Source organism: Capra hircus, chromosome 3 (assembly GCF_001704415.2).
Source record: "Capra hircus breed San Clemente chromosome 3, ASM170441v1, whole genome shotgun sequence".
NCBI lineage: Eukaryota > Metazoa > Chordata > Mammalia > Artiodactyla > Bovidae > Capra > Capra hircus.
The window spans coordinates 27,292,501-27,436,364 of NC_030810.1; the positions used below are offsets into that span (position 1 = coordinate 27,292,501).

The following is a 143,864-nucleotide window of genomic DNA, read 5'->3' on the forward strand; positions in this document are numbered from 1 at the left end:
CTCTCCTCTTTCACTTTCATCAAGAGACTCTAGTTCTTCTTCACTTTCTGCCATAAGGGTGGTGTCATCTGCCTATCTGAGGTTATTGATATTTCTCCCAGAAATCTAGATTCCAGCTTGTGCTTCATCCAATCTGGTATTTCACATGATGTACTCTGCATAAAAGTTAAATAAGCCTTACTGATAAGGCAACATTTGAGCAAAAAGTTGAAAGAAGTAAGAGAGATACCCATGAATATAACAAGCAGTCCAATGGTGCTGGAGTAGAATAAATAAAGGAAAGAGTGGCAGAAGATGAAGCAAGAGAAGGGCATGGAAAGAACAGACTATGCAGAGCCTTGGAGAACACCATCCTTGTCAATCTTTATATTCTGCCTGAGATGGGAAGCTATTGGAGGATGTGGGGTAGAGGATGACATGATGTTTAAAGTGATCACTCTAGTTGCTATGTTGAGAAGAGATTTTAATGGAACAAGCCTGAAAGCTGGGGAACCAGACAGGAGGATATGGTAAGAATCCAAGTTGGTTCTGACAGGGGCTTGGACCACGGTAGCAGGTGAAAGAGATAAGACATAGTCCTTGTATATCTTTTGAAGACAGAGTCGATAGGATTTCCTAACAGATAGGATATTGGATATAAGAATAAGAGAGGAGTTAAAAATTATTTCCAAGGTTTTGTCACGAGCAACAGAAAGGAAGGAGTTGCCATATACTAAAACAGGAAAGACTGGCAGGAAAAGCAGATTAGGGTAAGGACAGCAGGAGTTTACTTTTGGACACATTAGGCTATTTTGATAACCAGGTGTATATGTTGAATAGACCACTGAATATATCACTCAAGTTCAAAAGCAAGGTACAGTCTAGACATCAAACATGGATATATCAGCATATAAATTTCTTTTAAAGTTATGAAACTAGACAAAATTACCACAAGGAAGAGAGATTGGATAGGGAAGATGTATACAAGTACAGAATCTTGGGGGTACACAAGGATTTAGAACTATGGGTGATGAGAAATCAAAAGGATGAGAAGAAGCAAAAAATGAGGTAGGAGGAGAAGAGAAGAAAGAGGAAGGCATGGGAGAGGAGGAGGAAGAGAAGATGCATCCTGGAAGCCAAATGGAGAAAGTATTTTAGGGAAGAAGAAATGTTCACCTGGGTCAAATGCTGCTGAATGAATAAGATGAGAGAAGAGTGACAACTGAATTCAGCAACCTGGACGTTGAGAAGAATGGTTAGTGGAGTGGCAGGGGAGAAAGAAAATGGTAAGAAAAAAATTGGAGACAGCATGTACAGACCACATTTTTGATAAGTTTTGCACAAAAGGGTGAAGAGATATGAGGGCAAGACCTGAATAGGTATTAAGTACTAGAAATTAGGTCAAAATAAGTATTTTTTTTTTTAATTACGGGAAAAGTATTAGCTGATGGCAATGATCCAAGAAAGGGGAAAAAATAATCCAGGAGAAAGAAAGGATGTTGCTGGATGATGTCTTTGAATAAGCAAGAGATGAGACTTATTGCAGAAGCCCAGAACTAGCCAAATTGCCAATATCCATTGGATCATAGAAAAAGCAAGAGAATTCCAGAAAAACATCTGCTTCTGCTTCATTGACTATATTGAAGCCTTTGACTATGTGGATCACAACAAACTGTGGAAAATTCTTAAAGAGATCAGAATACCAGACCACCTTACCTGTCTGCTGAGAAACTTCTATGCAGGCCAAGAAGCAACACTTAGAACCAGACATGGAACAATGGACTTGTTCCAAATTGGGAGAGGTGTACGTCAAGGCTATATATTGTCACCCTGCTTATTTAACTTATATGCAGAGTACATCATGCAAAATGCCAGGCTGGATGAAGCACAAACTGGAATCAAGATTATTGCCAGGAGAAATATTAATAACCTCAGATATGCAGATGACACCACCCTTATGGCAGAAAGCAAAGAGGAATTAAAGAGCCTCTTGATAAAGGTGAAAGAAGAAAGTGAAAAAGCTGGCTTAAAACTCAACATTCAAAAATCTAAGATCATGGCATAACTGGTTCCATCACTTCATGGCAAATAGATGGAGAAACAATGGAAACAGTGACAGACTTTATTTTCTTGGGCTCCAAAATCACTGTGAACTGTGACTGCAGCCATGAAATTAAAAGATGCTTGCTCCTTGGAAGAAAATCTGTGACCAACCTAGACAGCCAAGTAAAAAGAAAAGACATCACTTTGCCAGCAAAGGTCAATCTATTCAAAGTTATGGTTTTTCCAGTAGACATGTATGGATGTGAGAGTTGGATGATAAAGAAAGCCGAGCACCAAAGATTTGATGCTTTTGAACTGTCATGTTGGAGAAGACTTGTGAGAGGCCCTTGGACTGCAAGGAGACCAAACCAGTCAATCCTGAAGGAAATAAGCCCTGAGTATTCATTGGAAGGACTGATGCTGGAGCTGCAATACTTTGGCCACCTGATGTGAGGAGCCAGCTCCTTGGAAAAGACCCTGAGGCTGGGAAAAACTGAAGGCAGGAGGAGAAGGGGATGACAGAGGATGAGCTGGTTGGATGGCATCACCAACTCAATGGAAATGAGTTTGAGCAAACTCTGGGAGATGGTGAAGGACAGGGGAGCCTGGTATACTGCAGCCCATGGTGTTGCAGTGTCAAACATGACTGAGCAACTGCACAACAACAGAGTATAAAGAGTTTTGGGAATAGGATAGAAAGCTTATAGTAGTAGATGGGTAGATATGATGGTTGGAGCTTAGAATTTTTTTTTTAAATATTTATTTATTTGGCTGCTCCAGGTCTTAGTTGCTGCATGTGGGATCCAGTTCCCTGACCAGGGATCAAACCTTGGCCCCCTGCATTTCAAATGTGGAGTTTTAACCACTGGATCACTACAGAAGTCCCTAGACTGTTCTTTTTGATTCTTTTTTTTTTTAAGTGGAAGAGGAAACTGACAGTATGATTAGGGGAAGAGTGTTCAAGATTAAGGATGGAAGTTATAAAATAGTCTTAAAAAATACTCTACTATAAAATTAAATAAAAAAGTACACCTGAAACTAACACAACATTGTAAATCAACTATACTTCAATATGAGGCTTCCCAGGTGGCACAGTGGTAAAGAATCTGCCTGCCAATGCAGGAGACACTGGGTCAGGAAGACCCCCTGGAGAAGAGAATGGCAACCCACTCCAGCATTCTTGCCTGGAGAATTCCAGGGACTGAGGAGCCTGGCAGGCTACAATCCCTGGGGTCACAAAGAGTCGGACACGCCTGAGTGACTGAACAATAATCAAGGACTTGTTCTCTGTCAAGCATTTTCATGTGTTTTACATACACTTTTTTTTCTTTTTTAATCCGCAGTTTGCAGGATCCCACTTCCCCTTCCAGAGACTGAACCTGGGACAAGGCTGTGAGGGCGTGGAATCGTAACTATTAGACCACCAGGGAGCTCGCTAAACACACTATCTTATTTATAAGGCATTCTCACCCCATTTTACTGATGAGGAGCTTGAGCTTTAGAGAAATTAAGAATCTTGTCCAAGAGCAAGCATTCCAATGCAGTATTCAAATTCAAGGCTCCCTACTCTTAACATTATCCTTTTTCAAGACATTCCTTCTGTTAATTTTACTAGTCTACTAATTTATTGCTCTCTTTCAGGGTTTCTTGGAGCAGATTATAAGGATCTTCTTGATACTTTTTAGGTCATGAGAAACAAGAGAAGTGCTATTGCCAGTTCTAAGAGAAAAGTCTTTAAAAAATATATTTTTAAACGCAGTCAGCCCTCAGTATCCATGGGTTCTCTATCCCCGGATTCAACGTCTATGGAACAAGTTCAGAAAAAAAATTTTCATGAGGTTTCAAAAAGCAAAATCTGAATTTGCTAGTACCAGCAAATTATATGTAAATATACAGACTTTACATTGTATTAGTTATACTAGTATGAGCAAGCTACAAGTCATTTAAAGTACGGAGGAGGAAATATGTAAGTTACACCCAAATACGACTCCTTTTTATAAGGTACTTCAGTTTCACGGGATTTGGGTATGAAGTACGTAAGTTATACCCAAATACGACTCCTTTGTATAAGGTACTTTAGTTTCACGGGATTTGGGTATGGTGGACCCTGAAATCAATGCCCCTGGGGACACAGAGGGGCCACCATATTCTGTTTCCCAACTCCACAAAGCTGGTCCGTGGGTGTGCTTTTGACGGGCAAAGGGAACCTATGGCGTAGGTTTTGTGGGAGACGGTCATAGACGTGTGGGTAGGAGTTGAGTGAGTGGTTGGTCTCTACGGCGTGGAGGTGGAAGGAGAACGGTTGGGTCCTCACCGGATGGAGTGGTGGGTGGCCCCAGTGGGCGTGGTGAGGCCCGTCCTGGGGGCGGGGTCTACGGTGGGCGAGTGGCGTCGCCGCGCCCGGCGTTTCAAACCTCGCGGCTGGAACGCTTAGTGTCAGCTCGCCGAGCGGGTGTTGCTCAGCTGCTTCCTGGCGCGGGTCGAATCCACCTCTCGCGGGATCCAGGCCCAGCTCGACGGCAGCTCTCTCCTCGACGCCTCACCGTCGCCATGGTTCACTTCTTGCACCCGGGCCTTTCGCCCCGGACCATCGTGTCTCCGGACGCTCGGAAGGATATACTAGGCTGCCTCGTGGTGCAGGTGAGCTCGGAGGAGGGCAAGGGACGGGGTCAGGAAATGGAACGCGAACCTCGGCTGGACGTCAGCCCTGGGCGAGCACGGCAAGTCGTCGGGGACCGTGCGGAGACATTTTTGGCTCGTTTCACCTATGCGGAGGGTAACGTCTGAAGACGCTGAGCCCCTGTTAGGCTTCTGTCTTCAGATGCTGGGAAGAGCTTGTCGGAGAGGAGTTTTCCGCCCGGGGCGTCCCAGCCTCCGGGCCCAGCGCGCAGACCCTGCGCCGCGGAGGAGTGGCGGGGTGTGTCCCGCCTCCCGCTTGACCTTGGGCGGGTCTTCTCTGGTCCCCTTGATTCTCCTGTGCAAGTGAGTGCGTGCGTGCTAAGTCGCTTCAGTAGTTTCCGACTCTTTGCGACACTATGGACTGTAGCCCACCAGGTTTCTCTGTCCATGGTATTCTCCAGTAAGAATACTGGAGTAGATTGCCATCCTCTCCTGCAGGGGTATCTTCCCTACCCAGGGATTGAACGCGTCTCTCCTGTCTCCTGAATTGGCAGGCGTATTGACTAGCGCCACCTGGGAAGACTAAGTGTAAGCGCGGGCGACTGCTATTTTGCAAGGTGGTGGTAAGTTTAGACGTAAGCACTGGGCATGGTGGCTTTATGCTTGGCCCTTGGCATTTATTGTCATCCTGCGCCCAAATGCCTTAAACTTCGACTGTTCCCTAACTTATGTTGGGGACTTGTTGCTCCCCAGAGTATGCGACCTGTCGGTCCTGAGATTGTTAACAGAAAGAGCCCGCCTGGAAGAACTGGAACCCCAAAGAGTGAAATTCCTAAAATTCCATGTGTTCTTTTAGGCCCCGCCCCCCATTTCCCTCGGAATGCCTTTCAAACGAAGTTGAGCAACACGCAACCAAAAGAGAGTGTATTTGGAGCCTACTGTGTATCAGTTGTCGCATTTGTAAAATCTCTCGGATTTTTTGGTAGGCACTGATGGTCTCCATTTTACTAGTGTGTAGGAAAATTGAGAATCCTTGACTTGCTCAAGATCTTGAACCTGACATCATTTCTGCTGTGACTCCATATTCTACAAAACCCCAAGGGCCACCCTTCTTAGAAATCAGAATCTACTGAACGCTCAACCCACAGTTAGTGTGGAGGAAAGGAAATATTCTGATTGAGGTTGCATTTTACGCACTAACGCCTTGTTGGCCATTGTGTCCTGCAGAGGTCTAACCTGTAATCCTGTATACCCTTTTGGACTCACTTTTAAAAGCTTCTTAAACAGTGCATAAATTTATTTGTTATTGTTCAGTCCTATCTGGCTCTTTAGCGATCCCATGGATAGCAACACTGATCCGCATCCTGTCCTTCGCTCTCTCTTGGAGTTTGTGCAAATTCGCGTCTTGTCTATTGGGTCGATGAGTTCTATCTCATCATCTCATCCTCTGCCTCTCGCTTCTCCTTTTGCCTTCAATCTTTCCCAGCATTGGGCTTCCCTAATAGCTCAGTTGGTCAGGAATCCATCTGCAATGCAGGAGATTCCTTGGTAGGGGAAGATCCAGTGGAGAAGGGACAGGCTACCCGCTTCAGTATTCTTGGGCTTCCCTTGTGGCTCAAGAATCCGTCTGCAATGCTGGAGACCTGGGTTCTGTCCCTGGGTTGAGATCCCCTGGAGAAGGGCAAGGCTACCCTCTCCAGTGTTCTGGCCTGGAGAATTCCATGGACTGTACAGTCCATGAGGTCGAAAAGAGTCAGACAGGACTGAATGACTTTCACTTTCCCAGCATAAGGGTCTTTTCCAGTGAGTCAGCTTTTTGCCTCAGGTGGCCAAAATATTGGAGTTTTAGCATCAGTCCTTCCAATGAATATTTAGGGTTGATTTCCTTGAGGATTGACTGGTTTGAGCTTTCTGTCCAAGCAACTCTGAACAGTCTTCTCTAGCACCACAATTTGAAGGCATGAATTCTTTGGTGCTCAGCCTTCTTTATCGTCCAAGTCTCACATCTGTATATGACTACCGGAAAAACCATGGCTTTGGCTATTTGGACCTTTCTCTGCAAAGTGATGGCTCTGCTTTTTGATACTCTGTCTGGGTTTGTCATAGCTTTCCTTCCATGGCACAAGTGTCTTAATTTCATGACTGCAGTCACAGTCTGCATTGATTTTGGAGCCCAAGAAAATAAAGTTTGCCACTGCTTCCACTTTTTCTCTTTCTCTTTGTCATGAAGTGATGGGACCAGATGCCATCATCTTAGTTTTTTGAATGTATACTGTTGGGGTATGAGGTTGAAAGAGGAGAGTGAAAAAGCTGTCTTAAAATTCAGCATTTAAAAACTAAGATCATGGCGTCTGGTCCCATCACTTCATGGCAAACAGGAGGAGAAAAAGTGGAAGCAGTGACAAAGCCAGACTGAATGAAGCACAAGCTGGAATCAGGATTGCTGCTGCTGCTGCTGCTAAGTCGCTTCAGTTGTGTCCGACTCTGTGTGACCCCATAGACGGCAGCCCACCAGGCTCTCCCATCCCTGGGATTCTCCAGGCAAGAACACTGGAGTGGGTTGCCATTTCCTTCTCCAATGCATGAAGGTGAAAAGAGAAAGTGAAGTCGCTCAGTCGTGTTTGACTCTTAGCGACCCCATGGACTGTAGCCTACCAGGCTCCTCGGTCCATGGGATTTTCCAGGCAAGAGTACTGGAGTGGGGTGCCATTGCCTTCTCCAGGAATCAGGATTACCAGGAGGAATATCAGTAACCTCAGATACACAGAAGATACCACCCTTATGGCCAAAGTGAAGAGGAAGTAAAGAGCCTCTTTTTTGTTTTTTCTTTTTTTTTAAAGAGCCACTTGATGAAAGTGAAAGAGGAGAGTGAAAAAGCTGGCTTAAAACGCAACATTCAAAAATGATGATCATGGCCTCTGGTCCCATCACTTCATGGCAAATAGATGGGGAAAAAATGGAAACAGTGACAGACTTTATTTTCTTGGGCTCCAAAATCACTATAGATGGTGACTGCAGATTAAAAGATGCTTGCTCCTTTGAAGAAAAGCTATGACAAACCTAGACAGTATGTTAAAAAGCAGAGACTACTTTTCCAGCAAAGGTCGGTCTAGTCAAAGCTATGGTTTTCCCAGTAGTCATGTATAGATGTGAGAGTTGGATGATAAAGAAAGTTGAGCACCAAAGAACTGATGCTTTTGAACTGTGGTGTTGGAGAAGACTCTTGAGAGTCCCTTGGACTGCAAGATCCAACCAGTCAATCCTAAAGGAAGTCAGTCCTGAATTGGAAGGACTGATGCTGAAGCAGAAGCTCCAATACTTTGGCTGCCTGATGCGAAGAACTGACTCATTTGAAAAGACTGTGATGCTGGGAAAGACTGAAGGCAGGAGGAGGAGACGACAGAGAATGAGATGGCTGGATCACTGCAGATGGTGACTGCAGCCATGAAATTAAAAGACTCTTAGTCCTTGGAAGAAAAGTTATGAGCAACCTAGATAGCATATTCAAAAGCAGACACATTACTTTGCCGACTAAGGTCCGTCTAGTCAAGGCTATGGTTTTTCCTGTGGTCATGTATGGATGTGAGATTTGGACTGTGAAGAAGGCTGAGCGCCGAAGAATTGATGCTTTTGAACTGTGGTGTTGGAGAAGACTCTTGAGAGTCCCTTGGACTGCAAGGAGATCCAACCAGTCCATTCTGAAGGAGATCAACCCTGGGATTTCTTTGGAAGGAATGATGCTGAAGCTGAAACTCCAGTACTTTGGCCACCTCATGCGAAGAGTTGACTCATTGGAAAAGACTCTGATGCTGGGAGGGATTGGGGGCAGGAGGAGAAGGGGACGACAGAGGATGAGATGGCTGGATGGCATCACTGACTCGATGGACGTGAATCTGAGTGAACTCCGGGAGTTGGTGATGGACAGGGAGGCCTGGCGTGCTGCGATTCATGGGGTCGCAAAGAGTCGAACACAACTGAGTGACTGAACTGAACTCTATGGACATGAGTTTGAGCAAGCTCCGGGAGTTGGTGATGGATAGGGAAGCCTGGTGTGCTGCAGTGCATGGGGTCCCAAAGAGGCTGAGCAACTGAACTGAACTGAATTTTCACCCTTATCAAGAGGCTCTTTAGTTCCTCTTCACTTTCTGCCATTAGAGTGATATTGTCTGCATATCTGAGGTGGTTGCTGTTAGTCCAGCAATCTTGATTCCAGCTTTTGATTCATCCTGCCTGACATTTGTTTGTAGCTAATGGAAAAGCTGAGTTGTTAATGTATGTCCTAGCACAGCATGTCAGGTACATTTTTTGCTGCCACTGACGTAATTGAAAAGCAAGGTTTCTTTAGAAAAGTGATCAGACTAATTTATTTCTATGTGGTTCCATGCTGTACTGTGTACATGTGTCATTTGGTTAAGATTTTATTTTTAGTTAATTAAAAAAATTGTACAATTCATGAATACTTTTCCTTTAGATTTCTCTGTGTTGTTTTAAATTTTATTTAGAAATGTTTTGTAGTTTTTAGTATAAATGTCGGATACATATTTTGTTAAATTTATCCCTGTTTTTGTTAGTACTGTAAATATTTTTAAAAAGTTTGTAGTTTGGGGGGTGTATGGATCTTGTATCTTATGACTTTGCTCAAGCTACTTTAAAAAAACATAGAAAAAAATTAATCAAAAGTTGATTCTTTGGAAAGATCAATAAAATTGATAGATCTTTACAGGATAACGAAAGGAAGACTGAAATAACCAATATCAGAATGAAGGAGCTATTGTCACTACTGATGTAAAGCCACATATATTCTCTGGTTATTTTTTTAATGTTTTCTTAAGATTTTCTTTATAATCTGTTATCTGCAAATAAAGACAGCTTTGCTTATTCCCTTTCAATCTGTGCTTTATATTTCCTTTTCTAAAAAATGCAGTATCTAGGACCTTTTGTAGAATGCAGGAGAGAAGTGGTGAGAAGAGACATCTTTATATCATTCTAGCTCTTGGTTTTCCCATAGATGCCTTTTATCAAATTAAGGAAGTTTTCTTCTATTCTTAGTTTGCTGATTTTTTTTTTTTGTTTTTGCTTTTTTCAATCATGGAAATCATGAATGTGTTTTGAAATGTGTTGAAATACTTTTTCAGTATATGTTAAGGACATATGTTTTTGTTCTTTATTGTGTTGATGTGGTAGGTTTTATTGATTGTGAATTTAACTTTACATTGTTGGACCTTAGTTCCTGGACCAGGAATTGAACTCTTGCCTTTGACAGTGAACGCTCAGAGTCCTAACCACTGGACTGCCAAAGAATTCCCTCCATTGAGTTTTTTTTTTTCCAATTGATTCTTTCAAAAGTTTCATTCTGTCTTTTCTGTTGACTTACTAGTTCTGTTCCTCTTCTCTGAATGGTCACATGAAGATAACAGTTTTTAAAATGTGAACTCAAGACCTCTGGGCTCTCTAAGACCCCATTCTGTTTCGTTAAGCCTCACATTAATGAAATTTGCAAAGATGTAAAACAGTGCTGCCATTGTCCCTAAACTTTAAAAATTTTGAAAATATAGCTCTTAAAAAAAAATGTTCTTTGTTGGGAATTTCCTGGTAATCTAATGGTTAGGACTTGGTTCTTTCACTGCTGTGGGTGCAGGTTCAGTCTTTGGTCTGGGAACTAAGATCCCACAAGCCATGTGGTGTGACCGGAAAAAGAAAATGTCCTTTGTGCAAACATGTGATTGGTTTAATTTTTATAATTTCTGAATGAAATATTTTAAAGATTTCTTAATTTTAACATAATACAGTGAATGTTGATAGATGTAATCCAGTTTTTTAAGAGTACTGTTGGTCCTAAGACTAAAAAGTTTGAGAGTCAGAGCTCTAGGTTTTAAAATGTACATGTTTGACTTACTGCACTACTTCTAAATGTATCACTTCAGCTTACAACAGTGTTCTTTCATCTTCTCCCCTCTTTCCTCTCCTTTGTACTATTGAAATAATACATTTTACTTTTCTAAGTTACACAGTATATTGTTTTTACTTTTTTTTTGATCAGTTGTTGAAGAAATTAGGAAATAAGAAAAATAGTTTTATATTTATCCCCATGCTCCTGTTTCCAGTACTCTTCCGTTTTCTCTAGATCCCAAATATCCATCCTGTATAATGTTTCATTTTACCTTTCTTATAGTGTAGATCTGCTGATGATAGGTTCTTTCTACTTTGTCTGAAAATATCTTTATTTTACCTTTATTTTTGAAAGATACTTCAATGCACTTCGCTTTTCTTCCTACTGCACTTAAATTTTTTAGAAAATTTTATTTATTTAGTTGGATCTTTGTTGCTGCACGGGCTTTTCTTTAGTTGTGGTGAGCAGTGGTATTCTCTAGTTGCAGTGCAGGGCCTTTTGTTGCTGAGCACAGGCTCTAGGCTGTGCGGGCTGCAGAAGTTTCGGCATGTAGGCTCAGTAGCTGTGGCACAGGGTCAGTAGTTGCGGCACATAGGCTTAGTTGCTCTGAGGCATGTGGGATCTTCATGAATCAGGGCTAGAATCCATGTCTCTTGCTGTGGCAGCTGGAGTCGTTACCACGCAGTCACCAGGAAAGCCCTCTGCTGCTGCTGCTGCTCAGTCGCTTCAGTCGTGTCCGACTCTGTGTGACCCCAGAGGCAGCAGCCCACCAGGCTCCCCGTCCCTGGGATTCTCCAGGCAAGAACACTGGAGTGGGTTGCCACCTCTGCAGCACTTTAAAAATTTTACTTCATTGTCTTTTGGCTAGCATTGCTTCTGATGAAAATTCAGTGGTCGTATTTTTTCGTTTTAAACTGCCCACAGTACCTCTAGCTCCCCCTGCCCCACCCCTAGCTTAGGTTTTTCTTTTTATTATAGGCTTTTAGCTATTTGTCATGTTGTAGTGTCTTTTGTTTATTTCACTTTGGGTCCATTTTTGCCCCTGGGATGAGTTGGTTGATAGTTTGTATCTAATTTCAATATTTTTTGACTTTTTAAAAAAGAAAGTTATTAAGTTTATTGTTTTTTTGTACTTGGTGAATTAGCTATATAATTCAATTAATATTAAGCTATAAAACAGTTTCATAGATTCCAAGTATAGGACATTGTCCTTGTTGACCTTTTCTATTTTTAAGTTTATTTATTTTCTTGCTGCATGTGGGCTTTCGCTAGTCTCTGTTGAGATTCCATATTTATTCCCTCATCATATTCATATTCTCCTGTATATCCATGAATTATAATACCTATTTTAAAGTTCTTGTTTGCTAATTATGTTATTTCTGGATCTATTTCTTGTTCTTTTTTTGGCTGCATCATGCAGCTTGTAGGATCTTAGTTCCCCATCCAGGGATTAAACCCTAACCCTCTGTAGTGAAATTGTGGAGCCCTAACCACCAGACCTCCAGGGAGTTCCCTGGATATATTCTGGTGATTGATTTTATTTTCTTTCCTGCTTCTTACCATTTCTTATATTTTATTGTAAGCTAAACATTATGGATCCTAGTGTGTTTAGATTTTTGTTGTCTTTTTGAGTCAGGCCTATATTTGAGGTTTTTAAAACAGATTTTTTTTTTTTTTTTGGTCTGTGCTCTGCCCTTCATGGGATCTTAGTTTCCGACCAGGGATGGAACTGAGGCCCTTGGCAGTGAAAGCGCAGTGTCCTTACCACTGGACCAGCAGGGATTTCCTTGAGGTTTTTTTGGCTGAGCTGGGTGAAGATCTTTAGTTGCAGCATTGTAACTCTTAGTTGCAGCATGTGGGATCTAGTGCCCTGACGAGGGATCAGACCTTGGTTCCCTGCATTGGAGTCCTAGTTTGAAGTCTCAGTCACTGGACTACCAAGAAAGTCTCTCTGAGGTTTTAAAAGTGCTATTGAAGGGACTTCTCTGGAGGTCCAGTGGTTAAAGAATGCAGGAGCACAGGTTTGATCCCTGGTCTGGGAATAAAGATCCTGCATGCGCAAGCCACATGGTATGGCCAAAATTAATAACAAAACAAAAACAAAAAATGCTGTTGTAAACTTTTAAAGTTTAATTGTCTAATTGTTGGTTGTATATAAAATACAGCTTTTTGTTTGATTTTTTACCTTATACCCATTAAAACATGTTAATTAGGAGAGTTATGTAGTAGTGTTTTATATTTTAGAAATGATGAATCTAAACCCTCGGTTGAGATGGATTAGAAAAGGATTAAGAGTGGAAGTAGAGTAATTTGGAGTTTTTTAGTATTCCTGGAAAGATATGGTAGTGACTTGAGTTAGGAATTGGTAGTGGAGTTAGAAAGAAGGGGATGAACTAGAAATTTATTTGGGAAGTTTGATAGTCATACAGCAGGAAATAGATGACACAATCAGAATAAGGCTAATTTAATGAGAGTTTTGGAGAAGGAAATGGCAACCCACTCCAGTGTTCTTGCCTAGAGAATCCCAGGGACTGCGGATCCTGGTGGGCTGCCATCTGTGGGGTCACACAGGGTCAGACTGAAGCGACTTGGCAGCAGCAATGAGAGTTTAATTAAGGGGTTACTTCCAAAGATAAGGGAGAGGTGTGGAAAACCACAGTAGGTTCAGACGGTAAAGCGTCTGTCTACGGTGCGGGAGACCCGGGTTTGATCCCTGGGTTGGGAAGATCCCCTGGAGAAGGAAATGGCAATCCATTCCAGGACTATTGCCTGGAAAATCCCATGGACAGAGGAGCCTGGTAGGCTACAGTCCATGGGGTCGCAAAGAGTCGGACACGACTGAGCGACTTCACTTTCACTTTAATGTCTGGTGACAGTAGCTCTTGCCACCCCTAGGCGCAGAGGACCTCTCAGAAGGAATGTCTTAGTCATCTAGGCTGCTGTGACTAAAATTCTGTAGACTGGGTGACTCATAAAAAACATAAATTTATTTCTCACAGTTCTGGAAACTAGGAAGTTCAAGATCAAGGTGCTGGAAGATTTGGTGTCTGCTGAGAGTCCGCTTCCTGGTTCTTATACATCTTTTTGCTGTGTTCTCACATGGCAGAAGGGACAAGGGAATTCTCTGAGGTCACTCTTGTATGGTCACTAATTCCATTCAGTAAAGGCTTTACCCTCATGACCTAATGACCCAAGGTTCCTCCCTCCAAACATCAAATTAGAGGTTAGATTGCAGACTAATTCCAAAGAATTTTGGAAGAATGCAGACATTTAGTCAGTAGCAAGAACAGAGGACTAATCTTAGAGGAGTGATTAGTGTGGCATAGCCAGCCTAAGATGCTTTAAATGAGAAAGAACAGGGGAAATCATCTGTGTGGAGTTGTAACCCCCAAAACATATATCCAAGTCTTAACCCTTAGAACCTGTGAATTTGACCTTTGGAGTCAGGATGTTTACAAATGCAATTAAGTTGAGGATATTCCCCTCTTGCTTCTCTGTAGACCACCAGGTGGCTTGTGAGACTGGGGATTGAATTGGGGCCCTTGGCAGGAAAGCACAGAGTCCTAACTACTGGGCCACCAGGGAATTCCCAGGTTGAGTACCTTGGTGAGAACATCTGATCCATCCTAAAGTTTTAGGCCAGACCCTAAATCTAGTGTCTGGATTTATAGTGTTTATAAGATAAAGGGATAGAGATTTGAGACCTAGAGATACAGGGAAGAAGGCCATGTGAAGATTAGAGTTGTGCTGCCACAAGCTGAGGGAAACCACAGCCCCCAGAAGCTGATGACGTAAGAATTCTTCCTTAGAGCCTTCAGAGGGACAATGGTCCTGCTCATACCTAGATTTCTGGACTTCTGTCTTCCAGAACTATGAGAGAATAGATATCTGTTGTTTTTAGCCATCAATTTTGTGGTAATTTCTTATAGGAAATTACATAGGCAACTAATACATGTTGCAATTTTTTGAGAGTTTCATGTTAGAACCAAACTAACAGCCAGAGGGTAAGGGAACCTATTCGTGAGAACCTATTGATAGGATCTATACAAGTCACCTCAGCAGCAGAGGTGGAGAAGATTGAGTGGGTCTGAGTGGGAGGCAGTTAGCAAACACAAGTTGTCTGGCACAGGATAACCAGTAGGATTTGCTAATGTATTGGATTTGTGTTTTTTGTGGGATGTTGATTAAAGATAAGGAAATGTCAGTAAAGATTAAACAGCTGAACAGATGTTATGCCATTTACTGAGTAGGGAAAGACTGGATAAATGTAGTTCCTTACATGGTAAGTTTGAAGTATTTGTGTGACATGGTTAAGTAGATATGTCAGGGAGGCAACTGGTTATCTAACACTGGCTTAAAGAGAGATCTGACCTGAAGATAATAATGTAGAATTTGTTGGATTTATAGATAATAGTCAAAATCATGTTATCAGTAACCAGACATTATAGAGGCAGAGTTATTAGTCATTAGTGGTCTTGATGGGAAGTCAGTCTCTAAAACATACTACTGATTTATAAAACAAAGACAAGTAACAAAATACTGTGGTATAATTCTATGTATATAAAGTTAAAAAACATGTAGAACTAAATAATATTCAGGATAATGGTTACTTCTGGGTGAAGGGATAAGTAGCATCAGGAAAGGGTATATAGGGACTTGAGAAATTTGATATATTCTGTTTAAGCTGTGTCATGAATACAAAAATATTTTTAAAATATATTGTTTTATATATAAATATTTTAGATATGTTCTAAACTTCATTTATGTGGGTTTAATCTTTACTGTATTTTAAATATGAGACTGCCATGTCCAATAATTTGGCAAATAATGTCATAAAGCCTTAAAAGGAAATATTCTGGATAAAATGCAGCAAATTCAATTACAGAGTAAAGGAAATCCAAAGCATCCCCACCCAATTCATAGAAGCTGGAAATCACCACTGTAAGCAGGCCCTAAAATAACCAAAGATTAGAGACTAGACCTTTGCGAAAGCCAGGTGGGAAGTTTGAATGGAGACTGTGAATTGTAATATATATATAAACATGAACTAACAAAAGCTGATTATACTTCAGGGAAGTGGGAGATCTAAAAGTCTGCTTATGGAAAAGAGAAACAGGGAACCTTTGTCAGTTTTGGCTTGGATTTTTGAATGAGAAAAATATCTCCTAAAAATGTGCAATCACAGGTCTATCCTCATTCAGCCTCAGGGTTTTAATTGACATTTCTTGCTTGGTTCAGGAAATGTGTAGCTGAGAAATTATCAAAATGGTCACTGATGATGCCCCTGGGTAAGTAGCATTTAGCTACCCTATGTGGCCTGACTTCTACCCAGGTTTCACAGGAGTCTAGTAAAATCTCACCAAAGGTTAACTCAGAGACTTGAAGATTAGCTCAGGGACTTCCCTTGCGGTTCAGTGGCTAAGACTCTGTACTCCCAATCCTAGGGGTATGGATTTGATCCCTGGTTGGGGATAGTACTAATATCCTGCACATTGTGCCATGAGGCCACAATGTGCAGGAGGCCTTAAAAAAAGAAAAGATTAGCTCCCAGTCTTAAATTATGAAACATGAACCTCTCTGATTAAGAACCAACAGAATCAGGGGCTGTCCTGGTGGTGTAGTGATTGGCAGTCTGCCTGCCAATGCAGGAGAGAACAGGTTTCATCTCTGGTTTGGGAAGATCCCACATACCGTGGAGCATCTAAGCCTATGTACCACAATACTGAGCCCTGTGCTCCAGAGCCCAGGGGCTGCAACTGCTGAAGCCTGTCTTCTAGAACCTGTGCGCCACACCAAGAGAAGCCACCACAATGAGAAGCCTATACAGTACAATGAAGACCAGCAGGGTAAAAAAACAAGTAAATCTTTTTTAAAAAGAATCAACAGAATTAGATTCCCAGAGACTTCAGAAAATGGTATTATTGAAACACTGTAAAGCTAGTGTGTTTAAAATTTATTAAATAAATATTGCATAGGAACGTGGAATGTTAGGTCCATGAATCAAGGCAAATTGGACCTGGTCAAGCAGCAGATGACAAGAGTGAACAACGACATTCTAGGGATCAGTGAACTAAGATGGACTGGAATGGGTGAATTTAACTCAGATGACCATTATATCTGCTACTGTAGGCAGGAATCCCTTAGAAGAAATGGAGTAGCCATCATAATCAACAAAAGATTCCGAAATGCGGTACTTCGATGCAATCTCAAAAATGACAGAATGATCTCTGTTCGTTTCCAAGGCAAACCATTAAGTATCACGGTAATCCAAGTATATGTCTCAACCAGTAACGCTGAAGAAGCTAAAGTTGAACGGTTCTATGAAGACCTATAAGACTTTCTAGAACTAACACCCAAGAAAGATGTCCTTTTCATTATAGGGGACTGGAATGCAAAAGTAGGAAGTCAAGAAACACCTGGAGTAACAGGCAAATTTTGCCTTGGAGTACAGAATGAATCAGGGCAAAGACTAATAGAGTTCTGCTGAGAGAACGTACTGGTCATAGCAAACACCCTCTTCCAACAACACAAGAGAAGACTCTACACATGGACATCACCAGATGGTCGACACTGAAATCAGATTGATTATGTTCTTTGCAGCCAAAGATGAAGAAGCTCTATACAGTCAGCAAAAACAAGACTGGGAGCTTACTGTGGCTCGGATCATGAACTCCTTATTGCCACATTCAGACTGAAATTGAAGAAAGTGGAGAAAACCACTAGACCATTCAGGTATGACCTAAATCAAATCCCTTATGATTATACAATGGAAGTGAGAAATAGATTTAAGGGGCTAGATCTGATAGAATGCCTGATGAACTATGGATGGAGGTTCGTGACATTGAATAGGAGACAGCAATCAAGAAATCAAGTTTTCATTTCCCCAAGAAAAAGAAATGCAAAAAAGCAAAATGGCTGTCTGAGGAGGCCTTACAAATAGCTATGAAAAGAAGGGAAGCGAAAAGCAAAGGAGAAAAGGAAAGATATAAGCATCTGAATGCAGAGTTCCAAAGAATAGCAAGAAGAGATAAGAAAGCCTTCCTCAGTATCAATGCAAAGAAATAGAGGAAAACAATAGAATAGGAAAGACTAGAGATCTCTTCAAGAAAATTAGAGATACCAAGGGAACATTTCATGCAAAGATGGGCTTGATAAAGGACAGAAATGGTATGGACCTAACAGAAGCAGAAGATATTAAGAAAAGGTGGCAAGAATACACAGAAGAACTGTACAAAAAAGATCTTCACGACCCAGATAATCACAATGGTGTGATTACTCACCTAGAGCCAGACATCCTGGAATGTGAAATCAAGTGGGCCTTAGAAAGCATCACTACGAACAAAGCTAGTGGAGGTGATGGAATTCCAGTTGAGCTGTTTCAAATCCTGAAAGATGATGCTGTGAAAGTGCTGCACTCAATATGCCAGCACATTTGGAAAATTCAGCAGTGGCCACAGGACTGCAAAAGGTCAGTTTTCATTCCAATCCCAAAGAAAGGAAATGCCAAAGAATGCTCAAGCTACCGCACAATTGCACTCATCTCACACACTAGTAAAGTAATGCTTAAAATTCTCCAAGCCAGGCTTCAGCAGTACGTGAACCGTGAACTTCCAGACGTTCAAGCTGGTTTTAGAAAAGGCAGAGGAACCAGGGATGAAATTGCCAACATCTGCTGGATCATCGAGAAAGCAAGAGAGTACCAGAAAAACATGTATTTCTGCTTTATTGACTATGCCAAAGCCTTTGACTATGTGGATCACAATAAACTGTGGAAAATTCTTAAAGAGATGGGCGTATCAGACCACGTGACCTGCTTCTTGAGAAACCTCTATGCAGGTCAGGAAGCAACAGTTAGAACTGGACATGGAACAACAGACTAGTTCTAGATAGGAAAAGGAGTATGTCAATGCTGGATCTTGTCACCCTGCATAATTAGCTTATATACAGAGTACATCATGAGAAAACTGGGCTAGAAGAAGCACAAGCTGGAATGAAGATTTCTGGGAGAAATATCAATAACCTCAGATATGGAGATGATACTACCCTTATGGCAGAAAGTGAAGAAAAACTAAGGAGCCTCTTGATGAAAGTGAAAGAGGAGAGTGAAAAAGTTGGCTTAAAGCTCAACATTAAAAAAACTAAGATCATGGCATCCGGTCCCATCACTTCATGGCAAATAGATGGGAAAACAGTGGAAACAGTGTCAGACTTTATTTTTGGGAGCTCCAAAATCACTGCAGATGGTGACTGCAGCCATGAAATTAAAAGACTGCTTGGAAGGAAAGTTATGACCCACCTAGACAGCATATTAAAAAGCAGCTGCTAAGTTGCTTCAGTCGTGTCTGACTCTGTGTGACCCCATAGACGACAGCCCACCAGGCTCTGCCGTCCCTGGGATTCTCCAGGCAAGAACACTGGAGTGGGTTGCCATTTCCTTCTCCAGTGCATGGAAATGAAAATGAAATTAAAAAGCAGAGACAGTACTTTTCCAACAAAGATCTCTCTAGTCAAGGCTATGGTTTTTCCAGTGTTCATGTATGGATGTGAGAGTTGGACTATAAAGAAAGCGAGCGCCGAAGAATTGATGCTTTTGAACTGTGGTGTTGGAGAAGACTCTTGAGAGTCCCTTGGACTGCAAGGAGATCCAACCAGTCCATCCTGAGGGAGATCAGTTCTAGGTGTTCATCGGAAGGACTGATGTTGAAGCTGAAACTCCAAAACTTTGGCCACCTGATGTGAAGAGCTGACTCATTTGAAAAGACTCTGATGCTGGGAAAGATTGAAGGCAGGAAGAGAAGGGGACGACAGAGGATGGGATGGTTGGATGGCATCACCGACTCGATGGACATGGGTTTGGGTGGACTCTGGAAGTTGGTGATGGACAGGGAGGCCTGGCGTGCTGCAGTTCATGGGGTCGCAAAAAGTCGGACACGACTGAGCGACTGAACTGAACTGAAATAAATGAAACAAGAGCAATGTACAATTAGACTATGAAGAACTAAATGCGACAGAATAAAGAAATAGCGACCTGGAAGGTAGATCTGTAGAAATTACCCACGGGAAGCATAATTTCCACTTTCACATGGGCATATGAACCAATTCTGGGTTTTGAGACCCAAGTAAAAGTCTGTTAAGACTGTTTTCAGGGAATTTTTTTGCTTCCCTGAAATTGATGCTTCTTTCTTACATGAACTCTGACATGGTAGGGTTTGATGCAGTTGAAACTCTCATATGTTCTTTTGGGAATGCAAAATAATAGAGCCACATTGCAAGAACAGGTGAGTACTTTCTTATGTAAAGTTAAATACACACTTAACACGTAGGAAATGTGGAATTCCAGGGACACAGAAATCCCATTTTTAGGTGACTACCCATGAAAAATGAAAACTGTGTTCCCACAAAAGTTTATGTGGGAAGCCCCACCAGGCACTTCCTTTGTGATCTACTGATTGGGAATTCAACAGCCAGTGCAAGGGACACAGGTTTGATTCCTGGTCTGGAAAGACCGTACATGCCACAGAAGAACTAAGCCCAGCTAAGCTCTAGAGCCTGCAAGCTGTACTACTCAGCCCATATGCTGCAAATGAAGAAAGCCTGAGCACGACAAAGACCCTGCCCAATGAAAAATAAATAATTAAAAAAAATTTTTATGTGAGTTGTTACAGCTTTATTCAAATTTGTCTAAAATGCAAATAACCCAAATGCTCTTCAGTTGGTAAAGAAAGAAATTCTAGTGTATTCATTACAGTGGAATGCTTCTCAGCATAAAAAGGACAAATTACAGAAGCATGCAACAGCACCAGTAAACCTGTGTTAAAATGCACTATGCAAAATGAAAGAAGTCAGATTTGAAAGGCCTGATTACTTAATGATTCTGTTTTTATGACATTTTGGGGAAGGCAGGACACTGAAGACAGAACAAAGATGAGTAGTTGCCTGGGATTGGTAAGAAGGATTGTCTGCAAAGGGACACTGGAGAATTTCTGGGTTATGGAACTGTTCCATATCTTTATTATGGTGGTAGTATACAACTGTATGGATTCATCAAAACTCATTGAACTAACTATATACCAAAATAAATTTTTTTGCCACGTATAAATTATACTATAATTAAAAGAAAAACAATGAATAAGAAGATAGTACAGTATTCAGAGTAAATCAGAGTAAACTTACTGGAGAAATGTGGTTATGAAGAAGAGTAACTGAAGAGGATGTGGGAGTCAACAGAAGGTTTTTGTTTTTAAAGCAAATAATGGAGCTTAAATTGTATAAGAATGATCTGTTTATGGGCATTCCCTGGTGGTCTGTTGGTTAGGACTCACTGCTTTCAGCGCACAGACTTAGATTCAGCTCCTGGATTGGAAACTTCGGATCCCGCAAGCTGCAGGGCACAGCCAGGAAAAAGAAGAATGATCCATTTGAGAAGGATAGTTTGAAGATGTGCATAAATGAAGAAGCAACAGGAGGAGCCAAGACAGGAGGGATGAAATCCAGCCAGCACATGTGGAAGTGTTGGTCTTTGCAAGGATGTACGTGTTTTCCATAGAAGAGAAGACCGAGGAAAAGATGCATGCGGTTTTGAGCTGAATTTGATGGGGAGGTGGCTTCATTATTTTCACTGAAGTGGATCACATTCTGATATCAGTGTGAAATGGGTTTGAGGAACAAGTAGAAGGCATGAAATAACTGTTGCTTGATAGTGGGAGAGTGCCCTGTCTAAGGAGACTTTGAATGATTTCCAGCTACTTAGGGCTCATTTGAAGTTAATGTTCATGAATTTTCCATGACATAATGTGTTGTGTGAATCTTCCCCTCTTCATAGATGATTAGCTGCTGGGTGTTGCCATAAAGAAAGGTGAATAGCAAAGTTCTTCCAGGAGAATGTCTGAAGAGTATGATGGAGGAGAGGAAACAAGGAGTTGAGGATATTTATGAAGGAGTAATCTATAATTTGGACTATGGAGGGAATTTATTCAGTAAAAAGTGGTGTGGAGGTCATTGAATGTATTGCATGTTGAAACCTTTGACAAAGATGGCAATCCCTGGCTTATTGTTCTCTCTTCATGTCTGAATGCCATACCTTTCAAATGTTTGTTGAATGAACAAATGTCAGTCTCTTAGCGGAGACGTCTTATCTCTCTCAGTTTGCATTCTTCTACAGCCTCCTTATTATAACAGTCTTTTATAGTGTGAACGCTTTTGAGGGTGGGAATGGGCAGACCTTCTTATCCTTTGGCATGTAGTAATCACTGAATAAATATTTGCTGAATAAATGACTATGATTTCTGCTTGCTTAGTTCCTTGTGCTATATTGAAATCGTCAGATTTATGGGATGTATTCTCTACTAAACTGTTTGGTCCAAAAGGATTAGAGCTATAACTTACTCATCCCTGTATTCTCAGGGGCTGGCACAGAACAGGAGATAAGTGAAGGATTGAGAGAACTTAATTTTTTTAAAAGATACAACAGAAGCTACAACAGGTCAAAATTTTCCACATGGTTGGTAATTGGAATAAGGTGGTTTCATTGCATATAAATCATTAGAGTGAGAAGAATGTATCTTAAGATATTCTCATGTATAACATGACCACTTTTGTGTTGAATTTTTGTAGATGTAACAAGTCTGTTTGTTTGGGGGTTTGTTTGCTAGGAGGAGGCATCTCCCTACTCTTTGGTCAACATATGCCTGAACGTCCTGGTTGCTAACCTAGAGAAATTGTGTTCTGAAAGACCTGATGGAACACTTTGTCTTCCGGAGCATTGGAGTTTTCCTCAGGAATTAGCTGATCGATTCGTTGGGATGATGACTTGGCAAGGTAATGATAAGACTGCTTTATTGTGTACTTTTATAGCACTTGACTATTTGAAAAACACTTTTGCATATATAATTCTGTTTTGTTCCTCTCAACAACCTGCTGAGAAATATAGAAATTTGTGTGGAGGTTGATTCTCAGAGTCTTGCTGGGATCCCTTGATGAAAATTATCTTCCTTCTAGGTTTGCCCTGCTATTGCTATAGTCTCATTTCCCATTCTTTTGATTGTGAATATGAACCTTAAATTTTTTCTTTTACTTCCTTTAGTAGTAGGGCTTTCAAAGGGCTGTGTTTGCTATGTTTGTGTTTTCTTAATGAAAAATTTTGGGGAGTAACACATGATTGAGATAAAATTCACATAGTGTATAATTCATCCATTTAAAGTATATGGTTCAGTTATTATTTTTTTTTTTTAGCACATTCACAGGTTTGTGCAGCCATCATCCCAGTCAGTTTTCATCACCTCAAAAAAGAAAGTCCTTATTCATCCCTCTATACTTCTTAGCAGTCACTAATCTACTTTCTACCTCTATGGATTTGCCTTTTGTGAACATTTAGTGTAAATGGAATCATTTAATATGTGACCTATTGTGTCTTCGGAGAAGGCAGTGGCTCCCCACTCCAGTACTCTTGACTGGAAAATCCCATGGATGGAAGAGCCTGATGGACTGCAGTCCAAGGGGGCGCTAAGAGTCAGACACAACTGAGCAACTTCACTTTCAGTTTTCACTTTCATGCATTGGAGAAGGAAATGGCAACCCACTCCAGTGTTCTTGCCTGGAGAATCCCAGGGACGGGGGATCCTGGTGGGCTGCCGTCTATGGGGTCGCACAGAGTCGGACACGACTCAAGTGACTTAGCAGCAGCAGCAGCATTGTGTCTTGCTTCTTTCATTTAGCATAATATTGTCAAGGTTCATCCATTTTGTAACATCAACTACTACTGAGTTTTTATGGCTGTGTAATATTCCACTGTATTGATATACTGCCTTTTATTTGTTTCTCAGTTGATGAACATTAGGTTTATTTTTAAGATTTTTTTTTAATGTGGACTGTTTTTAGTCTTTATTGAATTTGTTGCAGTATTGCTTCTGTTTTATGTTTTGCTTTTTTGACCACAAGGTGTGTGGGATTGTAGCTCCCAGACCAGGGACTGAACTCTCACCCTCTGCACTGGAAGGGAAAATCTTAACTACTAGACTGCCAGGGAAGTCCCTGTGTTGTTTTTATTATACATTTTGGCTGTTACAAATAATGCTTCTATAAACATTAGTGTATACATTTGTGTGTGTGGATATATGCTTTTATATCTTTGGGTGTATACCCAGGAGTGGAGTGGAATTGCCAGGGTAAGTGGTAGCTTTGTGTTTAACTTTTTGAAGAACTTCGAATTCTTTCCCAAAGTAGCTGTACCATTTTATGTTCCCACCAGCAGTTGGAAGAGAAGAGTTCCAATTTCTCCACATCCTCACCAAAACTTGTTGTCTAATGGCTTTGATGATTGCCATTCTGGTGGATGTGAAGTGGTATCTCTTGTGATTTTTATGTGCATTTCCCTAATAGCTAATGGGCTTCCCTGGTGGCTCGGACAGTGAAGAATCTGCTTTCAATGCAGGAGACCCGGGTTTGATCCCTGGGTTGGGAAAATCCCTTGGAGAAGGGAATGACTACCCACTCCAGTATTCTTGCTGAAAAATTCCATAGACAGGAGGAGCCTGACAGGCTATAGTTCATGGAGTCACAAAGAGTCAGATGTGACTGAGCACAATATAAAATATAAATATAAAAAATACACATATGCCTCCTTTATCCATTCATCTGTTATTGGTATGTATGTTCCTGTTGCCATTTTAAAAATTGTCTTTATAGGTCTTTTTCTTCTCTTGTGTTTTCCACCTAGAGAATCTCCTTTAACATTTGTTTATAGATGGTATCCATTCATCTGTTGCTGGACGCTTAACATTGCTTCCATTTCTTGGCAATTGTAAATAATGCTCCTGTGAACATTAGGATGTATATATCTTTTCAGATCAGTGTTTTGTTTTTTTATTGGATATTTACCCAGCAGTGGAATTGCTGGTCATAGGATAGTTGGGTTTTTTTAAGAAAACTCTACACTGTTTTCCACAGTAGCTGCACAAATTTTTACATTCCCACCAACAGTATATGAGGGTTTCCTTTTCTCCACCTCCTCACCAGCATTTGTTATTTGAGTTCTATCTGATGATAGCAGTTCTGACGGGTATGAGGTGATACCTCATTCTGGTTTTGATTTGGATTTCCCTGGTGGTTAGTGATGTAACACATACATCTTTTCATGTGCCTGTTGGGCATATGCATGTCTTTGGAGAAATGTCTGTTTAGGTCTTCTTTCCATTTCTAAATAGAATTGTTTGTTTTCTTGGTATTAAGTTATATGAGTTGTTTATGTATGCATTGTGGATGTTTTATTGGTTGTATTAGGTTGGTGAAAAAGTAATGGCAATTCTTCGGATTGTGAATTTTTATTTTAAATCATTATACCTAGGCTCAAATACATCTTTATTAATCAAAAAAGGAACCATTACAATCAACATATGTTTTTCCAATGAGAAGTAAGTTTTTTTATTCCTGTAGAATAAAAATCTGTATTTTGGGATTCAGTGAACTCTTGGAAGGCATTTTCTGCCTCTGTTGGTTGTGGAAGCATTTTCCCTACAGAAAGTTGTTGAGATGCTTGCAGAAGTGTTAGTCGGTTAGTAAGAAGTCAGGTGAATATGGTGGATGAGGCAAAACTTTTAGCCCAGTTTGTTCAAATTCTGACACATCGATTGTGTGACATGGGGTTGGGCATTGTAGTCGGAGAAATGGTTCATTGTTGTTGGGTAAAATAAGAGAAGACAACACTTCAAAACAATGATTTTTTGGATTTTTGGTCACCTCATGAGGCACCCAGTTACCGAACTTTTTCACCTTTCCAATTTGCCTCAAATGCCAAATGACCGCAGAATGGTCAATGTTGAGTTCTTCAGCCACTTGTCATGTAGTTTTAAGAGGATCAGCTTTGATGTTTGCTCTCAGTCGTTTGTTGTCAACTTCCGATGCCCAGCTACTACACTCATCTTCAAGGCACTTGTCTCCTTTGTAAAACTTCTTGAACCAAACATACTGCATTGCATGTTAGTTATCAGTTCCTGGGCCAAGTGTGTTGTTGATGTTGCCTGAGTTGTCTCCACTGCTTTACAGTCCATTTTGAACTTGAATAAGAAAATTGCTTGATTTGCTTTTTGTCTAACATCATTTCTGTAGTCTAAAATAAATAACAATAAACAGCATGAGAAATGCTGGATGAAGCACAAGCTAGAATCAAGTTTGCTGGGAGAACTATCAATAACCTCAAATATGATGCCACTCTTATGGCAGAAAGCAAAGAACTAAAGAGTCTCTTGATGAAAGTGAAAGTGGAGAGTGAAAAAGTTGGCTTAAAGCTCAACATTCAGAAAACGAAGATCATGGCATCTGGTCCCATCAGTTCATGGCAAATAGATGGGGAAACAGTCGAAATAGTGACAGACTTTATTTTCTTGGGCTCCAAAATCACTGCAGATGGTGACTGCAGCCATGAAATTAAAAGAAGCTTACTCCTTGGAAGAAAAGTTATGACCAACCTAGACAGCTTATTAAAAAGCAGAGACATTACTTTGCCAACAAAGGTCTGTCTAGTCAAGGCTGTGGTTTTTCCAGTAATCATTAGTCATGTATGGATGTGAGAGTTGGACTGTAAAGAAAGATGAGCACTGAAGAATTGATGCTTTGGAACTGTGGTGCTGGAAAAGACTCTTGAGAGTCCCTTGGACTGCAAGGAGATCCAAGCAGTCCATCCTGAGGGAGATCAGTCCTGGGTGTTCATGGGAAGGACTGATGCTGAAGTTGAAACTCCAATACTTTGGCCACCTAATGTGAAGAACTGACTCATTGGAAAAGACCCTAATGCTGGGAAAGATTGAAGGTGGGAGGAGAAGGGGATGACAGAGGATGAGATGGTTGGATGGCATCACCAACTCAATGGACATGAGTTTGAGTAAACTCCAGGAGTTAGTGATGGACAGGGAGGCCTGGCATGCTGCAGTCCATGGGGTTGCAAAGAGTCAGACATGACTGAGCGACTGAATTGAACTGAAACAGCATGTAACAAGTCATTAGCAAAAAACATAGAGTGAGAAATGCACATTAAAATGATGTAACCACATTTATTTAAGAATGTATCCCACTATCAAATGGCAAAGTTCAACAATGCAAAACCTCAGTTACTTTTGCACCAACCTAATAGATTGGAGGGGAGAGCTTACTCCAGAGTAGTGTTTCAGTATGCCATGTTGCTGATGTTATGCCCTCTGCTCTCATTCTTACTTCTTTTCTTCTGCTTACTTTGGATTTAATTTGTTCTTCTTTTTCTAGTTTCCTAAGGCGGGAATTTAGATTATTGATTTTAAGATCTTCTTAAGTATGCATTCACAGCTATAACTTTCCCACCTAGCACTGCCTTTTCTGCGTCCCATAGATTTGGGTAAGTTGTGTTCTTATTTTCATTCAGTTCAAAATATTTTGTAGTTTCTCCTGATTTTTTCCCCTTTGATTCATCTGTTATTTAGAAGTATGTTTATCTTCATGTACTTTGGGACTTCCAGTTATTTTCTTTCTTTAAAGAAACTGGTCATTTGTTTTGTACAGTATCCTACAATCTGGACTTCATTGTTTGTGCTGTGATTTGACATGTTTTTCTGATTCTTGTAATTCCTATACATTGAAAATTAGATGTAGAGGCTTGATCAAATTGAAGTTTGATGTTTGGAAGTGATGTTTGTACTTCTTGTCCTCAGTTGCTTCGGTTGTGTCTGACTCTTCACAAACCCCATGGACTGGAGCCTGCCAGGCTCTTCTGTCCATGGCAGTTCTCCAAGCAAGAATTCTGGAGTGGGTTGCCATTCCTTCTGCATTGTACTTCTGAAGGGTGTTAATAAAGTCTGATTGTCTGGTTGGTTTTCACTTTTGGTGATCATAGATGATAATTACCTACCTAGATTTATTAAATCAGCAGGGGTTTTTGTATGTTTGACTTAATGTTTATTACTCTCAACCTTGCTGGTTGGAGTAACTTTTGTTTTTCTGGTTTTTATCCTTCGTTACTGTTCCACACTTTCTTTTGTATGCCTCTGTTTCTATATATATGTGTTGTTTTATGTTCCTCAGGTTTCCATCTTGGGAAGCGTTGTATATTTTCTTACCTTGTATATGTATACTCCCTGGATAATCTTCTTTGGTTTAGCTACCACTTCTACTTTAATTTCCCAGAGTTTTCAGTGCAGGTCTTTATTCGAAGCTCCAGAACCACATTCAAGAGCTAGATGCCAGGGTCCAGCCCTGGTGGATCCAGGGAGATTTGAAGGAGAGACGGATAGGCGAGGGAAAAACTTGTTTATATAGAAATATAAAAGAGATTAAGTAGAAATAGTGTAGTAGGAAGATTAAGTGGAGGAAAGAGGCTGAATAACTTGGTTTACGGGGAAAACCAATAAAATCTCAGGACAAGAGATTTGCACCATCTACGTTGGGCCACTGGCGCCCACTTGAATATCGAAGGGTGCCCCGCCTTAGGCTCCCTTTCGCGTGGGTCTTAGAAGCCAGGGCAAGTAAGTAGACTTGGTGAGCCTCCCCGCTCCAGGTGGGAATTCAGCCAGAAAAGGAGAGGGAGGGAAAGTGAGAAAGAGAGAGAGAGAGAGAGACACACACGGGAGGAGCCAGATTCCCAAGAAACTAGGCTGAGAGACTAGTCCAAGAAACTGGTCCATCCTTTATTGTTCAGAAGGCTTTTTATACTTTTGATAGTACATAGAGATCAAGGGGTAACACAAAGTTATGCAGCGTTAGCAGCCCAAACTCATCAAAACCAGGCTTTTCTCTCTGCATACTTAGTTGTATACACAACTCTTAGGTGATTTACATCATCTTCCGGCCAAAAGGGCCAATTAACATTTTATATCCTTTTTTCTGATAAGGGTTTGTCAACCAGAAGACTTGTTTGTGGTGTTCTTCTCAAAGTCTGGTGCCACTCTGAGAAAGCACTAAATAAAGTTACATTCCTACACAGCAAAGATACAGCAATTTATAACAAGTAAAAGGAGTACAGTGATTTGTAACAAAAGAAAAGTAATAAACTCAAAAGTCTAGTGTTGCTAACATCAAAACTATTATATATCTTTTTCCATATCCCGTTTACATTGATTAACATCCTCCCAGGTGCCTAAAAGATAAAGAATATGGAGGCCTGGCAGCAGTCATTGAGTCAACAGTGAAATCCGTCACCAATATGATTTTTAGCTCTTTAGAAAAGGCTCTGTATCTTTAAGATGTTTTTAAGCTTTTTGCCTCCTGAGGTTGGGGGGCTGCAAGCAATTCACAAGCTTTAAGAGTTCCAGGGGAACCTGTTAGGCAAGGTAGAGAGTTATCAGAGGGGGTTTGAGCTGAAACATCCCTTTCAAATGCAGAAGACTAAAGCCCTGAGTTAACTTTTTCCAGAGAGTGTCAGAAAAGTGCAAAAATACAATAAGGCAGGCAGATTCTTATATTTTGGGGTACATGCTCAGGAAATACCAGGGGGAAAACCTGAGGCCTGATTCGCCTTGCCCATCAGGCCTCTGCCACATGACCTTGTCATGGGTGGGATTCCTCACGCTGGCTCCCAGCAGGCAGGTATCTTGTAACTCTTATCTAAGTTGCTGAATCATCCTATTCTTTTGGTTTTCTTCTACTTCAGTGTCTGCTGCTTATCTTTCTGGTCATCTAGCTTCCCTTGAAGAACAGTGCAGAAGCTATCTAATCCTGAGTGTCAGTTCAGTTCAGTTCAGTCACTCAGTCCTGTCCGACTCTTTGCAACCCCATGAATCGCAGCACGCCAGGCCTCCCTATTCATCACCAACTCCCGGAGTTCATTCAAATTCATGTCCATTGAGTCGGTGATGCCATCCAGCCATCTCATCCTCTGTCGTCCCCTTCTCCTCCTGCCCCCAATCCCTCCCAGCATCAGAGTCTTTTCCAGTGAGTCAACTCTTTGCATGAGGTGGCCAAAGTACTGGAGTTTCAGCTTTAGCATCATTGCTTCCAGAGAAATCCCAGGGTTGATCTCCTTCAGAATGGACTGGTTGGATCTCCTTGCAGTCCAAAGGACTCTCAAGAGTCTTCTCCAACACCACAGTTCAAAAGCATCAATTCTTCGGCGCTCAGCTTTCTTCACAGTCCAACTCTCACATCCATACATGACCTCTGGAAAAACCATAGCCTTGACTAGACAGACCTCTGTTGGCAAAGTAATGTCTCTGCTTTTCAACATGCTATCTAGGTTGCTCATAACTTTTCTTCCAAGGAGTAAGCATCTTTTCATTTCATGGCTGCAGTCACCATCTGCAGTGATTTTGGAGCCCCCCAAAATAAAGTCTGACACTGTTTCCACTGTTTCCCCATCTATTTCCCATGAAGTGATGGGACCAGATGCCATGATCTTCGTTTTCTGAATGTTGAGCTTTAAGCCAACTTTTTCACTCTCCACTTTCACTTTCATCAAGAGGCTTTTTAGTTCCTCTTCACTTTCTGCCATAAGGGTGGTGTCATCTGCATATCTAAGTTATTGATATTTCTCCCAGTAATCTTGATTCCAGCTTATGCTTCTTCCAGCCCAGCATTTCTTATGATGTACTCTCCATACAAGTTAAATAAGCAGGGTGGCGTACTCCTTTTCCTATTTGGAACCAGTCTGTTGTTCCATGTCCAGTTCTAACTGTTGCTTCCTGACCTGCATATAGGTTTCTCAAGAAGCAGGTCAGGTGGTCTGGTATTCTCATCTCTTTAAGAATTTTCCACAGTTTATTGTGATCCACATAGTCAAAGGCTTTGGCATAGTCAATAAAGCAGAAATACATGTTTTTCTGGTACTCTCTTGCTTTTTCCATGATCCAGCGGATGTTGGCCATTTGATCTCTGGTTCCTCAGCCTTTTCTAAAACCAGTTTGAACATCTGGGAGTTCATGGTTCACGTATTGCTGAAGCCTGGCTTGGAGAATTTTCAGCATTACTTTACTAGCGTGTGAGATGAGTGCAATTGTGGGGTAGTTTGAGCATTCTTTGGCATTTCCTTTCTTTGGGATTGGAATGAAAACTGACCTTTTGCAGTCCTGTGGCCACTGCTGAGTTTTCCAAATGTGCTGCCATATTGAGTGCAGCACTTTCACAACATCATCTTTCAGGATTTAAAATAGCTCAACTGGAATTCCATCACCTCCACTAGCTTTGTTCGTAGTGATGCTCTACGGCCCACTTGACTTCACATTCCAGGATGTCTGGCTCTAGGTGAGTGATCACACCATTGTGATTATCTGGGTCGTGAAGCTCTTTTTTGTACAGTTCTTCTGTGTATTCCTGCCACCTCTTCTTAGTATCTTCTGCTTCTGTTAGGTCCATACCATTTCTGTCCTTTACTGTGCCCATCTTTGCATGAAATGTTCCCTTGGTATCTCTAACTTTCCTGAAGAGATCTCTAGTCTTTCCCATTCTGTTGTTTTCCTCTATTTCTTTACATTGATTGCTGAGGAAGGCTTTCTTATCTCTTCTTGCTATTCTCTGGAGCTCTGCATTCAGATGCTTATATCTTTCCTTTTCTCCTTTGTAGATGCTTTTTGACAGTTGGTCCTTATTCTTTTCCTCTTACATTTCCATGTTTTAAATAGCATTCTCTATTCTGATTAATTCCAAATGCTTATGCTTCAGTCTTATAGATTTAAAATATATAGAATCGAGAAGACCTTGGCTGATTTTGTGGAAAGTCTTGAAGGTAGAATAACTACTCAGATCTGTGTTTTGTTAGGGTGTGAGGGCTGGATCTTTATACTTCCCAACACAATCTTTGAATGTGGGTTTCCATGGGAAAGTGGTATGACCATGGGTGAAGCAACTCTTTTCAGCTGATGCATTCTACATAGATGAGGGCTGTCAGTTGGTGGCATTTCCAGCAGCTCAAGTAGTAAGTCCTTTCTTTCTTTCTTTTAAAAAAAAAATTTTATTCATTTATGGCTGCATTGGGTCTTAGCTCTTCATTATGGCCTGTGGGCTTCTCTCTAGTCGTGATGTGTGGAGTCCAGAGTGCAAGGGCTCTGTAGTTGTGGCATGCAGGCTCTCTAATTGGCGTGTGTGGGATCAGTAGTTGGAGCTTGTGGGCTTAGTTGCCCCTCGACATTGGCATTTTAGTTCACCAACCAGGGATCAAAACTGCATCCCCTGCATTCGAAGGCAGGTTCTTAGCTGCTGGGAGTCCCAGTCATTTATTTTTAAATGTGATCTGGTGTCACATGACAGCATCTGCTACACTGCCATTGCCTCCCATGTCATCGGTCTACCTGTTCAGTGACTTAGGAGTCACTTTTCATCTGCCCCCCCCCCCCCGCCCTGTCCTTTGTTCTTTTGACACATTTTCTGCCTTCAAAGTACATATCTCAAATGTTCTTCTCACGTCAGGTCAGATGTTAGTGTCTGACTCTTTGCAACCCCATGGACTGGAGCCTGCCAGGCTCCTCTGTCTGGGGAATTCTCCGAGCAAGAATACCAAAGTGGGTATCCATTCTCTTCTCCAGGGGATCTTCCCAATCTAGGGATCGAACCCAGGCTTCCTGCATTGCAGGCAGATTCTTTACCATCTGAGCCACCTTTTCCTCCTATCCCCTGCCAATGACACCTTTCTCTTTCTTCTCCCCTGGTCTCCCAAGTGGTTTCCTCACCTTTAATTTTGCTCATCGCCAAGCTCTGCCACTTAGCGGAGAGTAGTCCTCTATATCTTAATCAGATCCGTCTGCACTTTTGCCACTCTTTAAAGTCTTCTCTTTGTGCTTAGGATAAAATGCCAGTTATTTACCCTGGCCTACAAGGTCTGACTGACTCTTGCCTCTGTCTATAACCTGTCAGATTATGGTATCCCCTTCTCCATCTGTGCTTCAGCTGCACTGGTTTCCTCTCATTTCACAAAATAGCCAAACTGTTTCTCTTCTCAGGGCTTTAGCCTGTCCCTGTGTCTGGAATGGCAGCTATCTTTGCCTTTCACATCCTTTTTGTCTCAGCTTAAATGTCACCTCCTAATACTGCACTGAAAGACAAAAGATTCTTGTCTTCCTTCTCATTTTTCCCCACCCCTGTGTTATAGTCTTGTTTGTTTCCTTTAGAACCTTTGCTGCATTTTTTTTTGTTTTGAAACAAAATAATTTTTATTTCCTAACCCATGGCAAACATATACATCCAATATGTACTTATCTTGCATACTCAGTCACAGATGACTTCCAAACTACAATCGCCTTCATATTTAAGCAGGAATTAAAAGTTACCTTAGTTGACATGATAAATGCTCTTAGATGGATCATGTATGAATATATTGGATTGGTGACAGCAGAATCTGACTGATTAGTTCTATAAGTTTAAAGCTTGGAAAAGCTACTACGTTCACATCTAACACTTTCCGACAAGTAGGATGCAGCAATATCAGCTTGTATTCCAGAGAAGTTTCCTTAGTTTTTCTGGTGATGGAACCACTCATCCACATCTGTTGGTATTGTGCAGGCAGATTCACATGGTGGTGGTAAAGCATCCACAATGGCTTTGGCAGCATCAGGATCACACTGGAAGGGGCTCTCAGACACGGTGGTGTTCATGCAGCTGATTCCTTTTCCATCAGTTTTCTTAATCACTAATGCTCTCCAGTAGCCATGAGTGCTCTCAATAATGTCAATTGCAAAGTTCTTATCTTTAAATTCTGCATTGAAAGCAAACTCATTCTCAGGTTTTCCATCTGGAACCTTGTACCTCCTAAACCAATCCATAGTAGCTTCCAGGTAGCCAGGTTTCAGCCACTTGACATCATTAATATCATTATAATTGGCTACATCAGGATCTTCCACATTAACAGCAATGACTTTCCAGTCGGTTTCCCCTTCGTCAATCATCGCCAGAATGCCCAGAACTTTCACTCTGATAATTTCCCCTCGTGCACACACCTTGCTTCCAATTTCACACACATCAATTGGGTCATTGTCACCACAACAGCCAGTGTGTTTGTCATTGTGTCCTGGGTCTTCCCAAGTCTGAGGGATGGCACCGTAGTTCCAGATATATCCTTTATAAGGGAACAGATTTGCAACATAACGGAGTTTTCCTTTCTTCACATCTTGTTTAATTGGGTTTAAAGGGTCCTTTGTAGCAATCTTCATTTTTGCATTCGACCAGCATGGTACTTCAACAACCATGAGAAACACTTTCTTATCTGCATAAATTGGAATATCATGAAATGGAGAGATATATTGTCCTTTTTCATTTTTGAGGAAGACTCGGTACTCGAGGGTGAAGGGCGCCGCGCGCTCCTCGCTGCTGAAGCCGCTCATCGTGCTGGAGACCTGCGGCCGCTGCTACTGCTACAGAGCCACAAACCCGCACGCGGCGCCAACTGACAAGAAGCGAGCTCCGCGCCTGTGCACTGTGGAGACTGGCCCCTTTGCTGCATTTTTAATGTTAATAGTATTTTGCTTGTTTTATATTCTTCTGTATTTATGTTCTTCTAGGATGTGAAGAAACCCCATTATGGCAGGAGTCATGTCTGTCTTTCACTGTTCTTGGCATGAAGCATAGCACTTGATATTTCCTGAATTAGAAAGAAAGATAGTATTAAGTCATGTCTAGCTCTTGCCTGGAGAATCCCCGGGACGGGGGAGCCTGGTGGGCTGCCGTCTATGGGGTCACACAGGGTCGGACACGACTGAAGTGACTTAGCAGCAGCAGCAGCAGCAGCAGCAGCAGCAGCTCTTTGTAACACTGTGGACTGTAGTCTGCCAGGCTCCTCTGTCCATGGCATTCTACAGGCAAGAATACTGGAGTGGGTTGCCATTTCCTTCTCCAGGGGATCTTCCTGACCCAGGAATAGAACCCAGGTTCTCCACCATTGCAGGCAGATTCGTTAGCAACTGAGCTACATGGGAAGCCCTTGAATAAATGTAATAAGTTCTTTCTGAAAGCCTTGAGTATTGAGGTTTCCTTTTTCCTGTTAGTAGCATAGCTCAACTCAGACTGGGGACTTCTGAATCAGCTTATATACCTTTTCCCTCAGTTCTTTCCCTTAATCCATTCAACTGCTGTGTTCTGTCAGTTTAAACTATCATCTCTCATCGTTAAAATCATTAATAATCTGTTGCCCCATCCCACTCCCATCAAACACCATCTTAATTCTTTTGTGTCATCACACATAATTGGTCTTTGTAAAAATATATTATAACCATTCATTTTTGCTTAAAATTTTTGAGTTTTTCATTTTTGTTTACAGGGTACATGCGTTTCCTAGCTTTGTTTACAGGCCCCATCTGCCTTTTACCTTCCTCTCTACTGTCGTTTCCAGCCAGGCCTCTCCTTGTACACTGTGGTCCAGTAGCACTGATCAAATAGGGTCATTCTGAATAATCTGATGTTCGGAGCCTCCATGTCTTTGTTTTGTTCTCCCACCCTTCACCTTCCCCTTGGGCAGCTGATATTCAGCCTCAAAAACCTGCCCTGATATTAATCTCATCTGTGTTCAATATCTGGTACAAATCACCACTGAATATAATATATTATTATGATCACTTATTTGCCTGAGATGCTTCCTAGACTGAATTCTTTGTGTCACAGGTGTCTTATTACCTTGTATGCCTATTACTTAATATGGAATCTCACATATAGAAGATGCTTAATATTAAGTTGTTTCTAAATGAAATCTAATATAACCCATTCATTTTACAGATGAGGAAAATGAGGCATAGAGAGATAAGTGACTTATCAAAGGCCATCCACTAGTTTGGTTAAAAGTAATCATTACTGCTATTTGCATATTATAGGCCCTATACTTACCTACCTCTTTTATTTTGTCTTTTTTTTTTTTTCCTTCTATGAACAAAGTTGAAGTGAAGTGAAGTAAAAGTCACTCAGTTGTGTCCAAGTCTTTGTGACCCCATGGACTGTAGCCTGCCAGGCTCCTCTGTCCATGGAATTCTCTAGGCCAGAGTACTGGAGTGGGTAGCTATTCCCCTCTCTAGGGGATCTTCCCAACCCAGGGATCAAACCCGGGTCTCCCAAATTGCAGGCAGATTCTTTACCCTAAGAGCCACCAGGGAAGCCCCTGAGTACTGGAGTGGGTAGGCTATCCCTTCTCCAGCAGATCTTTGCGATCGAACTGGGGTCTCCTGCATTGCAGGCGGATTCTTTACCAGCTGAGCTACCAGGGAAGCCCAAGTAAACAAGGTTACTGTGGTTAAAACTGTGGACGCTGAAGTCAAACTGCTTTTGATTCTTGATTCTGCCACATACTTTGACCTTGAGTAAGTTCCTTAACCCCTTTAAGCTTTAGTTTCCTCAGCTGTGGGATGGAAATAATCATAATTCCTTTACAATATTATTTTAAACAGTAAATGAGATAATCTGAGTAAAGCGTTTAGAACAATGCTCGGCACAGAGTAAATAGTAAATGTAGTCATCATTGTTACTATTAGCATCTGTCAAAGTTTACTGGCCACAATGCCTCCTGGAAAAGGCATGAGATTTAGTTATTACAAGCTGGTTCTGGTTCTCTTATAGGCAAGCTGACTGATAGAACAGCAAGCATTTTCCAAAGCAACCGAATGAAACTGAAGCTGGTCAACATTCAGAAAGCTAAAATATCCACAGCTGCGTTCCTAAAAGCCTTCTGCCATCACAGACTCATTGAACTGGATGCTACTGCAGTACACACTGACCTCTCAATCCCAGACATCCTAAGTGGCCTCTGCAGCAATAGCTGGATCCAGGGAAACCTCCGACGTCTCATCCTGGACTCAACAAGCATCCCTCGAGATTCAAGACTCTTGTTCTTTGCCCAGCTTACTGGTCTTCGTGTTTTAAGCGTTTTCAACGTTTGTTTTCATAGTGAAGACCTGGCTCATGTTTCGCAGTTACCCAAACTGGAAAGCTTGGATATCTCTAATACTCTGGTCACTAACATCTCTGCACTCCTTACCTGTAAGGATCGACTCCGATCTCTTACAATGCACTATCTAAAATGTCTGACCATGACCAAACCACAGATTCTCGCAGTCATTAGAGAACTTAAATGTCTGCTTCACCTTGATATTTCTGATCACAGGCAACTCAAGTCAGATCTAGCTTTTCATTTGCTACAGCAGAAAGATATTCTGCCTAATATTGAGTCCCTGGACATTTCTGGGGGTAGTTACATCACTGATGGAGCTGTAGAACTATTTATACAACAACGGCCTGCGATGCAATTTGTGGGACTGTTGGCTACAGATGCTGGTTATTCTGACTTCTTTTCTGCAAAGGAAGGCTTGAGGGTTCGTTCTTTTCTGAAATAAGTTTGTTTCGTTTGTTCAGAACATTAGTAAGCTTTCTTTGTGCATCAGAATCTATACTAGGCATTTGGGTTACAAAGACAGATTAACAGTTCTTAAGGAGCTTAATGACTAAGAATTATTGTGTAACTACTATGTGGTATGAGGTTGTGAAAATACAACCTTAAACTAGACGCAGCCCTAGCCTCCAGTGTCTTCAAGTCCAGTCTGGCTCGGCAGCGCTGAGTGGAGCCATTCCACGTCACCTCTCGCGCCAGCTGGCAAGCTCTGCGCATTGTTTTCTATTTGAAACCTCCCATTTTACAGATGAGGAAGCTGAGCTGTCTGTCCACAGTCACAGAACTGTTAGATGGTAGAGCTGGTCGTATATTTGGGTCTTTGTGAAACTAATGCTTTCACCTCTAGTAGCAGCTAAATGTAATGAATAAGGCAGGTGATGTATGCCTAACGCCGTTTTTGAACGCAATTTTTAAAAGACCCTGAAGGAAAAAGTACTGTACATTGCTAGACTATGTTTATAGCCTCTAGTGGTGCTGTTTTTTAAAGAGCATATATTTAAATATTTATGTCCTAGAATACTTTTTAAAAAACAGTGGCTTTCTATGTTAGTTGTACATTCTAATCACTTTGGGAGTTTTAAAATACACTGATGCTTGTGGCCTATTCCCAAGAGATTTCAGTGGTCTGGGATTTGGCCTGGGCATTAAGTAATTCTAATGTGGAGCCAAAGTTCAGAACAACGACTTCAAAAGAACCCATTAAAAACAATGACTTATGTAATTTTTACTGGGGTGAGAGTAAAGTGACTTGCAGTCATTAGTTTTTTCACATTTTATTCTGTTGATTTAAAAATACCAATTGTGTCTTAAAGTTTTTTAATTTTAAATGACTTCTTAATGAACACATGAAGCTATCAGTTGCATCATTAGGCTACAAATAGATAATTTGAACTTTCAGATTAAATGTGTATAGTAGAGAATTGTTTGCCAAGAATGTACACCTAGGTCTGTCTCAGATTAATGGCACTTAGTGTCCCAATGATCAAAAGAACCACAGCAATTAAAAAAAAAAAAGATTTTTAACACATCAACTCATGATATATACAGTAATATTGCCAAGTGCTAGAATATTTGTAGAGAGATTATGCATGTAGTTAAGATACTGTCAAAGCCAGTATACCAAAAGAAAATGAGACAAGTTTTCCTTCAGTAAACTTTATCTGGTACACATGTCACATGTAAGTTTAATTTATTTTGAAAATGTTAAATAATGCATTGTATACAGTGTTGGATATTTTAGGGGAGGGACAGAAGAGACCACAATCTTCCCAGTACTAAGAAATTCTAAAGATCCTAATCCAGACTTAGTGGAGTGTAAGGTATGGTAAATTTAAAAGGTGTGTTTCAAAAAATCTTATATTTAAGAGAAATATGTATTTTTCAAATCAGATGTAAAATATAAGCATTTTTGTTGTTTGGGTTGATCAAAAGTTTGCTTAAAATGGATGAAATTAAGGGTTAGTGAAAACCTTCTAACAGAACAGGTATGTGTTATTTTCTTGTACCTAATGTTAGAGTGGGCAGTGTGTACTTAATTTCTTTAAAATGGTTGGAAAGGGCACCCACCATTTAGTCTTAAGGGCCATGTAGCATTTTCATTTGCTAGGAAGTCCTTGCTGATCCACTGGTGGGGTGTCTCAAGAATGAGAATTGTTTTGTGCTGGCATCTGTAGGAAACCTTGGAGAGAGCGGGTGATGCAACAGCTGTCTGGTCTTCTGCTTAGTCTTACAATGGCTTATCCTGTGTTTTTCTTTCAACTGTTACATCTAGATTCTCACAAAGCTTAAAAATCTAGACTATACCCATTGTTTAGATTGTTAATAATGTGTAGATGCTTGCACGGTTGATCTACATATAGTACTTGAAAACCATTTTGGAATTATTTTTAATGTGGCAGATCACTAACTTTAAACATTTTGCCAAATTTGTCTTACCCTATTCTGTCTCTATACACGCAGTTTTTAATACACACACACACACATGCATATATGGCTGTGCTAGGTCTTAGTTGCAGAATGTGGGATCTTTAGTTGTAGCATATGGGATCTACTTCCCTGACCAGGGATCAGACCCAGGCTCCTTGTAAGCGCAAAGTCTAGCCACTGGACCACCAGGGACGTCCCCACACACAGTTTTTTTCTTGAGGGTAGGTTGCATACAACATGCCCCTCTGCCCATTAATATACTTTAGTTTGTATTTCCTAGGGGAAAGATAGTCTCTTTGACTCTCTGAGAGCACAAGTAATCTCAAGGATGACCACAGTGCAGCTGTCAAATTTCAGGAAATTTAACATCGATACAATACTTTTATATATAAATCTACTGTATGTGTTTCCAGTGTTGATTTTCCCAGTTTAACGCTGTTTATAAAATATTTTTCCTTTTAGTCCATGATTATTTTTACATTCAGTTGTCATATGTGTGCTTAGTCATGTCCAGCTCTTTGTGACCCCATGAACTGTAACCTGCCAAGCTCCTCTGTCCGCAGAATTTTCCAGGCAGTAATAGTGGAGTGGGTTGCCGTTTCCTACTCCAGGGGACCTTTCCGGCCCAGGGATCGAACCAGCATCTCCCGCATTTCCAGGCTGCCTGGAAAGCCTCAGGTGTCACAGTCTTTCCTTTTCTTCATTACATTGATGTTTTTGAAGAATACAAACTAACATTGTTTCGTTTGCTTTTTTTGAAGAATGTTGCTCATTTTGGGTTTGTCTGATGCTTCAGCATAATTCAGATTCTTCTAGGTCTACCCGGAGTACCACATAAGGGATGTTGTGCCCTTCTCAAGTGTATTACGATATGAAGCACAGAGTGCCCCTCATTGGTGGTATTAATTTTCACCACTTGGTCAAAGTATTGTTCAGGTACTAAGTAAAATATCCAGGTGCAGATAAAGTATTGTCTATATACTCTTGTACTGTTTCTACCCTACATAGATAATACTATTCCTTTTGAAACTAATGAGTGATGTATAAGATATTAGAAGACTGTGCCAAATCCTGGCCCTCATCAGACCTGCTGATCTAGATTTAGCATCCATTGATGATTCTTACTCGAACCATTCTTTACTGCAGTGGTTGCAAAGTGATGATTTTCCAACTCCAACTCTCCTTTTTTTTCAGCTCTTCTTTTTACTCAAAACATTTAGCAAGTCTAGCATATCCTCAGTGTGAACTCATTGATTCCTGTTGTTTTCGTGATTTATAATGCATTGCTGTTCTTAATTATTTTGATGCTCAGTTTGTCACAGGGTGGCCAATGATAGCTCCTGTGTTTGTTTTTACATGCCCTCATTATTACTGGTATTATTTTGAGTCCTTCTGTACTTTCTAGGCTTCTTATACTTCCCTGTTTTGGCCTCAGAGTTAGACATTTCTCCCAAGAGCCCTGGTTCCTTTTACTGGGAAACCACTATCTGAGTGCTAGATGTGTTTTTAAGTGGTTTCATTAAGCAGAGCTAAGAAACAGATGAAGTAAGTTTTAAAGTGATACTTACAAATGTCCGTCTTTACATTGTTCTTCTTTGCCTTTCCACATTCTGTGTTTGTATCTCTTTTCCACATGGAGAACCTCGGCTTCCAACAGCCTCAGCACGTTTTCCTTAATCCTGTAACACATATAAAATAGTTTCAGAGTTGCTTCACCCATAGTACTTTGAACCACAAACCTACTGAAGAAGAGTTGAAATATATTTGCAATTCTTTCTTTTCACTCTTGACTGAGAGTATAGTCAAAGTGTTAAGCCGTATATATTAAGGTTTTTAAATTTCAACTTCTTACTCAGTAGGTAGCGTAGTACACGTACTCTCTACTTTGCTTTTTAACTTAGTGGTATGTCTTGGAAGTCACCCCATGTCAGTTCATGTTCCCATTTTTGGGGAGGGGATGGTAAAGTACACATAAAATTTATTATTTTAATCTTTTTAAGTGTATAGTTCAGTGCTTTTAAATACATTAATAATTTTGTTCAGCCATCACCATCATTCATCTTCATAGCTCTTTTCACCTTGTAAAGCTGAAATTCTGTAGGCATGAAACCATGCCTCCCATTACCCCTTCTCCCCAGACCCTGGCAATACAAACTTCTACTTTGTGTCTCTATGATTTTGACCAACTCTCTCAAGTAAGTGGAGTCACACAGTACTTGTCCTTTTGTGACTGGCTCATTTTACTTTACATGGTGTCCTAAGGGTTTGTCCATGTGGCATACTGCCTTTTTCAGGTTGAATAATAACCATTATGTGTATACCACATTGTGCTTATCCAGTTGTCACTGATATGGACTTGGGTTGCTTCCATGTTTTGGCTATTGTGTTGATTATTGTGAGTAATGTTGCTGCAAGTAGGAGTACACAAATATCTCTTTGAGACTCTGCTTTTTTTTTTTAATCACTCTGTGAAGCCTCAGTTCTTTGACCAGGGATTGAATCCAGGCCTCTGCAGTGAAAGCCCAGAATCCTGATCACTAGTCCACTGGGAATCTCCCAAGAATCTGCTTTTGATATTTTTGGTATATACCCAGAAGTATATACTAGAATGGACATGAGTTTGAGCAAACTCCGTGAGATAGTGAAGAACAGGGAAGCCTGGTATACTGCAGTCCATGGTGTCACAAAGAGTTGGACATGATTTAGCGACTGAACAATGAGCAATCCAGAAGTGGAATTGCTGGATTATATGGTGTGAAAGTGAAAGTTGCTCAGTGGTGTCCGACTCTTTGCAACCTCTTTGGAATTCTCCAGGCCAGACTACTGGAGTGGGTAGCCTTTCCCTTCTCTAGGGGATCTTCCCAACCCAGGGATCAAACCCAGGTCTCCCTCATTGCAAGTGGATGATATGATAATTATGTTAATTTGGGGGGGAACTACTATAATGTTTTCTGCAGCAGTTGCACAGTTTTTACTTTCTCACTAACAGTGTGCAAGTGTTTGAATGTCTTCACACACTGGCCAACACGTATTTTTTTCTGTTTTTACATTTTTTAATAGTAACCATTCTAATGGGTGTAAAGTGGTACCTCACAACGGTTTTTATTTGCATTTCCATACTTATCAGCTATATTGGGCATCTTTTCAGAAGCTTATTGACCATTGTTATGTCTTTGAAGAAATGCCTAGTGAAGTTGTTTGCCAAATTTTAAATTAGGTTGCTTAGGTTTTATTTTTGTTATTGTTGTTGAGATACAGGGTTCTCTGTGTAGTCTGGATATTAACTCCTTATGATACAAGATTTTCAAATATTTTCTCCCCTTCTCTGGTTTGTCTTCATGAAGTTCAGTTTGTATTTCTTTTGTTGCTTGTACCTTTGGTGTCATATCCAAGAAATCACTGCCAAATCCAGTATTGTGAAGCTTCTTCCTTATGTTCCTTATAGGAGTCTTATAGTTTTAGTTCATAAATTTAAGTCTTTGATATGTTTTGAGGCAATTTCTTTTATGTGGTGTTATGTTAGATTTTACAACTTTATTCTTTTACATGTGGATATCTAGTTTTCTTAGGATAATTTCTTGAAAATACCAAATTGTCTTAGCACTCTTGTTAAAAATCACCTGATCATAAATGCAAGGTATTGTTTTAGGGCTTTCTAGTCTATTCCATGGGCTCCCCTGTGGCTTAGATGATAAAGAATCTTCCTGCAATGCAGAAGACCCGGGTTTGATGCCTGGGTTGGGAAGATCCCCTGGAGAAGGAGATGGCAGCCCACTCCAGTACTCTTGCCCCGAGAACCCCATGGACAGAGGCGCTGGGCAGGCTGCAGTCCTTTCCACCGGTATTTATGCCAGTGCCACACTGTTCTGATTGTTATCGCTTTGTATTGATAGTCCATTTTGAAATCAGGATGTGTGACTCCCTTGGAAATCGGTATAAATTCAGGGTGTGTGTTTGTATTTCTGATAAAAAGGTCATTGGGATTTTGGTAAGGATTATATAAATATGTAGATGTTTTGGGTAGTGTTGACATCTTAAGCCTTCTAATCCATGACATGGGGTGTGTTTCCATTGTTTATGTCATCTTTAATTTCTTCATTAGTGTATTGTAGTTTTCATCATATAAGCCTTTCATCTCCTTTGTTAATTCCTAAGTACTTTATTGTATTATTGTAAACAGAATTATCTTCATGATTTCCTCTTCAGATTGTTCATTATTATTGTATAAAAATTGAGCTGATTTCTGTGTGTATCCTGCAGCTTTCTGGAGTCATTTATTAGCTCTAACAGGTAACAGCTTTTTGTTTTTTTGTGGTATATAAGATCATATAGTTTGTAAGTAGATCATTTTACTTCTGCCTTTTCAATTTGGATGCCTTTTATTTTTTTAATATAACTTTTTATTTTACATTGGAGTAGAGCTGATTAACAATGTTGTGATCATTTCAGGTGAACAGTCCCGCAAAGGGACTCAGCCATACATATACATGTATCCATTCTCCCCTAAACTCCCCACCCATCTTGGATGCCCTTTATTTCCTTTTCTTACCTAATTGCTCTGTCTAGAACTTCCAGTGCTGTGTTCAGTAGACACTGTGAAAGGGGCTTTTGTCTTTTTCCTGATTTTAAAAGCTTTCAGTCTCTCACTATTGACTATCATGTTCATTGTAGATTTTTCATGTATGGCTTTTATTAAGTTGAGGTAGCTTCCTTCTGGGCTTTTTTGCAAGTGTTTGGGGGCTTCCCTGGTGCCTCAGACAGTAAAGAATCTGCCTGCAATACAGGAGACCCAGGTTCAATCCTTGGGTCGGGAAGACCCTTGGAGAAGGGAATGGCCACCCACTCCCAGTATTCTTGCCTGGAGAATTCCATGGACAGAGAAGCCTGGCCCACTACAGTCCATGGGATCACAGAGTTGGACACTTTGCCAGAAAGGGTGTTGAGTTTTGTCAAATGCTTTATCTGCATTAGATGAGGTTGACGTGGTTTTCCTCCTTCATTCTAATACTGTTGTGTCTTACATCGATTTTTAGTATACCACGGTATGTTGAACATTGCATTCTGGGAATAAATCCTACTTGGTCATGGTGCTGTGCTTAGTTGCTCAGTCATGTCTGACTCTGCGATCCCATGGACTGTAGCCCACCAAGCTCCTCTGTCCCTGGGGATTCTCCAGGCAAGAATACTGGAGTGGGTTACCATGCCCTCCTCCATGGGATCTTCCCAACCCGGGGATCAAACCCTCATCTTCCACCTTGCAGGCAGATTCTTTACCATCTGAGCCACCAGGGAAGCCCAAGAATACTGGAGTGGGTAGCCTATCCCTTCTCTAGGGAATCTTCCTGACCCAGAAATTGAACCGGGGTCTTCTGCTTTGCAGGCAGATTTTTTACCAACTGAGCTACCAAGGAAGCCTTGGTCATGGTATATAATTATTTTATTTGGCTGAGTTTGGGTTGCCTGTATTTTGTTAGGGATTTTTCCATCTCTGTAAGGACTGTTAAACTCTAGTTTCCTTTTCTTATAGTGTCTTTGGCTTTGGTATCAAGGTAATGCTGGGTTCGTAGAATGAGTTAGGAAACGTTCATCTCCAGTTGTTAAACTGAAAAGTTTTAACATTAATTCTTCCTTAAGTGTTTGGTAAAATTTATTGTGAACCCATTAGATCTAGGGCTTATATTTTGGGGGAAGTTTTTGATTATTGATCCAGTTTCCTATTTCAGTTTTCTTCAGTGTCTTCACGATTTAGTCTTGTTTGGTCTTATATGTCTAGAAATGTGCCCATTTCATCTAGGTTATTAAGTTTATTAGAATGTAATTTTTCATCATACTCTTATAATTCTTTTTTTTTTCCTGTTGAATTGGTTGTAATGTCTTCTGTTTCATTTCAGATTTTAGTATTTTGAGTCCTTTCCTTTTTTCTTAGTTTCTTTTTTTTGCCCTTAGTCCATCCATTGTCAATTTTGGTGATGTGCTCAAAGAACCAATTTTTTGTTCCATTGATTTTCTTGCTATTTTTATATTCTCTATTTTATTTTGCTCTTTGCTTTAATAATGATTATTTCCATCCTTCTGTCAGCTTTGGGTTTAGATTGTTTGATCTTTTTACATTTAAAATAGTTACTGATTAGGAAAGACTTCTGTCACTTTGCTCATTAGTTTCTATATGTTTTACAGCTTTTTTTTTTAATCCCTCATTTCCTTCATTACTGTTTTCTTTGTTCAATTGACTTTTGTTTTTTTGGTTGGTATTATTCTTGTGTATTCTGTAGCTGTTTTCTTTGTGGTTATCATGGATGTTACATTTAACATCCTAATATTATGACACTCTAATGTGAATTTATGCTAGCTTAATTTCAATAACAAACAAAAGCTGTTCCTTTAGCTCTCTGTCTGTGCCCCTTTTAATTGATGTTCCCAAATTATACATTGTCTGCCCCAAAGCACAAAATAATTCTTTTTAGTGTGTTCATCACAAGTTAAGTAGAAAACAACATTTGGAATTATAAACCAAATTTATAATAACACTAGTTTTTAGATGAATAATGATCTTTTGAAGGAACTGTTTATTAAATCATGTTGAAAAAAGCATAATTACTGACCATTAAAAATACCACTAGCTTTTGTAATTGCTCATGTATTTACCTTTGTTGAGATCTTTATTTCTTCATATGGCTTCTTGTTACTGGGTGGTGGTCCTTCATTTCACCTTGCAGGACTCCCTTTAGCGTTTTTCATGGGGCAAGTTTAGTGGTAATGAACTTCCTTGGCTTTTCTTTACATGGAAAACTTACACTTTTTTATTGGGATATAGCTGATTAATAAACTGTTGTGATAGTTTCAGGTGAATAGCAAAGGGACTCAGCCATAAATACACATATACCCATTCTCCCCCACACTCCTCCCTTCCCATCCAGGCTGCCACATAACGTTGAGCAGAGTTTCATGTGATGTATAGTGAAGTCCTTGCTGTTTATCCATTTTAAATATTGCAGTGGGTACATGCCCATCCCAAACTCCTTAGGTATCCCATCTGCCTATCCTTTTACCCTAGCAACTATAATCTCATTCTTTAAGTCTATGAGTCTCTTTTTATTTTGTAAGTAAGTTCACTTGTATCATTTCTTTTTAGATTCTACGTTTAAGGGATGTCATTTGATATTTCTCCTTCTCTGACTGAATTTCGCTCAGTATGACGCTCTCTAAGGCTGTCTGTGTTGCTGCAGATGGCATTATTTCATTCTTTTTTTTTTTTTTAGAATCATACATTGCATTTATTTTTTTTTTTTTAGTTCTGCAGACTTTTATTTGTTTATTTTTTTTAGATACAATTAATGTTCATTTGCTGTTGTATCTTTTTTTTTTTTTTTAAATTTTAAAATCTTTAATTCTTACATGCGTTCCCAAACATGAACCCCCCTCCCACCTCCCTCCCCACAACATCTCTCTGGGTCATCCCCATGCACCAGCCCCAAGCAAGCTGCACCCTACGTCAGACATGGACTGGCGATTTGTTTATGCACCGCATGTTTATCTGCTCCTCTGTCCATTGACATTTAGGTTGCTTCCATGTCTTGGCTATTGCAGACAGTGCTGCAATGAACATCGGGTTACCTGCATTATCTTGGATCTTGTTTTTCTCTGGATATATGCCCAAGAGTGGGATTTCAAGGTCATATGGTAGCTCTGGTTTTAGTTTTTTAAGGAACTCCCCTACTGTTCTCCACAGTGGCTGTACCAGTTTGCATTCCCACCAACAGTGTAGCAGGGTTTCCTTCTCTCCACACCCTCTACAGCATTTGTTGTTTGTGGAATTTTTGGTGATAGTCATTCTGGCTTTCACCACACTTTTGAAGGACAGTTTTGCAGGGCATAAGATTCTTGGTTGACAGTTTTTTTCTTTTAACGCTTTGAATATATCAACCCATTGTCTTCTGGCTTCTAAGTTTTTGATGAGAAGTCTGCTTGTCTTACTGAGGATCCTTTGTATGTGGTGATTTGCTTCTCTCGCTGCTTCTTAGAATCTTTGGCCTTGAAATTTTGATTATAACATGTCTCACTGTGAGTCTTCTTGAGTTCATCTTGCATGGAGTTCTTGAATTTCTTGGATGTTTATATTCATGTCTTTCATCAAATTTGGGACATTCGCAGCCTTTTTCCCCCCAGTGTTCTTTGCTACTTTAAGTCTCTTCTAAGATTCCTACAGTGTATATGTTGGCCTGTGTAATGGTATTCCACAGGGTCCTTAGACTCTGCTCCTTGGTTTTCAATTTTTTTTTTCCTTTCTGTTCCTCTGACACAATTTCCTTTGTCCTATCTTCAAGTTTGTTGATTTTTTTCATCTTCCTGCTCAAATCTGCCTTGAAAAACTCAAGTGAATTTTTATTTCAGTTACTATACCTTTCAACTCCAGAATATTTTTTGATTCTTTTTAAGGTGTTTTTTTTTTTTTTTCTTTAAATCTCTCTTGAGTTTTCTCTTTTGTTCTTTTTTCTTGACTTTATCTAATTTTCCTTTCGTTCTTTGAACATCTTTAAGGTGGATGTTTTGAAGTCTTGTTTGAGTTGACCTGCTATATCAGTTGTGTTTCAGGGACAGTGTCTTTTGATTTTAATTTTTTCCATTTGAATGGGCCATGCTTTCCTATTTCTTTATACGCTTTGTTGTTGAAAACTGGGCATTTGAAACTAATAATATGGCAACTCTGGAAATAGATTCTTTTCCCTTCCCAGGGTTTGATGTCTACGTTACTGTTTCTGTGTTTGGGGTCTGTGTTGAGGATCAGCCTGAAGTATAAATTTTAAGATCTCTAGGTCTTTTATGAGCCTTTCCCTGGGTATGTGCAGTAACTTTGGGATTTTTTTCTGTATATGTAGTTGTTTTGAATGTCATAGTCGTTAATGTCTATCTTCTAAAAGGGGAAAAAGAAAACAGTGAAGGGGCAGCCCTTGAAATTTCCTGGAAGTCATTTTAGCTGGTGGGAGAGGGGCTTTGAACAGTTGGCTGGTGAGGGTGCAATGGCATTGGCTACCCACCTTTTTGTACCTGTCATCAGAAGCAGTCAGAGCACAGATCCCTGATATTTAGAGGGTCCTTTTCCCCACCTGGACTCTCACAGGCTAAGTGCAGGCAGCTCTAGGAGCATATGCTGGGGGCTGGGGAGTGGGATGGGGCATGGACAGCTATTGTGGAAAGAGCTGAAATTGATGGAAATGAGCCACAGTTTATTGTTGAAACATCCTCTAGAAGTTGCAAGCATGGATATAAACTCCTTTGCCCTTTTTAAAAATTCTATTTATTAAATTTATGATAAAAGGTACAGTTCACAAAGATAGACATCATAAACCATTAGACACCTAACAACAAAGAAACAAAGATACATAAAGCAAAAATCAGAACAGATATAAAGGAAAAGAAAAATACAATCATAGTGACACATATTAGCATTTCTTTGAGTATTTTATCAAGTGCAAAAAAAGAATAGGAACATCTTGAGTAATGTCATTAATAATTATAGTAGATTTCTATTCATATTAATAATGTTTGATCTTATAAGAAGGCCCTGAAGGTTGTTTTTCTTTATCATTAAATTTAGTCTTTATACTGTGATATGTCTTGCTTTCGGTCAGTTTTCCAGGTGGTTGGTGGGAGTTCTTTCAGTGTGTTGATTTAGGTCTCTTTTTTATTTCTGGAAAGTTTTTGTTGGTAGTAATTTTACAAATTAGTTCATTCTTCCCCAGGAACTTCAAGAATATGTGTGTTGTATCTTCTTTTCTATATCAGCACTCAATCTTAGATCCTTTTAACTTCTTTCTTTTAAAATTTCTTTATCGTTTCTTGCATTTCTTCTCCTTACTAAATTTTAATCAATTCTATTATTCCTTGGATACTTTGTACTTTTGTATTTGATATGTTTTTATGTTTGATATGACTTGATCTTTTCTTTTCCTGAGTTTAATCATCCCTGTTTCATCTTTTTGTTGAATGTATTTTTTTCGCATCCAGTAATCCTTATTAAGAACATTTAATTCAGTTTAAAGTGTTGTGTTATAGATTTGTTTTTGATTTACGAGAATTTTTCTTAGCTGAAGTGTGTAGTTTTGCTTTAATGTGTAAAGCTGTGCCAGGTCTTAATTGTGGCACGTGCAGTCTCTGAGGCACGTGGGATCTTTAGCTGTGACTCTAATTCCCTGACCAGGGATTGATCCCGGCCCCACTTCATTGGGAGTGTGGAGTCTTAGCCATTGGACCACCAAGGAAGTCCCTAGATTTGCTTTTTAAAAAAATTCTTACAGTAGCTTTATGTGGAATTGGTTTGAATCTTTTTATTTCTTTGCATTTAATTGACCGGTGTCCTAATTCAAAAGCATTCTTCTGTCACTTTAGTGATATGATGTTTCTTCAATGAATGTTGTTACTGCTGATCATGGTGGAGTGGAAAAGGGGTTGTTTTTCTTTTCATTTTTGTGAAATCCTGAATTTTACCCTCTTATGTTTCTTTTTCTTCACTACCCAGGAATGCTGAAAACTGGGTAAAATCTAGTTTTATATTTTTAAATAAATGTTTAAATAAATAAACATTTCTTTTTTATTTATGGTTTGGGTAAGGTTACCATTACTCTCCAGACCCAAAGTCTATATGTAGACTTTTTGAAATTATTACTTTAGTGGTGGTGGTGGTTCAGTTGCCTAGTTGTGTCCGATTCTTTGCAACCCTATCAACTGTGGCACACTAGGTCTTCCTGTCCCTCACCATTCCATCTCCTGAAGTTTGCCCAAGTTCATGTTCATTGCATCAGTGATGTCATCCAGCCATCTTATCTTCTGACACCCTCTTCTCCTTCTGCCCTCAATCTTTCCCAGCATCAGGAACTTTTTCAGTAAGTTGGCTGTTTTCATCAGATGACCAAAATACTGGAGCTTCAGCATCAGTCCTTCCAGCGTGTTTTCAGCGTTGTACTTGAGTGGTAGCAAGGAAGAATTATCTTAATATTAATGAACTAACTAGTTCTATGAAAGTTCAACTCCCTTTTCATCTTAGTTATTTTATCTGGTTTTTTCTATCTTTTTTTGTCTGTTTTATATGAATACTTAGAGAACATGCGTTCACGGTTATTGGTTGTTTAAGAATTTACGTGCTATGCATTATTCAGTCAAGGTCTCAACTGTAACATAGCTGTGGGGAGACAGTATTTGAGTCTGTCTCCACTGCTTAATTAGTTTGTTATATTTAGCAATGTTCATCACCTCTCCGAAGCCACCATGTAAAAATGAGGTTGAGGAGAACATTTACTGACTAGAACTACTGAGTGAGATCAACATTGTAAAGCTCTTGAAACATTTAAGTGAATATTTACTGTTTCAAACACTTGACACACTAAAAAAGCCTTCCTTGTAGGTGAAAGGTGAAACCTGTTGCTAACATCCTTGTTTTCTAGGTTGCTGGAGGAGCCAATATAAGTCAGATTTCAGAAGCGCTGAGCTGCTACAGGAATAGATCATGTTTTGTGAAGGAAGCCCTCTACAGGCTCTTCACAGAGACGTTTTCAACGCAAGTAACCATGCCTGCTATTTTAAAGGTAACTACAACTCAGAAATGTAATTTTTATAACTACTTATTATTTGATTCAATTAAAGTTGTTTAAAATTTAGAAAACTCAGCAGTGGCCACAGGACTGGAAAAGGTCAGTTTTCATTCCAATCCCAAAGAAAGGCAATGCCAAAGAATGCTCAAACTACTTGCTGACCTGCTTCTTGAGAAATCTGTATGCAGGTCAGGAAGCAACAGTTAGAACTGGACATGAAACAACAGACTGGTTCCAAATAGGAAAAGGAGTACGTCAAGGCTGTATATTGTCACCCTGCTTATTTAACTTATATGCAGAGTATATCATGAGAAACACTGGGCTAGATGAAGCACAAGCTGGAATCAAGATTGCTGGGAGAAATATCAATAACCTCAGATATGCAGATGACACCACCCTTATGGCAGAAAGTGAAGAAGAACTAAAAAGCCTCTTGATGAAAGTGAAAGACGAGAGTGAAAAGGTTGGCTTAAAGCTCAACATTCAGAAAATGAAGATCATAGTATCTGATCACATCCCTTCATAGCAAATAGATTGGGAGACAGTGAAAGACTATTTTTTTGGGCTCCAAAAAAGTCACTGCAGATGGTGACTGCAGCCATAAAATTAAAAGACGCTTACTCCTTGGAAGGAAAGCTATGACCAACCTTGACAGCTTATTGAAAAGCAGAGATATTACTTTGCCAACAAAGGTCCGTCTAGTCAAGGCTATGGTTTTTCCGGTGTTCATGTATGGATGTGAGAGTTGGACTATAAAGAAAGCTGAGCGCCGAAGAATTGATGCTTTTGAACTGTGGTGTTGGAGAAGACTCTTGAAAATCCCTTGTACTGCAAGGAGATCCAACCAGTCCATCCTAAAGGAGATCAGTCCTGAGTGTTCATTGGAAGGACTGATGAAGCTGAAACTCCAAAACTTTGGCCACCTGATGCAAAGAGCTGACTCATTGGAAAAGACCCTGATTCTGGGAAGGATTGGGGGCAGGAGGAGAAGGGGACAACAGAGGATGAGATGGTTAGATGACATCACAGACTCAATGGACGTGAGTTTGAGTAAACTGCGGGAGTTGGTGATGGACAGGGAGGCCTGGCATGCTGCAGTCCATGGGGTCGCAAAGTTGGACATGACTGAGCGACTGAACTGTACTCAACTGATTAAACACATTGAATACAGTTACTTAATATGCCTTATTCTATTGTGAGTCACAGTGCCCACACAGAGGGAAAGAAAAGCAGTGGTAGGCTTAAATTGCCAGATCGTCTCATGTTTTGAGCATCTTAATCTCAATTGTTCAGATTTTTGAATTTGATCTGAGCACGGGATGATAGAACCATTGCCTAAAACAGGACTTAATCTGAAAACATGAATTCACTTAGTGTAAACTTTCTTATTTATTCCTTTACTCTTTAAAATCTAAGATAATAGTTGTTTTAAAAAAATAGCAACCACAATATCCCTATAAGAATAGAACAAAACAGCAGTAATTGAAGGTAATTAATTCTAGCATTTAAAGTATTGTGAATAAAGTAAAGTTACCAGTATTGATAGGGTTAGACTTTGCTTTCCTTTACAGAAGGATGAATTTCTTTTAAATGTAATTGGAGAAAGAAAACTGCTATTATTTAAAATTAAGTGTAAATTGAAGCCTTAAAATTATTGTTTTTATTATTTGTAATTTCTGCAGTTCCATAAAAATAGGCTATTTTTATGGCTATTTTTAGGCTATTTGTGTACCATGGAGAATTAGATTTACTCATAACTTAAAAATGATACTGTATAAAGGGAAAAACTCTGGATCTTTGTTTCCCATCTGTAAGGAGGAAATTGAATCAGATATTCTAAAAGTCCTTTTCATATCTATGTGAGATTTTGTGATTTTTTTTTTTATTGAAAATCATGTTTGTTTTACTTTCTATGTATTTATATTGCAGATGATGGCAATTACATGAAATCCTAAGAGCAGTTTACAATATAGAAAAAAACAGTTTCCATAGGAGCAGAGGTGTCAAAGTAAGGGGCTCTGGTCTTTCAGTGGTTCATAAACTCAGGGCTCATTTGTATATCAGCAGACTGGTCTCTGAGGAGGGGAGGGATCATTATCCCTGTTTGATAGACAAAACAGATCGTGTTGTCCCTGAATGTTGGAGCAGGTATGGTATATACTTGGCATAACACCTTCATTTTAAATTTATTTCTAGGTCTACACAATATGTTTTCTATTAATAGTTACCTTTCTAATGTTAGGTTTTTTGTTTGTTTTGTGGCCATGCCTCACGGCTTGTGGGATCTCAGTTCTCCAACCAGGAATTGAACCTGGGCCATGGCAGTGAAAACACAGAATCCTAACCACTAGTCCACCCGGCAACTCCCTAATGTTAGGTTTTATCACTTTTCAAATCCAAATTTCTTCCCCTCTTTTGGTGGATTCATCCCATCTTTTTGTCCACTTTGTGTTTTTCTCCATCACGTTTCCCTTCCCTAGTAATTCCCTTTCCATTCCACCCCCACCTCCATTTCCTATCCAGATCGTATCTGAGATCCTGCCTAAATGTGTTCTCTGAATGGAACTTTTGACTTCCATACCAGAAAGGATAGCTTGCTATATGACCGCCTTAGGCAGCACTTTATTTATACCTCTTGCATGGTGCTTTTTTGCCAGTTTGATCTTTTGACATCTCTTATAATGTTACTTGTTTACATACCTTATTTCTTTCATAAGGCTTTATGCTAAGGAGTAGGATATAAGTGATTCCTGTTTATATCCCCTATAGTGCTTATCATAATGCCTTGGAGGGACTAAGGCTCGATAAATGATTGTAAAATCACAGGTGAGGAAACAGAGGTCCAGAGGAAGGAAGGAAGTTACCTAAAGTTACACAGCAAATTAATGACTTCGTTTGGGTTAGAAGGTATTGCTGGTGTCCTAAAAAATAAATGGTTAGGATGGGAAGAAACCTGTTACTTTTTGTCCTGATAACCAAGTGTAAAGAGTGCTCATGTTGTCATATGCCACTTACATTCTTCTGCAGCTTGTGGCTGTAGGAATGAGGAATCACCCGCTGGATTTGCCAGTGCAGTTCACAGCCAGTGCTTGTGCCCTCAACCTCACACGCCAGGGCCTGGCCAGGGGCATGCCTGTTCGTCTGTTGTCAGAGGTTACCTGTCTACTTTTCCAGGCTTTGAAAACTTTCCCCCATTACCAGCAGGTAATTCGATTGTAATATTTGACTGTGCTTCTTACTTGAGGACAGATACATGAAAAATATGTTTTATTTAGTTCTGATTTTTCATCCTGAGAGAGAGAAGGAGGGAGGGGGGGAGGGAAGGAGAAAAATAAATGCATGATGACTGTAGAAAAAATAAGAAATATAGGTAAGTAATATGGTTTAAAATTTTTGCATTTATCAGAAAACGGCTACCCAGAAACATCTACTGTTAACAGTTTGTTACATCTTATAGGCTTAGCAACATGTGTGCAAAGTAAATTGAATTGAGTCATAGATCTAAATATAAAAGCTAAGTCATAGGTCTAAATATAAAAGGCATAAAACTAGAAGGAAACATCAGAGTAGGCAACGTTTTCTTAGGATACAAAAAGCACACTTCATAAAAGAAAAATAATATATTAGAATTCATCAAATTAGAAGCTTCTGCTCAAGCATGCACAGAGACATTAAAAAATGAAAAGATAATCCAGGACTGAGAAAGATGTCCACTATATATATATGACAGAGGACTTTTATCCAGAATGTAAAGGACTATTAAATAGGTAACACAAGATAAACAAACCAATTCTGTAAGAAGGCAGAAGGTTTGAACAGACGCTCCGTGAAAGAAGATAGTGCAGGTGACAACTGAGCACTTGAAAAGATGCTCAGTACCTTTACCTGTCAGGGAAATGCAAGTTAAAAGCACATGTGGATACACTGCACACTTAGATGGGCTTCCCAGGGGGCACTAGTGGGAAGGACCCTGCCTACCGGTGCAGGAGAGGCAAGAGACACGGGTTTAATCCCTGGGTCCGGAAGATCCTCTGGAGTAGAAGATGGCACCCCACTCCAATGTTCTTGCCTGGAAAATTCCATGGACAGAGGCGCCCGGCAGGCTGCAAAGAGTCGGACTCTACTGATACACATCACGGCCTCACAGCACGCATAGATAACACTACACACCCCCTAGATTGGTTGAAATTTAAAAAGTGACAGTATCAGGTGTTGACAAAAGTGTAGAGAAACTGAAATTCTCATATGTTGGTGTTAAGAATGAAAAATTATAAAACCAATCCAACAGTCTGGTAATTTCTTTGGAAGTTAGAGATATACCTTTCATACTACACAGTATTTCACTTGGAGAAATGAAATTATGTAGCCATATAATGGCACACACAAATGCCCTTAATGTCTTTATTGATTATCCCCCCAAACTGAAAACTTAATGTCCAGCAACGGGTGAATAGATAAACCAATAATGATATATTCATATAAGGAAATACTACTTGGTGATAAAAAGAAGTGAAATACTGATACATGCCACATGGATGAATCTCAAAAAAATTTTATGCTGAGCAAAATATGCTAGACATGATAAAATAGATGCCATATGACTTTATGCGAAATCTTAGAAAAGGCTAATCTTTAATGACAGTATGATTTTCTGAGGTTGAAATTTGCAAGTTAGGAATGGAGTGGGAAGTGTCACAGTGGAACTTTTCGGGGTAGTGGAAGTATTTTTTATGCTGATTGTGGTGGTGGGTAAAGTTATACATAATATTTGTAAATGTGTCAGATCTGATTGAAATGTATACTTAAAGTTAAAATGGGAATCAATCTATTAGAATTACAGTAACACGATCTTTCCCACTTAAAAGAAATCTTTTTCCACTTTCTCTTGAGAAATTGGATGATCCTTCTCAGTTTAGTCTCAATTCCTACATGGCCATCATTAGTTGGAGCTGATTAACAGGGCCTGAATTGTCCAGTGTGCCGTCGTTCCTCCCGCCGGCCTGCTGTTCTGCACTCTGCCCTCTTCACTTGTCTGTGTTGCTGCCTAGTTCCTGTTGGCATTCCAGCTTTGCTCCCCTGCCTCACACACTACACACTCACACACTACACGCTCATGCACTGCTGTCATGGCAGTATAGCCACTGGCCTACTCCTGGTCTTTCAAAGAGATGTTATGATTTTTATTACTATAGCTTTCCTAGAAGTCCTTTTCTCTCTCCTAGTTCAGTTCCTGCTAGTCATAGGTAGAAAGTAGAAGCTCTGTCACAGAGTTAGTTACGAGATCTGGTTCAGACATAGTCATTCATTAGATGGGCCAGGCTTCCAGAAATTGATTTAGATTGATGCACAGGCAGGCAGCTTTCCACATAGATCCTTCTAGGGTTCAGGGGGAAAGGAGATCCCTCTTTGCTAGAAAAGAGAAAGATTCCTCTTTGGGCAAAGGTGAATGTTAGAGTTTAATAATAAGATAGATACCAGGAACTAATATAACATTGTAAACCAACTGTACTTCAATAAAAAATAAATTTAAAAAATTATAAAAAAAATAGTAAGATTGAATGAAGAACTTGGAAAGGACCAGGTATATAGCAGGCATTCAATAAGAAAAGCTTAGAACCTTCCAAATGCTTAGAACGTTTGTTCAGAACAGGTGTACATTTGCTCAAAATTATTTTTCTTTATTCCCTTAAAGTTACAGAAGAATTGTCTTCTCTCCTTAACCAATTCCAGGATTCTTGTGGATGTTCCATTCAACAGGCAAGTATAGAATTGGATGATCTGATTTTTGGGATATTGACCAGTATTACTCTGAGCTTTGTTGTCTGTTGGTTATTGGCCTAGCAGGGGTCTGATTGAGGCTAGGATAAAGCGTTTGGGGAGAATGTTCTGTTCAGAAGTACTGTAGTTATAAATGTTGTCTCTCAAAGTGTGAGTCCATTTCAGGGCAGTGAGTAATGACGTGGGTGCTAGAGGGTTAAATATCGAATCAGGTTCTAGCTCTTCCATTATCCTTCCGCATGTCAGATCTTCCTGGATCAGGGATCAAACCTGTGTCTTCTACACTGGCAGGTGGATTCTTTACCCCTGAGCCACCAGGGAAGCCTTGCTCTTCTCTTTTGCATACTCTTTTCTTCTCTTCTTTTTGCCAAATACTCTTGGTTTTCATAGCTGAGTCTTTATAAGTCCACAAGTATTTTTAAACAGGATTTGCTGGGGAGGCTGAATGATTTCTTAACTTCTCATGTATAGTTTACAAAGTTTATTGTGAGAAAAATACTGTTTTTTTAGGTTCGATGCTGCCAAGTTTGTTATGAGATGGCTCTGTAAGCATGAAAGCCCCAAGATGCAAGCCATGGCAGTGAGCATAACCTCCATTCTAGCCCTGCAGGTATGTGGTTGCTAAATGCAAGACCTCTTTCCCTAGTCTTAGTGCAGCAGTGATAGAGTTGGAAACATTTCACTTTCTGCTCTTTTGTTTCTAGCTCTCACCTGAGCAAACTGCACAACTCAAAGAGGAGGTTTTCATGGCAGTTAAGGTAGGTTGTCACTTCTAGAACTTTTCAATACAAGTAACAGTTTAAAAAATTAAAAACAGGTTAAAAGACTTATAAAATGAACAATCTGTAGGCCCTGCTACCCAGAAGCAGCTTTTCTCTACTCTTAAATAGCTGTTTCTTCTGGTATTTACCTCCATATTTCTAAATAAAACGCTTAAACCTGCAGCTTTTTTTTTGTTTTGGCTGTGCTGTCTTCATTGTACTGTGAGCATTCTCTAGTTGCGGCATGTGGGGGCTTTTCTTGTTGTGGAGCTCAGCCTCAGGATTTGTGGCATTTGGGCTCTAGAGTGGGTTCTCTAGTTGCAGTAATGTTCCATGGCATGTGAGATCTTAGTGTACTCACACCTCTCCACCACCACCAGAGATTGAATCCATGTCCCCTGCATTGGAAGGTGGAATCTTAAGCACTGTACCACTGAGGAAGTACTACAGTTTCTTGATGTATCAATTTTAGATGTTACCTCCTGATTCTGCTGCTGTCAGTTCAGTTCAGTTCAGTCGCTCAGTCGTGTCCAACTCTTTGTGACCCCCTGGAGTGCAGCACGCCAGGCTTCCTGTCCATCACTAACACCCGGAGCTTACTCAGACTCATGTCCATTGAGTCAGTGATGCCATCCAACCATCTCATCCTCTGTCACCCTCTTCTTTTCCTGCCTTCCATCTTTCCCAGCATCAGCATCTTTTCCAATGAGTCAGTTATTCGCATCAGGTGGCCAAAGTATTGGAGTTTTAGCTTCAGCATTAGTCCTTCCAATGCATATTCAGGACTGATTTCCTTTAGGATTGACTGGTTTGATCTCCTTGCAGTCCAAGGGACTCTCAAGAGTGTTATCCAACACCACAGTTCAAAAGCATCAATTCTTCACGGTTAGTTGTCGTAAACTTCTTGGTGTCAGATCCTTTGTTCTTGAGGTCAGGTCATGGTGAGGTATCGAAGTTTCTGAAAATCTCCACCAACAAATGTTACTCTGTTTTACAAGAAAGGGCAAGGTCCCTAGGCAAAAATTTCACCCTCCAAGATCCAAGTCCTAGCTATGAGGCGGGGGTCCCTGCAGGGGTCGGTTACCCTGCCACAAATCATTATCCAGCACCCCGTCTGGGTTCCCTTGCCAGTGTCCAGGCCTGGCTGAAAAGGTGCATCTCAGTTGGCATCTCCCTCAGGGCCAGGTCGCCAGACCCTGCCCAGTTGTCATCTCTTAGGGAGCCAGGTGCCCTGGACCCAGCCGTTCCTCAGGCTCCTTGGGCTGTCCAAGTGGTAGGGGCTAGGTCCCACAAACTGCGTCCTATACAGACTGCCCCTGCTTTTAGATCACAGAGGCAGGGGTTGGGGAGAGGGCCATCACCACCTCAGGGCCTGGCTCTGCCAGTGTGTGGCCTTGGCAAGGGTTCTGTGTCTCTGTAGGACACAGGCCTCAGCCTGTTCTCTGGGCCCCCCCTGATCCATGGCTGGGTGAGCTGGAGGCTCCAGGGAGGAGGCAGAGATCCACCTCTTACGTCACTCTGCACAGGACGACCACCACTCTGCCTATCATTGGTTGAGTGGTTGTTCATTGGCAGTTGCTTACTTGTAGGAGGGGCCTATTGCCCTGCCAACCAGTAACTGAGCAGGATCACTAATGGTGACTCACTGCCAGTTGCTGAATTTAGAGAGGGCCCCACTTCACCACCAGCCCATGGCTGAGCAACCTTAATAGTCTTTTGGTAACCATAGTCTGGTAAGGGGGAAAGTGGGGGCTAATGGCTGCAGCGCTGGCTGCATGCTAAGGGCTGTGCACAGCCATGCTGTATTACACTTTCGGTTCTTGCAGCTTTATTTTTGTGAATTCTCTAGATGTATTTTCTCTGGCTGTATAAAATATTTGAGGTGGAATTATAACAGAGCGCTGCCAAGCACAGATCTTAGCACGTGGCCATCACTGTGTACTATTACTGTACACGCTGTTACCAGCCATTGATTGGTGCTGCAGTGGGCCCTCCCACAAGCAGCCAACTGTCAGTGAGTGACCATTAGTGGTCCTGCTCAACCATTGGTTGGCACAGGTCCCTCCCACAGGCAACCAGCTGTCAATGAATGACCATTAGTGGTCCTGCTCAACCATTGGTTGGCACCAGGCCCCTCCCACAGGCAACCAACTGTCAATGAGTGACTGTTAACAGGCCCATTCAGCAAGCAGTCAGTGGAGTGGGGCTAGGTCCCACAAACTGCATCCTATACGGATTGCCACTGCTATTAGATCACAGAGGCAGGGATGGGGGAGAGTAAGGTGAAGGGTGGATCGGGGTCTTTTCCCTGGGGACCTCCAGCTTACCTGGCCTTCGGCCCTTGGGTGAGCTGGGAGGCTCAGGGAACAGGCTGGGGCCTGTGTCCTGCAGGGCCCCAGAACCCTCGCCAAGGCCACCCAGTTGCCTTGGCCCAGGCCTTGAGGCAGCGGTGAACCTCTCCCCTGTCTCTGCCTCTTGCCCTAGTGGCAGTGGCAGTCAGCATAGGGTGCAGTTGGCGGGACCTGGCCCCGACCATACTGGTGGCCTGAGGAGCCTGAAGGCCAGCTGGGTGCCTGGCTCCTCAGCGATGACGGTGGGACAGGGTCTGGGGACAGGGCCCTGAGGGAGTTGCCAACTGAGGTCTGCTTCTTCGGCCAGGGTCTGGACCTCAAAGGGTGAAATTTTTGCCGAGGGACCTAGCCCTTTCTTGTCAGGACAGAGAATAATGTTTGTTGGTGGAGATTTACAGAAACACCTTACCTCACCATGACCCGACCTCAAGAACAAAGGGTCTGATACTAGGTCCTTTGTGGAAATGGCTGTCTCTTCCCTTTTACATGGTAGTCTAGCATGTTTGAAAGAAAGCGCGAGTACTAGCTCAATTTTGATCTAGAAATATTCTAATATGAAGTGGTATGTTGGGATCTGTTAAAGTAGTTTTTTCAAGCTGTTAGGACATCCGATTATGATACTAGTGTTATCCTCTAGCCATACTAACCTGCTCAGTGGCATAGAACAGACGGTTTTTCTTCTAGAATATCCCCCTGCTCCCTTCCCCCCATTCCCTGTGTCCTCATTCCTTGCTTAGATGCCTTATCCTCTTTTTATTCTGGTCTCAGTTTAGATACTACCTTTCTCTGTGTTACTGAGTGTAAGCACAAGCTTATTCTGTTTGCCACACAGCAGACCAATCAGGAGATGAGTTGATGGAACAGGAAATAGATTTTATTTTTTTTTTAATTTTTTTATTTTTTAAAATATTTATTTATGATGTTGACATGGTGGTGGTTTAGCTGCAAAGTCGTGTCTGACCCTTTGTGACCCCATGGACTGTAGCCTCTGTCCATGGGATTCTGCAGGCAAGAATACTGGAGTGGGTTGCCATTTCCTTCTCCAAGGAAATAGATTTTAATCAGATAACTAGCAGACCAAGAAGATGGCAGACTAGTGTCTCAGAAACCATCTTGCCTCAGGGACTCCCCTGGTGTCCAGTGGTTAAGAATCCACCTTGCAGTGCAGAGGAAGTGGGTTCAATCCCTGCTCGGGGAACTAAGATCCCACACGCTGTGGAGCAACTAAGCCAGCATACAGCAGTCACCGAGGCCTGACACTACTTAGAAGGTCCTTGTGCCTCAAGGAGCCCTCATGGTACGACAGAGGTCCTGCATGCAGCAACTAAGACTTGATGTTGCCAAATAAATAAATATTAAGAAAATTATTTTTAGAAGAACCAAACCCATCTTACCCAACCGTAACTGAGATAAGATTTGGACTCCTTTTACATACAGGAGGGGAGAGGGGCTTGCTTGGCACTGACTGGTGGCTGAGCAGGGTCAGTGATGGTCGCATGTTGACAGTTGCTCTCTTCAGGAGAGGGGCCCACGTTGTGCCCACTGACGGCTGAGCCGGGCTGCTCTAGCTTGCACCTGCCTTGCTGCCACCACATTCTGCGCAGAACAGTGCGACCTCAGAAAGCGGCCAGGTCTGAAGAACTGCCAGGTCACTCCAGCATGCTGTAGCTCTGGGTGGGGCGAAGCCCAAGGCGCACAAGCAGGGGAGACCACAGTGGCTACATGGAGGCAGCTGACACGCCCCTCCCTGGGACTGCTGTTTGAGGCAGGGGCGCCGTGGGTTCAGCCCATACTGACTCCACTGGTCAGCTCGTGACTGATGAGGTGGCCCAGGTGCGATTGTCCCCAGAGAGGAGCTCTAGCTTGCCCGCCTGTGCAGTGGGTAGGCGGCAGGCATGGACCAGTGGGGTCTGTGTCGCTGCGGGCAGAGAGGTGCAGTGTGGTACAGCAGCCCCTCCCTAGATGGCTGGTGCCAGGGATGGGGGAGGGAAGGGCCTATCACACTTTGGGAAGGCTGCTGTTACATTTGGAGGTTTCTCACACCTTTTCTAAAGAAAATTCTTAGGCTTTTATGTGTTTCCTTTAGAGCATTTACCAAATCTTAAAATTCTTTTATTTAGTTCAGAAAAACCAATCATCTTTTTTTTAAAATCTGTCTCTCTTACCTGAATATGTGCCTGCCTTCCAAAAGGTGTTGACTAGATACTCTTAATACATGAATAATGGAATAGCTAATATGTACTTGATTATGAAGTTTATTAACAAGCACGACAAACTAGATTAAGTGATTATTAAACTTTAATATTTTTTTCTTTTGAACCTCACAAAAACCCTAGGAAATAAGTGTAACTCATTTTACAGAGAGAAGGTAGGCACCAAAGCTATTAAGTGGTCAAACTGGGTTTAGAACCTCGGTTTGATTCTAAAGCTTTTCTTAACCATTGCTTTCCTTATATTGGAAACATATGAGTCAGTCACCAGCGTATCTAACTCTCTTTTTCTTTTTTAGGAACTTCTAGCAATAGTAAAACAGAAGACTGCTGAGAATCTAGATGACGTCACCCTCTTGTTTACTTTGAAAGCACTTTGGAATCTTACAGAACAGTCTCCAGCTGCTTGTAGGCACTTTATTGAAAATCAAGGATTGGCAATCTTCATCCAAGTCTTGGAGGTGGGAAGACAGGATTGAGTTTGTCTGTAAAGTTATTTTCTTCATGATAAAATGACCTGTATATTCTTTTCACAGACTTTTTCAGAGACAGCAATACAAAGCAAAGTACTTGGTCTTTTGGTAAGCTGAATTGTTTTGAATTAATTATAATTGATTAAACAATAAGAAAACTAACACTTATGTGTTTCCTACTATGTGCTAGGCACTTTTGTAAGCAGTTTACATTAACTGTTTGATCTTCACACCATCTCTATAAAGTAAATACCATTATATATGAGTCAGCTATTGCTGTAAACAAACTACAGCTTAAAACAGCATCCATTTTATTTACTTGTGAATCTGTGGGTCAGCAGTTTGAACTCAGCTCAGCTGTGCAGTTCTGCTGGTCTTACGTGGTTACGCATGTCACTGCAGTCGTAACTGCACTCAGTAGGCTGAGCTCGATCTAGGCGCTCCAGGATGACCTGACTCTCATCTCTGGCAGTTGGTGCAGGCTGTTAGCTGGGCCTTGTCTCTATGAGCTTCCTCACTTGGCGGTTTCAGGGCGGTGGTAGAAAGCAAGTCCACTGCACAAGTGCTGCTTCAACTTCCGCTTATGTCAGATTTTCTAATGTCTCATTGGTCAAAAGCAGGGTATACAATCTGGGGTGTTTTCCAGCAACCACTTCTCCAGTTCTGTGACACCAGCTGGATGTCCTACAGTTCGATTCAGTTAAATTCTGTCACTGACTATCAGGCATTAGCGTCAGATCCTAAAAAGCTCGGTTCCACAAGTCTGCCTCCACTTTAGTTGCCAGCTGTTAAGTTCAGAGCTACTCCTACTTCTGACTGACTTTAAGTTGAGGGATTCCACAACCCCTTCCTCAGGTTGGTAATTTGCTAGAATGGCTCACAGAACTTGGGAAGGCACTTAATTTGATATTTTAAAATGTATATTTATTTGACCGTGCTCGGTCTTACTTATGGCATGTGGGATCTTCATTGTGGCATGCAAGATCTTTAGTTGCGGCATTGTGGAATGTAGTTGTAGTATGCAGACTCTTGGTTGCAGCATGTAGGGTCTAATTCTCTGACCAGGGATCAAAACTGGGCCCCATGCATTGTGAGTGTGGAGTCTTAGCCACTGGGCCACCAGGGAAGTCCCAAGGGAAAGATTTTTCTTGGCTGTGTCCCCCATGGCATGGGGAAATCTTTATTTCCCAGCGAGGGATTGAATCACTGCTCCCTGCAGTGAAAGTGCAGAGTCCTAACCACTGTGTGTTCGTGCTAAGTCGCTTCAGTCATGTCTGACTCTTTTTGACCCTATGGACTAGCCTGCCAGACTCCTGTTCATGGAATTCTCCAGGGAAGAATACTGGAGTGGGTTGCTGTGCCCCCCTGCAGGGGATCTTACCAACCCAGGGATCGAACCCACGTCTCTTTCTTCTACAATGGCATGCAGGTTCTTTACCACTGGTGCCCACCTGGGAAGCCCCCCTAACCACTGGCCTACCAGGTAAAGTCCCCTGCTATTTTTAATTTATTATAGCTACAACTCAGAAAAAGTCAAATGAAAGAGATATGTTGTTTCCAGCAAGAAACTCTTATTCCTGCAGCTGCAAGGAAATAATGAATCCTACCAATAGTCTGAGTGAGCTTGAAAGTAGTCTCCCCATCCCACCTCACCCATTGGAGCCTCCAGGTGTGAGCATGCAGCCCAGCCAGCACTTTGACTGCAGGCTTGTGAAACCCAGCTGAGCAAGGCCTGTTCAAACTGTGAGAGGAAAAATGTGTGTTGTTTTAAGCCACTGAGTTTGTGTTGAACTTGTTACACAGCATCAAAAACTAATATAGTACTTTATATTCACTAATATAAAATAGTGAAACTACTACCTGCCTTTCATTGTTACTGTTAACACTGTCGTAACATATAGCAGGCCCCGGGAATGTTAAGTTTTTGAGTCAGACCTGGATTTGTAATCTACTCCAACCAGTTGTTATCGATGTGAAGCTGACAAGTTAGTCTTTCTGAGTGTCAGACTTCTTTGTAGGACTATCAAAGATTAAATGAGATGAGGCAGACAAAAAAAGACATAAGATAAGGCAGATAAAAAAGACATTTCAGTCTATCTAAGCACAGTGCCTGGCACTTAGTAAGTGCTTCCTCAATGATTGGTTCTTACTAATAATCTTTGTCATCAGGGGGATGGGTTTGTAGTAGATGTGAGGCTAAATCAGAGGGAGGAGGGGGGACTGAGTGTTCTTATATGTATCTGAGCTGAGCAGTAAGAGAGGGAGAGGAACCAGTTCCTGATAGTCTCTACTCCATCTGCCCCATAGAACAATGTAGCTGAAGTCAGAGAACTCTTTTCCAAGCTGATTACTGAAGATGTGGTAAAGCATATCAGCAGCTTGCTCCATAGCAAGGAATTGGAAGTCAGCTATTTAGCTGCAGGCATCATAGCCCACCTGACATCTGACAAACAGCCCTGGATATCCTGTGACCTCCAGAGGACAGCACTTCTCCAGGATCTGGTATAAGGACTGTTCCTCTTTACAAAATCCAGAGTCATCTCTTGTTGTAGAAAACTTATTTTTCTAGATCATAAGAGTTTTTGAAATATGTGTTAATTGTAGAAAATGGGAAAGATAGAATCATCCACACCCATCCATACCTTACCACCCAAAGCTAACCTCTATTAACATTTTTTGAATTCTTTCTGATACTTTGCTTTTATAAAATTAAGCACGCAAACAGTTTATATCGGTCATTCCACTTCTGTTTCCCGCTTTCAGCTCTTTTTAAAGCTGTTTCTTTTGGTGTTTACCTTCTTATCTCTAACATATGTTGTTATGCCTTGACTTTGTAGTTTTAGACATCAGTTTATTTCCCACTTTGGAAAATGAAAATTCCCAGTGCACATCCGTTCTTATACTCCAAGTGTATGTCTTTCAGTACATTCAAACATATTCTGTCCACGTCAGCTTCTTTCCCAAGCCTCTGTTTTTGTTCCATCTGTTAGATATAGCTGTTAGATATATTTTGTATATCTGTTAGATCCCAGGAAGTCCCTTTACTGTTGTCCTGAAGATTCTCTTTGCTCTCTCATGTTGGATTCCCTGTTTCCTGGATTGCATACCTTCCTGTTCTTTGGTATACTCCCTCATTCTGTTGGGTCATATCCTCCAGTAGCTTCCTAAGAGATGTATGAAAAGAATTTGAAACCTTTTATATTTGAAAGACCTTTATTTTACATTCACCTTTAGTTGATCAAATGGCTGGATATAGAACTCAAGCACTGAAATATTTTCCTTTCACATTTCTAGGTCATTGCTCCATTGTCTGATATTTCTTGGTATCACTGTTGAGAAGTCCTGTGCCATTTTTCTTTGGAAGCTTTAAGATCTTTATCTTTATTGTTTGGAAATCTCAGTGATGTGCCTTGATATGAGTTTACTTTCATCTGTTCCATTGGCTGCTTACTGCTCTGGAATCTTGTTTTCCTTCAGTTCTAGGAGATTTCTTTCTGTCCTTTTCATTCCTCCGTCCCTTCTTCTTCTTTGACCTTTACTTCCTTCCTTCCTTCTTCCCTCTTTTTCTCCCTGCCTCCCTCCCTTGCTTAATTCCTATTCTCCTGATTGAAAATCATAAGCTTGGCTTCCAGCAGTCTAAACACCCATAGAAGGATAGAGTTGAGGGCAGGGGCACCTCAGCATTTAGTATTTAAATTTTTCACTTTAGCCCCCTGTTTTTAGCATGGTACTTCCAACCTCAATTGTTCATAGGGTTGCCCAGTCCAAAAATTTTTGTAAGGGGTGGTAGAGGAGGTCTGGTAGTCTCAATTCTTTGGTACTTTCAACCAGTCCTCCTGTTTTTAACCCTACCTGTAATCTCACTTCCTGAAGTACTTTGTATGCCCAGTTTTTAAGTCTGTTAGGGGTTCTGTTCAAAATGGTTTGTTTTCTTCAACCTTCCCCAGTGCTAATCTATTAAATCACTTACCATCTTCTTCTGCTTTGTTTCATGTGTGTTTATCTTCTTTTAAACCAGTTGTACTGTTCCGTTCATGCTCGGTCTTCCGTCTTTAAACAGAAATCCCTTTCTGGTGTATTGTTTTCCACATGACTTTCTTCATATTCTGCGTGTATAATGGCTGTCTAATTAATAGCTGGTTGGTTAGGTATACCTAAATTTGAGTAGTCCTTGATTTTGAAAATTTATATTGTTTCATATGTGTATAATTATAAATGACATGAAGCAATACTAGAATCTTGATTTCTCTTTTTGTGTAGTATGCAACCATCCAGAAATGGCCAAGTTCAAGTTGTAAGATGACAGCTTTGGTCACTTACAGGTAATTTCATGATGGTGTAGTGCTTCTCTTAAAGCTTGTCCTCAGTCTACTCACTCTGTAGAGGCTATGGTATAATAAAGTATTAGAATCAGATAGCCTTGTATTCAAATCCGATTTCTTTGTGATACTTGTAAAATCACTTTAAGAAAATCTCTGATACTTGGTTTTTGTCATCTGTAAAATGAAGCTGGCAGTGTGCAATATTAAGGGTGGAATCAGTTATTGAATGTATAGTGTCTAACACAGAATATAATTTCTTAAATGCTAGTTCCAATTATATGCTCAGCAATACATCTGTCTTAATGAAGAATTGACTCTGGGGGTGGCTGCGGGGATGTTGAAAATTATTATTATATCCCTGATGTTAGCTTGAGTTCTGAAGAAACATCTTCTTTGTACTTATTTAGATCCTTCAAGGCCTTTTTCCCGCTCCTTGGCAACTTCTCTCAACCAGAGGTTCAACTCTGGGCACTATGGGCCATGTATCATGTCTGCAGTAAAAACCGTATGTATTTAAAGATAATTGTTTTTAGCTATTTTTTTGTATAAGGATTAAGTTCAAGATGGAATTTTGAAAAATTGTTCTCTTATGTCCTGATTTTAACACTTTTTAAGAAGAAACTGAAGAGCTTATATTAGTATAAAAAATGCTACAGAATTATAATTTATTTGGGGATGGATGGTAAGCAGTATAGAAAGTGAAAGTGTGCTCCCGCTCCTATTCCCCACAGGCAAGCGCTGTTCATTAGCTAACGATAACTATCCTTCCAGGTAGTTTTCTGTATATATGCTATAGTTATCATATACTATATGTGCATATGTTTTTAGAGAAAATGGGCTCATTCTGTGCATGGTATCATATACCTTTCTCTTTTTCACTGAATATTTTATCATGATACTATCTTTCCTATAAGTAATACATAGATTTGCCTTTTTGTAGTGGTTTGTGGGAGACTGAGGGGCCAGATGTCAGGAGTTGTTTCTCAGGCAAATTAAATGTTTTTCCACATTTGCTGCTTTAAATTCCTCTTGGGAATTCTTGGCTTTTTTTCTTTGCTAAGGATTATTACTAAAATTTTTGCTTGTATTATAAAAGAATTAGACTTTAATTCTGTATAAAAGAATTAAAGAATTTGTATTATAAAAGAATTATAGACTTTAATTCTGTATAAAAGAATTAAAGAATTTGTATTATAAAAGAATTATAGACTTTAATTCTGTATAAAAGAATTAAAGAGTTTGTATTATAAAAGAATTATAGACTTTAATTCTGTATAAAAGAATTAAAGAATTTGTATTATAAAAAGGATTATAGACTATAATTTTATGCTGAAAAATCTTAAAGGTACAAATTTTAGAATTAATGAAATGTTTAACTATCAAAAGCATAAACTATCTTAAAATAGCTTTAAGAAGTATTAGGGCCTATGTGCAAAGAACTCTAGGAAATAATTTATAGACTGAAATAATTATGGACATATTATACTCCTCATTTCTTTTCTATTTCACATATATAATACAGTTCAAGTGAATGAATACAGTAAGTGATGAGGAATCTGAAGATTATTCTAAAGCTAAAGTGGCAGAATAATTAGGAAAGAACTGATAGAGAAAAATGGTTTTTAGGAGCTTGCCCTAACACTTCTCTTTATTTTTGGCTACACCCACAGCATGTGAGATCTTAATTTCGCCAGGAGGTATTGAGCCTGGGCTCCTACAGTGGGATCTTGGAGTCCTAACCAGTGGACCACCAGGGGAAACACACACACACACACACTGTATATATTTAGGAAAGATGCATATGTCTGGTGATTAAGAGAACAGACCCCAGAACCAGACTATTTGAACTTTACTCCCTGTTTCTCCATTTACTAATGGTGGGAGCTTGGGCAAGTTACTTAACTTTTCTGTGCCCCAGTTTCCTCATCTGTAAATGGGGGTCCAAGTAGCTGTTTTATAGGACTGTTATGAGAATTAAATGAGTTAACATTTGCAAAGCATTTAAACATTGCTTGGCTTATAGTATTAGCATTTGCACATAGCATAGTATTAGTACAAGCATAGTACACTTAGCGAATATAATCTGCAGAGCTGAGTCAAAATGTTATGAATGTTTATAATTTTGGTGGGTATTGCTAAACTGCCTTCCAAAGAGTTGATTACCAGTTTGCATTCCCATCAGCGACATATGAGAGCTTGCAGTTTCCTTTTATTGTTGCAAAAAACTTTTAGTTGAATCTTTGATCTTTGCCAATCTAAGGTGAAAGTGATTCTAACTTGACATTTTAAGTAACTGTCTTTTCTTACATTTGGATTGTCCGTTGGTTTCTTTTGCTTACTTTTTGTTTACTGTTTTTTTTTAATCTTTTTCTTTTTAATTTGAAGGAACTGTTGCAAATATTTTTTTCCAGTTTATTGTCTTGATTTTATTCATTGTTTTTGCTAGTCATTATTTTGTTCCATGGCCTCTGGACTTCAGATCATGGTTACACCTTACAAAATTGATGAACATTTTCAGAAATTTTCTTTTAAAATATTACCCTCCAGCTATTCTCTCTATTCCTTTCTTATAACATTTATCAGAAATATCTTATACCTTCTCTCAATCAGTCCTACATATCTTGTATCCATTAAAAAAAAAAGTATCCATGTCTTTGTTTCTTTTTACTGCATTCTTGGTTGTCTTAGTTGTGTGTTTTTTTCTTTTTAAGATTTTTATTGATGTGGATGGACCATTTTAAACTCTTTATTGAATTTGTTATTTGCTTCTGTGTGTGTGTGTGTGTATGTGTGTTTAATGTTTTGTTTTTTTGGCCATGAGGCATATGAGATCTTAGCTCCCAACTGGGGATCAAACCCATGTCCCCTGCATTGGAAGGCAAAGTCTTAACCACTAGTCACCAGGGAAGTCCTTTAGATGTGTTTTGGATCGTGGTTTCTGTGTTTAATTGACTATTTCACTGATTAAGAGAATCCTTTTCACACTGAGTTGTGGGCATGTCTCTTTAGTACAGTTTTGTATTTGCTTCTGTTAAGTGTTCTGGAGGTTTTCCTGGGATCGGTCTAATCCTTATATTAATTTCTCAGCTCAAGGATTCCAAGAACATTTAGGCTAGTATAAATTCAACCCCTGTACCAACTTGGGACTCAGGAAAGACTTCTCCCCAGAACCCAGGCCAAGATAGAGATGTTTCATTGTCTTATCCCATGTCTTGTTTGGCCTGTTGAGGGGCCAAATGTGTGTGTTATTTCTGCTTCTGACTTCCTAAAGTTAAAATCGAAATTCCTAGATTACTGAAACTGACAGTCCCTTTCTACTCCAGAAAAGTTACAGGTGAGGTTACATGAGCTTTAAGTGCTTTTTTTTTTGCTCTTTGTGTCTGACTCCTTGACAGTTCCTTTACTTTGTACACTCAACCATGAATTAAAAATTTTTCAATTATATTTTATCCAGCCTCTGGTATTTTTAGTTTGTCTAGCTCAGCATACTGCCTGAACATGAAATTTTTATTATATTTGTAATAAAAGAAGTTCTTATCCTTTTAGCTAGAGTTGTCTGGAAATAGACTTAATAAAATAATCATCCATTATCAAATTGCATAAGCCAAGCATTATTGGCATCTTTAAAATGATGAATGTGGTAATTGGGAATATTTAAACCACCAACTTGAACATCAGGTTTCTTTGCTTGATTTTCTTTCAGCCAGCAAATACTGCAAGATGTTAGTTGAAGAAGAAGGATTGCAGCTTTTGTGTGACATCCGGGAGCACAGTGAGGCAGACCCCCAAGCACAGCAGATTGCAGCCTCCATTGTAGATGACTTCAAAATGCATTTTATGAATTACCAGAGACCCTCTCTCTGTTGAAGGCCCTTCTTAACCTCAGGGCCTCAGAGGTTCTGTGTCTTCAGTATCAGGCCTTCTGCTGTATCAGCAATCAAATGTTGGACTGAAACAAGTTGTTGTTGGAGTTCGTGAGCTGACCGCCTTGTTGGCCTTTTGGGGGATGATTTTCTGTAAGTTATAAGAAGTTTGGATTTGTGTGATAGCCATAATCTCAAATCAAGTTGGAATCATTCTTGGAATACCTTTTCAGTAGTTTTGAAAAATCAAGCCCTGGACTTTGTGGGAAGTCCTGTAAGCTTTTGTTAGAATAGTTAATTTTCTCTAGCCCTGACCAATTTCTTAACTGAGTATTTGTCAGAGGAAAGAAAAAAAGAAATACCTATGGGGGACCTCTGTATTTATGGTAAATTTCATGGTTGAAAGAATCTCCTGAATTGTTATTCCTGGCTATATGAGGCCTTTGGAAAAGAAATACATGAAAGAGTTCTAGGAAACACGTGTGTTTAAATGTATTGTTTGGAAGGCAGAACCTCTTTTGGAGGGAAGGGAAAAGTTTTTTTTTGATACATACCAAATTACCTTCCACTTGTTGAGTGGAGGAAAGAGAAATACATTTTTATGATTTTTGGATAGTCTACCTTTGACCTTTTTTCCTCCAACTTTATACATTAGACTGAATGAGCATAATAACATTGTGGGTAATTGGTGCTGGTGGGGCCTGGTCACAGGACTGAGAAGTGTTCAGATGAAAGATTATATAGTGAGTATAAATCTCAATCCCTCAGATTTTTAATTTGAGTGGGACTGTGACCAAAACAGAGGAAGGACTGCACCAAAGATTTAAGGAGGTGCTCTTACCTAACTTGGATGAGAAAAATAACGAGCTTTTCTGAGAACCAACCTCAACCCCAGTATAAGCTATGAGAGGCTTTTGTTTGTGTCCTCTGCAAACATGCTCTATGGAATAAAGTCCTTCCTCACCTTATTATTGGCAATCAATGAAACATGTTATGCCATTCATCTAAATTTTTCAAAGAAACAAAATTATTTTTAATTGGTAGCTTATTTTAGGACTAGATTTTTATACTGTAAGCTGGCCAGATTCTTAACTGGAATGCCCCATATCATCTTTTGAAATCAAATGAGGTTTATTCTTATTCTAAATTGTTTTTTCAAACTATTGCTCACTGGTGTCCCACTGGATAAGGGGAATTTGTGACCTGCTTCCTTCAATAGCCCTGAAACTCCACAGATTTTCTCATTCACTCCTCTGTATGATTCTAAAAGTATGTCTTAGTTTCCTGACCTGGGTTCCATATGTCAGAACATGCTGTTACCAGATAGTAGTTTGGGCTGATGCGAGGAGGATGAGTGGGAAATAGTGCCTGTTGAGGTCCAGTTCAGCACTGGGCACCTCTGTATGTTTTCTCTGATTTTCAACAGTCCTCTGGGATAGTTTTATTCTCCCCACTTAACAGATAAGAAGAAGGAAGTACAGCAAGATGGTTACTTTCCTAAGTAGACAAATACTGCTCATGTGGTTGGTGCTGACTCCTAAGACTTGGGTTCTTGTCTTACTTGTCCTTCCAGGAAATGAGTACAGCTTTGAGGCACATTTGTTTTTGAAAGCAAGTCAACAGCGTTACTGGTCTGTGTCCATGCCCATGCCCATGGTTCAGTAACTCCTGAGCCTGCCCAGGCACAGGCTTAGGAAGCTCAGATCAGTTAAAGAATGACCACATGACTGTCTCTTGCCCTGCCCTGGTATAGGAGGAGGGCTGCTGAGGCTAGTGTGCACATGTGTATATCAGCCCCCCTTTATTTCAAAGTGCCATCATCTTGCTCACTTTTTTGCTTGTGCTATTCCCCTCAGTTTTCCTCTTGGCCTCCATCGCCTGTTCGATTCTTCAGCCTTCAACTGCAGTATTACCTGTCCATTTCTTAATCTTCCATGTTGTCCACCTGAGTTAATCGTTCCCTTCTCAGGGCTCCTGAAAGTTACTAAATGCACCAGCAAAGATTTGCCTGCCACCCTACAGTTTACAAAAGGTTTTCACAGCAGTGATTTCATCTGGTTCTTAAAAGAACACTGTACATTAATCATAACTCATGTTTATGGAATATCAGATATTTATTTATTATTTTTTAGCCCTCAAAACAGGTTCATTATAGTTGAGGAGGCTGAGGCAAACAGTGAGTAACTGGCAGAGAGCTGAGTCTATTCAACCACAACCAAGGTTTCCTTATTATCTCTGTTGTACTGAGGGAGAAACAGGGCCGTTGTGGGATGGTTCTTACAGCCTCTTGCCATCTCTGGTGAGCACCTAATAACCGAGATGCAGAGGTCAGGCCTGAGTGCCAGTGCTATAAAGGCCCAGAGGGGTCTGTTTTATCCTTAGTTTATCGTTCTGTTAGGGAGAGACGGGTATGCTCCAAAGCAAACCCGACTCCAGTGATGAGCTCGCCTGGGTGAGGAATAACGAAGGGAGCAGTAGCTGGCATCGTCAGCACCCTGGTACCAGGCACCGTGCCTGTCATTTCCTGTCCGTCGTTGTCCTTGTGAGGCAGCTGGAACCCAGAGAGGTGAAATGGTGAGGGCAGAGGCTGCACTTCTTCCTCCTGGATCCTGCCTGTAAGGTATGCATCTCCCTTGCTTCAGGTTAAATGGAGGTCACTCGCCAACAAATCTGGGGAGGCGCTTCTCCCTGAAAGCAGCCATGCCTTCCAGCCGATCCCGGGTTGGGATGTTCTGAAACAACATACAGAGTATCAGTTTGCAAGGACAGGTCCATAAACCAGTAAAGACTTATTCAAGGTTGTTCAGCCCATGGCGAGGCCAGAATCCAAGTCTTTCACTGTCTTTGGACTCTGGTATTGGGTCATGCAAACCTGTGGGCCTTGGTGGCTCCTTGGTCTCCTCACACCAGCCTGATTTTGTGCACAGTGTACATCTGAGAGCTCACAGTCTAATTCAGCAGTCTGAAATGAGGCTACTCGGTAGAAAAAACTAGGCTTTGTGGTAAGAGCTCTGGCTTTGAATCCTGGTGTGCATTTGGTTTACATCAGGTTCTACAAGTTCCCAAACCCCCGTTTAGGAGGATTTTTTGTAACTTGTTAGCCTGGAGATTAATGTTTTTGACTCACTAAGGAGTAAGGGGCTAAGTGGGTCAGCCACAGTTTATTGTCCCACCATCGAGCATACACAACCTATAGGCAATAATCAAGGCCTTGGCATCCTCCAGCCTGGGCTCTAGGCTGGTACAGCCTGGCCTGCACCAGTAGCCACTGATACAGAGAACTCAGAAGCTGCTATTCTCCTGTCTGGTTCCTCTGTGATTCTCTGGGCAGCAAAGTAGGGCAGGATACAGCACCATTAGATGGCTGAGGAAACAGTCCCAGAGAGTGCACTGTGGCTCCCCTGGGATCAGTGCAGGCTGACTGAGGAGAGGAGTGCCTCAAAGACCGACTGTGTGGGTTGGGAGGAACCTATTCAACTGGTCATGTACTAATAGTACCCAAGGACCCCACTCTGGCCTGACCTCTGCTTACAAGCATGCAGGACTGGCAGCAGACATGTACCTGGGCATAGCATATCCCTTCAATGGCCATCCCTGATGCAATGTCCACCTGCAAGAAAGAAGTGGTGCCTGGATCAGCCTTGCCCACCTCCATGTGCCCTGGGCGCCAGCTCGCCCTGCTCTCTACACGACTTCCTGCTGTTTCCTGGATTCTTCCAGCAAACAATTACCCAGGCTTACTGTATGCCAGCCCATATGGAGAGAGATGGTGTGATAAGGAATCCCCTACTGGAGAGGGAACACCATTCATTATAGAGGTGAAGCAGTGCTAGGATGAATGGCGGCTGTGAGAACAACAGGGAGGGTTACAAACTGCCTTAGAGATGAGGAGGGAGTGTGTGAGCTGTGCTTGCACAGCCATTGTTCCCTCCTTCCCGACCTGGCTGCCTCACCATGCCTCCTGTCACCCCCATTAATGAACTCTGCTGGCTTTCCATTGCCCTCAGAACTAAGGCCTGCGTGACTTGGCCCCTGGCAGCTTCCAGTCTCTACTGTCCACTGCTTGCTATTACTCACTTAAAGGCACTATTGTAAGAGAAGTGCTGTTCATAGCAGCAGTTATTTTCCCTACTACACAGCTGAGAAACCTGAGGCATAGAAAGGTGGAGTGACTTGTGTAAAGACACAACAGTGTGTGGAAAAACAGGTCTTGGAACCCAGATGGTCCAGCACCAGGGCCCATGCCCCTAACCTCACTGCTGTGCTGACACACTCATCCCTTCCTCCTGTTCAGTTGAGTTGCTTATTTATACACCTCTGTGTTTTCTCTCACACTTTGTAGTTTTTCTGGAATTCTTATCCAGCCTAAACCCCAGTTCTAGAAAACATTCTCCAGTGCAGCACTGTCCAGCCCTGTACATAGTAGCCCTATGGATGGTGCAGCTCTACCCTCTCCAGGCTGTCTGCGTGGTGCTCTTGACTTTTTATTAGTGATTGGTGTCAGTCCCTCTCCCCACCTTATGGGCAGTGACTGTGTTTGATCCATTCCCATGCCCCAGTTCAGATCCAGGTTTAATGTGTAATGAATGAATAAGCTGATGTGCAGGATGAGTTAGCTGCAGCCAAGCCAGCATGCCTGAGCCCCGTCTGTGAGGCCGCATTACTGACCACCAGCATAATCCTGAGAACATGGACTGATAGCCACGCAGACCTGGGGTCTTGTAACTCATTTGCTCTGTGACCCTCGGTAAGTCATTTACCCTTTCTGGACTTCAGTTACCTTCTCTCTCCAAGGGAGAGAAATGAGGATGAAATATAATTTGGAGTATCACCTGGCCAAACTTCATTTTGTAGATGGGTAAAACTAAGGCACAAAGAGAGAGGTTCAGGCTCCAAGTCTATTAGAAGAGTCCGATTCCGGAGTTCTTTCCAGCTGTGCTGTCCATCTGTGTGCCCTGAAAGCACTGCCTCCCAGCCACCCCACTGACCTTAGCAGATGCTAAGTTCCGACCCAGAACCCTCTCACCTCTATTCCTCGGTCAATGGCTACTTTGCTCAGCCGCACAGCAATGGGGGCCTAGGGAAAAGCAAACGCTTGGTTGAGAAGGGGATCAGTCAGTGCTCACAGTTAGGCACACAAGCTCCATGATGGGGGAGGAGGTCTGGGTAGAAATCCAGCTATTCTAGTGACAGTATTTACTTTTGTTAGTGTTGTACCTACTAATTAGCTGATGTTCCTTTTCAATAATGAAGGAAGCCTAACTGATTGATCCCTAACCCTCGTAGTCCTGACCATCTGGAATTCTTGTCATTTAATGCATCCCTCCAGCATGTACAACATACTCCATCGTACACATGCTTTCCCACCCACAGACTTGTCTGATGGTCACAGGCTGCCCTCCATCCCTTCAGGGTGGGTTTAATCGAGGCTCAGGTGCTGAAGCAGTTGGCCACGTTCGTCCAGTCAGTGGCGAAGCTTGGATCTGATTCCCAGTCAGCTTTCCCACTGCTGCTCCCGTCCTCCACCCCTCTCGTCTCAGCAAACGCAAGCCTCCACCGCAAGCACGTTTTCCCCAGGAGGGTGAAAAAGGAACTTGGACTTCGGAATCTGACAGGCCTGGATCGGAATCCTGAGGGGCATTTTGTAGGGCCACTTGGAAGCAAGAGCACCAAAGTGACCATCTTTGCCTCACTGATCTTGCTTCTAGTTATTTTGTGCCACTGCAGGTCTGGCCCTCCATTCCCCACCGCACTTCCAGGCAAGGAGTGCGTTTGCCTCCTATTTTGTTCATATTATATTATTTGAAGGTTTTGTAAGACTTTTATCAGGAAAGAACAATTTAAAAGTCTGTTAGCATGGAAACTATAAATGAAAAAACTAGCTACGTAGGGGTAAAAGAACTTCAGACTGGGAAAAATACCACAGATTCAAGCAAAAATCAAGATCTGGGGGAATATATTTGTGATATTATGACAGAAGCATTTCCTTTACAAAAAGCTTTTATATATATAAAAGAAGTATATATATATACTTTTTAGCATTCACACAGTATGGAAAGCTAGTTCACAAAAAAGAAAAAAGACACAAGGTGTGTTCGGTTTTACTTTTAAAGAAACATAAATCAGAACAGTTAGGTGCTCCTTTTCACCTCACATTTGGAAACTGTAAAAGATTGGTAATGCCCATTATTGTTAGTATTTGCACACGTAATTGAATGGAGAATAAACTGGTACAGTGCTTCAGGAGGACAATTTGACAAGAGCTGGCAAATTAGATAGATGCCCATGCTCTTTCATGTTGTAACTCCATGTAGGCATCTGCCCTATAGATGCACTTCCAAGAGGACACTAAGATGTACAAAGTTAATCACTCCAGCTATTTTTCAGGAGCATAAAGATGTCAGTAATGTGAATGTTCCTCACGAGAGTACTGGTTAAATGATGGCACATCCATACCTTGAATGAAAAAGTGTGCAGTTTAAATGAATGAGGTTGATAAGTATGTGCTGAAATGAGCAACTCTCCAGCATATTAGGTAAGAAAAGGAAGCTGCAGAGTGCTGTGTATATTATTCACTTTGTGTAGAAGGTGTTGGTATGATGTGTCTTTGGGGAGAAAGGTCATGAGAATGAAGAACTTCACGTTTTGATTTATACTTTTCCATACTGATTGAATTCTTTTCTGTGCATAGCTTATGTTTTTAAATGTCAGGTAGAACTGGACTAGCCTTTAAAGGTGTGTTGCTTGTCCCCTAAATTGTCCTAAATGAATTTAGAATTAGATATTTGAGTATATGTGCATATTTTACATGAGTAATGAATATTTCTGAAAGAGTATGCAAACTGTGGTCATCTCTGGGGAAACTGACTGGGGAACTGAGGAATGTTTTGGTGACCCAAAACATTTGTCTTTTTGCCAGTGACTGAAGTGTTTTAGGATGTGGGACTTTTCACTTTGAACCTGGACAGAGCCTGGATAACAGGATCACCCTACTTTTGATTTTTACTTTATGTCCTTCTTATTCTTCTATCCTATTTGATTTGTTTGTCATGAATATAGCTACTGATTTCTCATTGGAGAAAATTAAAAACTATATAGCCACGTTGTCTCTGTTGAAAACACACATATTTATGTTTCTGAGTGTGTGTGTGTACATATATGTAGTTGACCCTTGAACAACCCAGAGCTTGGGTGAACCAACTGTCCATGCAGTAAGAAATCTGCACAGAACATAACAGCCAACCCGCCCTGTAAAGAGTTCTACGTCCACAAATCCGGCCAACCTTGGATTGCTTAGTGCTGTAGTATGTATTTAGTGGGGAAAAAAATCCATGTATAAGAGGATGAGATGGCTGGATGGCATTACCGACTCGATGGACATGAGTCTGAGTGAACTCCGGGAGTTGGTGATGGACAGGGAGGCCTGGCGTGCTGCGATTCATGGGGTCGCAAAGAGTCAGACACGACTGAGCAACTGAACTGAACTGAACTGAAGTGAACCTTCACAGTTCCAACGTGTGTTCTTCAATGGAACACTCTGTGAAGAAGGTCAGTTAGAAATATGATGCATCATTTTATGTTATTTGGAAATGCGAAGTGAGTCACAGTTGCCACAGGATATTCCATTACTTTGATGTTCAAATGGAAAAGGTATTCAAATCCATATTCAAAGGGTAAAGTATATTTACTGTTTAAAGGGAAAATCTGAGTGTTAATTTGTGGACCTTGTGTTTATTGATAGGCTCTTTGGGGCTGTAATCTCTGGAGCAATTTGACTGGCCCAGTTTTGGTGATTTGTCCACTAGAGGGCAGCTGTCTACAACAGCATCTCTCGCACTCAGCCCATAGGGAATCTTCATATTTGTCACTCAGTAACTCACCTGGAAGTTAAACAGGTTGCCTCAGAATGTCCCAGGATTTGCATTAATGATTCTAATACTAGTTTTTGGTAGGCTGTTGTTTTGGTATGGAAAGCTACTTAAATACTGAAATACTAGTAATTAGTAAAATACCATTATTTCAATATATTGAAAAATCAAAAGCCTGAGTCATCTTGAGACTAAGCTCAAAGACCCAGTTTTTTATTTTATGCAAAAAGACAAACCCTAGAGTCCACAAATAGACCCCTCAATCTGTGTAAGTGTAATCAGCTACTACCCTGAGTCACGAGTTTTGTTATCAGTTCAGACTTTCTGATCAAGTAATAAGAGAAACACGACAGCATTAAAATGAACAGCATCAGACTCTCCATTTATGTGTGATGAAACTATAAACAAGAAATGAAGACAAAACAAATGCTTTTAAACCAAACTTACCATCAGTTTTTTATAGTCCTTGCCCTCAAGTAACTAAGAAAATAAGTAAAGATCTCAAAGTTATAAAAAGAGGCAAGATATTTGAGGGAGATTTTTTTCCCCCCCTAAATAAGATAACTCTTTTTTTACTTTTCATGAATAATTCAACTATTGTGTTAATAATATTAAAATGATAGAGTATAGTTAACAATATTATATTACTTTTGTAACATGTCTTTAATTTTTTGTATTTGAAATCCATTAAAGATTTAGTTTGTTCTTTAAAAGTTTTCTACATGGTCTCCACTCCTTAAAATACTAGCTATCATATGTATTTCTGTATTATGCAGAATGGATGCCAAAATAGTGTTGTCTTTGTGGTATTACTGCAGTCACTTTCTTAGACTTTGATGAGCAGTCACTTAACCTTGTTGGGTGTGTTATAGCACAGACGCGACAGGCATAATCACCTCAACTGGACTGTTCTAACACTGGGACACCATTAAAGTACCCAGGACTGTTTGTGTCTGGTTGTGTCTGAAGGATGAGGATGCACCATATGGGCTCAGTGAGTATTACAGCTTAACAGAACCTGGCTGCATTTCAGCTGCTTGCCTGTCTTGTGGAAACTTGGGACCTCCCTCTGGCTCTCTTAGAGAAATGAGAAGCCAGTGGAGCCTCTCGGGTACTTGGAGATTACATGTAGGCAGGGCCTAACCCACTCCCTGGGCATCTACACTTGTGGGGAGACTATGCTAATAGGCTGTTTGAGGATTAGAGAAAAGTACGGGCCTTAACACATGTCCTACATCATGCATTTCAGGTGCTTTTCCACCATGTGTATGGTCGAAAGATGGGCTGGTAGTTCTTTCCCTGCTTTAAAGAATCTTGCATTTTCAATTTTGGAACACAGTCATGCTTTACTGTCCAGTACAATAGCCAACAGCCAAATGTGTCTATTAGTATCAAAATATGGGAAGTGTAATTGAGAAATTAAAATTTTAATTTAAGTAATGTGGCTAGTGGGGCTTCCCAGGTAGCTCAAGGGTAAAAAACTGCTTGGCAAGCAGGAGCCTCGGGTTCAGTCCCTGGGTTGGGAAGATCCCCTGAAGAAAGAAATGGTGTTCTTGACTGTAAAATACCATGGACAGAGGAGTCTGCTGGGCTACAGTCTGTGGAGTCTCACAGAGTCGGACATAACAACAAAACGTGGCTAGTGACTGCCTTAGTGGATGGCACAGATAGAGATCATTTGCATCATCTCAGGAAATTCAGTTTTATAGGCTGTTCTGAGGATTTTCAAGCTTAATTGATCCCAGCCCCTCGGAAGTCAATTTTGATCTTAAGTTAAAATCTGATTTAGTATTATTTTCTAGATGGCTGAGTGGAAGCAAAACTGCCAAAGACGGTTAATTTTATAAATCTGGGAAAATGGACCTTGTGTGGTTGCATGAGACACCCTTGTCTTTTGGCCTCCCCACCTGTGATCCCCAGTGGCAGGCCTGCCCGTGCTGAGCGGCAGTCGTACCTGGGGCAGGATCTCCTGGGCCAGGGCTCGTGCCCGGTGGTAGGCAGCATTGCCCTCCTCGTTCTGGGCCACAGCGTGGTTCACCAGCCCCAGAGCCTGGGCCTGCGTCCCACTCAGTCGTCGGCCTGTGAAGATGAGCTCCTTCGCCAGGGCCACTCCCAGGCATCGAGGCAGCCTCTGAGTCCCTCCTGCCAGGATGGAGTAGGGATGGTGAATTCTCATGGGATGTGGGGGCTCAGGGGAGGCCCTGGCTGGGAGTCAGCCAAGACCTCTCAGAGGACAAGATTGGGTTAGGCTGGTGGGGGAGAGCCCAGCACGTAGGGCAAAAGAGGGGAGAAGGGAATTGTGCTGGATAGAGTGAACAGGTAGAGGATGGATGGTGTGTGTTGAGATTACCTGCTCCTGGGAGGAGCCCTCTGGTGGTCTCGATCAGTCCCATGACAGCCGAAGAAGCTGCTTAGACAAAACAGAGTGAAGCCCCCACCCTGTCTTCCAGCTCCAACCCCAGAGGATAAGAGACACTCTGTGGGCTCTGCTCACCCTTCCAGCCAATTTCTTCTCTCATGGTGCGGCCACAGCCAGGCTCCTCCAGTCACTACCTTTAAAGAGCCCTAACCTGGAAGTCAGAAGGCCCAGCACTCACCCTACCTCCACAACTCACTGAGCAACTCTTAGCCTTTCTGAGCCTCGTGGATGGGGAAAATAAAAGTGATAACATCTCTTTTACCTGCGTTATAGAGTTGCCAAGGATCAAGGGAGGTCATGGAGCTTAGAACAAGGAAGGGTTCCTGGATGATACCCACTACCTATTTGTAAGTTAATGGATTCTCAGTCTCATGTTAACTCAGGTCTGGCCTAGAGTGTCAGTGACTCCTGCTTCCACCAGTTTTTCCTCCCAGCTTTTAGTCAGCCTGAAATTTTCCTGTATTCTGATCCACATCCTTTTTTCTGAGTTGCATTTCCTGTGAGAAGCCCTCCTTGAGTATCCCACCCCACAGGCTTCTCCTGAATTCCCTCAACACAGTCCCTCCAAACCATGCAGTATGGGAGGGAGGGGTTTACATTCATCCTTCTATACATCAAACCCTGCAAGTTAGCTCCCCTAAACACAGGCAGGTAGAACCAGAGTTGGTGCTATGACCTGACCTGGTATTTTGATGGCTTCTCTTTGCTATGTATCACGTGGATGTAAAGTCCCTCTATGCCTGGGGCTACATGTTAAAAAAAAAGTTCTTGGTGGCAGGAGAAGTAGTAGCACCATGATAACACTCAGATCTTCTCTAAAGTAAGCAAGTGTTAGTCGCTCAGTTGTGTTCGACTCTTAACTACCCCATGAACTTTAGCCCTCCAGGCTTCTCTGTCTATGGGATTCTCCAAGCAAGAATACTGGAGTGGATTGCCATTTCCTTCTCCAGAGGATCTTCCTGACCCAGGGATCAAACTCAGGTCTCCTGCATTGCAAGCAGATTCTTTACCGTTTGAGCTACAGGGAAGTCTCATATCTTCTTTGATTGGCTCTAAAGAGGGCACACCTAACCACCAAGTCAGCAACGTTAAAAGCAATTAATTATCTTCATCCTCCCTGCCCTCCACATTTTCAAGTTCAATTTCTCCGAGCTACTGATGCAAACCTCTGTGGATTCTGATAGAGCTACTGTAGGGCACTGCTCCTGCCCAGTCATGCTGTGATGAACTGGGCATGTAACAGACTGTCCTCATGGCTCACCTTTGTTCACAGCATGATCGATACAGCCGGCTTGGACAGAACTGGAAGACTGAGTAGATACCTTTGTCCCCAACCTTCGCTCTCTACGTTCTTTCTAGTTGTGTCAGCAGTTGGCCCTGGGTTGGTACAAACAGTCCTGAGCTGAGGGCAGCCGACTCTGAGAAGGGGCGAGTCCTGTAGCAGTCAGGGGCTGGGCGGTGGGTGGGAACCACTACTGCCTGAATTCCTTGGCTCCCACTTTGCCTTTAGTTGTGGGGTTTGTTGGAAAGCTGAGAGCAGTGGCCGACTGCAGAATCCCCAGAATTAGCTGGTTTCATTCACTCTTCCCTCCCACCCTTCCACATCTCTCCCCATACCCAGTACCTGCCACTCGGAGGTCACAGGCCAGGGCAAGTTCCAGGCCTCCACCCAAGGCAAACCCATCCATAGCTGCAATGGTGGGTGCAGGGAACACTGCTGTGGAGACAAAGGAGGGCTCAGCCTGCGAGGCCCTGGTAGGACCAGGACAGTGTCTCAGGGTAGGAGACGGTCTAGCTGGTTCTGATAGACGGCTCCATTGGTCCCAAGCTTGGGGAGCTTACCTGGTACCTCAGCCAGGTTATCTTGGCAGTTAGTTTTCCCACTGGGGAAAGTTGTGGGATCAGCTGGGGAAGGGGAATGGGGAGGTGAATGGGCAGGGTGATGCCTGGTCAGGCCCACCCTCCTGTGGGCCTCCCTAGGACCTGCCTTCTTGCTCTCCCTTCTCATTGTGTGTGTTGGGAACAGAATTGAATCTGACATGGGGAAGGCAGACGGGCAAACAGGTGATGACGACCCAGGGTGATCAGTGAACTGAGAAAGGAAGCTTGGATGATGGGCCAGGGATGGCTTCCTTGAGGAGGAGGCACTGGTGGTCTTAAAGAATGCATAAACAGTTCAGATGGCCTAGGAGGAATATTCCAGAAAAAGGAACAAGCATTTGTCAAAGCCTGCAAGTATGCTTGCTGAAAGTTGACTCTGGAATGGCCAGGCTTGTACCCTGAGGGCACAGGGGCTGGGGGTCAGAACCAGCAGGGCACTAATGCTGGGGAGCCAATGCCCTTTGGATCCTCGTGACACCCTCCTCCTCGTAGAATTCCTTATCCCTGCCCCCTCTCCCTGGGAGAATCCTCTCTCCACAGAGCTCACAACAGAAACCATTCTGTCTTTAGAGTATGGTAGATTGGGTGAGGCTAGGATCAGCAGGACCCCTGAATGCCCTCCTCCTCCCCACTCCAGAACCCTCACCAATCTCAGTCATCAGGCCTCGGAGCCGCTGGACAAAGAGCCCCACTTCTGCCTCACTCATCTGCTCCCGCTCCTTCAGGTCTGCACCTGCAGATGCAAGGGGGACAGCCCTTGGGAAATGACCTGGCACTGAATCCCAGGCTGTCAAAGGATCCAGCAATGGAAACCTGAAGAGAAGCAGCCAGAGAGGAAAGAGAAACACCAGGAAAACTCGGTCAGGGAAGCCAGGGAGGGAGGAGGAGTTCAAAAGAGAATAGATGCAAAACCAAAAAGATAAATTGGATTTCATTACAATTAAAAACTAATGCATCAGAAGAGATTATCAAGAGAGTAAAAACCCATGAATGGAAGGAAATACTGGCAAATCACACATCTGGTAAGGAACTGATATCTAGGCTATGTAAAGATTTCCTACAACCAAAAACACAGAGGACTTCCCTCGGGGTCCAGTGGTTTAAAACTCCATGCTTCCACTGCAGGGGGCACGGTTTGATCCCTGTTTGGGGAACTAAGATCATGCAAGTTGTGTAGAGTGGCCAAAAACAAACAAAGGACCTAAGTAGACATTTCTCCAAGGAAAATAAGCCAGTGGGATTTCCCACCAGGTCCAGTAGCTAAGATTGGGCTTCTAATGCAGGTGGCCCAAGTTTGATCCCTAGTTGGGGAACTAGAGCTCTCATGCCTGAACTAAAAGGTTGGGCATGTCACAATGAAGATTGAAGATCCTGTGTCCCTCAACTAAGACCCAGTGCAGCCAAATAAATATTTAAAAAAAGAAGATAAGGCAGTAAGCACTGAAAAGTGTTTTCAACATCACTGGGGAAATGCAAATAAAAACCACAATAGGATACTGCTTTTTACCCATTTAGACGGTGATTATAAACAACAAACAAAAAAGTGTTGACATTGGAGTGGAGAACTCTGATGTACTGCTGGTAGGAATGTCAAATGATACAGCTGCCGTGAAAAATATTTTGGTGCCTCCTCCAAAAGTTCAAAGTAGGATTGCTATGTGTTCCAGCCACTTTACTCCTAAGTATATACCCCAAAGAATTGAAAGCAAGGACTCAAGCAGATAGGTGCACACCAGTGTTCATAGCAGTATTAATCACAATAGCCAAAATGTGGGAACCACCCAAGTCTGTCAACAGATGGATTAAAAAAATGTGGAATATATATGTGAAAAGGAATATTATTCACTTTTAAAAAGGATAGAAATTCTGCAATATGCTACAACATGGATGAACATGAAGTACATGATGCTAAGTGAAATAAGCTAGCCATGAAAGGACAAATGTATGATTCTACTTGTAAGAAATAGAGTAGACAAATTCGTAAAGAGAGAAAGTAGAATGGAGGTTACTGGGTGTTAGGGAAATGCGGAGGAATTGCTTAATGAGTGTATAGTTTATTGAGATGATGAAAGTTTTCTGGAAATGGATAGTGGTGATTGTTGAATAATCTTGTGAATGCACTTAATGTCAGTGAATTTTACACTTAAAAGTGATTAAAATATAAATTTTGTATAATGTATAAAATGTGACAACTCACAAAACATTAAATAGTAATATAAAAATTTATTATTTTTTCCTGTTTTATTGAGAAATAATTGGCATACATCAGGTATAATTATTTTTTAAAAGAAGGGCTTGCTGGAAGAGGCAGAAGGTCAAGGAAGATGAGGAGTGAGTGCAGGGGACAGTGGCATGGGGGCGGGCCGGGTCCTTGGTGAGAGTGGTGCCACTGGAGGGTCACTGAAGGCCAGATAGCCGGAGCCTGAGGCAGTAGTAAGAGGTGAACATACTGTCTGCAAGTGCTAGATTATGGGAAAGTCAGTTGGGAGAGCCCTCGGGAGTCTGACTAGTCCTAACCCCTCAGTGACAGATCAGGAAACTGAGGCCCAGAGAGAGACAGGAACTAGCCCAGAATTCCAGAGCAAATTAGGGGCAGATTCAGACCTCCTGCACGCCGCCTACTTTCCTGTCGTTCGCTGGGGGGGTGAGGAGCGGGGCTAACAGTCACGAAGTGACTGTGATGGAAGACGTCAGACCATGGGGGAGCCAAAGGAAGAGGCCGGAGTAGGAGGAGGGCCTTGATCAGGGCAGCGGGGTCAGGCAGACTGGTCCGCATACTTCCCTTGCCACCTCCCTCCCCAGGCTGCTCACCGGGATCCTGACAGTTGAGGCCTGGGGACTGAGCCACATGCCCTTGAAACTGCCTAAGAATCACTCGCTTCCCAGCCTCGCCCTCCGCAGCCTCTTCCCTCTCCCCAGTGCCCCCTCCACAGCCAGCCCAGAGTCAGTTCTTAGCTCAACTCTCATTCGCTTGCTTCTTGTGGGCCTGGGATGCGGCATTGCTTGTCTCAGAAAGGAAGGCCGTGGTGCTTGCCCTGTTGTGAGGACCAAATGGTGCAGAGACATGGAAGAGCCTCGTTGACAGGGACTGAAAGCTTGTGGGTGGGCAAAGGGGCAGTAAGCCAGTCCTATCTTGGCCACAGACCTGGTGAGTGTCGTTGGACTCCGTTTTCTCATTTCCTCAATGAAGGGTCAGAACAGAAAGAACAGGGATTTGGGAGTCAGAGGGGTCAAGTTCTAACTGAATTCTCACTAGCTGTGTTGCTCTAAGCAAGGAATTTCACCTCTGAGTTCACATCTTTAAAATGGGAATGAGCCCTGTGCTGTGTGCTAAGTCGCTTCAGTCATGTCCGACTCTTGGCAACCTTATAGACTGTAGCTCACCAGGTTCCTCTGTCTATGGGGATTCTCCAGGCCAGAATACCGGAGTGGGTTGCCATTTCCTCCTACAGGGAATCTTCCCATCCCAGGGATCAAACCAGTGTCTCCTGTGTCCACAAGTGGGTTCTTCACCAGTAGTGCCACCTGGGAAGGCCGAGTCCTATGCTAAAACAACCTAAATATTCCCTAAATGCAGGCTGGTGGGAGCCCTGGGTTGGAGGCAAGGAAGGAAACCCACCTGCACAGAACACACCCTTCACTCCACTCCTGAAGATCAGGACACGCACTTGCCGGTCCTCCTGAAGCTGGGCCAGAGCTTCCAGCAGCTGCAGAGGAGACCCGATCAGATACCTCCCAGCTCAGCCCCAGCCCACCCTGGTGCCCCCCCTTACTCACCTGACTGACGAAGACGTTCCCCAGGGCATTGCGGGCACTCGGTCTGTTCATCAGAATCTCAGCAATTCCTGCAGGGGACAGGGCAGTGTCGGGTGAGCCAGCTGCCCTGCTCACTCCTGGGCTGGGGCCTGGGATCTGGGCAGCCTCTACCCTTGATGAGCAGTGTGACCTGGGGCAAGTCACACACACTCAGGCCTCAGTTTTTCCAACCATAAAATCAGGAGAATAACCCTTGCCCTTTCTGCCTCACAGAAGTGGAAGGGCTTGAGGACCTCGGAGCACCATGGGGAGAGGGACGAGAATGACTGCCCCAGTGGTTCCTGCCTGCTTCTGCCATTGTGAGACACACACACACACCTACACACCCCTTCTTCAATTTCACGTGTCTCTCTCCATGTGATTCTTTTCTCTACAGCCAGACTTCTTCCTCTCGAGCTGAATGAGTTATAACACCGCCACCCAGAAATCTGGTGTGCCCTGTCTCATTCGCTGCTCCCACCTCCCCCTAAAAGAAACAAGTCTCCTGACTTTTTATGGTGATCACGTCCTTGCATTTCTTTACAATTTTATCACACAGATGGTCATCTCTAGACCATATAGTTTCAGTTCAGTTAAGTTCAGTCGCTCAGTTGTGTCCGACTCTTTGCGACCCCATGGATTGCAGCACGCCAGGCCTCCCTGTCCATCACCAACTCCCGGAGTTCACTCAGACTCACGTCCATCGAGTCACTGATGCCATCCAGCCATCTCATCCTCTGTCGTCCCCTTCTCCTCCTGCCCCCAATCCCTCCCAGCATCAGTCTTTTCCAATGAGTCAACTCTTTGCATGAGGTGGTCAAAGTACTGGAGTTTCAGCTTTAACATCATTCCTTCCAAAGAAATCCCTGGGCTGATCTCCTTCAGAATGGACTGGTTGGATCTCATTGCAGTCCAAGGGACTCTCAAGATTCTTCTCCAACACCACAGTTCAAAAGCCTCAATTGTTCGGCACTCAGCCTTCTTCACAGTCCAACTCTCACATCCGTACATGACCACAGGAAAAACCATGGCCTTGACTAGACAGACCTTAGTTGGCAAAGTAATGTCTCTGCTTTTGAATATGCTATCTAGGTTGGTCATAACGTTTCTTCCAAGGAGTAAGCATCTTTTAATTTCATGGCTGCAGTCACCATCTGCAGTGATTTTGGAGCCCCCCAAAATAAAGTAAACTTGCTAATTAATTAAAAAAAGAAAACTCTTAAAAGCTTGTTAAAGTCCTTAGGTTCTGCCTCTAGCCCTGTCTTTTGCTCAGAGACATTTATTAAAGAAACTGGGGCGGGACTTCCCTGGTGGTCCATTGGCTAAGACTCCCTTAATGCAGGAAGCCTGGGTTCAATCCCTGGTCAGGGAACTAGATCCCACATGCTGCAACTAAGATTCCAAATACTGCCACTAAGACTGGCACAGCCAAAAAGAAATAAGGACCTGGGGCATTGACCTGTAAGTTTTCCTGCAGCATGGAATTAACTGATTGCACACTCATGGGGCAAGTGAGCAGATGCCTCTGTGATAAGAATTTAACAACTAATCCCGAGGCTTGAGCACATTCACATTCTGTCCTCTTTGGCAAGAGAATATCCTTTGCCCTACTCGTGATATTCTTTCATGAGAACCAGTGAAACTTCTTGAAAGGCTTTTCCGTATTCAGTTAGTAATTTTCTTGCCTTCCATTCTCTTAAGTCTTCTCCAGTCCAGCTCCCACCCCATCACTCGGCAGAAACCGTTCTCACCTAAGTGAGACCAGTGTAACCAGTGTAATCACATCACTAACCGAGGGACATATTTCCATCCTGCTCCCAGGCTCAGCAACAATTAACTCTCCTGACCAAACACCTGCTCCTCCTTGAACATTTTCTGCTGTGGCCTTTTTGGTTTTTTTTTAGTACACAGTTTTTTTTTTTTTTTTTTTTTCTCAGAACAATTTTAGGTTCAGAGCAAAATGGAGTAGAAAGTGCTTCCCTGATGGCTCAGAGGGTAAAGAATATGCTTACAATGCAGAAGACCCGGGTTCAATCCCTGGGTTTGGAAGATCCCCTGAAAAAGGAAGTGGCAACCCACTCCAGTATTCTTGCCTGGAGATTTCCATGGACAGAGGAGCCTGTCAGGCTACAGTCCATGGGACTGAAAAGAGTCGGGCATGCCTGAGAAAGTGTGGGAGTTCCCATAAATCCTTTGCCCAATGCACATGCATAGCCTCCCACCAGAGCTGGACATTTGTTACCAAAGATTAACTTCCATGCCTATGTCATTACCACACAGCTTTTATGTTTACCTTAGGGTTCACTCTCGGTGTTGCATATGCTGTGGGTTTTGACAAACGTATAACAACATGTACCTGCCTGTGGCTCCACATTTTCCTGGCCTTCCTACCTCTCAGATGATGCCCTGCACTTCTTTTCTAGGTTTTCTTCTACCCAATTTAAAATATCTCAATTCATTTATTCAACATATACCTGTAATAAATAAGTCTTGGGTATATAATGTACATCATGGTGACTAGAGTTAACAATATTTGTAAGTTGCTAAAACTGTACATCTTAGACGTTCCCCTCACTCACACAAAAATGTGTAAGTGTGTGGTGATGGATCTTAACTACATTTACTGTGGGGATTATTTCATAATGTATACAAATACTGAACTGTTATGTACACGTGAAACAAATGAGACAAAGCAAAGGCTAACAGAGTTTTGCCAAGAGAACACACTGGTCATAACAAGCACCCTCTTCCAACAACACAAGAGAAGACTCTACAAATGGACATCAGCAGATGGTCAATACTGAAATCAGATTGATTAATATTCTTTGCAGCCAGATGGAGAAGCTCTATACAGCCAGCAAAAACAAGACCAGGAGCTGACTGTGGCTCAGATTATGAACTTATTGCAAAATTCAGACTTAAGTTGAAGGAAGTTGGGAAAACCACTAGACCATTCAGGTATGACGTAAATCAAATCCCTTACCATTATACAGTGGAAGTGACAATTAGATTCTAGAACTGGAGGAGTTCAGAGGAAAGGGAGAGCCCCGTGGGGCATGGCAGGAGAGTCAGGAGGGCTGCGCTTGCTTGTCTGCCCTTCCTCCTTCCCGCTTCCCATGTGCTCGCCTCCTGTACACTCAGGACTGCCCTGCACACCCAGCCTGCTTTCCTCTGAGCTCCAAGCCTGAATATATCCTGCTGCTCACTTGACATCTAGACCAACACGTCAAAAAATGATCAGTCTTCTGCTCCTTTGGTGAGTGAATGACATATCAACTCGGAGGTCTCTTCTGTTGCCTCCATTCTTCTGAGAGTAAACTTGAAGTTTACTCAGTGTCCGAGGCAGACAGTTCAACCTCTTGGATCTCAGAACTTTCGGCTCACAGCCTGCCCTCCTGCAGCCACTAAGCTGGTGGGCTCTTCCTTCTATTACATGAATGCCCCAACTGGCCCACTGTCCTCAGTTTTGCCTCCCCTTCCCCTTCCACATTCATTCCCGCATTTGGGTCAAAGTCATCTTTCTAACCCAAATCTGACCATATTCTTCTTGCTTCCCTTTTCATCAGAATTTAGTCTAAATCCTTATTACCACCCAAAAGATTCCCTACAGCCTGGCCTTTGTACATCACTCTGACCTCATGTGCCGAATCAGGGCCAAGTGTGGGGAACAGAGACCGACCCTGGGCAGAGGCTCAAATACTCTTATGCCTTCTCGGCTGTTTCCCCTCCTGTAAAATGTCAGGATGGATTAGAGGAGTGTGTTCATCAATCCTTTGGTCTTCAAAGGCCTCTTCTTTTCTCTCAGTGTATCTAGTTTTGTGGAACAAGCAGAATTTTTTAAGATGATGTTCTCAGTGTAAGTTGATCTGAGATACCCGGAAGGGCCAGTGAAAGTTCTGGTGCTCTCAAGGGCAAGGCTTTACAGCCACAGTTAAAGAACTGTGGTCTAGGACAGAGAACTGTAATATGCAGTCTAGGTGGCTTCGTCAGCCTCCCTGGAAACCTTCATAGAACTCTTTGAGCCCCGCAGGCCTGGAGGTCCCACTGAGGAACTCAGATGTCCCAAAGGTCCTCCTCTCCAGAAAAGAAAAAGTTGCAACCAGGGGAAGGGAAACTGGTGGATACAGAGAAACCACATCAGAAGGGTTGAGGAGAACAGTCTAGGTCCAAGGCCACTGTGGCAGGTAGACTTTAGAGGGGCCCCGGTGTTCATATCCTGAATAATCCCCTTCCCTTGAATGTGGGCAGAACCCGTGAATTTCTTCTAACCAAGAGAACACAGGAAAGGTCATAAAAGATCACTTCTAAGATTAGGTCCAATTATATGACAGGAATAATGAGATGTCACTTCTGTGATTAGTTTACAATGTATAAAGACCCTGTATTGGACTCCCCTGGTGGTCCACTGGTAAAGAATCTGCCGCCAGTGCAGAGGACGTGGGTTCATTTCCTGACCCAGGAAGATTCCATACACCGCAGGGCAATTAAGCGAATTCACCACAGCTAGTGCCCAGACCCTTAAACCTGCGAGCCACAGCTGTTGAAGCCTGCGTGTGCTGGAGCCCAAGCTCCGCGACAAGAAGCCAACGCAGTGAGAAGCCTGCACACGGCAATTAGAGCGCAGCCCCTGCTCGTGCAGCTAGAGGAATCCTGCGTGCAGGAAGAACCAGCGCAGCCACAACGAGATGAAACCTGAAAAGCCCGTGTTACTAGCACATGCTAGTGGGCCCATGGATATGGTCCTGTGGCAGGGTCCTGTGGGCAGCCTCTGGGAGCTCAGAGTGGACCCTGGCCAACAGGAAGAAAACAGGACTTCAGCACTACAACAGGATATGAATTCTGTCAGTAGCCTGAGGAACCTGGAAGCAGATCCATCCCCAGTTGAGCCTATGATGAGGGACCATAGCCCCTGCCAACTCCAGGACTGCAGCCTGATAAAACCCTGAAGCAGAGAACCCAGCAAAATTGTGCCTGGACTTCTGACCTATGGAAACTATGAGATAATAAATGTATGCTATTTTAGCAACAGTCTGTGGTAATATGTTATATGGCAGTAGAAAACAAATATAGTCATGACATCCTGGGGTTGACAGGAACTTTCCTCTCTCCTCTTCACTTTCCTGTTCTGCCTTTCCTTTTTCTCTGGCTAACTCTCTCCCATATTTCATCTCTAGCTCTCTCTTGCAGAACACAAATATGGTGCTTGGCTGAAGTCACAGCTCAGTCACATACCAGCTCCATGGCCTTGGACAAGTTACTTTATCCTTCTGACCTTCACTTTCCTGATCTATAAATAGAAATACTAAAAAGGTTGTAATGAAGATTAAAAGAGATAATGTCCATAAGTGTATAACGAGAGTTTGTGGGCACTTTGAGCAGGGAAAATGCACAGAAGCTGGTGAAAGTCTAGGACCCAATATGACGTGTGAGCTCTAAGCTGGGAGACCTAAGGGGCCAGACAGGGTGTCTTTGGCTTTCATTCATTCACCTGACAATGTTCAGCTCTTACTACCACATGGCAGGCCCCGGAGAAACAGAGGACTCGGCCGCGGCCCCTGACTTCTTAGTTGATACCCTATTCTGGGAACATTGTCCTTGCTGGACCCCAGTAATAATGATGGGTTTGCATGGCACCCTCTCTACTCTTATCAGACTCCCGTGATGGTTTGATCTGCTTAGCAGAAGACCTAGAGTCACATCGATCTTGGTCTGGATCACACAGTGATGTGGGTGGGAGTCGACAGAAACCACTGGAAGGTCGTGTGGGTATGTGTGTTCAGTTGCTCAGTAGTGTCTGACTCTTTGTAATCCCTATGGACTGTAGCCTGCAAGGCTCCTCTGTCCATGGGATTCTCAAGGCAAGAACACTGGAGTGGCATTGCCATTCCCTTCTCCAGGGGGATCTTCCTGGCCCAGGGATCAAACCCAAGTCTCCTGTGTCTCCTGCACTGGCAGATCCTTTTACTACTGAGCTGTATGGGAAGCCTTAAGAATCCCTTAGTATATAGAGGGGGAAACTGAGGCTCAGAAAAGAAGAGAATGTGCCAAAGTTACTAGGTGGACCCAGCTAGCAATCCTCACTCCCAGAGTTAACAAGTGATGAAGAAGACAAGCCCAGAAAGAAGGAATGCAAAAGGACAAGGGTGGGGGCTGCTGCTGCTGCTGCTGCTAAGTCGCTTCAGTCGAGTCTGACTCTATGTGACCCTATGGACAGCAGCCCACCAGGCTCCTCTGTCCACAGGATTCTCTAGAATACTGGAGTGGGTTGAAGAGGGTGCAATTCCTAAGTGGTTTACAAAGGTGGAAAGGGAGGAGAGGACCCAAGTCAAGGGCATAGTTAGAAGGAAACACTGAAGTGGGATGGCTTAAAATGAACAAACCCATGGTTGAAGGGATAGGTAACATGGTCAGGTTGTGGTGGAGAACCTTGAATATTCAGCTCAGGAGCTGGAGTAAAGCCATAAGGGTGAGGAGTGGTTAATGGGCTAATCTCATTTTTGAAGACAACAGGCACAATGTGACAATGCTCTGATGCTATCACAACAAGTGGAAGACAGGACTGGTGACTTCTGGGAGGATGGTGGGATGGTTCTCCTGTGTGTGGGTCTCCTCCTCATGCCTCCTCCACTGCCGCTTGGTTTTCTTATCTCCTTCCCTCTAGGACATTCTGTATGCCCTCTGGCAGGGGCAGAAGCTTAATCTCCTGATGCTTATACTTTTGTTCAGTGGCTCAGTCATTTCTGACTCTGTGACTCCACTGACTGCAGCACACCTGTCCTTTATCATCTAGAGTTTGCTCAAACTCATGTCCATTGAGTTGATCATGCTATCCAACCATCTTATCCTCTGTCTCCCCTTCTCCATCTTTCCCAGCATCAGGATCTTTTCCAATGAGTCAGATCTTTGCATCAGGTGGCCGAAGTATTGGAGCTTCAGTTTCAGCATCAGTCCTTCCAATGAATATTCCAGGTTGATTTCCTTTAGGATTGACTGGTTTGATCTCCTTGCAGTCCAAGGGACTCTCAAGAGCCTTCTCCAGCACCACAATTCAAAAGCATCAATTCTTCGGCACTCAGACTTCTTCAAGGGCTTCCCTGGTAGTTCAGAGGCTTTCCTGGTGGTTCAGATGGTAAAGAATTTGCCTGCAATGAGGGAGACCTGGGTTTGATCCATGGGTTGGGAAGATCCCTTGGAGGAGGGCGTGGCAACCTACTCCAATATTCTTGCCTGGAGAATCCCCATGGACAGAAGAGCCTGGTGGGCTACAGTCCATGGGGTTGAAAAGAGTCAGACACAGCTGAGTGACTAAGCATACAGCACAGCAGAGCTGGTGGTTCAGACAGTAAAGAATCTGCCTGCAGTGAAGGAGAACTTGGGATCCATCCTTGGGCTGGGAAGATCCAATGGCGAAGGAAATGGCAACCCACTCCAGTTATCTTGCCTGGAGAACTCCATGGACAGAGGAGCCTAGTGGGCTACAGACCTTGGAGTCACAAAGAGTCAGACATGACGGAGTGACTAACACATTGCTGTATATTGTCACATATCCAATTCTCATATCCATACATGACTACTGGAAAAACCATAGCTTTGATTATGCGGACCTTTCTCAGCAAAGTGATGTCTCTGCTTTTTAATATGCTGTCTAGGTTGGTCATAGCTTTTCTTCCAAGGAGCAAGCATCTTTTAATTTCATGGTTGCAGTCACCATCTGAGCTGATTTTGGAGCCCAAGAAAATAAAGTCTGACACTGTTTCCACTGTTTCCCCATCTATTTCCCATGAAGTGATGGGACCAGATGCCATGATCTCAGTTTTTTGAGTGTCGAGTTTTAAGCCAGGTTTTTCACCCTCCTCTCTCACTTTCATCAAGAGGCTCTTTAGTTCCTCTTCACTTTCTGCCATAAGAGTGGTATCATCTGCATATCCGAGGTTATTGATACTTCTCCTGGCAATCTTGATTCCAGCTTATGCTTCATCCAGCCCAGCATTTCACATCTGTACTCTGCATATAAGTTAAATAAACAAGGTGACAATATACAGCCTTAATATACTCCTTTCCCAATTTGGAACTAGTCCAGCTCCATGTCCAGTTCTAACTGTTGCTTCTTGACCTGCATATAGATTTTTCAGGAGGCAGGTTAGATGGTCTGGTATTCCCACCTCTTTAAGAATTTTCCACAGTTTGTTGGCTTTGGCGTAGTCAATAAAGCAGAAGTAGATGTTTTTCTGTAACTCTCTTGCTTTTTCGATGATCCACTGGATATTGGCAATTTGATCTCTGGTTCCTGTCCCTTTTCTAAATCCAGCTTGAATATCTGGAAGTTCTCGGTTTACATACTGTTGAAGACTGGCTTGGAGAATTTTGAGCATTACTTTGTTTGCATGTGAAATGAGTGCAATTGTGTGGTAGTTTGAACATTCGTTGGTATTACCCTTCTTTGGGATTGGAATGAAAGCTGTCCCTTTCCAGTCCTGTGGCCACTGCTGAGTTTGCCAAATTTGCTGGCATCTCAATGCAGCACTTTAACAACATCATCCTTTAGTATTTGAAATAGCTCGGCTAGAATTCCATCACCTCCACTAGCTTTGTTCGTAGTAATGCTTCCTAAAAAGCCCACTTGACTTCACGTTCCAGGATATCTGGCTCTAGGTGAGTGATCACAGCATCGTGATCATTAAGACGTACAGTTCTGTGTATTCTTGCCGCCTCTCCTTAATATCTTCTGCTTCTGTTAGGTCCTTTACCATTTCTGTCCTTTATTGCGCCCATCTTTGCATGAAATGTTCCCTTGGTATCTCCAATTTTCTTGAAGAGATCTCTAGTTTTTCCTATTCTATTATTTTCCTCTATTTCTTTGGATTGTTAACTTAAGAAGGCTTTCTTATCTCTCCTTACTATTCTCTGGAACTCTGCATCCAGGTGGGTGTGTCTTTCCTTTTTTCCTTTGCCTTTTGCTTCTCTTCTTTTCTCAGCTACTTGTAAGGCCTCCTCAGACAACCATTTTACCTTTATGTATTTTTCTTGGGGATGGTTTTGATCACCACCTCCTGTACTGTGTTACAAACCTCCATCCACAGTTCTTCAGGCACTCTGCCTATCATATCTAATCCCTTGAATCTATTTCTTACTTCCACTGTATAATCATAAGGGATTTGATTTAGGTTATACCTGAATGGCCTAGTGGTATTCCCTACTTTCTTCAATTTAATTTTGAATTTTGCAATAAGGAGTTCATGATCTGATTCAAGGTCAGCTCCTGTCTTTTTATTTTTTTTCACTGACTGTATAGAGCTTCTTCATCTTTGGTTGCAAACAATATAATCAGTCTAATTTCTATATTGGCCATCTGGTGATGTCCATGTGAAGAGTCAGCTCTTATGTTGTTGGAATAGGGTGTTTGCTATGATCAGTGCATTCTCTTGGCAAAACTCTGTTAGCCTTTGTGCTGCTTCATTTTGTACCCCAAGGTCAAACCTGCCTGTTACTCCAGGTATCTTTTGACTTCCTACTTTAGTCCCCTACGAGGAAAAGGACATCTTTTTTTGGTGTTAGTTCTAGAAGGTCATGTAGGTCTTTATAGAACTGTTCCGCTTCTTTGGTATTAGTGGTTGGGTCACAGGCTTGGATTACTGTGATACTTGTTATTTCTGGATAAAAAATTCTCCTATCTACAAGTTAGCCATGATAATTTTTCAACTAATGTACAAGTCTGTGTTCTTAGTCTCTAATTACTAGAAGAATAGTGATGTCCATTAATAGTTGAAACACAGGTTTTAAAATCAGACCTGGTTCATGTTGCTTAAACTCTCTGTTCCTTGGTTTATTGATCTGTAAAGTTGGGAGAATAGTTATAGCTATTTCAAGGCCAACACTGTTGCCCGTTTGGCAATGAACAAAGCATGAGAGCAACTGGGGTATTCTCTAGCCCTAGCCATCCCACATGGCCAGAGAATTCTCACCAAGTGAGGTAGTTGGACGCCAGAAGCCTCTTCATGTCCATCAAAAGTGAGGGATGCATGTAGGGAACGGTGTGCAATATCACAAAGCAAGGAACAGTTCTTCAGCAGCTCTTCAACTTAGTATCAAGCAAGAAAAGTAAGCAATATGAGATGCCTCGAACAATACAATCTGTGTAAACTAAAACTTGGACACGGTGCTACTTTAAACGCGGGGAAGGTTAGAGGGGTTGGTCCTGGGGGAGAAAGTAAAGACAAGAGGAACTTGCCCAGCTGGTGACACAACAGCAGACAGGGGAATGCCACTGAGTGCAAAGTCCAATCACTGCCCTTCACCCTCCTTCACAAATAACACTACCCCCAAGCAGAAACAAAACAAAATACAACACGACCCAGAAAACCCAACACAAGGCTCAATCAAGGTGTTCCTGACAGTGACTGCCATGAACTTTCCCTGGAGTCAGCAGGACTCCACACAGCAGCTGCAGAGCGATTGCACAGGAGGGCGCCAAGCACTCCTCCAGGCCTCTCCTCTCTCCCCTCCCCTCTTTCCTCCCACCCCTCCCCACTCTTCAGCTCCTCCTCTCCAGGAGGCGGGACACCCTAAGCCAAATTGGAATTGGCTCGGCAGTCCCAGCCTCCTGGAACCTTGCCAGGACACTCAGCCTGAGAGGAAAATCAGGCATTTTAAAGCTGTAGTCGGGGGTGGGCTTGCTGGTAGTGAGTTCTACCCTTGAACGAGTCCCTTCTCTTTCCTCACAGCCCCAGGCCACTAAATCTGGGGCTGAGGAGACCAATATTGACGCAGAATCCCTTCACAATTACAGTGGGGGCGGCAGGTAAGGTGGTCACCTACCAAAGGATTTAGACCAGGGGAGGCTCTACTCAGATGCAGGAACTTTGGGGTCCAATCCTCAAACACACTGAGCAACCTGCCTCCCCATTACTGGTTTTGCGGTAGGAGATAGACGGGCCCCTGGGCCAGACAGCTGATGTTTATCAGTGGAGTAAAACTGAAGCTTCTCACCCAGACCCGCCAAGGACAAAGCTAGTGTCAGTAAATGAGCTCTGCTGGAATACTGAGGTAAGATGATCACCCCTGAGGTCAAGAAAAATGTCCTTGTCTACACATGTGCAGGAAGGCTTTTTAGGGATCAAAAAGGGTGGGGTTGCCGCCCCTTAGTAAGCGTGGACACACCCTCATAAATTGCTGCAGTGGGATCCATCTTAGCAAAAAGTTGCCCAGGCATGTTGGGGAGGTCCTAGGACCAGTCAGGTGTGAAGAAACAAGATAATTTGCCATATATAAACACCCAAAGGCTGTCCTTTATAAGTGGTTTAACTCACCTCTTAACTGGCCTCCTCCTCGTTAGAGAGGCCACTGATAGCCTTTCTCTGAGTGTGTATTTCTGCCTAGCTTTTCTGACTTAAATATAACTGCTTCTCTGTTGCTCTCCCATATGTTGTGCTGTGTCTGTAATAGTAAGATTTGTACCTGCTTTTACAGTTTTTGCCTCCTTGAAACATTCTTGTTTTCAAATGTCTGCTTTCCTTCTAGCCTCTCCCTGCTGGTGGTCTAGCAGCTAGGATTCCTGGTTTTCATCCAGGCTACTCAGGTTCAGTTTCTGGGTGGGGAACCTAAGTTCTCTCAGGACCACTCACTGGTTTCTCTCTCTCAGATTAGTTTCAATCTGCCTCCCTATAGTGGGAGTGCTGGCCATGGGTCCGTACCGTTCAACAGCACCAGGCATGCCAGGCCTGCCTCTCAGCCAGCCGGAGCTCACCCTAGCCGCCTTCTGGGCTCTGGGCACTTACCCTGGTCTGGACCCGCCAGAGCGCACACCTGGATCTCCCGGCCGGCAGCCCCGGCGTTGGAGGAGCAGCCGCGGGTCTCAAGCGGCCTCCAGGGGCGCGGAAAGCGCAGGGTGCTGGTCAGGACGCGCAGCATGGGGGCCCACTTTGGGAACGGGCCACTCGGCCCTCCACCACCGCCTCCCGCTGAAAGCTCGCTGCTCTGCTCCAGGCCTTTACAAACTGCTCCTCCTATGGGCCGAGTGCCCTGCGCAGCTCCCTGAGCCTGCAAACCGGAAGACGTGGGTAAGGAGAAAGCCCGGCTCTGCTGTGTGCTTTAGCACAAGGCTGCCAATCTCCTGAGCGCCAAAATTTTCATCTGTAACGCATGGGTAATAAAAGTGACAAGTGCCAAAGATAAAGAAAGCTGGAAGCTAAAGTAGTGAGAACAGATTTTACTCAGGAATACGCTGTTGCAAAAGAGAAATGTCCAGCATGAACTCTTAACATAATTTCTAACAGCTCAAGGACACATCCCTAGGATGACTCTAGCCCCTTTTGAAGTGCCTGCCTGAGAAAACTCAAGACTGCCGAAGGGTCTTGTTCCAGCCAATACCTGAAGGTAAGGCTCCTATCTCCCAGTCTCTGAGGGAGCCTAAGCTTGCAGAAGGGACAGCAAAACCAGAATAGTCCCATGTGAACTAACCCCGCTCTGCATATTTTTTAAGTTTTCACTTCCCCGACTGTCCACAGTCCTGGCTCACCCGCTTCCTTATTCCTTCATTCTCCTTGTAAAATCTGTTCTCACTACTTTAAGGGAGGCTGAAGCCCAGTAGAGAAGAGGGCTCAGAGGACCCTGGCTAGAGTCTGGTGATAGAATCTTTTTTTTTTTTTTTTAATTGGAGGCTAATTACTTTACAATATTGTGGTGGTTTTTGTCATACACTCACATGAATCAGCCATGGGTGAACATGTGTTCCTCATCCTGAATGCCCCTCCCTCATCCCTCCCACCCTCTCTCTCAGGGTGCACCAGCCCTGAGCACCCTGTCTCAGGCATCGGACCTGGACTGGCGAGCTATTTCCATATGATACTATACATGTTTCAATGCTATTCTCTCAAATCATCCCACCCTCGCCTTCTCCCACAGAGTCCAAAAGTCTGTTCTTTACATCTGTGTCTCTTTCGCTGTCTCACATATAGCCTCATTGTTACCATCTTTCTAAATTCCATATATATGTGTTAATATACTGTATTGATGTTTTTCTTTCTGACTTACTTCACTCTGGATAATAGGCTTCAGTTTCATCCACCTCATTAGAACTGATTCAAATGCATTCTTTTTAATAGCTAATTAATAGTCCATTGTGTATATGTACCACAGCTTTCTTATCCATTTGTCTGCCAATGGACTTCTAGGTTGCTTCCATGTCCTGGCTATTGTAAACAGTGCTGCGATGAACATTGGGGTACACGTGTCTCTTTCAACTCTGGTTTCCTCAGTGTGTATGCCCAGCAGTGGGATTGCTGGGTCATATGGCAGTTCTAGTTCCAGTATTTTAAGGAATCTAGTCAAGGCTATGGTTTTCCAGTAGTCATGTATGGATGTGAGAGTTGGACTGTGAAGAAGGCTGAGCGCCAAAGAATTGATGCTTTTGAACTGTGGTGTTGGAGAAGACTCTTGAGAGTCCCTTGGACTGCAATGAGATCCAACCAGTCCATTCTGAAGGAGATCAACCCTGGGATTTCTTTGGAGGGAATGATGCTGAAGCTGAAACTCCAGTACTTTGGCCACCTCATGCAAAGAGTTGACTCATTGGAAAAGACTCTGATGCTGGGAGGGATTGGGGGCAGGAGGAGACGGGGACGACAGAGGATGAGATGGCTGGATGGCATCACTGACTCGATGGACGTGAATCTGAGTGAACTCTGGGAGTTGGTGATGGACAGGGAGGCTTGGCGTGCTGCGATTCATGGGGTCACAAAGAGTCGGACACTACTGAGCGACTGAACTGAACTGAACTGAAGGAATCTCCTCACTGTTCTCCATAATGGCTGTCCTAGTGTGCATTCCCACCAACAGTGTAAGAGGGTTCCTTTTTCTCTGCACCCTCTCCAGCATTTATTGTTTGTGGACTTTTTGATAGCAGCCATTCTGACCATCGTGAGATAGTACATCATTGTGGTTTTAATTTGCATTTCTCTGATAATGAGTGATCTTGAGCATCTTTTCATGTGTTTGTTAGCAGTTAAACTGTATTATTCATTGATTTGTTATTTCTTTATAGGTTGCATAACCATAACCACTCCCTCATTCTAGAATATTTTCATCACTCTAACAGGAAACACTATCCAGTTGGCAGGCATTTTCCATTTCCCTCTTCATCTGGGCCCTGGCATCAACTTCTCTATTTTCTGCCTTTAGAGAATTACCTAGTCTGCAACATATTCATTCACATGAACAGAATAATGCAATATGCAGCCTTTTGTGCCTGGCTTCTTTTAATTATCATGATCATTTCAGAGTTATGGCATGTTATAGCATGTATCAGAACTCCATTCATTTGATGGCTGAATAATATTGCATTGCATGTTTTATTTATTCGATCACCAGTTGATGAACATTTGAGTCATTTCAACACTTTTTTCCTGTTTTAATTTATTCCTCATTAAACTGTCTTTATTTTTAATCAAATAATTTTAAATATTACAATTTAATGGCTTTTTTAGCCCATTTTTTGATTGGGTCACTTATTTTTCTGGAATTGAGCTATAGGAGTTGCTTGTATATTTTTGAGATTAATTCTTTGTCAATTGCTTCATTTGCTATTATTTTCTCCCATTCTGAGGGCTGTCTTTTCATGTTGCTTATAGTTTCCTTCATTGTGCAAAAGCTTTTAAGTTTAATTAGGTCCTATTTGTTTATTTTTGCTTTTATTTCCATTACTCTGGGAGGTGGGTCATAGAGGGTCCTGCTATGATTTACGTCAGAGAGTGTTTTGCCTATGTTTTCCTATAAGAGTTTTATAGTTTCTGGTCTTAACATTTAGATCTTTAATACATTTTGAGTTTATTTTTATGGTGTTAGAAAGTGTTCTAGTTTCATTCTTTTACAAATGGTTGACCAGTTTTCCCAGCACCAATTGTTAAAGAGATTGTCTTTTTTCCATTGTATATTCTTGCCTCCTTTGTCAAAGATAAGGTGTCCAAAGGTGTGTGGATTTATCTCTGGGCTTTCTATTTTGTTCCATTGATCTATATTTCTGTCTTTGTGCCAGTACCATACTGTCCTGATGACTGTAGCTTTGTAGTACAGCCTGAAGTCAGGCAGGTTAATTCCTCCAGTTCCATTCTTCTTTCTCTAGATTGCTTTGGCTATTCAAGGTTTTTTGTATTTCCATACAAATTGTGAAATTATTTGTTCTAGTTCTCTGAAAAATACCGTTGGTAGCTTGACAGGGATTGGATTGAATCTATAGATTGCTTTGGGTAGTATACTCATTTTCACTATATTGATTCTTCCAATCCATGAACATGGTATATTTCTCCATCTATTTGTGTCATCTTTGATTTCTTTCATCAGTGTTTTATAGTTTTATGTATATAGGTGTTTTGTTTCTTTAGGTAGATTTATTCCTAAGTATTTTATTCTTTTTGTTGCAATGGTGAATGGAATTGTTTCCTTAATTTCTTTTTCTGTTTTCTTATTGTTAGTGTAGAGGAATGCAAGGGATTTCTGTGTGTTATTTTTATATCCTGCAACTTTACTATACTCATTGATTAGCTCTAGTAATTTTCTGGTGGCGTCTTTAGGGTTTTCTATGTAGAGGATCATGTCATCTGCAAACAGTGAGAGTTTTACTTCTTCTTTTCCAGTCAAGTTGGCCTTAGAAAGCATCACTATGAACAAAGCAAGTAGAGGTGATGGAATTCCAGTTGAGCTATTTCAAATCCTGAAAGATGATGCTGTGAAAGTGCTGCACTCAATATGCCAGCACATTTGGAAAACTCAGCAGTGGCCACAGGACTGCAAAAGGTCAGTTTTCATTACAATCCCAAAGAAAGGCAATGCCAAAGAGTGCTCAAACTACTGCACAATTGCACTCATCTCACACGCTAGTAAAGTAATGCTCAAAATTCTCCAAGCCAGACTCCAGCAATACATGAACCATGAACATCCAGATGTTCAAGCTGGTTTTAGAAAAGGCAGAGGAACCAGAGATCAAATTGCCAACATCTGCTGGATCATCGAAAAAGCAAGAGTGTTCCAGAAAAACATCTATTTCTGCTTTATTGACTATGCCAAAGCCTTTGGCTGTGTGGATCACAATAAACTGTGGAAAATTCTGAAAGAGATGGGAATACCAGACTACCTGACCTGCCTCTTGAGAAACCTATATGCAGGTCAGGAAGCAACAGTTAGAACTGGACAGGGAACAACAGACTGGTTCCAAAGAGGAAAAGGAGTACATCAAGGCTGTATATTGTCCCCCTGCTTATTTAACTTCAATGCAGAGTACATAATGAGAAATGCTGGGCTGGAAGAAGCACAAGCTGGAATCAAGATTGCCGGGAGAAATATCAATGAGCTCAGATATGCAGAGGACACCACCCTTATGGCAGAAAGTAAAGAGGAACTAAAAAGCCTCTTGATGAAAGTGAAAGTGGAGAGCGAAAAAGTTGGCTTAAAGCTCAACATTCAGAAAATGAAGATCATGGCATCTGGTCCCATCACTTCGTGGGAAATAGATGGGGAAACAGTGGAAACAGTGTCAGACTTAATTTTGGGGGGCTCCAAAATCACTGCAGATGGTGACTGCAGCCATGAAATTAAAAGACACTCCTTGGAAGAAAATTTATTACCAACCTAGATAGCATATTGGAAAGCAGAGACATTACTTTGCCAACAAAGGTCTGTCTAGTCAAGGCTATGGTTTTTCTTGTGGTCATGTATGGATGTGAGAGTTGGACTGTGAAGAAAGCTGAGCCCTGAAGAATGATGCGTTTGAACTGTGGTGTTGGAGAAGACTCTTGAGAGTCCCTTGGACTGCAAGGAGATCCAACCAGTCCATTCTGAAGGAGATCAGCCCTGGGATTTCTTTGGAGGGAATGATGCTGAAGCTGAAACTCCTCCTCATGCAAAGAGTTGACTCACTGGAAAAGACTCTGATGCTGGGAGGGATTGGGGGCAGGAGGAGAAGGGGAGGACAGAGGATGAGATGGCTAGATGGATGTGAGTCTGAGTGAACTCCGGAAGTTGGTGATGGACAGGGAGGCCTGGTGTGCTGTGATTCATGGGGTCGCAAATAGCCTGACACGACTGAGTGACTGAACTGAACTGAACTGAACTTCTAGTCTGGATTCCTTTTATTTCTTTTTCTTCTCTGATTGCTGTGGCTAAAATTTCCAAAACTATGTTGAATAGTATTAGGGAATGTGCATACTTGTCTTGTTCCTGACTTTAGGGGAAATGCTTTCAATTTTCACCATTGAGGATAATGTTTGTTGTGGGTTTGTCATATATGGCTTTTATTATGTTGAGGTATGTTCCTTCTATGCCTGCTTTCTGGAGCGTTTTTATCATAAATGGATGTTGAATTTTGTCAAAGGCTTTCTCTGCATCTATTGAGATGATCATATGTTTTTTATCTTTCAATTTGTTAATGTGGTGTATCACATTGATTGATTTGCAAATATTGAAGAATCCTTGCATCTCTGGGATAAAGCCCACTTGGTCATGATGTATGATCTTCTTAATATGTTGTTGGATTCTGTTTTCTGGAATTTTGTTAAGGATTTTTGCATTTATGTTCATCAGTAATATTGGCCTATAATTTTCTTTTTTTGGGGGCATCTTTGTCTAGTTTTGGTATTAGGGTGATGGTGGCCTCATAGAATGAGTTTGGATATTTACCTTCCTCTGAAATTTTCTGGAAGAGTTTGGGTGGGATAGGTGTTAACTCTTTTCTAAATTGTTGGTAGAATTCAGCTGTGAAGCCGTCTGGTCCTGGGCTTTTGTTTGTTGGAAGATTTCTGATTACAGTTTTGATTTCTGTGCTTGTGATGGTTCTGTTAAGATTTTCTGTTTCTTCCTGGTTCAGTTTTGGAAAGTTATACTTTTCTAAGAATTTGTCCATTTCTTCCAAGTTGTCCATTTTTTTGGCATATAGTTGCTGATAGTAGTCTCTTATGATCCTTTGTATTTCTGTGTTGTCTGTTGTGATTTCTCCATTTTCATTTCTAATTTTGTTGATTTGATTCTTCTCCCTTTGTTTCTTGATGAGTCTGGCTAATGGTTTGACTATTTTATTTATCTTCTCAAAGATCCAGCTTTTAGCTTTGTTGATTTTGGCTATGGTCTCCTTTGTTTCTTTTTCATTTATTTCCGCCCTAATTTTTATGATTTCTTTCCTTCTACTAACCCTGGGGTGGTTCATTTCTTCTTCTTCTAGTTGCTTTAGATGTAGAGTTAGGTTATTTATTTGATTTTTCTCCTGTTTCTTGAGGTGGGCTTGTATTGCTATGAACCTTCCCCTTAGCACTGCTTTTACTGAATCCTATAGGTTTTGGGTTGTTGTTGTGTTTTCATTTTCATTCATTTCTATGCATATTTTGCTTTCTTTTTTAATTTCTTCTGTGATTCATTGGTTATTCAGAAGTGTGTTGTTTAGCCTCCATATGTTTTTATCTTTAACAGGTTTTTTTTTTTTTTTCCTGTAGTTGACATCTAATCTTACCACACTGTGATCAGAAAAGATGCTTGGAATGATTTCAATTTCTTTGAATTTACCAAGGCTAGATTTATAGCCCAGGATGTGATCTATCCTGGAGAAGGTTCCGTGTGCACTGAGAAAAAGGTGAAATTCATTGTTTTAGGGTGAAATGTCCTCTATATCAACTAGGTCTAACTGGTCCATTGTATCATTTAAAGTTTGTGTTTCCTTGCTAATTTTATATTTAGTTGATCTATCCGTAAGTGTGAGTGTGGTATTAATGTCTCCCACTATTATTGTGTTACTGTTAATTTCCCCTTTCATACTTGTTAGCATTTGCCTTACATATTGCGGTGCTCCTATGTTGGGTGCATATATATTTATAATTGTTATATCTTCTTCTTGGAATGATCCTTTGATCATTATGTAATATCCTTCTTTGTCTCTTTTCACAGCCTTTATTTCAAGGTGTATTTTATCTGATATGAGTATTTGGTCTCCATTTGAATGAAATATCTTTTCCCAGCCCTTCACTTTCAGTCTGTATGTGTCCCTAGGTTTGAGGTGGGTCTCTTGTAGATAGCATATATAAGTGTCTTGGTTTTGTATCCACTCAGCCAGTCTTTGTCTTTTGGTTGGGGCATTCAACCCATTTACATTTAAGGTAATTATTGATAAGTATGATCCTGTTGCCATTAACTTTGTTGTTTTGGGTTCAAGTTTATAAACCTTTTCTGTGTTTCCTGTCTAGAGAAGATCCTTTAGCATTTGTTGAAGAGCTGGTTTGGTGGTGCTGAATTCTCTGAGCTTTCGCTTATCTGTAAAGCTTTTGATTTCTCCTTCATATTTGAATGAGATCCTTGCTGGGTACAGTAATCTGGGTTGTAGGTTTTTCTATTTCATGACTTTAAGTATGTCCTGCCATTCCCTTCTGGCTTAAAGAGTTTCTATTGCAAGATCAGCTGTTATCCTTACGGGAATCCCCTTGTGAGTTATTTGTTGTTTTTCCCTTGCTGCTTTTAATATTTGTTCTTTGTGTTTGATCTTTGTTAATTTGATTAATATTGGGCTTGGAGTGTTTCACCTTGGGTTTATCCTGTTTGGGACTCTCTGGGTTTCTTGGACTTAGGTGGCTATTTCCTTCCCCATTTTAGGGAAGTTTTCAACTATTATCTCCTCAAGTATTTTCTCATGTCCTTTCTTTTTGTCTTCTTCTTCTGGGACTCCTATGATTCAAATGTTGGGGCATTTAACATTGTCCAGAAGTTTCTGAGGTTGTCCTCATTTCTTTTAATTCTTTTTTTCTCTCTGCTTCATTTATTTCCACCACTCTATCTTCCACCTCACTTATCCTATCTTTTGCCTCAGTTATTCTATTGTTGGTTCCCTCCAGAGTGTTTTTGATCTCAGTTATTGCATTATTCATTATCGATGACTCTTTTTCATTTCTTCTAGGTCCTTGTTAAACTTTTCTTGCATCTTCTCAATCCTTGTCTCCAGGCTATTTTTCTGTAACTCCATTTTGTTTGCAAGCTTTTGGATCATTTTTACTATCATTATTCTGCATTCTTTTTCAGGTAGACTCCCTATCTCCTCCTCTTTTGTTTGGTTTGGTGGGCTTTTATCATGTTCCTTTACCTGCCAAATATTTCTCTGCCTTTTCATCTTGTTTAGGTTGCTGTGTTTGGGATGGCCTTTCTGTACGCTGGAAGTTTGTGGTTCCTCTTTATTGTGGAGGTTCATTCCTGTGGATGAGGTTGGACGAGTGGCTTGTCAAGGTTTCCTGGTTAGGGAGGCTTGCGTTGGTGTTGTGGTGGGTGGAGCTGGATCTCTTCTCTCTCGAGTGCAATGAAGTGTCCAGTAGTGAGTTTTGAGGTGTCTATGGGTTTGGTGTGACTTTTGCCTGCCTGTATTTTTGTGCTCAGGGTTATGTTCCTGCATTGTTGGAGAATTAGCTTGGTATATCTTGCTCTGAAACTTGTTGGCTCTTGGGTGGATCTTGGTTTCAGTGTAGGGTATGGAGGTTTTTGGATGAGTTCTTGTCAATTAATGTTCCCTGGAGTCAGGAGTTTTCTGGTGTTCTCAAGTTTTAGATTTAAGCCTCTTGCCTCTGGCTTTCAGTCTTATTGTTACAGTAGCCTCAAGACTTCTCCATCCATACAGCACTGATGATAAAACAACTAGGTTAATGGTGAAAAGATTCTCCACAGTGAGGACACCCAGAGAGGTTCACAGAGTTCCATAGAGAAGAGAAGAGGGAGGATGGAGATAAAGGTGACCAGGAGGAGAAGAGGGGGAATCAAAAGGGGAGAGAGCAAGGTAGCCAATAATCAATTCCCTATTTGGTCTCCACAGTCTGGAACAGTCAGAGAGGTTCACAGAGTTCCATAGAGAAGAGAAGAGGGAGGAAGGAGACAGAGGTGACCAGGAGGAGAGGAGGGGGCATCAAAAGGAGAGAGACCAGTCTAGCCAGTGATCAGTTCCTTAAGTGTCCTCCGCAGCCTGGAACACCCAAAGAGATTTACAGGGTTAAGCAGAGAAGAGAAGGGGGAGGGTGAAGATGGAGGTGACCTGGGGGAGAAAAAGGAGAGTCAAAACGGGAGAGAGCAATCAAGCCAGTAATCACACTCCTAGCTAAAATGGGCACTGAAGATTGAATTCTTAAAAGTACAGAATTGATAATGCCAAAAAGCAAAGATTAAAAATCTAGAGTAGAGGCTAGACTCTCAAAAATACAATATTAAAAAAAAATCACAAAAGCTATAAAAAGATATATGTGGAATTTGCTTTAAAGATAGGGTCTTTTTGTTGCAAGGTAACAATGGGTTTAAAAAAATGAAAATTAAAGGAGTAATAAAGAACTTAAAAATAAAAAAATTTAAAAATGATATTAGTAAAATATATCTAGGGATTTCTCTGGAGTGGTTGAAGGCAGTGTGGGGTCAGCTCAGTTTCAGATAGTTCCTTATTCCAGCTTATGCTTCTTCTCAAGATCTATAGGTCCCTTCCAATGTAGTCAATGCTAACTACAGTGTTTGAATCTGTTGCACCTGTCACTTCCAAAGTAGTTCCCTATTCTTTGTTTATTTTGGCTTCCTCTGTTTGTAATTCTCTTCAGTTTCTAACCTCTGCCCTGACACAAGGGGGCTAAGGTGATCCTTTATGCTCACTTGTTCAACTGTGCTGTGGGGAGGGAGGAACACTGCAAACAAATATCACTGGCGTGTGTGGGGAGTGTTTGTAGTGTCTAGGCCACACTGGGTTTTGCCCTTTGCTCCCAGTGTGTGTGCTTTCCCAGTCTACACTGTAGAGGCTCCAGGTTGCTCTGCAGTTCCGTTCAGTTCAGTTCAGTTCAGTCACTCAGTCGTGTCCTACTCCTTGCGACCCCATGAATTGCAGCACGCCAGGCCTCCCTGTCCATCACCAACTCCCGGAGTTCACTTAGACTCACATCCATTGAGTCAGTGATGCCATCCAGCCATCTCATCCTCTGTCGTCCCCTTCTCCTCCTGCACCCAACCCTTCCCAGCATCAGAGTCTTCTCCAATGAGTCAACTCTTTGCATGAGGTGGCCAAAGTACTGGAGTTTCAGCTTTAGCATCATTCCTTCCAAAGAAATCCCAGGGCTGATCTCCTTCAAAATGGACTGGTTGGATCTCCTTGCAGTCCAAGGGACTCTCAAGAGTCTTCTCCAACACCACAGTTCAAAAGCATCAATTCTTCAGCGCTCAGCCTTCTTCACAGTCCAACTCTCACATCCATACATGACCACAGGAAAAACCACAGCCTTGACTAGACAGACCTTTGTTGGCAAAGTAATGTCTCTGCTTTTGAATATGCTATCTAGGTTGGTCATATCTTTCTTCCAAGGAGTAAGCGTCTTTTAATTTCATGGCTGCAGTCACCTTCTGCAGTGATTTTGGAGCCCCAAAAAATAAAGTCTGACACTGTTTCCACTGTTTCCCCATCTATTTCCCACGAAGTGATGGGGCCAGATGCCATGATCTTCATTTTCTGAATGTTGAGCTTTAAGCCAACCTTTTCACTCTCCTCTTTCACTTTCATCAAGAGGCTTTTTAGTTCCTCTTTACTTTCTGCCATAAGGGTGGTGTCCTCTGCATATCTGAGGTTATTGATATTTCTCCCAGCAATCTTGATTCCAGCTTGTGCTTCTTCCAGCCCAGCGTTTCTCATGATGTACTCTGCACAGAAGTTAAATAAGCAGGGTGACAATATGCAGCCTTGACATACTCCTTTTCCTATTTGGAACCAGTCTGTTGTTCCCTGTCCAGTTCTAACTGTTGCTTCCTGACCTGCATATAGTTTTCTCAAGAGGCAGGTCAGGTAGTCTGTTATTCCCATCTCTTTCAGAAGTTTCCACAGTTTATTGTGATCCACACAGCCAAAGGCTTTGGCATAGTCAATAAAGCAGAAATAGATATTTTTCTGGAACTCTCTTGCTTTTTTGATGATCCAGCGAATGTTGGCAATTTGATCTCTGGTTCCTCTGCCTTTCTTGAACATCAGTTCAACACCAGCTTGAACATCAGGAAGTTCACGGTTCACATATTGCTGAAGCCTGGCTTGGAGAATTTTGAGCATTACTTTACTAGCATGTGAGATGAGTACAGTTGTGTGGTAGTTTGAGCATTCTTTTGCATTGCCTTTCTTTGGGATTGGAATGAAAACTGACCTTTTGCAGTCCTGTGGCCACTGCTGAGTTTTCCAAATGTGCTGGCATATTGAGTGCAGCACTTTCACAGCATCATCTTTCAGGATTTGAAATAGCTCTACTGGAATTTCGTCACCTCCACTAACTTTGTTCGTAGTGATGCTACCTAAGGCCCACTTGACTTCAGATTCCAGGATGTCTGGCTCTGGATGAGTGATCACACCATCGTGATTATCTTGGTCTTGAAGATCTTTTTTGTACAGTTCTTCTGTGTATTCTTGCCACCTCTTCTTAATATCTTCTGCTTCTGTTAGGTCCATACCATTTCTGTCCTTTATCGAGCCCATCTTTGCATGAAATGTTCCCTTGGTATCTCTAATTTTCTTGAAGAGATCTCTAGTCTTTCCCATGCTGTTCTTTTCCTCTATTTCTTTGCATTGATCCCTGAGGAAGGCTTTCTCATCTCTTCTTGCTATTCTTTGGAACTCTGCATTCCAATGCTTATATCTTTCCTTTTCTCCTTTACTTTTCGCGTCTCTTCTTTTCACAGCTATTTGCAGGTCCTGCCCAGACAGCCATTTTGCTTTTTTGCATTTCTTTTCCTTGGGGATGGTCTTGATCCCTGTCTCCTGTGCAATGTCATGAACCTCATTCCATAGTTCATCAGGCACTCTATCTATCAGATCTAGGCCCTTAAATCTATTTCTCACTTCGCTGTATAATCGTAAGGGATTTGATTTAGGTCATACCTGAATGGTCTTGTGCTTTTCCCTGCTTTCTTCAATTTAAATCTGAATTTGGCAATAGGGAGTTCATAATCTGAGCCACAGTCAGCTCCTGGTCTTGTTTTTGTTGACTGTATAGAGCTTCTCCATCTTTGGCTGCAAGAATATAATCAATCTGATTTTGGTGTCAACCATCTGGTGATGTCCATGTGCAGAGTCTTTTGTGTTGTTGGAAGAGGGTGTTTGCTATGACCAGTGCATTTTCTTGGCAAAACTTTATTAGTCTTTGCCCTGCTTTGTTCCATATTCCAAGGCCAAATTTACCTGTTACTCCAGGTATTTCTTGACTTCCTACTTTTGCATTCCAGTCCCCTATATTGAAAAGGACATCTTTTTGGGTGTTAGTTCTAAAAGGTCTTGTAGGAAACTGGTCAACCACTTGTAAAAGAATGAAACTAGATCACTTTCTAACACCACACACAAAAATAAAATCAAAATGGATTAAAGATCTAAATGTAAGACCAGAAACTATAAAACTCCTAGAGGAGAACATAGGCAAAACACTCTCCGACATAAATCACAGCAGGATCCTCTATGATACACCCCCCAGAATTCTGGAAATAAAAGCAAAAATAAACAAATGGGATCTAATTAAAATTAAAAGTTTCTGCACAACAAAGGAAAATATAAACAAGGTGAAAAGACAGCCTTCTGAATAGGAGAAAATAATAGCAAATGAAGCAACTGACAAACAACTAATCTCAAAAATATACAAGTAACTTATGCAGCTCAATTCCAGAAAAATAAATGACCCAATCAAAAAATGGGCCAAAGAACTAAATAGACATTTCTCCAAAGAAGACATACGAATGGCTAACAGACACATGAAAAGATGCTCAACATCACTCTTTATTAGAGAAATGCAAATCAAAACCACAATGAGGTACCACTTCACACCAGTCAGAATGTCTGTGATCCAAAAGTCTGCAAGCAATAAATGCTGGAGAGGGTGTGGAGCAAAGGGAACCCTCCTACACTGTTGGTGGGAATGCAAACTAGTACAGCCACTATGGAGAACAGTGTGGAGATTCCTTAAAAAATTGCAAATAGAACTACCTTATGACCCAGCAATCCCACTTCTGGGCATACACACCGAGGAAACCAGAATTGAAAGAGACACATGTACCCCAATGTTCATCGCAGCACTGTTTATAATAGCCAGGACATGGAAACAACCTAGATGTCCATCAGCAGATGAATGGATAAGAAAGCTGTGGTACATATACACAATGGAATATTACTCAGCCATTAAAAAGAATACATTTGAATCAGTTCTAATGAGATGGATGAAACTGGAGGCGATTATACAGAGTGAAGTAAGCCAGAAAGAAAAACACCAATACAGTATACTAACACATATATATGGAATTTAGAAAGATGGCAGTGATGACCCTGTATGCGAGACAGCAAAAGAGACACAGATGTGTAGAGCGGACTTTTGGACTCAGAGGGAGAGGGAGAGGGTGGGATGATTTGGGAGAATGGCATTGAAACATGTATACTATCATGTAAGAAACAAATCACCAGTCCATGTCCAATGCAGGATACAGGATGCTTGGGGCTGGTGCATGGGGATGACCCAGAGAGATGTTATGGGGAGGGAGGTGGGAGGGGGGCTCATGTTTGGGAACGCATGTACACCCGTGGTGGATTCATGTCAATGTATGGCAAAACCAATTCAGTATTGTAAAGTAAAATAAAGTAAAAATAAAAATTAAAAAAAAATAAATAAAAGGTCTTGTAGGACTTCATAGAACCATTCAGCTTCACCTTCTTCAGCATTACTGGTTGGGGCATATACTTGAATTACTGCGATATTGAATGGTTTGCCTTGGAAATGAACAGAGATCATTCTGTCGTTTTTGAGATTGTATCCAAGTACTGCATTTTGGACTCTTTTGTTGACCATGATGGCTACTCCATTTCTTCTAGGGGATTTCTGCACGCAGTAGTAGATATAATGGTCATCTGAGTTAAATTCACCCATTCCAGTCCATTTTAGTTTGCTGATTCCTAGAATGTCAACGTTCACTCTTGCCATCTCTTGTTTGACCACTTCCAATTTGCCTTGATTCGTGGACCTGACATTCCAGGTTCCTATGCAATATTGCTCTTTACAGCATTGGACCTTGCTTCTATCACCAGTCACATGCACAACTGGTCATTGTTTTTTCTTTGGCTCCATCCCTTCATTCTTTCTGGAGTTATTTCTCCACTGATCTCCAGTAGCATATTGGGCACCTACTGACCTGGGGAGTACCTCTTTCAGTATCCTATCATTTTGCCTTTTCATACTGTTCATGGGGTTCTCAAGGCAAGAATACTGAAGTGGTTTGCCATTCCCTTCTCCCTGCGACAGGCACACACAGCGCAGCCGAGAGGAGCTACCCTACATCCGAGGTCAGAGGCAGAAGCTGGGAGGACCACCCCATGCCCGAGGGGCAGTGGCCAAGATGAGTTACCTCACATCTGAGGTCAGGGGCAGTGGCCAAGAGTGCCAGGGTGCAACAGCGCAGGAGCAGCCGAGAGGAACTACCCCACGTCCGAGGCCAGGGGTGGCGGCTGGGGGAAGAGCAACCCCACGTCCAAGGAGTGGTGGCTGCGCGGGTGCAGGAGGGCCTAGAGGAGCTATTCCACATTCAAGATCAGGAGGGGCGGTGGTGAGGAGATACCCCTCGTCCAAGGTAAGAAAAACACAAATAAGACGGTAGGTGTTGCAAGAGGGCATTAGAGGGCAGACACACGGTAATCACAGAAAACTAGTAATCACAGAAAACTAGTCAATCTAATCACACTAGGACCACAGCCTTGTCTAACTCAGTGAAACTAAGCCATGCCCGTGGGGCCACCCAAGACGGGTGGGTCATGGTGGAGAGGTCTGACAGAATGTACTCTGCAGGAGAACTGTCTAAAGCGGGCCCTGGGTTGTGTGCACTTCCCAGATCTAAGCTGCTCAGGTTCAGGTTCTCGGTTACTCCACAAAGTCACAGACTTGGTTGGGTCTGCATTTTGTGCCCTTCCCAGGTCTGAGCATCTCAGGTGACCAGGTGCTTGGCCAGTGCACTCTCCCCAGGTGGGGCGGTGCATCTTTTCACCTCCCCGGTCCAGGCACTCGGCTTCCTGGGAGTGCCATCTCAGGTGTGCCGTGTGCCTTCTCTGGGGAGCTGATCTCTGGCTGTGACCCTCCTGGCGGATGTCAGCCATCCAGGATCCCACGAAGACTTGGTTAGCAACTGGGAGCCTGCTGGCAGTTTGATAGAGGATGCCATCTCTGGGGCCAAGTTTGCCCCTTGCCTTTTGGTTCTGGCTGTTGCCCGCCTGCCTCCCTGCCTCTGGCTGGGGATGGGCTGGTCTGCTGCTGGCTAGCTTTCCTCTCGGAGAAGGCAATGGCACCCCACTCCAGTACTCTTGCCTGGAAAATCCCATGGACAGAGGAGCCTGGTGGGCTGCAGTCCATGGGGTCACTAGAAGTTGGACATGACTGAGCGGCTTCACTTTCACTTTTCACTTTCATGCATTGGAGAAGGAAATGGCAACCCACTCCAGTGTTTTTGCCTTGAGAATCCGAGGGACAGGGGAGCCTGGTGGGCTGCCGTCTCTGGGGTCACACAGAGTCGGACACGAATGAAGCAACTTAGCAGCAGTAGCAGCAGCAGCTTTCCTCTGGTATTCGCTCAATCCTTTGTTCTGTGAGTGGGCCCGGCAGTGCCTTGCTGCTGCTGCTGCTGCTAAGTTGCTTCAGTCATGTCCGACTCTGTGCGACCCCATGGACTGCAGCCTACCAGGCTCCTCCATCCATGGGATTTTCCAGGCAAGAGTACTGGAGTGGGTTGCCATTGCCTTCCCCTGTAACTGCTTCAGTTCAGTTCAGTTCAGTAACTGCATAGTGATACACTAATTCAAACTTACTGCTATGGGGGAGAAACACCATTTAATGAGACATGAAGACAAAGCGCAAACCCAACTAAGGTGACACACGCTGTGGACCACAGCACTGCTATGACCAGAGCAAGTAGGGGGACGGGGGAGGGGAGATGGATAGGTAAACTACAACCTCAGGGGTGGGGGGGTGGGGTCTGGACAACAGGATTAGACAGGAAATCAAAACCAATGATGAAAGCAGACACACCATCAGAGAACTCCAACAGCAAGGAAAACATATACAGAACTGTTCTTTTACAAATACTTGGAGAGAAATCAAGCATGAAACCACAGACAAATCGTCAAAGAATTTTAAATATCAACTAATTAGCCAATGATGCAAATTATAAAAACTGTGTGTCAAAAGACCACAAAATGGACTAGTTACTACACTTCACATGCCGCTAAAATGATTCACGGTTAATTTAATTATAAGCTGACTAACAATGCAGCTAACATGAAATGGGTGGTAACAGAAAAAAGTGATAATACAAGTCCAGTTATAAAGCAGAGTGTTGTACACGTGATTTCATGGGGTAAATAGTAATGCACTCACAGAACCTAAGCTTAACACAAGAAAGCTGGAACCTGTGCTTTAGAGCCACACACTCTGTCATCAAAAGCCCTAGGTTGTTTTTGGGGAAAGTTCTCTCTCTCTCCTCTTTTTTTCCCCCTCTCTCTGGCTATCCCACAGTTTGGGTTGCTATCTCGCGTTAGCTCCCTCAGAATGCCCTCCGGGCATTCAGGCCCGGTCCTAACCCTAAGCAATGCAGCCTGGGCCTCCCTGTTCAGCCCCTGCTTGCTGGTGGCTGACGCCAGCACCTGGGCTACTTCTCCACTGGGAGTTGCGGTTAGGCGTGTGATCTGTGGGTTTTATTTATTTATTTATTCCTCCCGGTCATGTTGCCCTCTGAGATTCCAAAACTCCCTACAGACCCGCTGGTGAGAGGGTTTCCTGGTGTTTGGAAACTTCTCTTCTTTAAAGACTCCCTTCCCGGGATGGGTCTCCATCCCTAACTCTTTTGTCTCTCTTTTTATCTTTTATATTTTGTCCTACCTCCTTTCGAAGACAATGGGCTGCCTTTCTGGGTGCCTGGTGTCCTCCGCCAGAGTTCAGAAGTTGTTTTGTTCAGTGTTCATTTGCTCAGTGTTCAAATGGTCTTTCGATGAATTTGTGGGGGAGGAAGTGGTCTCCCCGTCCTATTCCTCCACCATCTTAGTGCTGATATCTGGTGATAGAATCTTTGTCACTATCTCATGGTAGTTCATCTCTGTTACCCTGAAGGTTAATTGAGGTTTATGTCACTTGTGGTTATTTGTGAGCTGCTCTAGTTTCCAATGAATTAATTGAGGTTATGGATCACCAGGCCATCTCTCCCTGTCCCTTTCCTCCACATTACTGGACACAACTCCAATTCTGCCACTCCTTAAAGAGTCACAGACACGATGTTGCATAGAAAGATTTTTACAGGAGGTTGGGAAACAATTGTGGAACTTCACCTGTCATACTTAAGGAGGTTAATGCTAGCTGTTATGGACTGAATTGTGTTCCTTCAAATGTATGTGTTGAATTCCTATCTCTCAGTATCTCTCAATGTATTTGTAGATAAGGTCTTTAAAGAGGTAATTAAATTAAAATGAGGTCATTAGAAAGTGAAATCGCTTAGTCGTGTCTGACTCTTTGCAACCCAATGGACTGTGGCCTGCCAGGATCCTCTGTCCATGGGATTTTCCAGGCAAGAATACTGGAGTGGGTTGCCCTTTCCTTCTCCAAGAGATCTTCCCAACCCAGGGATTGAACCCAGGTCTCCCACATTGTAGGCAGACACTTTACCTTCTGAGCCACCAGGGAAGTCTGAGGTCATTAGGGTTGGCCCTAAACCAACATGACTGATGTCCTTAGAAGAAGAAAAAAATTTTAAATATGGATGGGTATAGGGGAAGACAAAGGGGAAGATGGCCATTTAGAAGCCAAGGAGAAGCCAAGGCCTCAGACACAATGAACCCTGCCATTACCTTGATCCTAGACTTCTATCCCCCAGAATTGTGCAGAAATACATTGCTGCTGTTTAAATTATCCAGTTTGTGACTTTGTTATGGCAACCCTAGCAAACTAATACACCAAGTAAAGAAACTTCTTTTCCTAAGAGGAAATCTGGCACCTGGTTTTTAAAATAAAAAGGTGCTCTGCCTCCTCTCTACATTATGATTATTTCTGGGATTCCAAGGAAGCTTCAGAGAAGGCAATGGCACCCCACTCCAGTACTCTTGCCTAGAAAATCCCATGGATGGAGGAGCCTGATTGGCTGCAGTCCATGGGGTCGCTAGGAGTCGGACACGACTGAGCGACTTCACTTTCACTTTTCACTTTCCTGCACTGGAGAAGGAAATGGCAACCCATTCCAGTATTCTTGCCTGGAGAATCCCAGGGACGGGAGAGCCTGGTGGGCTGCCGTCTATGGGGTCACACAGAGTCAGACATGACTGAAGCGACTTAGCAGCAGTAGTAGCAGCGAGGAAGCTTAGCAAAGAAGCAATGGAGGTAGGATTAGAGTGGTAGTAATAACAGGGCCATAGGTAATAACATTTTTTCCTCCTTTTAAATCTTGCCGGTTTTAAGCAAAACTCCGTCAATAATCTCTTCTGAATTATAATATGAACTTAAAATGATTGTTTTAGTTACTTTTATTTTATTTATTAATTTTAGTTTCTCGGCTGTATGTTGCTGTGGTGCAATGGCTTCTCATTGTAATGGCTTCTCTCGTTGCAGAGCACCCTAGGGTGCGTGGTTCAGTCGTTGTGGTACCTGTGCTTAGTTGCCCCAAGATATGTGGAATCTTCCTGGACCAGGGATTGAACCCGTGTCCCCTACATTGGCAGATAGATTCTTAACCACTGGACCACCAAGGAAATCCTGTTTTAGTTATTGAGGGATATATGCAGAGCACTCTGACAGTGATGATAGGAATATCTTTAATGGAGACCAATTGACAGTTTATGTTTAGAGGTATATGTTACCTCTATTTTCTTACTATAAAATTCCAATTTTAAGGATTTAGCCTACAGATATAACCACACAGGTGTGAAATATCGTATGTACAAAGTTATTCATTGCAGAAATGCTTATAATAGCAAAAGAGTGGAAACCATGTTAATATCCAACAGGGACTGCTTAAATAAATTATGGTTTATCTATAAATTGAATACTATTCAGTTATGAAAAAATTCAGGAAGTTCTGATATGAGCTTCAAAATCTATTGTATGAAAAAAATCAACATGTGGAATAGTGTGTGAAGAAAACTAAAATTTGTGTTATAGAGAGGGACAGCATTATTTAGGTGTGCATATATACACTTGGTGGGGCTTTCCAAGTGGTGCTGTGGTAAAGAATCTGCCTGCTCATGCAGGAGACACAATAGAAGTCAGTTTGATCCCTAGATTGGGAAGATCCCCTGGAACAGGAACTGGCAAACTGCTCTAGTATTCTTGCCTGGAAAATTCCATGGACAGAGGAGCCTGGTGGGCTGTAGTCCATGGACTCAAAGAGTAGGACACGACTGAGTGACTGAGAACACAAGATGTTTCCTCTGCTTTTATAAGGTAGCTACATAAAATATTTCTAGGATAGGGAAGAGGAATTGGGGAGCTGGCAATAGGGGTAGGAAAGAGAAATTTTGCAGTTTGACTTTTTAAATTTTTGAATCTTGATTCATGTTTTAAGTATTATCTACTCAAAAACAAATAGTTTAAATGAAAATAAAACACGATGACAAAAATTAAAATAACACATACTGTAGTAACAAAAAAAAGTAATACACACATTCAAACAGTACAGAGGGCTATAAAATTAAAGCAGAAAACTTCTCTCTCCTATATTGTATGCATTTAAAAGAACATTTGTTGTATTTTATGCAGCATTTCTAGGTATTTTGTGGTAGGAGAATTTTTGGATTATCTAGTCTTCCACATTGGAAAGGGAAGTGTCCCTTTACAATCTTTTCAGCATTAACTAGAATGTTTATTATTCCATTTTCACCTCTATGGGCTCCTATTTTGAAACCAATATCCAATGGACAAAGCAGCATTTGTTGCATAATAATTAACCTGGACCCTGTACTTTTTTGCTCTATTAGGTTGTCTTATTCACCAATCACAATGCTATCTTTATCAGCCAATCAGAGTTTTAAGAAAAAACTCTCCACTGACCTCGTCAGTGCCTGCGTTATGCTAGTCAACAAAAGAATCTGAAATGCAGTACTTGGATGCAATCTCAAAAGAGACAGAATGATCTCTGTTCGTCTCCAAGGCAAACCATTCAATATCACAGTAAACCAAGTCCATGCCCTGACCGGTAATGCTGAAGAAGCTGAAGTTGAATGGTTCTATGAAGACCTACAAGACTTTGTAGAACTAACACCCAAAAAAGATGTCCTTTTCATTATAGGGGAGTGGAATGCAAAAGTAGGAAGTCAAGAAACACCTGGCTGCTGCTGCTGCTAAGACTTCAGTTGTGTCCGATTCTGTGTGACCCCATAGACGGCAGCCCACCAGGCTCCTCCGTCCCCGGGATTCCCCAGGCAAGAACACTGCCATTTCCTTCTCCAATGCATGAAAGTGAAAAGTGAAAGTGAAGTCGCTCAGTCGTGTCCAACCCTCAGCGACCCCATGGACTTCAGCCTTCCAGGCTCCTCCATCCATGGGATTTTCCAGGCAAGAGTACTGGAGTGCGGTGCCATTGCCTTCTCCGAAGAAACATCTGGGGTAAAGGCAAATTTGGCCTTGGAGTAAGATTGAAGCAGGGCAAAGGCTAATAGAGTTTTGCCAAGAAAATGCACTGGTCATAGGAAACACCCTATTCCAAAACACAAGAGAAGACTCTACACATGGACATCACCAGATGGTCAACACTGAAATCAGATTGATTATATTCTTTGCAGCCCAAGATGGAGAAGCTCTATACAGTCAGCAAAAACAAGACCAGGAGCTGACTACAGCTCAGATCATGAACTCCTTATTGCCAAATTCAGACTTAAATTGAAGAAAGTAGGGAAACCACTAGACCATCCAGGTATGAACTAAATCAAATCCCTTACGATTATACAGTGGAAGTGAGAAATAGATTTAAGGGACTAGATATGATAGACAGAGTGACTGATGAACTATGGACAGAGGTTTGTGACACTGTACAGGAGGCAGGGATCAAGACCAACCCCAAGAAAAAGAAATGCAAAAAGCAAAATGGCTGTCTGAGGAGGCCTTACAGATAGCTGAGAAAAGAAGAGAAGTGAAAGGCAAAGGAGAAAAGGAAAGATATAAGCATCTGAATGCAGAGTTCCAAAGAATAGCAAGGAGAGATAAGAAAGCCTTCCTGAGGGATCAATGCAAAGAAATAGAGGAAAACAATAGAATGAGAAAGACAAGAGATCTCTTCAAGAAAATTAGAGATACCAAGGGAACATTTCATGCAAAATGGGCTCGAAAAAGGACAGAAATGGTATGGACCTAACAGAAGCAGAAGATATTAAGAAGAGGTGGCAAGAATACACAGAAGAACTGTACAAAAAAGATCTTCACGACCCAGATAACCACGATGGTGTGTGATCACTCACCTAGAGCCAGACATCCTGGAATGTGAAGTGAAGTGGGCCTTAGGTAGCATCACTACGAACAAAGTTAGTGGAGGTGATGGAATTCCAGTAGAGCTATTTCAAATCCTGAAAGATGATGCTGTGAAAGTGCTGCACTCACTATGCCAGCACATTTGGAAAACTCAGCAGTGGCCACAGGACTGCAAAAGGTCAGTTTTCATTCCAATCCCAAAGAAAGGCAATGCCAAAGAATGCTCAAACTACCACACTCATCTCACACACTAGTAAAGTAATGCTTAACATTCTCCAAGCCAGACTTCAGCAATATGTGAACTGTGAACTTCCAGATGTTCAAGCTGTTTTAGAAAAGGCAGAGGAACCAGAGATCAAATTGCCAACATCCATTGGATCACCGAAAAGGCAAGAAAGTTCCAGAAAAACATCTATTTCTTCTTTGTTGACTATGCCAAAGTCTTTGACTGTGGATCACAACAAACTGTGGAAAATTCTGAAGGAGATGGGAATACTAGACCACCTGACCTGCCTCTTGAGAAACCTATATGCAGGTCAGGAAGCAACAGTTAGAACTGGACATGAACAACAGACTGGCTCCAAACAGGAAAAGGAGTACATCAAGGCTGTATATTGTCACCCTGCTTATTTAACTTCTATGCAGAGTACATCATGAGAAACGCTGGGCTGGATGAACCACAAGCTGGAATTAAGATTGCCAGGAGAAATATCAATAACCTCAGATATGCAGATGATACCACCCTTATGGCAGAAAGTGAAGAATTAAAGAGCCTCTTGATGAAGTGAAAGAGGAGAGTGAAAAAGTTGGCTTAAAGCTTAACATTCAGAAAACTAAGATCATGGCATCCAGTTCCATCACTTCATGGGAAATAGATGGGGAAACAGTGGAAACAGTGTCAGACTTTATTTTTTTGGGCTCCAAAATCACTGCAGAAGGTGACTGCAGCCCTGAAATTAAAAGATGCTTACTCCTTGGAAGGAAAGTTATGACCAACTTAGACAGCATATTAAAAAGCAGAGACATTCCTTTGCCAGCAAAGGTCCATCTAGTTAAGGCTATGGTTTTTCCAGTAGTTGTGTATAGATGTGAGAGTTGGACTATAAAGAAAACTGAGAGCCAAAGAATTGATGCTTTCAAACTGTGGTGTTGGAGAAGACTCTTGAGAGTCCCTTGGACTGCAAGGAGATCCAACCAGTCCATCCTAAAGGAGATCAGTCCTGAGTGTTCATTGGAAGGACTGATGTTGAAGCTGAAACTCCAATAGTTTGGCCACCTGATGCAAAGAGCTGACTCATTGGAAAAGACCCTGATGCTGGGAAAGATTGAGGGCAGGAGGAGGAGGGGACGACAGAGGATGAGATGGCTGGATGGCATCACCAACTCAATGGACAGAGTTTGGGTAAACTCCGGGAGTTGGTGATGGACAGAGAGTCCTGGCGTGCTGTGCTTCAAAGAGTTGGATATGACTGAGTGACTGAACTGTACTGAACCTGAGGGATAGGGAGGAAAAGGGGAGAATCTTTGCCCCTTGTCTAATTAGGTGAAGATTCTACTAAGCTGCCTCATTCTTAACCCAGGAAATCTTTACCTAGCTGGGTGGAGGTGCCTTAGAATCACCTGGAAGAAACTCTAAACATTGATGCCTAGGCTTTATTCCCAGATGCTCTGATTCAGTAGAGAGTAGGCTCTGAATATGGATGGTCTGAAATTTTGGTGATTTTTGGTGGGTGGCACAGTTATGTATAAATATGCAATTTCTATAGGGCCATTTGAAAACATAAAAATGGCCTATGAACTGAGAGTCCACTTGGTTCAGTTTCCCTTCAGGGCTAAGTGTGTCTGTCTTCTGCAACCCCCTTGAGGCCAGTCAACCTCAATTTGAACATGTCCCTACCCACCCACCCCTGCCCCCAGACAGGATACTCAGTCTCCACAGAGATATCTTGGTCAGTCTCAGAAACACCTCAGCTTGCCCCAAGTCCTCTGTCTTTTCACCTCCTGCCCAGTAACTCCTCAGCAGCCAAGTGAAGTTTCTGCTAAATGGACACCTGGCCTTAAATTCTGCCAGTCCTAAGAACAGTTGGAGGAGGTGACCTTCCAGCATTTGATGCTTTGTCCCATGGGGATCTATGAGAGGCTCTTTTTATATACCCTTAGGACTTTGCCGACTAAGGTCCGTCTAGTCAAGACTATGGTTTTTCCTGTGGTCATGTATGGATGTGAGAGTCGGACTGTGAAGAAGGCTGAGCGCCGAAGAATTGATGCTTTTGAACTGTGGTGTTGGAGAAGACTCTTGAGAGTCCCTTGGACTGCAAGGAGATCCAACCAGTCCATTCTGAAGATCAACCCTGCGATTTCTTTGGAAGGAATGATGCTAAAGCTGAAACTCCAGTACTTTGGCCACCTCATGTGAAGAGTTGACTCATTGGAAAAGACTCTGATGCTGGGAGGGATTGGGGGCAGGAGGAGAAGAGGACGACAGAGGATGAGATGGCTGGATGGCATCAATGACTTGATGGACATGAGTCTGAGTGAACTCCGGGAGTTGGTGATGGACAGGGAGGCCTGGCGTGCTGTGATTCATGGGGTCGCAAAGAGTCAGACACGACTGAGCGACTAAACTGAACTGAACTGAGGACTGGAAGGGGCCTCAGAAATTTTACAGACACACCCACACCCACATACACACACACCAGTCAGTTCTCAGAGATTGGTGTTAGTTATGTTCTAAAGGTTTCTGTGACCACAAATTAGTGAACACTGAACAATTGCTCCTAAGGAAAATACAGGGTTAGGCACCTGCAAGTCTCTGCCCACAACATATTTTGTCAGTTGATCAATAAATAAGCTGGTTTTATGTGTTTCTGTTTAAAGACATCTTGTTATTCGTATTTGAACTCAGGCCAATAGCACTATAACTCATGTATGAGCCAAGTTCAGTATTTTCTTCACAGGTAGAACTTCACAGGTATACCAGGTAGTGCTTCAGGCATCATGATTGCGGGAGATTTTTAAATGGTGAAACGAACAACAAAATACAAAAATGTGAAAACATGGCAGGCATGAAATCATGAGAAACACATTTGTTTACAGCATGAACTGGACAGGGTCTTGTGTAACCTCAACTGAGAACAGACATGTGGGACAACTCACATTTTTTCCACCCACCGCCAGGGCTCTTGGAGTATTGATTTTGGGGTTACTGATTCATTCTTATCCGTAGGAAAATCTGCAAATTCAGAATCAGCCAACAAAAATCATCCCCTAAATATATGATATATCCACAACATACCTACATATATATAGTCCCTGTATCAAGTGCTAAAGGCTTTGCTTCTATCACCTCCCTTAATCCTCACAAGACAAAATGTCACACAGCAGACTTTCCTGGTGGCACAGTAGGTAAGAATCTGCCTGCCAATGCAGGGGACACGGGTTCGCTCAAATCCCAGGTCTGGGAAGATCCCACAAGCCCCTGAGCAACTAAGCCCCAGGTCGCCACAACTGCTGAGCGCAGGTGCTGCAGCTACTGAAGCCGGGGCATCCAGAGCCTGTGCTCCCCAACAAGACAAGTCACCGCAGTGAGAAGGCTGTGTACCGCAAGGAAGACTGGCCGCTGCCCCTTACAACTAGAGAAAGTGCGCGAGGCAAGGAACATCCAGCAAAGCCAAAAATACATAAATAATGAACAAACAGACCATATTATAAACACACACACACACAAAAGTCACACGGCTAGTGACAGGACTTTAGTTTTATTTTAGACATTCATACAATAAAATCCGTCCCCCCTCGCCAGAAGTATATCTCTTCTAAGTACTACCACCGATAGGATACAGAGCAACTCCCAACATTTCAAAATTTTTCCTCAGGCTACCCTTTCGTGAGTCCGGCTTCTGGCCACGACTTCCCCTCAATCTCAGGCCTTGCTGCAGGCCATAATCGCTCTCAGCATAGAGAATTTAAACCCGACGGACTGGTTCTAGGCTATAGAGCCTTTTTCAAGGGCTGAAAGGGACTGAGTTTCCAACTAACCGGTGAATTCTCGCCTTGAACTTTGTCCACTAGAGTCCACTTCTCTCCCCACGAGGAGAGCGCGCCGGCGGCTTCGCGCACTCGCCCGTTCCCGGTCCTGCCCGCCACGCCCCCTAGCGCCTCCTGCCCCGCCCCCTGGCCCCTCCTGCCCCGCCCCTGGCGCCTCCTGCCCCGCCCCCTGGCGCCTCCTGCCCCGCCCCCGGCCCCAAGAGCTCGGGCGCAGGTGCGGCAGTCAGCGTCAGCCTTAGACTTGCAGCCTCTGCGTCGGGTCCGCACCCCTGTGCCCACAACGTTTCGGGCCGTGTCTCTGGCCTCTTCTTAGTCTCTGCTCCGGAACCGGGTGTTTGTGGTGGGGGTTGGGATGACCAAGGTAAACCGAGCTGTGGGTCCCTGGAGGTGGGCTCCCGGCTCCGCTCAGCCTGGGTGAGGCCGCGGGAGCCCTGAGTGACCGGGAAACGGGGCTTGGGTCGGGTGTGGGGTGTCAGGACGACGCCGGCCGTCTGTCTGCCCTTCCTCCCGGAGGGCGCCACTGGCTTCCCACTGCTCAGCTCGGCTCCTTGTCTGAGGCATCAGAGTGGCGACTCGGACGGGTTGTGATGTTGATGTCTCTGCGGAATCATGTCGCAGTGTTGTTCTGCGGCTCTATGTTCCTCCTTCTTCCCTTTTCTTCCTGGGGCGCAGTTTGTGAAGAAGGCCTCAAGATGACCCGAACTCCGCACCTCCTTTGAATATGGGTGGAATCCTAAATTGTGTGGACCTGTAACTGAGGCAAGGTTTGCCCCATACTCAGAAGGAAAGCAAGTCGTGAATGTCGCCAGCCCTGCACTTCCAGGAATACTGCGTGTTGGATCCCTTCTCAGTTGCAAGTGTAGGAGTAGAAATCTCAGTGATGCTCAGCGTCTTGGCACAGGTGGCAGGTTTTCTGCATCCTCTCACCTTTGCCTTTCTCACATGGTACTCTGCTTGGTACTCAGGAGGCCAGAGGCAGCTACAATCTCGTTTCTTGACATGCTCATTACCTCTGTGCTCCAGTGATGCCAAAGTACTGATAGTTTCATCCCAAACTTTTTTATGCCGCCGTTGCTTTGCTTTCTTTTGTTTTCTCTACTTAAGACCATTTGTCTTCACTTGGTTAACTTTTTGCATTTTTAAAAGATCAATCCAGACCTTCTAGAAGTTCCGCAGAAGGCAATGGCACCCCACTCCAGCACTCTTGCCTGGAAAATCCCATGGACGGAGGAGCCTGGTGGGCTGCAGTCCATGGGGTCCCTAAGAGTCGGACTCGACTGAGCGACTTCACTGTCACTTTTCACTTTCATGCATTGGAGAGGGAAATGGCAACCCACTCCAGTGTTCTTGCCTGGAGAATCCCAGGGACGGGGGAGCCTCATGGGCTGCCGTCTATGGGGTCGCACAGAGTCGGACACGACTGAAGCGACTTAGCAGCAGCAGCAGGAGAAGTTCTGAATCTCCTGACTGTCCCGTAGAGCCCTGTACTTAACCTCTGTCTTCGTACTTTATAGTTTATCCTGAAATTCTGTTTATATGTCTATATTCTTCTTTTGCATATAGCTATCTCCCAGGTTAATTAATTGCTATACCTGTAGCACTTTGAAAATGCCTTGTGCTTGAAGAGCTCAGTAAGTGTTAGCACTATTAAATGCATATGCTTTGTGACAGAGGGTTCCTATGGGGAGTTCTCTTTCCGTGAAAACAACCTTAAACTTAAGGTCCTGCTCTGTGTTTCATAGACAGCTCTGTATGGCAGAAGGGCGAGGGAAATCTAGGGGATCTTTTTATAAGGGCAATAATCCCATTCCTTTTTAAAAAAGTTTATTTATTTGACTGTGTCAGGTCTTAGTTGCAGCACATAGGATCTTTAGCTGTGGCATGTTGGATCTAGCTCCCCAACCAAGGATCAACCTAGGGCCCCCTGCCTTGGAAGCTCATATTCTAAGCCACTAGACCACCAGGGAATACCTCTAAAAATTTTTTATTTTAAATTTATATACTAGTCCCCTCTTGAGGACTCCATCTGCATGATTACCAAAGACCCAAGTTCTTAAAGAATGTATAATATGGAGAAGGAAAGGGTAAACCATATAAATGTGATGTATTAGGACATTTGCTTAAGTGTTCAGTTCAGTCGCTCAGTTGTGTCCGACTCTTTGCAACCCCATGAATTGCAGCACGCCAGGCCTCCCTGTCCATCACCATCTCCCGGAATCCACTTAGATTCACATCCATCGAGTCAGTGATGCCATCCAGCCATCTCATCCTCTCTCATCCCCTTCTCCTCCTGCCCCCAATCCGTCCCAGCATCAAAGTCTTCTCCAATGAGTCAACTCTTCGCATGAGGTGGCCAAAGTACTGGAGTTTCAGCTTAAGCATCATTCCTTCCAAAGAAATCCCAGGGCTGATCTCCTTCAAAATGGACTGGTTGGATCTCCTTGCAGTCCAAGGGACTCTCAAGAGTCTTCTCCAACAACACAGTTCAAAAGCATCAATTGTTCGGCGCTCAGCCTTCTTCACAGTCCAACTCTCACATCCATACATTACTACTGGAAAAACCATAGTCTTGACTAGACGGACCTTAGTTGGCAAAGTAAGGTCTCTGCTTTTGAATATGCTATCTAGGTTGCTCATAACTTTTCTTCCAAGGAGTAAGCGCCTTTTAATTTCATGGCTGCAATCACCATCTACAGTGATTTTGGAGCCCCAAAAGATAAAGTCTGACACCGTTTCCACTGTTTCCCCATCTATTTCCCATGGAGTGATGGGGCCAGATGCCGTGATCTTCGTTTTCTGAATGTTGAGCTTTAAGCCAACTTTTTCACTCTCCTCTTTCACTTTCAACAAGAGACTTTTTAGCTCCTCTTCACTTTCTGCCATAAGGGTGATGTCATCTGCATATCTGAGGTTATTGATATTTCTCCCAGCAATCTTGATTCCAGCTTGTGTTTCTTCCAGCCCAGCATTTCTCATGATGTACTCTGCATAGAAGTTAAATAAGCAGGGTGACAATATACAGCCTTGACCTATTCCTTTTCCTATTTGGAACCAGTCTGTTGTTCCATGTCCAGTGCTAACTGTTACTGCCTGGGCTGCATACAGATTTCTCAAGAGGCAGGTTAGGTGGTCTGGTATTCCCATCTCTTTAAGAATTTTCCGCAGTTTATTGTGATCCACACAGTCAAAGGCTTTGGCATAATCAAATAAGCAGAAATAGATGTTTTTCTGGAACTCTCTTGCTTTTTCCATGATCCAGTGGATGTTGGCAATTTGATCTCTGGTTCCTCTGCCTTTTCTAAAACCAGCTTGAATATCAGGAAGTTCATGGTTCACGTATTGCTGAAGCCTGGCTTGGAGAATTTTGAGCATTACTTTACTAGCATGTGAGATGAGTACAATTGTGCGGTAGTTTGAGCATTCTTTGGCATTGCCTTTCTTTGGGATTGTAATGAAAACTGACCTTTTCCAGTCCTGTGGCCACTGCTGAGTTTTCCAAATGTGCTGGCATATTGAGTGCAGCACTTTGACAGCATCATCTTTCAGGATTTGAAATAGCTCAACTGGAATTCCATCACCTCCACTAGCTTTGTTCATAGTGATGCTTTCTAAGGCCCATGAACAGTATGAAAAGGCAAAATGATAGGATACTGAAAGAGGTACTCCCCAGGTCAGTAGGTGCCCAATATGCTACTGGAGGTCAGCGGAGAAATAATTCCAGAAAGAATGAAAGGTTGGAGCCAAAGAAAAAACAATAACCAGTTGTGCATGTGATTGGGGATAGAAGCAAGGTCCGATGCTATAAAGAGCAATATTGCATAGGAACCTAGAATGTCAGATCCATGAATCAAGGCAAATTGGAAGTGGTCAAACAGGAGATGGCAAGAGTGAACGTCGACATTCTAGGAATCAGTGAACTAAAATGAACTGGAATGGGTGAATTTAACTCAGATGACCATTATATCTACTACTGCGGGCAAGAATCCCTCAGAAGAAATGGAGTAGCCATCATGTTCAACAGAAGAGTCCGAAATGCAGTACTTGGATGCAGTCTCAAAAACGACAGAATGATCTCTGTTCATCTCCAAGGCAAACCGTTCAATATCACAGTAATTCAAGTCTATGCCCCAACCAGTAACGCTGAAGATGCTGAAGTTGAACGGTTCTATGAAGACCTACAAGACCTTTTAGAACTAACACCCAAAAAAGATGTCCTTTTCATTATAGGGGACTGGAATCCAAAAGTAGAAGTCAAGAAACGCCTGGAGTAACAGGTAAATTTGGCCTTGGAATGCGGAATGAAGCAGGGCAAAGACTAATAAGAGTTTTGCCAAGAAAATGCACTGGTCATAGCAAACACCCTCTTCCAACAACATGAGAAGACTCTACACATGGACATCACCAGATGGTCAACACCGAAATCAGATTGATTATATTCTCTGCAGCAAAAGATGGAGAAGCTCTATACAGTCAACCAAAACAAGACCAGGAGCTAACTGCGGCTCAGATCATTAACTCCTTATTACCAAATTCAGACTGAAATTGAAGAAAGTTGGGAAAACTGCTAGACCATTCAGGTATGACCTAAATCAAATCCCTTATGATTATACAGTGGAAGTGAGAAGTAGATTTAAGGGCCTAGATCTGATAGATAGAGTGCCTGATGAACTATGGAATGAGGTTCGTGACATTGTACAGGAGACAGGGATCAAGACCATCTCCATGGAAAAGAAATGCAAAAAAGCAAAATGGCTGTCTGGGGAAGTCTTACAAATAGCTGTGAAAAGAAGAGAAGTGAAAAGCCAAGGAAAAAAGGAAAGATATAACCATCTGAATGCAGAGTTTCAAAGAATAGCAAGAAAAGATAAGAAAACCTTCTTCAGTGATCAGTGCAAAGAAATAGAGGAAAAGAACAGAATGGGAAAGACTAGAGATATCTTCAAGAAAATTAGAGATACCAAGGGAACATTTCATGCAAAGATGGGCTCGATAAAGGACAGAAATGGTATGGACCTAACAGAAGCAGAAGATATTAAGAAGGGATGACAAGAATACACAGAAGAACTGTACAAAAAAGATCTTCATGACCCAGATAATCATGATGGTGTAATCACTCATCTAGAGCCAGACATCCTGGAATGCTTAAGTGTAGTAGATTGGAAATATGAATTTATCTCTATTGGTGCTTTCCAAATCTCACAAAAATGACAGTAAAGACATTAAAGCATTAACCCATCAGGGTGAAGTGACTAGGAGAGGAAACAGCAGAATGATGTCAGAAAAACACTGGATGATTAAAAGCTGATGGAAGTGTGGTTATTAACTCAAAACAGAAACTCAGAGCCCAAGTTCCTGAAGAAGGGTTATACTGGCTGAGCCTTCCTGCAGAACTCGAAAAGGCTTAGGACCTACATGTAGTAGATATCAAGTAATGTGGTGATGAGAGGAGGGAAGAAAAACACTTCCGTGGTATAATTGGATTCCAAGATCCTTTTTACCACTAGGTGACTATCAGTTCCTTGTCAAAGTATAGGAGGCTTGTTCCCTGGAGAAACTGAACTGATGCATCTCTAGAATCATCTGACCTTTAGTTTTAGTGGAAGAGAGGAGGGAGGCCCAAGTTGAAAAAAGGTAGTTAAATGGAATATTTTATATTATTTAATGATAGTAATTGGCAACCCTGTTCCTAGAGCACTGGTGATCAGATACATACCAACTTCCTGGCAGAGGTTTGGAAAATCATGTGAAATGGCTCCAGAGAAAAGCCAGAACACCACCCTACTCAAAGGGCAAGATTTTAATGGACTTGAGTATAGCAAGAGTATGAAAAGTTCATTGATATTCTTTTAAATTCAACATTGCTTTTAGCTTATCAGAAACTCCCACTTGTCACGTTTTAGTCTAGTATTAAAAAAGAATATCCACAATTATCTTAAGAGGCTATTAAAGTTTTTCTCCCTTTTCTAACCGCAAATCTATGTGAGTTCAGATTTGCTTTGTAGAATTCAATTTAAAACATAATGCCAAAAGTTGAATGAAGAATCAGCTGTGTCAGATGTAAGAATTCAACTGCCTCTTATGAAAGCAGATATTAAAGAGAATTACAGATTTGTAAAATGATTGCTCCTGGTCAGTTTTTCTTGGAAGATATAATATTTTTTCATAAAATTATTTATTTAAGAATGTAATGTTTTTTTTTAGTGAATTGAAGGTTATTTTAAATATCCTATTATAAGTGTTAATAGGGTAAATATTGTAACTATTACCCTCATAATCAAAAATACTATTATCTTCAGTGATTTTTAAGACTGTAAAGCAGTCTTGAGACTAAAAAGTTTTGAGAATTACTGGTTCTAATCATTAAGCACTAAGAGCTTCTAACAACACAAAGAGAGATAATCATACCCTTCCTGATGAAACAATATACCACTACTGATAGTTTTGACAAAGAGATAGGGTGAGTCTGCAAGATTCTGGATCCAGCTGTCAATTTGTGGAACAGAGAACAGAGGAACAGTTTGAACTGCATGAATATGCAATCTGCAAAGTCCAGACTGTGGGAAACCACAGTCCCAACAGTCTGGAAAAATCCAGCTGTGTTAGGAAACAAATGTAGTGGAGAGGAACTTAAAATTAAAATTTTAAAAGCCCATAATTTTTTTTTAAAGGCAAGGCTGAAATATAGTGTCCATAACACTTTGGTGATAAAACTATGAGCTACTACAAGGAAGTGATTATTATAAGAATCAGGATAATAATTACCCTTACTCTGAGGTGGGGTTGAGATAATGGACAGTGTGTTTAGAGGAGTTTGTGGAGTAGCAGGGAAAGCAGTTTCTTAGTTTGCATGATTGTTATCAAAAATAAAGGTAGAAACTAGGTAAAATGTTAGGGCAGATTTTAATCAGTAGTACAGTTGCTCAGTCGTGTCTGACTCTTTGCAACCCCATGGACTGCAGCACGCCAGGCCGCGCTGTCTGTCACCACTCCCAGAGCTTACTAAAACTCATGTTCATTGAGTCAGTGATGCCATCCAACTATCTCATTCTCTGTCATCCCCTTCTCCTCCCACCTTCAATCTTTCCCAGCATCAGAGTCTTTTCTAGTGAGTCAGTTCTTTGCATCAGGTGGCCAAAGTATTGGAGTTTCAGCTTCAACATCAGTCCTTCCAGTGAATATTCAGGACTGATATCCTTTAGGATTGACTGGTGGATGTCCTTGCAGTCCAAGGGACTCTCAAGAGTCTTCTCCAACACCACAGTTCAAAAGCATCAATTCTTTGGCTCTCAGCTTTTTTTATAGTCCAACTCTCACATCCATACATGACTACTGGAAAAACCATAGCTTTGATTATAAGGATCTTTGTCAGCAAAGTAATGTCTTTGCTTTTTAATATGCTGTATAGGTTGATCAGAGCTTTCCTTCCAAGGAGCAAGTATCTTTTAATTTTATGGCTGCGGTCATCATCTGCAGTGATTTTGGAGTCCCCCGAAATAAAGTCTCTCACTGTTCCCATTGTTTCTCCATCTGTTTGCCATGAAGTGATGGGGCTGGATGCCATGATTTTAGTTTTCTGAATGTTGAATTTTAAGCCAACTTTTTCACTCTCCTCTTTCACTTTCATCAAGAGACTTTTTAGTTCTTCTTTGCTTCCTGCCATAAGGGTGGTGTCATCTGCATATATGAGGTTATTGATATTTCTCCCAGTGCTGGCTATTAATCAATAGTAGGCTGTTGCAAAAGTCCAGTGTGAAGTAACTTTGTACACATGTGACTCGGTGTATTAAGGGGGTTATAAGGGAATAGGGAGGATGGTGAGCAGGGACTCAGTACAGTAGTCCCTTGGTGTCCCTGAGGTATTGGTTCCAGAATTTCTTTTGGACACCAAAGTCCATGGATGCTCAATCCCCTTAGTTATCACACTGTATCTGGGGATGCAGAACCCACAGATGCCAAGCACCAGCCGTAGGGTCAGGAAAGTGAAAATTTATATAGAGTGGAAAGAGGGGAGTTTAGTGGAAACCATCTGGATTTGCTCAGTGGCTCTTATCCAAGCTTAGGGTCCTGCCCTCCTACAGAGACTAGGAGACCAGCCTTATATTCAGGTGTTGGCTGGAGGAAGCAGTGAATTCTTTTGACAGCCTGGAGTTTTCTAAGTCAGGCACTTTAAGTGGAGCCTCACCCTCCTAGGGACCTGGCCTTGAGCAAGTTAGAACTCATAAAAATTATCTTAATGTCTCAGTCTTTTAGGCCAAGATTTAGACCTAGTAGAGAAGAGGAATCAGAGAAGCTCGAATAGAATTTGGTGAAGGAGAGAATCTTTGTCAATGGTTACAAGAATGTTTGCCTTCAACGTTCAAAAATGAGGCAGTTAACTCCAGCAAAAACAAAGCAAAACAAAATTGTTCAATGAAGCACATGTAATCATAAAATACAACCTGGCCCTGTAATAGGCAACATTATTTTAATAAGGTAAGCACTACATACAGATTTAATTTAAAACTTGTGTTTCCACTGTATAAGGAGGATGCTGCTGCTGCTGCTAAGTCACTTCAGTCATGTCCGACCCTGTGCGACCCCATAGACGGCAGCCCACTAGGCTCCCCTGTCCCTGGGATTCTCCAGGCAAGAACACTGGAGTGGGTTGCCATTTCCTTCTCCAGTGCATGAAAGTGAAAAGTGAAAGTGAAGTCGCTCAGTCTTGTCCGACTCTTCGTGACACCATGGACTGTAGCCCACCAGGCTCCTCCATCCATGGGATTTTCCAGGCAAGAGTACTGGAGTGGGGGATGGGAACTGTAAATATATAAGTGAGGTGGTCTAAGAGACCTAATTCTCATTGTCCCATATTGGAGACTATGATATAATTTCTTAAATTGGTAAGTCAAGGAATAATAGTATCAGAATATTTAGAAATGTGACATTTTAAAAGAGTGATCTATAGGAATTGAAAATAAATATTTTGGGAGCAAGTAAGACTAGTGCTCAGTCAGTTCAGTTCAGTCGCTCTCACGTCCAACTCTTTGCAACCAGTGAGTGGAAGGTAACAGGTTGCTGTTTTTATTATAGGCTTTAAGGTAGGTTTTTATTTTATTTTTTGCATTTCTTTGCTCTGGAATTTCCTTTTCTTTCAATTCCCTAGCTCCTGCTGCTGCTGCTGCTACTGCTAAGTCGCTTCAGTTGTGTCCAACTCTGTGCGACCCCAAAGACAGCAGCCCACCGGCTCCCCCGTCCCTGGGATTCTCTAGGCAAGAACACTGGAGTGGGTTGCCATTTCCTTCTCCAATGCATGAAAGTGAAAAGTGAAAGTGAAGTCACTCAGTCATGTCCGACTCTTAGCGACCCCATGGACTGCAGCCCACCAGGCTCCTCTGTCCATGGGATTTTCCAGGCAAGAGTACTGGAGTGGGTTGCCAGCCTAACTCCTAAAAGTGAAAGTGAGGTCGCTCAGTTGTGTCCAACTCTTTGCGACCCTGTGGACTGTAGCCCACCAGGCTCCTGCGTCCATGGTGTTCTCCAGGCAAGAATACTGGAGTGGGTTGCTATTTCCTTCTCCAGGGGATCTTCCTGACCCAGGAATCGAACCCACGTCTCCCACAATGCAGGCAGATGCTTTAACCTCTGAGCCACCAGGGAAGCCCAACCTAGCTCCTACTCATCCTTAAATACCCTATTTAAATATCAGTTCCTCTGGGAAGCCATTCTAGTCCCCCGAGGCTGGGTAGTTAGTTGTCTCTCCCAGATCATTCTGTACTTAGTACACTGTTATGTAATTGCCTGCCTTCCATTACATAAGTTCCCTGCGGGTACAAGCTGTATATTATTTATTATCAGAGTCCAGCAACACTGATAGATACTCATTTTGTTTAAATGACTAGAGGAATGTATTTCTGTGGTTCTCTCTTGCCAGAGACCATCACCATAGTGTTTCCTTTTGTTATCTTCTATATTTCTAGTTCACAAAGCATGAAGTTGAAAACTCGAGAGACTACCCTGAGTTGGCAAAGGAAGCAGGTAAAATAGAACATTTAGATCTTTGAACATTGTAGTTTATTGTGTGGTCTGTCTTGATTGTGGAGCAGCCTTGCAACCTTCAGAGGAAGCTTGAACAAAGGAGATGTTTTCTGTTCAGGGCCAAGGAGTCTAAGCTTAAGTATCAGTTGTTTAAGGGAAATTTTGGTTTCGAGAGATCAAATTGCCAACATTCAATGGATCACAGAGAAAGAAAGGGAATTCCAGAAAAACATCTACTTCTGCATCATTGACTACGTGAAAGCCTTCGACTGTGTGAATCACAACAAACTGTGGAAAAATTCTTCAAGAGATGGGAATACCACACCACTTTACCTGTCTCCTCAGAAACCTGTATGCGGGTCAAGAAGCAACAGTTAGCACCTTACATGGAACAATGGACTGGTTCAAAATTGGGAAAGGAGCATGACAAGGCTATTTATTGTCATCCTGTTTGTTAAACCTATATGCAGAGTACATAATTCAAAATGCTGGACTGGATGAATCACAAACTGAAATCAACATTGCCAGGAGAAATACCAACAACCTCAGATATGCAGATGATACCACTCTAATTGCAGAAAATGAGGAACTAAAGAGCTTCTTGATGAGGGTGAAAGAGGAGAATGAAAAAACTGGCTTAAAACTCAACATTCAAAAAACAAAGATCATGCGGTCCGGTCCCATCACTTCATGGTAAATAGAAGGAGATAAGATAGAAGCAGTGACAGACTTTATATTTTGGGCTCCAGAATCACTGCAGATGGTGACTACAGCCATGAAATTAAAAGACGCTCGCTCCTTGGAAGGAAAGCTATGACAAACGTAGACAGCATATTAAAAAGCAGAGACATTGCTTTGCCGACAAAGGTCTGAACAGACAAAGCTGTGGTTTTTCCAGTAATCATGTATGGATGTGAGAGTGGGACCATAAAGAAGGCTCAGCGCTGAAGAATTGTTGTTTTCAAATTGTGGTGTTGGAGAAGACTCTTGAGAGTCCCTTGGACAGCAAGGAGATCAAACCAGTCAATCCTAAAGGAAATCAGTCCTGGATATTCATTGGAAGGACTGAAGCTGAAGTTGAAGCCCCAAAACTTTGGCCACCTTATGTGAAGGGCTGACTCATTGGAGAAGAGGGTGGCAGAGGATAAGATGGTTAGATAGCATCACTGTCTCAGTGGACATGAATTTGAGCAAACTCTGGGAGATAGTGAGGGACAGGGAAGCCTGGTGTAGTGTAGTTGCAAAGAGCTGGATATGACTTAATGACTGAACAACAAAGGCTTCTCACACATGGAGACCTTGGAAAATTCGTGGTCCCACAAAATTTGTTTAGGTACAGTCCTTTTCCTGTGATGGCAACCCACTCCAGTATTCTTGCCTGGAAAATCCCATGGACTGAGGAGCCTGGTAGGCTACAGTTCATGGGGTCGCAAAGAGTCAGACATGACTGAGCATCTTCACTTTCACTTTTCACTTTCTTTTTCCTGTGAAGCCTTCTCCTTCCTTCTTTCCCTGTCAGATTGTTGCCAGGCAACCCAGAAAAGATTATTCTCATTTTTCATTAGACACTCCTTGTCACTCCAAGTACCTCATGCACTCAGTGTTCATAAATTTGATTTCATTTCAGCTCTATTATACAGGTCTGTGGTTAGATATTACTATACAGGGAATCAGAGCATCTCTGTCCTCTGAAAGAAAGGTTTGTGAGATTTGATTTGCTGATGTTGATTCTCTGGGTGGACAGTATTCATTCAGTGTTTATTGTTTGATTGTTGAATCTCCTCTTGACTGTTGTCTCCAAACACCTTCTACTTTTCTTTGAAATGGGAAATGCTTTAATCAATTTTTATACATATTTTTTGTTCTATTTCTTTTAGTTAGTTAAAAATGGTACTATAAAAATATATGGATAGAATATTTTGATTATAAGATGGTAATGTTGAGATGAAGTTATTAAGTTTGAATTTGCCTCTGGAATTGTCTAATAACAAGAAATTCAGCTTGATTGCCTCTGTTTACTGATTACAATTTCTTGTTTTGCAGACATTATTAGGAAAATAAACTCAATTTAAAAAAGGATTTTTTATGTAGAATGCACTTTTAGAACTTAGCTTTGTTTTTATAAAACCCCTTGGTTTCAGTTGTGAGAAGTGAAAGGGAGGTGAGACGTGCAAAAGGGTGATTCTGTTCACATATCTGATGTAGTTCTAGGTGAGTATGTCATGTTTAGTTGAATGTGTATCTGAGCATGACCTGGCAGGGAAGTCCCTGAGATACTATAAATGATTTTGTACTCGGCCCTCTGGACCTACTTGTCAGCTGTGGTGCTGAGGCAAGAGAATTGGTTTAACGGAAGTCTTACCCTCTAATTCTCCAAATTGGTTTAGGAGGAGGTTCTGCTGCCTTCTCCGCCCTCATTATTTCCTAAATGCATAGTGTGGAGGGAAGCGCAACCAGCAGAATTGTGTCCTGTCACATTATTTAGAGACTTTTTACTCTTTACACAGTCCTGCCCATCTTCTTTCCCTCAGAGAAAGGTTAGGAATCCCTCTGCAGCTAAATGCAAAGTGGTAAAGCAACACCATGTAACTCTTTGAAACTGTTTCCGATATTAATAGTTATGACCAACCTAGATACATATTCAAAGGCAGAGACATTACTTTGCCGACTAAGGTCCATCTAGTCAAGGCTATGGTTTTTCCAGTAGTCATGTATGGATGTGAGAGTTGGACTGTGAAGAAGGCTGAGCACCGAAGAATTGATGCTTTTGAAGTGTGGTGTTGGAGAAGACCCTTGAGAGTCCCTTGGACTGCAAGGAGATCCAACCAGTCCATTCTGAAAGAGATCAGCCCTGGGATTTCTTTGGAAGGAATGATGCTAAAGCTGAAACTCCAGTACTTTGGCCACCTCATGCGAAGAGTTGAGTCACTGGAAAAGACTCTGATGCTGGGAGGGATTGGGGGCAGGAGGAGAAGGGGACGACAGAGGATGAGATGGCTGGATGGCATCAGTGACTCGATGGACGTGAGTCTAAGTGAACTCTGGGAGTTGGTGATGGACAGGGAGGCCTGGCGTGCTGCGATTCATGGGGTCGCAAAGAGTCAGACACGACTGAGCGACTGAACTGAACTGAACCCTCAAGTAACTAAGCAAGCAAGTAAGTAAAGATCTCAAAGTTATAAAAAGAGGCAGGATTATTTAAGGGAGACTTTTTTTTCCCCCAAAATAAGATAACTCTTTTTTTACTTTTCATGATTAATTCAAATGCTTTTCTATGTTGATAATGTTAAAATGATAGAATATGTTTAACATTTTTATATTTGACCTTTATAATATGTCTTTAAAATTTTTTGTATTTGAAATCCATTAAAGATTTAGTTTGTTCTTTAAAAGTTTTGTAGATGGTCTGCATTCCTTAAAATACTAGTTATTATATGTATTTCTGTATTATGCAGAATGGATGCCAAAATAGTGTTGTCTTTGTGGTATTACTGCAGTCACTTTCTTTGACTTTGATGAGTCACTTAACCTTGTTGGGTCTGTTATAGCACAGACGCGACAGGCATAATCACCTCAACTGGACTGTTCTAACACTGGGACACCATTAAAGTACCCAGGATTGCTTGTGTCTGGTTGTGTCTGGAGGATGAGGATGCACCATATGGGCTCAGTGAGTATTACAGCTTAACAGAACCTGGCTGCATTTCAGCTGCTTGCCTGTCTTTGTGGAAACTTGGGACCTCCCTCTGGCTCTCTTAGAGAAATGAGAAGCCAGTGGAGCCTCTCGGGTACTTGGAGATTACATGTAGGCAGGGCCTAACCCACTCCCTGGCATCTATACTTCTGGGGAGACTATGCTAATAGGCTATTTGAGGATTAAAAAAGAGTACGGGCCTTAACACATGTCCTACGTCATGCATTTCAGGTGCTTTTCCACCACGTGTATGGTCGAAAGATGGGCTGGTAGTTCTTTACCCGCTTTAAAGAATCTGGCATTTTCAATTTTGGAACACAGTCATGCTTTACTGTCCGGTACAATAGCCAACAGCCAAATGTGTCTATTAGTATCAAAATATGGGAAGTGTAATTGAGAAATTAAAATTTTAATTTAAGTAATGTGGCTAGTGGGGCTTCCCAGGTACCTCAAGGGTAAAAAACTGCTTGGCAAGCAGGAGCCTCGGGTTCAGTCCCTGGGTTGGGAAGATCCCCTGAAGAAAGAAATGGTATTCTTGACTGTAAAATACCATGGACAGAGGAGTCTGGTGGGCTAAAGTCTGTGGGGTCGCACAGTCGGACATAGCGACAAAACACGTGGCTAGTGACTGCCTTAGTGGATGGCACAGATAAGAGATCATTTGCATCATCTCAGGAAATTCAGTTTTACAGGCTGTTCTGAGGATTTTCAAGCTTAATTGATCCCAGCTCCTCAGAACTCAGTTTTGATCTTAAGTTAAAATCTGATTTAGTATTATTTACTAGATGGCTGAATGGAAGCAAAACTGCCAAAGACGGTTCATTTTATAAATCTGGGAAAATGGACCTTGTGTGGTTGCATGAGACACCCTTGCCCCCTGGCCTCCCCACCTGTGATCCCCAGTGGCAGGCCCACCCGTGCTGAGCGGCAGTCGTACCTGGGGCAGGATCTCCTGGGCCAGGGCTCGTGCCCGGTGGTAGGCAGCATTGCCCTCCTCGTTCTGGGCCACAGCGTGGTTCACCAGCCCCAGAGCCTGGACCTGCGCCCCACTCAGTCGTCAGCCTGTGAAGATGAGCTCCTTCGCCAGGGCCACTCCCAGGCATCGAGGCAGCCTCTGAGTCCCTCCTGCCAGGATGGAGTAGGGATGGTGAATTCTCATGGAATGTGGGGGCCCAGGGGAGGCCCTGGCTGGGAGTCAGCCAAGACCTCTCAGAGGACAAGATTGGGTTAGGCTGGTGGGGGAGAGCCCAGCACGTAGGGCAAAAGAGGGAAGTAGGGAATTGTGCTGGATAGAGTGAACAGGTAGAGGATGGATGGTGTGTGTTGAGATTACCTGCTCCTGGGAGGAGCCCTCGGGTGGTCTCGATCAGTCCCATGACAGCCGAAGAAGCTGCTTAGACAAAACAGAGTGAAGCCCCCACCCTGTCTTCCAGCTCCAACCCCAGAGGAAAGGAGACGCTGTCTGCGGGCTCTGCTTACCCCTCCAGCAGATCACTTCCCTCATGGTGTGGCCACAGCCAGACTCCTCCAGTAGCTGCCTTTGGAAGAGCGCTAGCCTGGAAGTCAGGAGTCCCACTACTCACCCTACCTCCACAACTCACTGAGAAACTCTCTTAGCCTTTCTGAGCCTCATGGACAGGGGAAAAAATTGATAACCTCTCTTTTACCTGCTTTATAGAGCTGTTTAGGATCAAGTGAGGTCATGGTGCTTGGAACAAGGAAGGGTTCCTGGATGGTGCCCGGTACCTATTTGTAAGTTAATGGATTATCTGTCTCATGCATCCTTAGCTCAAGTGTAGCCTAGAGTGTCAGTGACTCCTGCTTCCACCAGTTTTCCTCCCAGCTTTTTGTCAGCCTGAAATTTTCCTGTATTCTGATCCACATCCTCCTTTTGCAGTTGTACTTCTTAAGAGAGGCCCTCATTGAGTGTCCCACCCCACAGGCTTCCTCTGAATTCCCTCAACACCCTCCCTGTGAACCATGCAGTATGGGAGGGAAGGGTTTACATTCACCTCCTACCCACCAACCCCTTCAAGTTAGCTTTCCTAACATAGGCAGGTGAGGACCAGAGTTGGTGCTATGACCTGACCTGGTATTTGATGGCTTCTCTTTGTTATGCTTCATATGGATATAAAGTCCCTCTATGCCTGGGGCTACATGTTAAAAAAAAGATGAACGTTCTTGCTTTGGCAGGAGAAAGTGTGGCACCATTATGGCACTCAGATCTTCTCTGATTGGCTCTAAAGAGGGCACACCTAACCACCAAGTCAGCAACGTTAAAAGCAATCAATTATCCTCCTCCTCCCTGCCCTCCACATTTCAAAGTTCAATCTCTCTGAGCTACTGATGCAAACCTCTGTGGATTCTGATAGAGCTACTGTAGGGCACTGCTCCTGCCCAGTCATGCTGTGATGAACTGGACATGTAACAGATTGCCCTCATGGCTCACCTTTGTTCACAGCATGATCGATGCAGCCGGCTTGGACAGAACTGGAAGACTGAGTAGATACCTTTGTCCCCAACCTTCACTCTCTACGTTCTTTCTAGTTGTGTCAGCAGTTGGCCCTGGGTTGGTACAAACAGTCCTGAGCTGAGGGCAGCCGACTCTGAGAAGGGGCGAGTCCTGTAGCAGTCGGGCTGGGCGGTGGGTGGGAACCACTACTGCCTGAATTCCTTGGCTCCCACTTTGCCTTTAGTTGTGGGGTTTGTTGGAAAGCTGAGAGCAGTGGCCGACTGCAGAACCCCCAGAATTAGCTGGTTTCATTCACTCTTCCCTCCCACCCTTCCACACCTCTCCCCGTACCCAGTACCTGCCACTCGGAGGTCACAGGCCAGGGCAAGTTCCAGGCCTCCACCCAAGGCAAACCCATCCATAGCTGCAATGGTGGGTGCAGGGAACGCTGCTGTGGAGACAAAGGAGGGCTCAGCCTGCGAGGCCCTGGTAGGACCAGGACAGTGTCTCAGGGTAGGAGACGGTTCTGATAGACGGCGTCATTGGTCCCAAGTTTGGGGAGCTTACCTGGTACCTCAGCCAGGTTATCTTAGCAGTTAGTTTTCCCACTGGGGAAAGTTGTGGGATCAGCTGGGGAATGGGAATGGGGAGATGGATGGGCAGGGTGATGCCTGGTCAGGCCCACCCTCCTGTGGGCTTCCCTGGGACCCACCTTTTTGCTCACCCTTCTCATTCTGTGTGTTGGGAACAGAATTGAATCCAACATGGGGAAGGGAGACGGGCAAACAGGTGATGATGACCCAGGGTGATCAGTGAACTGAGAAAGGAAGCTTGGATGATGGGCCAGAGTTGGCTTCCTTGAGGAGGAGGCACTGGTGGTCTTAAAGAATGCATAAACAGTTCAGATGGCCTAGGAGGGATATTCCAGAAAAAGGAACAAGCATTTGTCAAAGCCTGCAAGTATGCTTGCTGAAAGTTGACTCTGGAATGGCCAGGCTTGTACCCTGAGGGCACAGGGGCTGGGCATCAGAACTAGCAGGGCACTAATGCTGGGGAGCCAGTGCCCTTTGGATCCTCGTGACACCCTCCTCCTTGTAGAATTCCTTGTCCCTGCCCCCTCTCCCTGGGAGAATCATTTCTCCACAGAGTTCACAACAGAAACCATTCTGTCTTTAGAGTATGGTAGATTGGGTAAGGCTGGGATCAGCAGGACCCCTGAATGCCCTCCTCCTCCCCACTCCAGAACCCTTACCAATCTCAGTCATCAGGCCTCAGAGCCGCTGGACAAAGAGCCCCACTTCTGCCTCACTCATCTGCTCCTGCTCCTTCAGGTCTGCACCTGCAGATGCAAGGGGGACAGCCCTTGGGAAATGACCTGGCACTGAATCCCAGGCTGTCAAAGGATCCAGCAATGAAAACCTGAAGAGAAGCAGCCAGAGAGGAAAGAGAAACACCAGGAAAACTTGGTCAGGGAAGCCAGGGAGGGAGGAGGAGTTCAAAAAAGAATAGATGCAAAACCAAAAAGATAAATTGGATTTCATCACAATTAAAAACTAATGCATCAGAAGCCACTATCAAGAGAGCAAAGACAACCCATGAATGGAAGGAAATACTGGCAAATCATACATCTGGTAAGGAACTGATATCTAGGCTATGTAAAGGTTTCCGACAACCAAATACAAAGGACTTCCCTGGGGGTCCAGTGGTTTAAGACTCCATGCTTCCACTGCAGCGGGCACGGTTCGATCCCCGTTTGGGGAACTAAGATTATGCAAGCTGTGCCTAGTGGTCAAAAAAAACCTCACAAATGACTTGAACAGACATTTCTTCAAGGAAAATAAGCCAGTGGGATTTCCCAGCTAGTCTAGTTGCTAAGATTCTGGCTTTCTATTGCAGGTGGCCCGAGTTCGATCCCTAGTTGGAGAACTAAAGCTCTCATGCCAGAACTAAGAGGTGGCGCGTCACAATGAAGATTGAAGATTCTGCGTCCCTCAAAGAAGACCCAGTGCAGCCAAATAAATATTTAAAAAAGAAGATAAGGCAGTAAGCACTGGAAAATGTGTTCAGCATCATTGGGGAAATGCAAATAAAAACCACAATAGGATACTACTTTTTACCCATTCAGATGGTTATTATAAACAATAAACAAAAAAAGTGTTGACATTGGTGCGGAGAACTCTGATGTACTGCTGGTAGGAATGTAGAATGATACAGCTGCTGTGAAAAATATTTTGGTGCTTCCTCCAAAAGTTCAAAGTAGGATTACTATATGGTCCAGCCACTTTACTCCTAAGTATATACCCCAAAGAATTGAAAGCAAGGACTCAAGCAGATAGGTGCACACCAATGTTCATAGCAGTATTAATCACAATAGCCAAAATGTGGGAACCACCCAAGCCCATCAACAGATGGATTTTTAAAATGTGGAATATATATGTGAAAAGGAATATTATTCACTTTTAAAAAGGATAGAAATTCTGCAATATGCTGCAACATGGATGAACATGAAGTACATGATGCTAAGTGAAATAAGCTAGCCATGAAAGGACAAACGTAGGATTCTACTTGTAAGAAATAGAGTTGACAAATTCGTAAAGAGAGAAAGCAGAATGGAGGTTACTGGGTGTTAAGGAAATGCGGAGGAATTGCTTAATGAGTATACAGTTTATTGAGATGATGAAATAGTTTTTGAAATGGATAGTGGTGATTGTTGAATAACGTTGTGAATGTACTTGCTGCTGCTGCCGCCAAGTCGCTTCAATCGTGTCCAACTCTGCGTGACCCCATAGACGGCAGCCCACGAGGCTCCCCGTCCCTGGGATTCTCCAGGCAAGAACACTGGAGTGGGTTGCCATTGCCTTCTCCAATGCATGAAAGTGAAAACTGAAAGTGAAGTTGCTGAGTCTTGTCCAACCCTCAACGACCCCATGGACTGTAGCCTACCAGGTCCCTCTGTCCATGGGATTTTCCAGGCAAGAGTACTGGATTGGGTTGCCATTGCGGTCTCTGGTAACTGTACTTAATACCAGTGAATTTTACACTTACAAGTGATTAAAATATAAATTTTGTGTAATGTATATATTTGTGACAACTCAAAAAATACATTAAATAGTAATAAAATTTTATTAATTATTTTTTCCTGTTTTATTGAGAAATAATTGGCATACATCAGGTATAATTATTTTTAAAAGAAGGGCTTGGTGGAAGAGGCAGAAGGTCAAGGAAGATGAGGAGTGAGTGCAGGGGACAGTGGCATGGGGGCGGGCCGGGTCCTTGGTGAGAGTGGTGCCACTGGAGGGTCACTGAAGGCCAGATAGCCGGAGCCTGAGGCAGTAGTAAGTGGTGAACATACTGTCTGCAAGTGCTACATTATGGGAAAGTCAGTTGGGAGAGCCCTTGGGAGTCTGATTAGTCCTAGCCCCTCAGTGACAGATCAGGAAACTGAGGCCCAGAGAGAGACAGGGACTAGCCCAGAATTCCAGAGCAAATTAGGGGCAGATTCAGACCTCCTGCACGCCGCCTACTTTCCTGTCGTTCGCTGGGGGGGTGAGGAGCGGGGCTAACAGTCACAAAGTGACTGTGATGGAAGACGTCAGACCATGGGGGAGCCAAAGGAAGAGGCCGGAGTAGGAGGAGGGCCTTGATCAGGGCAGCGGGGTCAGGCAGACTGGTCCGCATACTTCCCTTGCCACCTCCCTCCACAGGCTGCTCACCAGGATCCTGACAGTTGAGGCCTGGGGACTGAGCCACATGCCCTTGAAACTGCCTAAGAATCACTCGCTTCCCAGCCTCGCCCTCCGCAGCCTCTTCCCTCTCCCCAGCGCCCCCTCCACAGCCAGCCCAGAGTCAGTTCTTAGCTCAACTCTCATTCGCTTGCTTCTTGTGGGCCTGGGATGCGGCATTGCTCGTCTCAGAAAGGAAGGCCGTGGTGCTTGCCCTGTTGTGAGGACCAAATGGTGCAGAGACATGGAAGAGCCTCGTTGACAGGGACTGAAAGCTTGTGGGTGGGCAAAGGGGCAGTAAGCCAGTCCTATCTTGGCCACAGACCTGGTGAGTGTCGTTGGACTCCGTTTTCTCATTTCCTCAATGAAGGGTCAGAACGGAAAGAACAGGGATTTGGGAGTCAGA

The 143,864-nt window shown here is 42.5% G+C and overlaps 3 protein-coding genes, 1 long non-coding RNA gene and 1 pseudogene across 8 annotated transcripts in view; 2 read left to right on the top strand and 3 right to left on the bottom strand.

Annotated features, from left to right (window-relative positions):
• Positions 1,078–70,463, top strand: LOC102183200 (protein zyg-11 homolog A). Its single transcript, XM_018046497.1, has 17 exons — positions 1,078–1,128; positions 3,366–3,430; positions 4,362–4,798; positions 4,844–5,004; positions 22,183–22,348; positions 36,008–36,759; positions 50,201–50,341; positions 53,375–53,551; positions 56,040–56,104; positions 56,636–56,735; positions 56,830–56,883; positions 61,747–61,908; positions 61,984–62,028; positions 64,228–64,422; positions 66,181–66,242; positions 66,650–66,747; positions 69,946–70,463. Exons 1-17 carry the CDS (start codon positions 1,078–1,080, stop codon positions 70,107–70,109), a joined length of 2,895 nt encoding a protein of 964 aa, XP_017901986.1. The 3' UTR covers positions 70,110–70,463.
• Positions 32,607–33,898, bottom strand: LOC102182933 (annotated as a pseudogene). Its single transcript, XR_001295523.2, has one exon. The product of XR_001295523.2 is annotated as an inorganic pyrophosphatase pseudogene (transcript).
• Positions 72,196–98,125, bottom strand: LOC102182655 (enoyl-CoA hydratase domain-containing protein 2, mitochondrial). Of its 4 annotated transcripts, none has more exons than XM_005678399.3 (10): positions 97,843–98,125; positions 86,051–86,118; positions 85,893–85,980; positions 82,920–83,006; positions 82,017–82,109; positions 80,324–80,380; positions 79,928–80,115; positions 75,132–75,182; positions 73,668–73,715; positions 72,196–72,837 (listed from the first exon to the last, which is right to left on the bottom strand). In XM_005678399.3, the coding sequence occupies exons 1-10, from the start codon at positions 97,973–97,975 to the stop codon at positions 72,760–72,762; spliced, it is 891 nt and encodes a 296-aa protein (XP_005678456.2). In that variant the 5' UTR covers positions 97,976–98,125; the 3' UTR covers positions 72,196–72,759. The 4 variants fall into 4 exon arrangements, with proteins under 4 accessions (XP_005678456.2, XP_017899738.1, XP_017899744.1 ...); XM_018044249.1 differs by having other exon boundaries at positions 82,017–82,106; positions 97,843–98,091; XM_018044255.1 differs by lacking the exon at positions 73,668–73,715.
• On the top strand, positions 96,736–112,379 carry LOC106501969. The gene is made up of 4 exons (XR_001917626.1): positions 96,736–96,866; positions 96,989–97,111; positions 98,341–98,440; positions 112,348–112,379. It is a non-coding gene; the product is annotated as an uncharacterized LOC106501969 (long non-coding RNA).
• LOC106501968 (enoyl-CoA hydratase domain-containing protein 2, mitochondrial) overlaps positions 138,051–143,864 on the bottom strand; it is a 7,443-nt gene continuing 1,629 nt past the window's right edge. The window contains 4 exon segments of the mRNA XM_013962825.2: positions 138,051–138,409; positions 138,618–138,674; positions 140,095–140,187; positions 140,989–141,075. Coding sequence (XP_013818279.2) covers positions 138,066–138,409; positions 138,618–138,674; positions 140,095–140,187; positions 140,989–141,075 — 581 coding nt within the window. The 3' untranslated portion in view covers positions 138,051–138,065.

Bases quoted from the DNA above. Each gene is read 5' to 3' on its own strand.
- LOC102183200 (XM_018046497.1), top strand. From the start codon at position 1,078: ATGGGAGAGGAGGAGGAAGAGAAGATGCATCCTGGAAGCCAAATGGAG. The intron at 36,760-50,200 runs GTTCGTTCTTTT...CTTGTTTTCTAG, and splicing joins CTGCAAAGGAAGGCTTGAGG to GTTGCTGGAGGAGCCAATAT. The intron at 66,243-66,649 runs GTAATTTCATGA...GTACTTATTTAG, and splicing joins ACAGCTTTGGTCACTTACAG to ATCCTTCAAGGCCTTTTTCC.
- LOC102182655 (XM_005678399.3), bottom strand. From the start codon at position 97,975: ATGCTGCGCGTCCTGACCAGCACCCTGCGCTTTCCGCGCCCCTGGAGG. The intron at 83,007-85,892 runs GTGGGTTTCCTT...TTGCATCTGCAG, and splicing joins GAAGGGTGTGTTCTGTGCAG to GTGCAGACCTGAAGGAGCGG. The intron at 75,183-79,927 runs GTACGACTGCCG...GCTTTTCCCTAG, and splicing joins CCCAGGAGATCCTGCCCCAG to GCCCCCATTGCTGTGCGGCT.